Source organism: Platichthys flesus, chromosome 9 (assembly GCF_949316205.1).
Source record: "Platichthys flesus chromosome 9, fPlaFle2.1, whole genome shotgun sequence".
NCBI lineage: Eukaryota > Metazoa > Chordata > Actinopteri > Pleuronectiformes > Pleuronectidae > Platichthys > Platichthys flesus.
This window is the reverse complement of record NC_084953.1, coordinates 2,362,891-2,485,634: the sequence shown is the minus strand read 5'-3', so window position 1 is coordinate 2,485,634 and position 122,744 is coordinate 2,362,891. Positions and strand designations below refer to the sequence as shown.

The window sequence follows — 122,744 nt, the reverse complement described above, 5'->3', positions numbered from 1 at the left end:
TAATCAATCAATCAACCAATCAATCATCTGTCCTTAACTCTCGACAAGACTAAAACTACAACAAAATAACTATTATTCTATTGTATTGTCCATCTATCTATCTACTGTATCTATCTATCTATCTATCTGTCTATCTGTCCGTCTGTCTATCCATCTATCTACTGTATCTATCTATCTGTCTAAACATCTATCTCTCCATCCATCCATCCCTCTCTCAGCCTCATGTGAGGATCTCTCTCTCAGGACGGACAGAAGTGCAGTATAGATGCTGTGTGTGATATATGAGAAAGAAAAAGTTACAGAATTTAAGAGATAAATTGTGTTTTTGTGTTTATGTGTTTATTTCTTTCGTCTGGACTCCCTTGTGTTTCTCCTTCCTTTCCTTCATTATTCTTCTTCCTCCCCTCCGTCTGCATCCCCCCCCCCCCCCCCCCCTCGGGGGCCAGTGACATCTCAGACTCTAATAGCTCCAGCGCCAACGTCTCACCCTGACTTTTGTCTTTTTGTTCACTCACGACTGGTTGAGAGACAGAATATTCACATCGGCTTTCCCTCACAGCATCTTCCATGTTTCCCTCATCCCTCCATCCGTCCACGAGTCACCCAGGCAGCAGCTGAAGCCCACACGGGGGCCTCCTTCGTGGGGGGGGGGGGGCTGTCAGAGAGGGCCCTTTAAACCAGGACAGGAGAGTCAGGACACAGGGACAGACAATGAAACTCACAGGCTGTTAACTGAGGTAACACTGGCCTCGGGGGCTTCACTGCAGAAACTGTAACTCTAACAAGCCGTTAAAAACACTTCTCAGGCTCTAAAGCTTTTATCTGTCTTCAGGGCAGAAGAGGAAACCTGTCAGTGTGATGGAACTCTCTCATTTGTTCCCAGCTTCTTATTCAGATTCCCCACCGGAGCAAAGTGAGGGATTATGTTTTGTCACAACAGGGAAAAGCCCGAATTAGACTAAACACATTATCATTTTCTTCTCCTCTCCATTAGGTGGGTTTCCTCAGGAGAGGACTAAATATAAAACAAGCACCTCACAAAGAGATAAATAAAAACAGTAAAGTGTTTTACAGCTTCAGTTGAATCTCTTTGTAATAACTGTTCTTAAAGGTTCTGTATAAGGTGCATTACTCTCAGACTGTATGTTCCTCTGAGGACATTTCACAGTAGATGGACCATCAAACTGAGAATGTAACTTTCATCTGCGCGTTAAATGAAGTGAAGAGGAGACAGAACATTCTGCTCCTTCATCTCCACTGTGCTTTGATCCCGATGCAACCCCTGAATACCGTAGCCATGGCTCCATATAGTGGACAAGAGATGCTATTAAGAAAAGAAAAAGTGAAAATGAATTGATGATTAATTTGCCATTATCACCAGCATTTGCTAAATGGATATAATAATATAAATTACTGAAAGTGCACAAAGATCACTGGGACTGGATGTTTAGACCAATGTCGACAAAAGGTCCTGAAGGTCTCAAAAATAATGAATGTTTATTTCCATGTCAGAATAACAAAGAGTTATTCTGCTGCTGAGCACAATGACAAGAAGAGGAAGAAACTCATCAACAAACAAAGTGTTATATATACATAAATATATAAATACAGAAGTACATATATAAACAAATAAATGTAGGGATAAATAATCAAATATAGAAATAAATAAATAGATGAAGAAATATAAGTATGAATAAATAATAAATAAATACACACGTCAAAATAATTAAATAAATATAAAAGTTTGTTAATTAATTTTGGAATTAGGATGAAAATAAACGCATGAATAAATAAATATAGAAATTCATAAAGAAATGTGGAAATTTATAAATAAATGTTGAAATGTAGAAATGTTTGTAGAAATGATAACATTAATAATAACTTAAATTAAAAAATGAAAAAACAAAGTTTATTAATGTAGAAGTAACTGAATTCATCAAGAATATAATAAATTAATGTAAGAAATAAAGGAATTAATGTAGAATTGAACTATGTTTAAATTACAGAATATACTTTTTCTATACTTTGAATTCAGACTTTTAATCTAATTTTAATTTGAACTCATTAACTTTATGTTTCAGTTAATTTCTTTTATATATATTTATAATAAAAGATAAATACAACTCTGTGATTCTGTATTTTCACCAGCAGGGAGCAGTGAAACTCAAACAGCTGTTTTTCACTTTTCCCTCTCCGGCTCCTACTTCCTGTTTCCGGTTTCCTCCTGTTTATGTTTTGCAGACAATCTCTGACATTCGCTCACAAACTACATTAATATACGTTATAAATAAAACAATTATGATATCGAACCCGAGGACGGACTCTGCAGATAAACTTCAGGTCAGTTAACTTCTCTCTTCACTTCTCTTTAGTCTCGTGTTGTTTTGGCCTCTAACTTCTGCGAAGACCTTTATTTTGTGATTCATCCCATAATTGACATGACATCATCTTCCTGTTCAGTTATTATCAATAAGAAGATGAGTTATGAAATGAAGATAATAGTAGATTTGATAATCTTCCATCAGTTGAACTACTGGGACGTTTCCTGTGTTAAAGCAGCAAAGTGGATAAAATGGTCAAATAAGAAGTTTCAGGAAAACAATGTAAACACTGTGAAGAGGATTTCATGCAGAAGATCTTGAATCTGCACAAACAACTTTATCACTAACTTTGTTCAGTTGATATTATAAAATAAGTAAATGTGTGTTTGTTTCTGTGCATCCCCAGTAGGTGGCGTGTGTCCATCCTCCCTCTGTTTGTCCCGTTTGTCCTTTTTGTCCTGTTTGTCCTGTGTCCTCCAGCTCCCATGTCCCAGGCTCCTCTCAGCATGAACCCCGACAGCTTCACCTGCTCCATCTGTCTGGAGCAGCTCTCGGACCCGGTCACCGTCCCGTGTGGACACAGCTACTGCATGGGCTGCCTGACGAGCCACTGGGACCGCCAGTCCGTGTACTGCTGTCCCCAGTGCAGGGCCTCCTTCAGTCCCAGACCCAAACTGGGCAGGAACACGCTGCTGGTGGAGATGCTGCAGAGACTCGGCTCCGTCCGGCTGAGCCCGGTCCCCTCGGCTCCTCCTCTGTACGAGAGCCTGGAGCACCCCACCTTCGATGTGTCCTCCGCCCGTCCTGAGAGGACTAAAGGAGAGGTGAGCAGCTCACAGCTGATTCTGAGCTGTTGTTTACTCCTCTAACAAAGTAGTTATTGTGTGTGTCAGATATTAATTCAAAAGGATCGGTAGCTGATTTTTTAAAACGTAAAAAATGTAATTTTCCAGGTATTGTTACAGTTACTGTTACTTACAGTTTTAGTACACTCAACATTTTATGAGGGGCCATTTAGGGGTTCAGTATCTTGCCAAGGAGACTTAGGCATGCAGATGGGAAAGAGTGGGATTCATACCGGCAACCTTCTTGTTGCAGAGCACCCGTTCTATCCCCTAGGCCACGCTCTCCCTAAATATCCCCTCAACCTCAAGATCATATAGATTATCAAAAAATAAAAAAATGACACTTTGAATTCAGAAAATTATGTCATATAGTCTTTTGCAGCCAATAAGAATAGACACACAAGCTTCGCAGCTTGTTTAAAGGAACCAATCATCATTATGAAATGACGTCTCTTCATGGTTTCCTGTCACGTCTGGTTTCTCTTCCAGAGGCTTGTGGGAAACACACGGAAACTTCTAGCTCAGCAGATCCAGGACGGGGAGAAGGAGATTCAGCAGCTGAAGCAGAGTCTGCGTTCGTTGTCTGTGAGTAAAAAAAGACGTCTTATGTTACGGTGGATTTAAAAAAACACAGGAATGTTTAACTTTCTGCTGCCTGGGACTTCACTGTCCTCTTTAGTTTCCTTTTTCCAGAGTTTTCAAAATAAAACAAGGTCAAAAGTCTCAGTAGCTTTGACCTATTCGACCTTCAGCTGCCATTGCATCGACTTAGTGTCAGTGTTCGTTTCCTCAGCGTCAGGCCAAAGACGCGGTGAAGGACAGCAGCCGGATCTTCTCCGAGCTGCTGGAGTTCGTGGAGCGCCGCCGCGTCGAGGTGAAGGAGCTGATCCGAGCTCAGGAGAAGGCTGAGGTGGCTCGGGCGGAGAACCAGGTGCAGCATCTGGAGCAGCAGCTCTCCGAGCTGAGGAGGAGAGACGCTGAGCTGGAGCGGGTGTCGCACACTCAGGACCTACACCAGATCACGCAGGTGATGGTGGAAACACACCTCTGAGCTGGTTGTTATCTCTGTCTGGTGTTTGAGTTCAGGTCTGACTGCTGCTGCCGTGTCTCCTGCAGGTGATGTGTCGGTCGGACCTCAGTCCAGATGTTTTTCCGGGAGCGAACTGCTCTCTGACCATCTGTCCACTTTCCTTCGGGCCTGTGAGACGAGCCATCTCAGAAATGAAGGAGCAGCTGCAGAGTCTGTATCTCAGTGAACTCCCAAGTATCCTCTCTGCAGGTCCGTTAATATTCATCTGAACATCCCACTTGATTTGAAACATTAAATTATCATGAGAGACGAGAGCATCCAGCTGCTCGGAGTAAAGTTCTGCTGTCGTGTTTTCACAGTGAAATCTGTAAACCTCCTGCAGATGAAGCAGGTCGACGAAGGTGAGTGAATCTTTGAAACAAGTTATTACATCAGGTAAAATGATTTTAAACGTGCTGCTGTAAACGTTCACAGGAGAAACACACGTCTGTAGATCATCAGTCTGTTGTAACTGCTTTGATTCATGTTCGGTTTAAAACCTACTGGAAACGTGTCTGTGGTTTGACTGGTTTCATAAGATTTCTCCTTCTTTTCCTCCTGCAGCTGGTCCAGTCGCCCTCGCTCTGAACAGCAGGAGTGAACTGCTTCAGTGTGAGTCTCCTCCACCAGACCTTTAATCAAAGTGTGTTTACTCTCTGTATCTATCTGTTTGGGTTTAGTAGGTAGTTCTGCCTTAAATACTTTTCACCTCTGGTTTTATCTCCTCCTTTCATTGAGTATTTTATTATATTGATGTATGAAAAACAAATGAGGTTGAATCACTGATCAGTTTCTGTTCCTGTTCCTGTCAGACTTCTGTCCTCTCTCTCTGGACCTGTTCACGGCTCACAGGCAGCTCTCCCTGAAGGGGGGGAACCGTGTGGTCAGTCGAGCCGGAGAGCTCCAGTCGTACCCCGACCACCCGGATCGCTTCGACACCTGGTGCCAGGTGCTGTGCCGCGAGGGGCTGCAGGGCCGCAGCTACTGGGAGGCGGAGTGGGAGGGGAGCGAGGTGGTGCTGGGGCTCACGCACGAGAACATTCAAAGAAAGGTACTTTTTATCAAAATGTGTTTTTGAACGCAACATGCTTTTTTTTAACTGGGCAACAGCGCCCCCTGCAGTCAGTGATTGTTTCTGACTGTTTAGTTCCACTCACTGAACTGAAATATTACCCATGATCCTCTGCTTCCTAAACCAGAAGAGCTGCTGCTGGAACAAATCCACCAAATATTCAGAATCCGTCATATTTGAACAGTTTTAATTAACTTCAGAGTCTTTTTAACTGATCTCAGTTCAGCTTCACTCTTCAACTGGAGCTGATCGTGACAGTTGAGGCTGTGACCCTCAGTCAGTTCTTCTCACAGGTTATGGAACCCCCTCACCACAGTTACAGAGAACAGCCGCTCAGGGAGAGGAGGAGGAAACTTTCTCTTGTTCACACATCAAACTCTTTTGAATCCATCTGCTGCTTTAAGGTGAAACAGTTGCGTTGTGTTGTTGGAGCTGTTCGTTGTGTGTCAGATTTAATCGTTGACTGTCGTCAGGGATCATCTGACAAGTGCCGACTGGGACGCAACTCCCGGTCATGGGGTCTCTGCTGCAGCGCCTCCTCCTTCAGCGTCTGCCATGGCAGAGAGAAGAAGGCGGTGGCGCTGCCGGCCTCCAGCTCGCTGACCCGCCGGGTCGGGGTGTTTCTGGACCACGACGCCGGACTGATCTTCTTCTACATGGTGACGCCCGGAGGAGTCGTCCTCCTGCACAGGGCGGCGTCCTGCTTCGAGCTGCCCCTCTACGCTGCAGCGTGGCTGGGATCCGACTCCACCGTCACCCTCTGCACGGTGGACTGACGCAGCACAGACAGATGCTGTGTGAGTCTGTGGTTTGAATGTCATTCAGTAAAATTCACTCAGGTCTGGACGTGATACCTCAGATGATAATGAATTAAAGGTCAATATTATTTTACGATCAGCAAAATGCCAAACTAACATTTGTCCTTAAGCGACAATGTGGCATTTTTTAATAATTGTAATCGTATTAGAAATCTAACATATATACTCATATCGATATTAATGCTTCTTCACACTACATTTAACTTATTAGCCTCACTGTTTATTGTAGTTCAAAATATAAACAAGCCTTTTACTCTTTTCAACTTTATTTTATTTTGTTTAATTCATCACATATTAGTCGGTGAGTCTGAATCCACCATCGATGCCGTTACTTTACTGTATACTCTGTGTATAATGTTTAAGACTCAAAATAATCAGTGCACGATTGTGATTGTTTCCAACAGACGACAAACTGGAAGAATATTAATATCTCAGGATGAGTGTTCTGGACATTTTCCTTCTACAGTCTTCATATGTTAAAAGAAAAACATGACCTCGTGTGCTGTCCAGCCACGTCATCAAACTGCATTGTAAGAGACAGAATGTATTTTTATATGTCATGTCACTTTTTTGATGAACGCAACAACCCACAGACCTCAGTTCAGTGTTTAACAGTTTGAACATCAGGATTCGTGCCTTAGTAGAAAGAGGTGGAGTTGTCTGTCTGCAGAAAAACATTTTAACCCCTTATTGCCTGACTTAATTTCCAATTATATAAAAAATGTATCTGGATGTCATGCAGATGCTAAATTAAGTAGCTATGAGGCAAATTAGCGACATTAGGCATAATGGGGCATAACCTTAATTTAACAAATTTTCCAGTCTCTGGTATCTCTATTATTATATTGATGCTGCTTTTGATTGAAATTGAATAACAACATATGTTTCTGTACAATCATTGCTGTTCCATCATCACAGTATTTCAAATACAGCTTAATACCTCAAAATAACTTTGCTGCACAGTCCCAAGGTGCTAGTATGAATTTCCACTTCGACCACTAGATGGCGGCAGAGTGCTTCCAATACCTTCCTTGGTATGTGTAGTATTTGCACCATCGGCCACAATCGTCACCTCGGCGGCATTAAGACCGGAATGGGGTTTGACGCAAATTCACGACATTCCTCTACAAGGGGTTAAAGCGTTAGGCTATTTGTACCTTCATTGTATTGTAATGGAAACACACGAGAACAAAGAGCTGCTTGTTATCCTCCAACAGGCAAAGTGAGCTGTGTTCATTGCTGCGGTAAACAGGTCTGAAAGGTAACCTGTGATTAAAAAAACACGAGACAAAAGAGTCGCTTCAGTGCTCGAGTTGTATTTTAATTCTTATTATTAACCGTTGACACAAAGCAGAGGAACCAGGCGTGACAAAAGACGAAAACAAAAAGACAGAGTGGGATTAGATCTTGTTGAAAGCAGCGACGTCGACGCTCTGGATCTGAAATAGAACAAACAGGGAACTGGTGAAACTCGAGTGAACCTGTCGTGGAAACAGGATTTAAAATGTATAAACTTCTGTTTACATCTCATTTATGCAGCAATGTACCGACTGTGCCAGTTTAAGAGGTACACCTGACTTCAGGTTATCTAATACTGATAAATAGGATCTTCCTGAAGGTTATAACGTTCAGTTTTTGTTTTAACTTGACTGTGAAACCCAAGTGTCCTAATTTCAACCATAACAATAAAAAAGCAAGTTGACGAAGAAGCTCTGAGTTTGTTTTTTCAGCCTCGTCTTCACTACATGTTTTATTACACGTCTATTATCTCCTCAGTTCTTAAAGAGAAGTCTGTCCTCACATCCTTCTTTTAAATGATCTCCTTTCAGACGATGAACTCAAGCAGAAAGTTGTGAACGTCAGTAATGTGGTGCTGACGTAGATTCTCAATTTAGCTGCTGACGTATGATTAGAAATATAGAGGAACCGGTTATACAGCCACCCTTGTTGTTCCTCATCACAAACCAATAGATGACACACAGATACACAGACATTAGAGTTTGTTTGTAAAAATCCAGAGTGACTTCTGTAGAAACTCTTTAAAAAACAACTACTTACATAGTCTTCAAACTTGGTGATCTCCTCCTCCAACAAGTCCGTCCCCACCTTGTCGTCCTCCACCACACACGTGATCTGCAGCTTCTTGATGCCGTAGCCCACAGGAACCAGCTTGGACGTGCCCCATAACAAACCGTCGGCCTGGACCGAGCGCACACACTCCTCCAGCTTCCCCATGTCCGTCTCATCGTCCCACTGGGAGACACAGGAGGAGGACAGTGAGTGTGAGAAGCGTGGGAGATGTCAACACTTCATTTTGAGTAAATCAGAGTCTTACAGGTTTGACATCCAATAAGATGCAGGACTTGGCGATGAGGGTGGGCTTCTTGGACTTCTTCTCCGCGTACTCTTTCAATCTCTGTTGTTTCAGCTTCTCTGCCTCTTCATCGTCATCACTGCCGAACAGGTCGATGTCGTCATCATCATCGTCCTCCTCCTCCTCCTCCTCTTCCTCCTCTTCTTCTTCCACTGGGGCGCTGGTCTTCTGCTGGACAGAAGTGCCCTGGAGGGAGAAACCTCGGTTACTCAGAACACCTCAGTCACTTTCCTGCAGCTGAAGTAATGGAAGTGATGACTGAAGACGTTGAACCTGATGGAGAAACTCACGTTTGTGTAGGGGACTGACGGAGCAGGAGCCGCCGTCACAGGAGATTTCTCCAGAACTGCAACTCGACATTCCAGTTTGGAAAGCGCCGCCCGCAAGTTGTCGACCACTGAAGAGAGCGAGTGGAACCAGAGTCATGAGCTTTATATAGAGCCCGACCTCTAAGGAGGTTTGGGGTCGAGGCCGATATATTAAAAAGAAACTTTGGTAACGATTCCTAAGATGTCCAAATGAAATTGAGCCTTGATATTTTAAAGTTTCATCACGAACTTTTATATAAATAACTGGATATAAAGAAAATACAACACAACACCCCCACCTTTGTGTAGGCTCTGGTTCTCCAGCTCCAGGCTGTTGATCCGAGAGATGACTTCTCCTTGATCAGCTGCTGCTCCGCTGCTGCTGCTGCTGGTGGTGCTGGTGGTGGTGCTGGTGGTGCTGGTGGTGCTCTGCACGAGAAGATCACAAAGACAACAAGATGAATAAAGAGACAAACACCTAATGACGGATTTAGTAGCTCTGTCAAACCCAGGGTTGTTAAACCTAAAAGGTAAACACACAGCACACAGCCAGAGTCCATCTACAGACAGCCGCAGCACAGACAGGAGCTGGACTCTGATAGAAACACAAGGGTGATGAAGCAGCTACTTCGTCTGTATCAGCAACTGTAAATCAAAGATGGACGACTTGACAGCCTCACAATGTGAAGCCAGAACAGCTCCCCTGGTGGCGGGCTGCAGTACAGGTCATAAACCCCATCTCCTCCATGTTAGCAGGCGGGACAGGTTATTATCAGACTGCTGCAAGTTTAGATTTGAAGTATTCTGGAAAGTATGATTTTGATTAGTTATTTGATGCTTTATAAATGGGGGGAAACGTCATGATTGACAGCTCACACTGACTTGTGATTGGTTCACATCCCCACAGACTGACGCCACCAGAGCAAGATGCAGGGGCGGGAAGCAAAGGGGCGTCGTCCATCCTTATTGAGCGTCATTAGTCTGCGTCTACAGCACTCCACACAGACACGTCTTCTAAAGGTGAACTCTAGTGAACTCAAGGTGGAGCAGGGACACAGGGTTTGGCAGCGGAGAAGCTTCCACACCAGGTCTGCTGGCACTTACAAACTGTGGGTGTTGGCTCGTGGAAGGTTGAGCTGACTCTCTCTGACACAGTGTTGTCTTCAGCTGGGGGGGGGTTCAGATATGAAAAAGTAATACACCAGGGAAGAGGAGCAAACTGGATAAAGTACATGATGAAGGAACGATGCTCAGGAGTGAAGACGACAACATGAAGAGATGTAGGATTATTATATGGACATCAATGGGTTAACACACCAACTACACAACTTCTCTTATCAGCCTCTTATCTAAGTTTGAAAGGTCAACGTGGTAAAAAAAAGAGGAGAACTAAGGAAAAGTCAAAATGACACGTATCACTAACACACACTGTAAAGACCCACCAATGAAATAACAAAACGTGAAAGCGTGAATCAAAACTTAGGCAAATAAAGCAACACAACTTTGTCACGACAGAATAAAGTCACAAGACCTTTTGTCTTTGAGCTAAGAGGAAAGTTATGAACATCAGAAACTTACTCCAGCGAGAGACTTCTGGATGTTTTCCCGAGCGCGTGCGATGTCCTGCAGAATGCTGGTCGCTCCAGCGTCCTAGAAGCAAAGAAACAAGTCAATGGTCGATTCATCCACGAATTTAACTTTCCGTGTTTACATCTAAAAACATAGTGTCTACCTGCGCTGGTGGTGAGGAGCCGTTCATGTTTTCATAGAAGCGTCTCTCTGCCTCGTCGTAGCGAGGTTTGTCAAACCAGATCTTCTCCTGGGCCAGAAAGTTCATGGTGCTATAGAAAGAGTGAGGAAGGAGAAAAGAGGGAAGTTTGAACAGGACACAGGAAGTCAGGGAAAAAGAAAAGAAGAATATACATTACTACTAATATTTCAGTGAAATTATGCTTCAAGTGTTTTCAACTTTATTCACAATTATTAGCTGTAAATCGTATTTTCTTCCCCCATCTGTAAAATTCTTATTCCATATAGTCTTTTATCCCCACTCCACAAACAGACCATTCCAACACAACTTGAAAAATCAAACCTTGACAAAAAGGAAACAATGATTTCATACAAACAGTCATTTGAGAAAATTAAAAATCATACTGGAAATAAAGAATGAATGAACCGAGACGAATGAAAAAAACAAAATATAAAACAGACAAGGAGAAATAAAACTCACACATTCCAAAAAGAATTAAAAAGGGGAAACACACGATGGCGTAAAGAGACAAATCAAAGAAGGATGAACTGGAACGTCTGGAGCGGCTCCGTCTCCCAGTTTGCTCATACTTGTCCCCCAGTGGAGCCGTGGAGGCGGCTGGTGAGGCGTCGGCTTCTGGCCTCCGACCCTTCGTCTCCACCACCACGGCTTTATCTCCACTGGAGCCATGGAAGCGGCTCTCTGCAGCGTCATACCGCCACTTGTCCAGCCACACCCGCTCGCTGTCTGGGTGGAGGAAGTGGCAGACTCCTCCCACCCCCGACGCCTCTTCCTTCTCCGGGACCTCGGCTGGCTCCTCCTCTTCTTGGATCGGGTGCAGGGCATGGAAGATTTCTGCTTTACCCGGCTGGACCACACGTTTCTCCTCCACTACCTCCTCCTCATCCTCCACCTCCTCCGCCAGCCCTTCCTCCTCCTCTTCCTCTTCCACAAGGCTTTGAGGGTGCTCGCTGTTCCTGGACGAGGAGGCGCAGCTGGAGCGCTTGGAGGAATTGTTGCCGTATAGATTCTGGTAGAAGGCGGCTTCAGCGCGGTCGTACAGAGGTTTCTCCAGCCACACCTCTCCAAGCAGCTCCACCGGGAAGCGAGGCAGGCCGTTGATCGACTGTCGACTGGTTGGCGTGATGGCTGCCTGCTGGAGGACAGGGGTCGCAGGGGTCGCAGGGGTCGCAGGGGTCACAGGGGTCACAGGGGTCGCAGGGGTTGGCGTCAGAGATTGATATCCTTCGTCAGGTGTTCTGGGTGCGGTGGAGCGGTCGGGAGGGGACGGGAGGTCCAGAGAGTTTGGAGCAGACGGCTGCGCAGATTCTTGGGCGAAGCGGTGCTCTGCCGGGTCAAAGGTCGTCTGGTGACAGGCCTCCTGGTCGCCGTGGGGGCAAACCGCTCCAGAGACAGATGGAGCCGCGGTTGATGGAGAGTTTGGGTGTTTGCTGGGAGCCGGAGGTGACTGGTTCGACTGGGTGGTCCCATTGGAGGAACCAGCCAACCAGCACTGGTAGAGGCTCTCGGCCCGCTCGTAGAGGCTGCGTTCAAACCACACGTTGCCACACTCGGACTGCAGGCCGATCAGAGTGGCCCGGGGCTCAGACGGCTGCACGGCCTTCTTCTGTGGCTTCTCCAGACTCTTGGTCTCGCTGTTGGCCTTCTCTTCAGCGCTGCCCTCAGGATTTGAGGAGCGTTTCTTGCGGCGGCGGCTCTTGCCACTGCGCTTCCCATCTCCGTTCGTGCTGCCGCTCTCCGGGGACGAGGAGGCCGTCTCCTCGTTCCTCTGACCTGATTCAGTCTTGTTCCTACAGCCCGGAGCTGCGTTTGAGGGCCGGTCCACTTGACAGTGGTTTGGAGGCTGATCGTGTTCCGACTGATCTGCTGCCGAACACTGGAGCGTCTTCTTAGACATCTTCTTTGATCCGTTGCAGGAAAAAACAAAAAAGAGAATAACAGGAAGAAGCTTTTGGATTAGTTAGAGAGACGCAGGAAGGATTAGAAACACAAAAAAGGGACTGATCTATTTCAATCAGGGTCAGACACTGAATTTAGATGGTCAAAGAGATGCATGTATAATACAAAGCAAAACACATGCAGCAAATAGAAAAGAACCCATGCGGATGAACTCAAATGAGCAACAGACCCAAAGGTACAAGCAGGTACAGGAACCTCTGGAACATGTTCAATCCAGAACTATTTCAAACCTTTAATATGAAATCACTCACAAGATTTGACAAATCTGGACACAAATGACATGAGAAGGTGCCTAGATAAAATGAATTAAAAGCACAAGCTGATGATGGATAAGCACCGACATGCTCCTACATGCAAATCAGCTGATTCAGGAGGTTCTGAGGTTCTCGTTAAACAAATCCCATAAAGAGCAAGCTGGGGTTTGCATGACGCGACGTAATCCTGTTGCAAATACAGGAAATCCAACACAAACACACAGATGAAATGATTTTCAACAGTTATTTTTACTTAATGCTTAAAACCACATTCAAGCTCTTGACTCACCTTGCTTGGTTAAGCGGCTGAGCTCAAACTAGTATCAGAGTCAAATGCTCAACACGTTCTTTTCATCCAGTTAACCGCAAGCCATTGAGAAAGAAATTCAACAATCACCACCTCACGAAACAGGCGAGTCAACACAGTGAAAGGTACAAGAACACGTTTGAAGAAATACTCACTCGTCAAATTCTGAATGCAAGATGAGAGGAAAGAGGTTGAGTGTTAAAGATTTGTCACAAGGAAGAAGTCGACAAGAACATAAAGCCTTTAGTTTTGGATGATGATGAATGTGAAGAAATTTAAGACTTGAATATTAAACAAGATCAAATCGAGTATAGATTTATCTTCCGAACAACTCCCTGACTGGGCGAGTTTGCAGCAGCTGCTCTTATTGACGACTCAGTTTTTAGTTGTCATTACTTCTGTGCTGATTGTGTATTTGATTTGCTGGGTCCTATTTTTAGCCACACAGTTGGTGCACTCATATTTCTGCAGCACGACTGTGTTTGTGGGATCAACTCAGAATAAGCCGCAGTGTGTGATCGTGGTTAAGTACGAACATGTCCCCACGTGCAATAAGACAGTTCTGTCTAGTCTTGACGGTAACTCTTCAATATGTCAAAGAAAAATTAATAAATTACTTTACAAAACGTGCAGATAGTCTCGAGAAGAAAAAACACAGGTGCATTGATTCAGATCTCTGGATTTTATGTCAAATTCATGAGTCAAACCCAAATATCCAGGTTAATTATCAGCTGGTTTAAGAGTCTGTCCATAGATCCATCTATATTCTACTGCTCATCTAGATAAGGGACGTGTTAATGCATAATATATGATAATATCTGTAATTATGATTATATACAGCAGGGAGGGACTGAGAGAAAGGTGATGAAATATCAATAAATCCATGTATTTTACAAAAAGCACAAAGAAAATCATGTTTAAGGTTAAAGATATTGTCTGGACACATTATTTCAATATCTTCAAGGACTAATTATAATAGTTCAATCATTGAATTGCTTCATGTCCTCAATCTATTTATCCATCTATGTTCTGCTGGTTTTCAATGCACAGGTTGTGTTTGATGAGTAATTTATAGAGTTATTGCAGAAATGTGACAAAATACTAAATACATTCATGCATTTTCCAGCTGAACATCATATCAGGAGTTAACACCACAGGTTCGAGTCCCCTGGAGCCTGAGAGGAGATGGAACCAGTGACTTCACAGAACATGGAGGTTTAAACTGGTTCCCATAGGTCAGCTCCAGTTCACAGACGCCACAGATAACCCACACACACGTGTAAAGACGTGTTACTGACTCACGTCCTGTTCGACTCTCTAACACGTCGTCTTGTGGGCTAACAGCAGCATTAGCTCTGTCAGCATGTTCAATTAGCTGTGATGCAGCTGTCACCGGAAGGTTAACGTGACAGTTATCATGTTCATATTCATATTAATATATAATAACTATTTAATAAATGCATCTGTCTGAACACGTGACCTCAAAGCATTGGTTTTCATTTTAAACCATTGAAACGTCAGAGCCGGCTAGCGTTAGCATTAGCACTAGCTAGCCTGTCCAGTTCAGGTAGCCGCCTGCTAGCCTCGGCTAACACGAGCCGAGTCCCTGCGCAACGTTAAACACACAATATATGATATCGTGTCACCACAACCTGTTCGAGTCCCTGCGGTGACACACACGCTGGACCACAGACTGTCAGGCTGCGTTACTTACTGTTGAGGGTTCGAGTCCGAGAGGAACCAGGCCAGTGGATGACACGCGTCTCTACAGCGGAGTGAGGAGGAGGCAGAGGGAGAGAGCAGAGGTTAGGGATCTGTGAGAGGAGGAGGAGGGGGAAGAGGTGAATGATCTGGGATAGGAGGAGGAAGAAGAGGAGGAGATTGATCTGTGAGAGGAAGAGGATGGAGGAAGAAGAGGTGAATGATCTGGGGTAGTCGGGGGAAGAAGAGGAGGAGATTGATCTGAGAGGAAGAGGATGGAGGAGGAAGATGTGACTGATCTGTGAGAGGAGGAAGAGGAGGAGGACGAGAGCAGAGGTTAGCGATCTGTGAGAGGAGGAGGAAGAGGAGGAAGAAGATGAAGAGAGCAGATGTAACTGATCTGTGAGAGGAGGAGGAAGAAGTGACTGATCTTTGATAGGAGAAAGAAGAAGAGGAGGAAGAGAGCAGAGGTTGACCCCCCTCTAAATATATAGAGGGAGAAAATGTTGATCCCTCTCTAAATATATATAGATATATATTTAGAGAGGGATCAACATTTTCAGTTCATGTATTGAGATAAAATGTTATTTACAAAGGCTATGAATTATATATAAATTAATCCATTCTGTACCACTGAGGTGAGAGGCAGTGAATCACAGGGTCAACACACACAGAGAACCAGTGTTTATGATACTTCATACTTATAACTTGTTCCCTTTATATCTTCAACATGTTTGTTAATGTAGTGACATGAATGAATAATAATTAATAACATGTGAATATGCTGGTGAGTTTAAAGAACTTCATGCATTTAGCCAAAGATTCCAAGACATGAAAGTAAAGAAGAACTGAAGGTATTTGTTGAGTGGTTTAATGAGGAAATAACTGATGAGTCTGAAAAACTAGGACACAAAAAGTCACTGAGCTGCAAAGCAACAACAACCTCGAAGCCACAATAAGAACAACCTCCCTCGAGTTCTGTAAAGTGAATGTTCCTGAGGATTTCACCGTTCTGAGGAAACACAATCTGTGTTTTTAAACAACCTGCTGCAAAGACGCAGCTCCTTAAATAAATTAAATTAAATAGAAATAAAAAGGCAACGCACAAAGTCATCCTGTTCACATGACACTTTATGAATTCAACTCCAAACACTTGGCATTGTCCATTAATATTTTCCTACAAATTGTGTCGCACAACAAGTGCTGAATGTGGCCTATTATTAAATAACACATTTCAATATTAAATATACGTTCATGAACCTTTCTATGCTACACATTACATTACATGCACATAACTCAATCATGGCCAGTAAGGCAATTCTGGATATGTGTATTTTACACAACTAGATTTTGGACTGATAAATGCTTCACAGTTTTAGACAAGTCAGTGTTTTGAACACGACCCTAACAAGCCACAACACTGCACCTTATTGTGGTGAAAGAATCCACCACTATGAGCAAAGTCTAATTTGGGTCCCTGACTGAATCCACAACATTGATTATTGGTGTGCATGTAAAAAGTAATGATTCTCTCAGAAAGTGTAGATCTCAGGGTCACGTTAATATAATTTACTTGTCAGTGTCGGTATTGAGGTCGAGCCAATATTCACCTTCCAGTCCTTCCAGTGAGAGAAGCAAGGTATAGAGGAGAAGATTGAAATGCACTTGTTTCGGGGGAAATAAGGGAGATAGAAATAAAAAGGTCCCGTCCAGTTTTGTCTCCATGTTCCACGACGAGTCATCCTGGTTTCCTTTAAGTCTGATGAGCAGGTATTTAAAAAGGCAAACGTCATTTCCTGCTTCCTGCCGCCGACTTCCTGCCCAGCTCCCTGGCTCTCTCAGTGGCCGACTCCACGGCGCTCATGGTCGTTGCCCTCAAGCCGCCTTGCTCCAGCGTGTGGAGTCCGTAAATGGTTGTCCCCCCTGGGGTGCAGACCTCAGAGCGCAGCTGAGCTGGATGCTTCCCGGTGTCGCGTAGCAACCTCCCGGCACCCTGCGACACACACAGCGGCAAAATCAGATCCATGAGGAGGGCTGAAGGTATCAATGGGATCTGATGTACTTCACGCTGTCCACTTGTGATTGGATCACATGAGACAGATGTTAATATAAGGTTGGAACAGGGCTACAAGCTTTCACAGATTTGTCATGCTTCACATCTTTTTGTATTGTTCCCAGGATGCATTTTAAATCTCTGGATTAAAGATGAAGCAGCTGGAAAAAAATGATCTCTATGAATCACTCTATGTAAAGCGTATGTTGGCTTAACTTTAGGTTCAATATTTTTGGGGAATAAACAACTTAAAATCGAATTATGAAATTAAAGCCTCACACATTATGCCTCCATACTTAGATGTTAAAGAGCATAGATTATTTTAACTTTAACTAAAACTGATGATATTGCTGATGAGCAAAAAAAAAAACACGACTGACCAGAACGGTCTGTGATGCAATGCTGTGGGCCAGAGCACTGGGCATCCCCATCTTCACAGCTCCTTCTGCCAGAGCTTCAGCGAACAGATAAACCTGCAGAGAAGAATCACAAGCATCAGATTATAAAGTCCAGAAGCTCTGCTGTTTGGTTGAAAACTAAATATGAATCTGAACCATGTGTTTATTCTGCTCAAGTCTCATTAAAATGCTTAAATGTTTGGACAGAGGAAACTGTTCAGTCCTGGTGTTAACAGGATAAATCGTAACTGTTCAATCTGAGATCACTCACGAAGGCGACCCCACTCCCACTCAGACCAGTGTGGATGTCGATCCAGGCCTCAGGTCCCTCCTCCACCAAACCACAGTGATGCAACAAGGAGCGCAGCAGAACGCCGTCCTCCTCCTTTGCATGAGATCCTCGAGCAAACAGCAGAGCTCCTTCCTGAACCATGCATGGCAGGTTGGGCATCAGGCGGACGGCGACTGAATTCTCTGGAAGGAGCTGAGAATCAGACAGAGCCACTGTCAACATGATTTACTCATCGTTACAGAAGTGTTTAAAGAACCCTGTCGATGGCTCTCACCTCCTCCAACGTTGCCAGCGTCACTCCTGCTGCCACAGACACGATTATGTGTCTGTCGGTGACGTGTTGTGAGATCTCACTGAGAACGAGTGGGACCAGGTGAGGTTTGACGGCCACGAAGATGACATCCGAGCCACTGACCACCTCTAGGTTGGAGTGAGTGACGGAAATCCCCAGCTCCTGGAAGCAAGAGGGAGAAATGTTGCCAACCCCGTGACCTAATATGAATTCACACCCACAGGTGAGATAGAACAACAGATCAGCTTTCAGGCAGCAGCCATGGAGCCCGGCAGATGCTACTGAGTCATGGTGTTGAATTAACAAGTGTCTGAAAGTTAGTGTTTGTAGAACAAGCCGATGTCATCGTGAAGATGAACTTTGACCGTTCGAACTTCAAATTAGACATTTGAGTAAAATTCTATCTTTATTGAGATGAATTCTTCAGTTATGGCAAAATGTTACAGCTCCTTTCTGATATATCATGTTCTCAAGGATGGGACGGCTGTGAGGTCACAGGAACCGTGAACTGTGACCTCTATCCACAAAGATCCAATCAAGAAGAGGAAATTCCCTCCAGGTGTTTAAGCACAGGCATAAGAAAGTGATGGAGTCTACGTGTTCATATAGATCGACCTGAGGACATGAGAATATGATCTGTGCCCGGCGGAGGAGACGCACCTGAAAGCGTGCGAGGTTCCTGGCGGACGGTGCGCTCACTTGGATGTTTGCAGGAAGAACAGTTCCTGTAGACGGAAACAAACGGATAAAAGAGTCAATACACCAAAATGAAATCCTTTACCTGAATCACAGACAGGTTTAATTTTTTGCTCACCAGACAGGATGCCCTTTGATATGCCGTACGCCATGTTGCCTGCACCGATAAAACCGATTTTCAGCTGCGAGTCCATCTCGGGGTCCATTTTGATCTGAAAGATGAAAAAGACAGAACAGATAAGAGCAGGGAACTTCAACATCATTCACAGGACGAGCTACAACACATCTGTTTCCCACAGGAACAAGAGAATCACACAATCTCACACACTCTTAGAGTCTGTTATAAACAATACAGAGGAACAAGAAGTTAATTAATCAATTTAAAACCATTTTTGGTAATTTTTCAGACAAATGTTTCTTCCTTTTCAGCTGTGAGGATTAATTGAGGAACAAATGAGCAGATTAATTAATTATGAAAATAATTGTTAGATGCAGTTCTAAGACAATCGATCACTTAAGATCAAGTTCTTTAACTTAAGCAAAAAGCAAGAAATAAATCAAGAATCACTTTTATATTACTAAATGCATAGAGGGGCTTTTTTGCTGGACTTTTACTTATTACCGAGTTAAAATATGCTTTCAAAATAAAAGCAAAAACATGATAGTGTTTTATGTTATAATGTTCAACAATGAAATTGCCTGAAACTAGAAAAAAAGGGCGAAACTGACGAGAAAAATCTAAAAACAAGAATCTAAAAAGAAGAGAGGTTTGTCTTTCACATTTCAACCAGTGCAAATCAAATTTAATACAATGTCTCCGCCACAGTACACGTCATCAACATCAACAAATAAACTGTAAAAGTAAAAAACACACTGTTTCAGGACTCCTGTATGGGCAACACGGCAAGAGACCACAACACACACTTTGTTGACATGCACACAAGAAACAGTTCAGGCAATAAGTCAGATTACATGTTAAATCCTGGTCAACGCTTCAACTGATTTCCCACAACTGCTCCTACAGCAGCTTCCCTGTTGCTGGTCTTGTCTTTGTTTGCCATGCAGCTGCACCCCTAACCCAGTTAGACAGTTTGCCGGGCAAATAAACCAGCACAGAACCCAGTCCCAGACTGGCTGTGAACCAGATTCCTCCCTCGCTCTCATTAGGATTTCTGCATGTAATGAATAGGCCTTGTTCAGACCTGGTAAGGTCCGTCCTGAGGGATCCGATCACAAGTAGACAGCTCTAAGTTACAGGTGTAACTGCATCCTACCCAAGATGCTTTGTGGACGCATTTGAGATCCGATCACAACAACCACAGTATTTTATCAATGAAAATCCAAATGTGTCTAAGGTCAAATTTGAAGAACCGCCGACTCATCTCAAGTTCTCCAACCCACCAAGTTTTCACAATGAATCACAAGTATTTCACACTTGTCAGGGACCATATTTGATTCGTGGATATAGATCAGATCACACCACGTTCGGAGTTTGTCTGATCAGATTCATGAAGCTTCTCCTGACTTCTCTCTCTCTGTGGTGATGTAGATGGTTGATTGCATATGGAGTGGGAAAGTGGTTAGAATTGAAAGTAGAGACGCATTGTGATGCCGGTGTGAATCAGTGAAATTAAGATCCATTTATTCGTCCCAAAAATAAGAGCTGGTGTCCACATGTGATCGGCTCAGAGTCGAGACCCATGTTAATACAAAGTCTTATTAAACAGATGATATTCAGAATGTAGCTTTCGGTGTATTGTGTAGAATTAGATTCTATAAACTAAGAATAACAGACAGAAAATCTAGAGAGACAAAGGGTTTATTAATCTATTTGTCCATCCAGAGAATTAATACACATCTACTTCGATGTGACCTTCAGTTCTTTAAGGGCTGTTTTCTTTACAGCCGCCTGTGATTTGTTAATGAATAATTCGATGCTAGATTGAACGTTTGTCATTTTTCAAGCATCATATCTAATCCACAATCCAAGAAAGACTGCTGCACTTGATGTTTAATATAAACAAACAACTTTTATCTTAAGTTGCTATTCAGTAAATAGTATTTCAATCGTTCTAGATTCTGTTTATAGTCATTATTCGTATTTCCATGCTTCTCCTTTGTGCTGTGGTGTGAGTTTTGAATTTCCTACATCTTATCTGAGGAGATCAAATTGGATATATATATATATATATTTGGGTTTTGTCGCCTCAGCCAAATTTTAGAGAATTTGTAAATGCAGTATGTAAAATATGTCAAAATGTTTTATAGACTAGAAGAGCAAGACAAGAATATGTTGATGAATCATTTTACACTACTCTTCTAGATTATGACATGTTGACAACAAATGACTCGACAGCATCACAACCTGCAGCCTCCGAGACCCACAGCCACACTCTGCAGGACAGATGTGCAGCAGCTGCTAATAACTACACACGGGTGTGTGGGTGCATGTAAATAACACAAACCAACGCATGCAACTACACAACACACGAGACACACGGAACCACAGCTAACGACACACTCCACGGGATCCACGGCGTCACCCCTACAATTAAATCCAGGTTCTGAGCGGTGTTCCCCGGGCAGGGCCGAGGCCAGGGCGGCATCGAGGCTTCTCCGTCCGAGTCCTCGGTGCCCTCGTCCATCCGGTCAGAGTTCACCCCGGCCCCGACCAGCGGGTGTCTTGACTCCATGATGGCGACCATCGTCTTCTCGTAGCGCCACCAGCCCTGGATCTTGTTGGGGGCCGGGGCGTTGGGCGCCCTCTTGCACTTGTAGTACGCACTTTTGAGAAGTTTCCAGCGGAACTTGAGCTGGTCCACGGAGCGGTGGTAGCCCGCCGCCGTCATCCGCCGGTGCGCCACCTTGAAGAGCTTGTTGTTGCGCACCTTCCTCCCGTCCAGGCACTTCTTCATGTCCAGCTCCTTCAGGGTCTCCAGGAACAGCTCCGTCTCCCGCACGTCCCAGTTCTGCTTCTTCATGCCGGGGTCGTCCATTGTTGCGCTGGCTAGTTAGCTCGTCGGCTACTAGCCCGCTAGCAGCCCGGCAGCAGGGCGCTCACACGGCTAACGGGCTAACTAGCATGTCTGATGGGTCTAGCTTGAATCTGAGTTAGCCTACAGGTGGTAGACACGGTGCTAACGATGCTAACAACGCTGCTGCTAGCTAGCTAACCCGGGACAGCGAGAGAATAATCCGGGACAGATTAGATTAGGACAAACAATGCACGTGTCCTGTTGACGGGACAACCATGAAGTACCGTGGAGTGACACACGCACCGTGGCCGGGCGACGCAGCGGGACGGCGGCTAGCTGCCGGAGGGAGGCTGGGTATTCACCTGCTGGGGTCTCAGGGCTGCAGACGTCCGACGGTCCTTTAAAACTCAAACTGGTCTCTAAATGTCAATTACCAGTCCCTTCGGATCCGCTGGAGACACCTGTCCCAGAGTGACAGCGCCGCCACGTGGTTCTAGGAGTAACAGGAAAGTTTTGCTCCGTATGGTGGCCGAGAGGGCTCCACACGTGACTATAAAGATAAACAACTTTCATCGAGTTGACACGTGAGCAACACAAAGTCACAACAACATGCAATTTCAGGAACATGCAGCGAGGAGACAAAACGGAAGTGTCACATGAGGTGATGAGCCTGTCAGTAGTTCCATCACCACTGACCTGTAGCACAATGCAAACAACTACAGCCACATAACCTCCAGGGGGCGCTAGGCGAGGTACTCCACAATTAATGGGGGTCCAAAATAAATAACTTTAATTTTCATCACCAAAATAACATTTGCAGTTCTATATATGTTTATGTTTATTATCCTGTTTACATTTTGTTCTTTGTTTATTTTTAGTTAATACTTTAGATTAGTTTGATGTTTAACCTCCAGATGCATACTGTGAATTAAATAATGTCAAATTGCACACAACAAATAAGAATAAATATTAAACCTTCAAGATAAAATGAATTTTATACTTTCTACTCTGAAACATCCGAGGAGTACTTGAAAGCAGCATCATTAAACACCAGTGGGTTGGTTGTTTTATTCTACTTTCCCACTCAAACCAGGTGGGCGGTGCCTTCCCCATCTTTCTCACCAGCACGGCTCCTGCACCGCCCCTCTTTCTATCATCTTGGACTTAAATCAAACACATCCGTTACCAGGTGATTAGTGCGGAGTGTGTGTGGACAAAAATCAATCATGAGTCATTTCAATCAGCTGTGAGTGTGTGTGTCTGTGTGTGTGAGACCTGCTTCACACTCGGTGCACATCGACCTGCAAACCACAGGTACAGGTTTTTTAGTAATAATCTTATTTGATGCTTTTAATCCACTGTGCAGATAAATTGTATGAGTTGCTGTACGTGCACATTATGCACAATTGTGTTGCTGAGCGCTTTAAAAGTGTTAAAAATGTGATTTCTTATAGTTTCCTGTTTGCTGTGGTGCTCTGCAGAAGAAACAGTCCAAACCTCCTGTGTTTTACATTTTTCCTGCTTTAACTGGAAACTAAATCATGTTCATATCTTTCTAATTTGCTTGTTTTGCCACCAAAAAGCTCGTTTTGTTACATTTTTCAATATTAATCAAAGTTAATAATTGTGTAGATAGTGAATTCCTTCATTTTCAATAGAAACACTGTGCATGGTGTGAGCAGAAGAGCAGACATGCCTGGACAAGCCTCAGTGTTGACTCCATTCAAATGCATGAATCAATTAATGAATTATGTTTTTATAATGGATTTATAGTCTCTGCAGGGAACAACACATTAAAATCCACATGCACCAGATTTAAAATCCTGCATATACATTTTAAAATCTATAAATCCAAACACACACACACACACACACACACGCACACAGGGTCTGGAAATGGAGCCATCTAGTGGTGGTTCCTCTGAAGTGTGTAAAAGCATATTTTGGAGATCAAAAAAGAACATGTGTTAAAATCAACACTTTCCTACCATAGATTCCAGATGTTTTGGAAGTTGTGGATGATTTTATTTAAAATTCTCATCTCATGCGTTTGGAAAAATTAGAAAAATACAGTTCCTGTTTTTGGGATTTGTAAAGTGCACCAAAAACTGGACTATAAGGCTTTAATGTGATTTATCTCTGTATGTTTCCCTCTGAATGTGAGTAATACAGCTCCACACTTAACTATTACATTATTCTTTAATATAAAAACGCAACATAAGCATAACAGAGGAAAAAAGGTGAATTTAACCTTTTTCAAAACTTCAAAATTCTTTACCACCCAGATTGAAGTTTTTAACCCTTCACTTCAACATGTGTTCTTGTTTTCCAGACATGGATCGACCCCTGCTCCTCCTGCTCCTCCTCACCTGTCAGTGTGTGGCCGTCAGTGGACTGTTTGAGTGGCTGAGTCGGACGGAGGCTCCTCCAGCTCCACCTCCTCCACCAGGCGCCGCTGCAGCTCCAGCTCTTCTGGCAAAGGACGCTCAGTTTGAGATGACCACTGGCGACGAGAAGTTTTTGTCCGAGGCGAAGCAGATGGAGCTCAGCCCGTTGGACAGCTGTCATTACAAGGTCGAAACAAACCTTCACAGTCTAGACACTTTCGTTATTGATTCATCTGCCAAGCGCTTTTTGTTTGAGCTTCTCCCTGTAAAAATTTCGAGTTAAAATAAAATCCTGATTCCGTTTAATTCATTGACAAAAATGTTATTCCGGCCTTTAAGTCAAAATTGTATCGTAAATGTCGGACTATGAATAAATGAAAACATGAATACAACTGACTATATAGAACTTGAATTAAGAAAATAAACTTTCTTTGTTATGTAATGTATAAACATAAATTCGAATCTTCTCTGCATTGTTTATTTCATGAACTAAAACTTTTCATATTGCTATACCTAACCATTGACACCAATATGTCCGGGAATATTTAGCCTTAGTCTACAGGCTAAATATTGGCCCAAATCTCAAATCTATTTAATTTACCATGAAAGAAAATCCTCACACTGTAAAGGCTGCCACTAAAGACTTTTTAAAACCCGAATATCAATATATCTGACAACATATTTCCTTGTGACCTTCTAACACACAGATGTGAATGATGGGAAAAGCTTTAGAACAAACTGGAAATGGAATGACACTGGTTTTGCTCCTGTCTCCCAGGTGGTCGCCCGGCTGAGGTCGAGCTGTGAGAGCCTCTCCGAGGAGCAGCTGGCGAAGCTCGGCGTGGTTCTGTTCAACTGTCAGGCCGAGAGCGAGGGCCGGCAGACCTACCCCTGCACAGAGGAAATGGTAAACGCACACACACACTTATTCTACATCATTTCCTGTAGTACATTGAATAATTTCCCTCTGGTGTTTCAGTCTATTAAAGGGTGCACGGCGGACATGGACTCGGACACGTGGAACGCTTATCACATCGTGAGCAACCGAGCTCGCTCCGTCTGCTACGCAACTCGCCAGCAGCTGTTCCGACGCCGAGCGGAGCACACGGTCAACGCTCTCATCTCCACGGCCACCAGTCAGCTGGACGCCATGAAGGACCTGAAGGTGGAGTTGGGTTTATCTTCTAGCTTCGCAGCTTCCCCTGTGCAGCAGTGTGTCATGTGATCTGTGATGGTGGTTGCACAGGAGGGCCAGTCGGAGCTGCGGGAGCTGACGGCGGCCTCCCTGGACAAGCTGCTGCAGGGCCACAGCTCTCTGCAGGTCCAGCAGGGGAAACTGCACGAAGGTCAGGGCCAGATGGAGAGTTCTCTGAAGAGCAACCTGGAGCGTCTGGGTCAGGAGAAAGCTCTCATCGCCTCTGGACAGGAGCTGGTGGCTCAGCTCATCCAGGGCATCACCACCAGGATGGGTCAGTGCTTCTATGGAATTCCTTAGAGGAAATCGTTCAAAAAACTCTTTTCTTGTGTTTAACCTTTTTTAAAATGATTTCTGCAGCATTTGTTATTTCTGTATAAGTGCTTCCTCAACCATCTCCATCCTTTTAGAGAACGTGAGTGAACATCTGCAGGTCCAAGGCTCCGAGGTGCAGGACAGCCACAAGGCCATCGTCAGAGACCTGGCAGACGTCCGACACCAAGCTCAGGACATCTACGAGAAAATTGGTAATAAAACCAGGAACTCATTCTGAAGTCATCACGTGATTTCTGCATGTGTAATTTACATCCGTCCTGTTTGTTTGTGTTGTTGCTCAGACCACAGTATGCTGGAGTTCCTGCAGTACCAGGACCAGACCTCCCAGTACTACAGCGACCTGATGGACAAACTGGAGCGTATGAACAGCACGCTGGGCTTCATGCTGCACTACATCGATAACATGCAGAGTCGGATAGAGGAGCGGCTGCACGTGATCCAGGGCTACCTCGGCTGGGCAGGTGAGACCGACCCACGTCGTCTGTGCACCTGCTCAGGGCTCAGACATTTAGATTTGTAATATAACAGTTAATGCATAACGCAGCATTTACAGAAATCCACTGTGTGGTCCTTTAGCAAACCAAAAAAGGTATTGTGCAGTATGAAAGATGGATATTTACAATTTGATGTATGTACAGTACGACTGGCATTGATCACGGAAAGTGCAAAAACAAATTCAGAAAAATGGCGAAAGGGAATCAATGAATGTCTTGATCATTTTGTCCTGAATTCACCGAAATACGATGATTTACTTTTTATTCCTCGTGGATCAGTGAGTGTTTCTCTCGTGCAGGTCTGAGTTTGACGGCCATGTGGACGTGCATTGCACACTCGGGCTACTTCGTCATGTCTGCCGTCCTCCTGACGTTCCTGCGGTGTCCCGGTTTCTCTCGAGCGATGCTGCTGCTCACCGTCCCTCTGAACGCCGTGGCCGAGGTCAACCAGCAGCCAGCGCTGGACCTCGGCAGCCTCACCCTGCTGCTGCTCACTGTGTCTCTGGGTACAGACTGAAAAACCTGCCAGCAAGACGAACCGAACGGCTCCTGTGTTTTGCGTGAATGTGCTGATCACGTGTGTCTTTCACGTGTGCAGGTCACTGGTTTGTGAAGCAGCTGTGGTCGAGCCTCAGTGGGAGGTCGGCTGTCCCGCTGCCTCCGGCCCCGTGTGACGTCGTGGAACCACAGAAGCACCAAGTTCCAGCAGGTCACTCGTATCCGGCATCGTCTACACCTCAGAAGTGAGTCCACAGCTCACAACAACTGACATTTGTTTTCCTGATGGTTATGTCGATTAAAAAAACACCTGGTATAATGTGACCGATCCCAAATGGGACATTTTCAAAACATCTCAACTTGTAAAATCAAATGTCCAGAACCAAAAGTACTTTGATCACCTTGATATAATCAGAAAAATTACATTGAAGAATTTAGTTGTTTGTTCGTCAGCAGAATTACAAACACTTTACTTGTAGAGCACCTTTCATACAAGAAATGCAAATAGTTTATAAATATGTTTAAATGTAGTAAGATAACAGATTTTAATAAAACATGTTAAAATGACATTTAAAAGAAGTTAAATTAAATATAACAGAAAAGAAAGAAAGATCTGCATCTTTCAACACTTCAAGTTCCTTAATGGAGGTGATTGAAATGTGCAGCAGTAGAAGAGATTTGTGTTGTTATTTCTTTGTAGTCCCTCAATTTGATGCCGTGAGTTTTGTTCTTTAATCCTCAGAGATGAAATGGTCGGTTTGCTGGAGCCAGACGACCTCCTGCACCAGGACAGTTTCTTGTCAGGTCAGATTAAATGTATATCACACCTTATCAGATTTGTGGAATATTAAAGAAACAATTCCTTTGGCGTTTTCGTGACTGTTTGCTGTGTGCAGGTGACCTGGGGCTGTCAGTGGTGTCTCCTCCTCGCAGGAAGCCGATGCTCGAAACCCGGTTCATGCATATAAAAGGCACGTCCCTTCACTCCACTCCCAGACTGATGGAACATGTTTCTGCGGTAGGAAAGTCACTCCCTGTCGCAGGCTTCTCACGCTATGAGAACAATTGAGATTATGTTGTGATAAATATATATTTACGCTGCTTAGGCCCTGGTTGACGACATACCAGTGAGGATCCTGGGAGGAGTTTTTGACGCAGTGAACGACTCACGTGATTTGTTGAATGACTCTCGATGTGCCAGTCCAGCTCCGTCACTAGTTAGCAACAGGTTGGTGTTTTATGTTTTCTTCACACTGGAGCCTGACGGATCTATCGATGGCAGAAGTCAGTCTGAATCAAAAGGGCCGGACACCTCTACCTTTTATTTGAAAAGGTATTTTACAGAATAATGTTATTCTGTAAATGTTAAAGTTATTTATAATAAAGTTGTTGTTTAAACTGTAAAATATCAAGCAAAAGTTTATAGATGTTTGATGGCTTCTGCACACTAGAGCGGCGGTATTCAACAGGGGGGCCGCGACCCCTAGGGGGTCCGCACTGTACTGCAGGGGAGTCGCAACATTTGGTTGATTAGACTAATTTTTCGAATATTTTTTTTTAAACCAATTTTTTCAAGACAATATCGTTCAGTCAGCAATGCACACACTGCAGCTCCTATGCCATGTATGTTTAAAATAAAAACATGAATTTATGAAACTGTGTATTATTTGAATAGCTTAGTATTGAATGCACAATAACAGGGTAGCTATGTTTGAGGTCCCTGCTCAATCTCCATCAGAGATGAAAAATGTTGAAGACCTCTGCACTAGAGGATAATTGGATCAGAAGAATCAATCAATCTTTAGTCTTCAGATGTGACTGTGCTCTAATGACTAAAAATTGGTCATAACTTTCTCATCTGATAAAAGTTCCACACATTAAACTGATCATGAACTTCTCCTGTCCCTGTGGCAGCTCTGCGTCCGGCCGTCAGCTGTGCAATGGGATCACTAAGACGGGGAAGGCCTGTAAGAAGAGAGCCGTGCTGGGACTGGACTTCTGCAGAGTCCATGACGGAGGCCACGCCTCCTGGACTCAATCCTGAAAATACTCCACTTCCTCCTCAGCATGAATTTCATTGGTGGACAGACGGCCCTGCAAAATACCAATGAGCATAACTGTGTCCTATGTAGTTGCATTCAATTTGCTAAGCAGGAAATAGTAACTTGTTTTAGAAAATGTACTTTATTATTTACACTTTTTAATGTTCATTTTTAAGTTAATAAATTATTTCTTAACCCTTGAATAAGTCTGTAATCTGGTCTGTGTCTTGCGACAGCCGCTCTATTTGCGCTGCTGGATTCGATCATGGAATTGATCTTCCATTTGAGATATGAAAACCAACTTCTAGCCTCAGCTCAGCTACAAGTGAAATCGTTGCTTCAGCTCCTTCCTAGAGAGAGAAGGCTGTTGTGCCTTAAAACATGCAATAGGGAAAAAGGTATCAAGTAATAGGCTACAATAGAATAATTCCAATGGGGAATAAGGGATGAAATCATAACTGGATTAGAGAGGATGATTGAGAACAATCTGCCTAGTGTAAGACCCGCTCTACCTCCTAAGCCACAGCAGCTCAATGTCATGAAGCTCTTAACATTCACACCGGACACTTGAAGGCTTGATCATTGATAACAAATTTATTTTCCTCAGTCCAAACATTAAAAATCACTGCAACCTATACATATATTTAAATAAAGAAATTAAAAAATTTCCAAACCACTTTCCAATAAAATGACACACCTCATAAGTAAATAGCTACACACTGGTAGTAGAATGTGTAAAGTTACCCAGTACTGTGGTTCAGACATGTACTCAAGACTAGTTACTCAATCCAAAGACCTCATCTATATATAGAAGAGTGTGACGGATCCGTGTTAAAGGTGTTTGCAGTACAAAGCCTACAATAAAAAAAACAGCAGATTAACGCCTCTTCCTCTTCTCTTCCCCGTCAGTGGAGGACAGAAGACATTTCTCACTTGCGGGCGGTGTCGTAATTGGCAACGAACCAATCGCAGGTTTCCTTTATGGCTGTAAGTGACAAGATGAATGAGAGGAGACAAAGAACAGATGACAATCAAGCAGCATGTACCAACAAACAAACAAAACCATTTGAGGAACTGCTCCCACCTTGTTTGAAGGGCGTGAATTTGAAGTCTGGCTGGTAGCGCTTCAGCTTTGCATTGCTGGCAGTCTTTTTGAACTGGCCGTCGGATCTACTGGTGTCGTACTATCACATCAAGGTTAAGGAAACAGGATTGAATCTGGATACATCTTATATCAAAGTCAATTTTATACAAATTTCATACGTTAACAGTGTCAAACATTTTCCAAAATAAAAAACGAAATGTTATGGGATTGCCTTCTTTGATCACTTTAACTTTCTGAATAGCTGGTTGAGATTTGTAGATGACTGAACAACACAAAGCTATTGATCCATCAAATTGGACATCACAGAACTTAAACTTGCACCAACTATAATAAGGGATTTTCATTTTTCACTCCTCACCCTGAGCGTCTGTTCTCTGTTACTCTGGTGAGTGGGTTTGATCTCCTATGAAAAGGACTGACAGTTCTTAAAAACCAGAGTTTATCTCAAATATTCGGCAGGAAGATTTGAAACATGAAGGATTCTAAACAGATTTTGGTGGATTTGTTACAGTGGCAGTTCAGCCACAAATCAGTCCAGAGTCCAGACTAATGTAAAAACAACAGATTCAGGTTGAACAGCTTTGGGTGAACTTGTGATTTAAAGGATACTTGAACTTCTCCTTCAAAGCCCATCGCCTGGATGACTTCATCTGCTGCTTCCTTGATGGACACTTCGTCTTCCTCTCCAACTGCGACCGACAGACACAACACAGTGACTAAACTTCACAGCTTCAACATCAGCATCTTCCAACGTGTCCTGTGTGACGACTTACCAGAGAGGATGATTGGGTCGAACTCTGGGTAATCGCACAGGACCCACAGGAAGAGACGAGCCAAGTCCAAAGAGTAGATGAACTGTCTTCTGGGTTTGCCAGAGCCCCAGACCACGAAGGGTTGACCCTCCTCTAATGAGCAAAATGTAAGAGTTAAGTGAATCTACGGACTATTCTTTATACCTGCCTATAGGGATACACCAGATAAATACAATGTTATCAATAAAATGGGAAATAAATGCAATAAACATGATGCTCAGCATTGAAATTCTAACATTGTAAAATACACAAACCTAAAAGCTCATCTAAATAATCACGAGCTGGTTACATATCCTGTGCCAAATTTTTAATATTTATTCAAGAGGCATTTTTAAAAACAAAGGAAGAGAGTCCATTCTATTCTTTGTTGTCAGTCTTTATAAACAGTCTATGTGCATGAGACTGTGACTTACTTTTAGCAAGGTACGCTTTGTGGATGAGACCTGGCAGCACGTGACCGTCTTCCATGTTGAAGTTGTCGTGAGGACCAAACACATTTGTGGGGATCACGGCGGTGTAGGCGCGTCCGTGCTCCTTGAAATACGCCCTGGAAGACACATGCACACATTTAGCCCACTTTGTCCTTCAGTGGACCACATCATGGAAACATTTCTATAATCAAATCTTATGAAAGCATCATCTCTCGGTGGTCGAAAAAAAACGAGTGCTTTGCATGATAATTTGCATAGAGACAAGGTGACAAACAACCATTCACACCTACAGGCATTTTTCAGTCTCCAGCTACACAACTTGCATTGTGTCATTGGAATCAAGAGTATGTGGAGAAAACAGGCACAGGGGAGAAGATCCACACAGAGAAGCAAGCAGCCCAGAACTAGATGTTACTGATAAATTTTGTTCACATTTCCACAAATGTGTTTGTAAGGTCACTGTGACCTTGACCTTTGACCCCAATATTCAAATTGTTTCATCCATGAGCTCAAGTGAAAGTTTGCTCATAATTCGAGAGGATTTCCTAGGGGGTGTTGCTGAGATATCGTGTTCACAAGGCGACCCCAAAATCGAATCACTTGAACCAAATTTGTAAGAAATTCCGTCAAAGCATTTTTGAGATTTTGTTTTTATAAAAAAGGGATGGACGGACGATCCGTAAACATGATGCCTCCATCCACCGGCTGTCACCGGAGTTCACGTACCTGTTGTGAATATCAAGCATTCTCTTTGCATAGGAGTAACCAAAGTTGGACTCATGAGGTGGACCATTATGGATCTGGTACAAAGAAAATAAAGAAAGGTTAGTGAGCATGTTCAAAACACAAAGGTAGGGTGCAGTCTGACTCCAACAGCCTCTTACCATGGTCTCATCGATAGGATAGGTGGTCTTATCTGGAAAGATGCAGGTGGATAGGCAGGACACCACCTTCACAACACCCAGTTCATGGGCTACAAGCAGCACGTTGTCATTGATGTGGATGTTGATCCTCTAGAGAGAGCAGACATCAGTGTCAAATCTGAAAGTAACTGATTACTGGATAACCATATCACATATTTACCACCAACACGCCTCGGTAACACAGAGAATTTAATGGTCGTGAAAGCAGAAGAGGAACTTCCTCATACCCAAAAGTCCAGGTTGGAGTTCATGTTCCTGTAAAGACCTCCAACCAGAGCAGCCAGGTGGATGACATGGGTTGGCCGATGCTTTTCAAACAACGCCCGTGTCTCTTCAATGTTCCTGAGTAGAGTTAAGTAATGTTCAGGTGAGGTACAGTAAGATGAGGTGAGGTGAGGTACAGTAAGAATAGGTGAAGTACAGTAAGATGAGGTACAGTAAGATGAGGTGAGGTACATTAATATGTGAGATACAGTAAGATGAGGTGAGGTACAGTAAGGTGAGGTGAGGTGAGGTACGGTAAGATTAGTTGAGGTACAGTAAGGTGAGGTACAGTAAGATGAGGTGAGGCACAGTAGGATGAGGTACAGTAAGATGAGGTGAGGTACAGTAAGATGAGGTGAGGTGAGGTACGGTAAGATTAGGTGAGGTACAGTAAGGTGAGGTACAGTAAGATGAGGTGAGGCACAGTAAGATGAGGTACAGTAAGATAAGGTGAGGTACAGTAAGATGAGGTGAGGTACAGTAAGGTGAGGTAGAGTAAGATGAGGTGAGGTACAGTAAGGTGAGGTACAGTAAGAGGATGTGAAGTACAGTAAGGAGAGGTGAGGCACAGCAAGGTGCGGTGAGGTACAGTAAGATGAGGTACAGTAAGATTAGGTGAGGTAAAGTAAGATGAGGTGAGGTACAGTAAGATGAGGTGCGGTACAGTAAGATGAGGTAAGGTACAGTAAGGTGAGGCAATGTACAGTAAGGTGAGGTAAGGTACAGTAAGGTGAGGTAAGGTACAGTAAGGTGAGGTGAGGTAAGGTACAGTAAGGTTTGGTACAGAGGCATGAGTCTCACATGAGGTCGGCGTCTTTGGACGAGAGGAATATCCATTCTTCCCCCTCCTTGTCTCCTCGCTCCTCTTTGACCACATGCTGTATGGCCCTGCCCACCAGGCCAGACCCCCCAGTCACCAAAACCTTCATTGACATGGCGCGATTCACCTGGACACAAATGGAACAAAGAACCCTTTAGTGACATACAAGACGAGACACAGTTATCAGAGAGCTAACCCGGATTATCCAGGTTACAAAAAGGTATTAAAGGGGACATATTATGCCCCTTTCACCACAGTTGATATGATTCCTTGGTGTCTTAATGAAATGTCTGTAACATATTTTGGTCAAAATACCACAAGGATCATTTAAAACAGTACCTTTTTAGCCTGTCTAAAACAACCCTTCTCAGATGGACCTGTTTTGAGGGTCCCTTGTTAATGCGGCCACTTAAATGTCTGACGGGTAGCAGCAGCGAGCTAACGCTAGCCGGGCTCCACCAGTGGTCGTAATCCCATTCAACGCACTCTAGCGTATCGTTTCTGAAATAGAGGAACCACAACAAATCGCGGGAGTTGTTTTATTCCAGAGTTTTTGAGAAGGTAGACATGCCAGATACCCAAATTAACGTGTAGAAGCACTACACAAGTGGAATTTTCATAATATGTCCCCTTTAAAGGAGAAGTTATCATGAACAATCAATTCACTAAATCAATTAGTATTCAATTATAATATTCAAATCCAAAGTAACAGGGAAAAAGAGAAGATCAGAGCCCAATCCGAGCAGGTCAGACAGATTTTTGATCCACTTCATCAGGCTCCAGGGATCAGCTCATTTGCCTCTTTGTCGAGGAAGATTGTGAGAAACCAGCTGGTTCTTGGATCAACTCCCCCATATCGTTGTCAGTTTTCTTCCTCTTTTTAGCGGCTGTGGTTGAGGGGTAGAGTGGTCGTCCTCCAACCTGAAGGTTGGCAGTTCGATTCCCCAGTCTGACTGAATAGATGCACTGTATATATAATCTCTTTTCATGTATGACCATTTCTGCTGGTGTAACTGCCAAGATGACCTCTGCTGAGCTGCCACAAATGAACTAACTGTGCTCGCCTCCTCCACAAGGACCTTGTTCTTTGTCTTATCTCCTGGGATTTTACTTTTCACTCGGTTCACACACTCACATCTGCTATTGACACACAAACACACACATCAGCCCTTCAGAAAATCTGCATCAAAGCACACGCCTGCGAAGGTTTCTTTGTCATCCCCTCTGCAGAATGCTCTTCACATGCTGTATGATTGTCTGACCTTCCTTGCCGGGAATACGTTACCTAAAAGACCATAACTGTCAGATCTCTTCATTTCAGAAGCCTCACCAGGTCTAATTTCCACCACAGATTACAAGGATCTCCTTCCTTCAGTTACTGTCACTCCTCTTTCATGCAAACAGGTGTTTCCACCTCGGCCCTTCTTTCACGTTCAGGTGTAAAGGGACATTCCATCTATTTTAATTACTCCTTACAGATACACAATGGTCACATCTATTACCTCCAACTCGTCTGTGAAGTAATATTCAAATCAACTCAGATTTCAACACAGCTAAATGGAAGGATGGGACAAGGGCCAAGAGAGAAGCCATTCATCATTATCCGTAACACACAAACACACACACACACACACACACACACACAGAGCCAACAGTGGCCCAGAGCTTTAGGACTAATATATCAAACCTGTAGAACTTGTTTCCTCGTCACAAACAGACACCTGTGTTTTTAAGAAAGTGGTTTCAAATATAACTAACTTGCTTTAATGACAAACTTGTAGACACCTAAATCGAACTTCATAGTCTCCCAGACTCCTAAGTTTTCAGTTGAATGTTTTCCATTGGTTTTACTTCAACTTCAAAACTCTCAAGTTTATTAAGTTCTCATATTGTACTTGATTGGCGTCAACTGCAGTGGTGCATAACGTACTTGAAAGCCATTCTCGAGTAAAAGTACAGATATCGTACCTGAAAGTGGTAAAAGTAAAAGTCAGCAGACAGAAAATGACTTGAGTGAAAGTCTTAAAGTAGCTCATCAAAAGGATCTGGCTCATCAGGATCTGGTGTTGAAATGTACTTAATAACCAAAAGTAAAAGTACAAGTACCAAAAATTTAAAATTATAAGAGCTTTTTATATTAGGCCTAGACAGACACAAAACAACACAAAAATTGTTCTCTTCAGGATTTATTTCCACTGATAACAACAATATACATATAATGTATAATATTACAAATTCGGAACCCCAGATGCTGAGGTTCAAATAGTATTGGACTAGTGCAACTGAACTTCTAAAGACAACAAAGAGTTAACACAACAGAATAAACAAGTGCCTCTTGTGTCTGCCTAAGAACCTTAATAAACCAAAGTATAACCACTAAAACATTCTGTAGATATCACTAAACATGGACCTTTCATCAGTAGCAGGAATGATACACAATGCCCCTCATGATAACTCAGCAAAGGGAAACAAGAGCTATAGTTCATTCTATAGGAAGGGGAGTTGACACAGTTAGGAAATCAGAAGTCAGGGGACTGTTTTGTCTTCTTCTTTGTTTTTATATGTAGTTTCAGGTCATAAAACAATGGAGAGTGACACAGTGGTGAATAACAAACAGCTCAGCAACTTTTGGACCAACTTTTCTGAAGTGGGCTTTAGTCTAATTTATACTATTGCTTTTCAGTTTTTAATTCTGCTATAAACTGCATGAATACTTTCTGATTACAAACTATACTGGTTCACTTCATCATCATCATTCTGTCCTTGAATTATCGTTGGTTTATATGTTACATAATTCTGTCACAGCAGGAAATATACTGCACATTAATATATTACTTATTAGAACCATTTAAAACATATTCAGTATTGGACAGCTTCTATTGTTTACTGAGGAGACGAGAACCTGCCGAGGAAGAGGATGGACTTGGTTTTATTGTGCCTGATGAAGAAGAGGAACATAACACGGTTAAAATCCCCAACAAGTCAAATCAGATAATTATAAACGCAAAATACCTGAGAGATGAGAAGATGTGGAAGCAGAGAATGTGAACCAGGAAGTTGAGCCGTCAGGAGAGGAACACGTACACCAGTATTTATACAATGTGGGTGTGGCGCGTGACAGAGGCCACTGACTGCTTGGAACACTTTTATAGGCCAACAGTGCACCAGTGGAAAAAAACACAACCCAAAAAAATGATGATGAAATGTTTGCACCACCTCTTTGTGCGATGACTGTGACAAAGTGTAACCAGAGAGACGTTTCACATTTTAGGCAACACAGCACTTACAACGCACACCAGAGGGGAAGACATATACTTCACTATAAAATAAATGTTAACACAGAGAGGTATCAGTATGAAACCTCTCTGATCAGTATATATGATCAGTATAACGATTTGTCCATCAACACCGATGGAGCTCCCTCTATGATGGGTAAAGAACAAGGAGCCGTAACTCGAATGAGAGAGGACAATCCAGACCTCAGATCAGTGATGATCCACAGTCTGTTCTGTGCTCTACTCTCTCAGAACAGTATGCAGAGGTTATGAATACTGGGATGAAACCTGTCTCAGGGCCTCGTCATCACATCAACATCACCTCCTTCCAGAATTCCAGACGGAAGTGGGTGCAAATTCAAACGGCCGACTGCTGCACTGTGATGTCAGACTGTTGACATAACCTCACACCTAAATTACCTCAACTTCAAGCTGCAGGGCGAGATCAGCCCTGAGTGTGAGTGGGTAGCAGCTGTCCCATCTCTCCAGCAGAAGTTGGATATTTTCATTTTCGAGCAAATTCAGGGTGAGAGAGATATTTCTTGATGGTGATGGTTTTGTTGACTTCAGCCTGGAAGAGCAGGTCCTCCTTGGCTCCACATAAGTTCGCGAATCCGCATTCTCAACACTTAACATCATAAAGGACAATTACTGTTCAAGATTGACATTCTCTTACAATAACATTCCTTTTTGAGAACAACACTGAGTCGTCCAGTTCAACCTGAAGCACTTTACCTTTGTCTTTTTGTATGTTTCATCTTGGATTGTTAAAAGGAATGTAGGCCTGTATGCAAATTCCAAGACTGAATGTGTATTGCACTTTGTTCCATGTTTGACTAGAATAGGCATTGTATTTTTGCCAGTTTGTATTTTTTCCAGATTGTGTTTGATTTTGTGACAAAAGCAACCTTGTGCAATACAAATGTTAATTAACATGATTTAGTCAGAGCCGTTATTTGTATCTAATTATCCGGACCCCAGAAGAGGAGGAGGGTTGATGTCTGGTCCTCCTGGTGTATACGATTAAATCAAATCATTCAAAAGAAAATGAATTATACATTGCAGTCAAAATGAATTCAGCACTGACCGTGTGTAGGAGTTATGGTGGAAATATGAAATTTCTCATGCTTTCATAATTTGTAATGGAATAAGGTTAGGAGAAGACAAACACAGTGAGGAGCATACAGAATTTTTTATTCTCTGGGTGCCACAAACTAAATGCATTTGAATGACTATTGCACTTCAACTAGGCTGCAACGTCTCAGGAAGCTGAGGTGAGTGAAAACGGTTCCTCAGGCGTTGCTGTGGTTTGATTTATCCCTTTATTTTTACGGAAAACCATAATCTGTTGAACATTTTTTCAAAGGTCTCCTGTGAGAGAGAGGGCGGTATTGAATACCACCTGAGGGTATCTGCAGAGCTGCAGCTGAAACTAGGAGATCTGACTGTCTGCATGGACGGTGTTGTGCAATTGATACAATAAATGTGACAGCACTAAATGTTGTGCCTTTCAACATGCAATAAATTAGTTCATTACAAACAAATATTTAATATTCATTTTCAAAATATGAATATTAAATAATAACTTTAATTGATTAAAACTACCTCGGGGCACCACCCTTCAAAGGAAGGGGAAAGATAGCCAATTTATTGATTAAGTCTCATAAAAGTACTTGCTACAAATTTGGTAATCTGATTAAGTATTAAATGAATAACTATAACCAAAAATTACCATATAGATAGTTAGCAAAGTGGAAGGATATATAGAGTTCTTGACAGTGTAGAGGTTGGCAAAATTCACACCTGACACCTCAGTCAGGACTGATAAGAACCAACCACCGTGCCCACAGTTTCCTTCCCTGGCAAAGTTGATGCCACACAAACATTCAAACAACTGTATGACAAAAAAAACTGGAGTGTGACTTCACAGTCAAATAAAACAGTTTGTTTCCTGCTGATCCAGAACTGGAACAACTGGAACCTCAGTGCGTGACAACAGAAGTGACAGCAAGCAGGACACAGAAATGTGAGAACTCAATGAATGACCCAGGCACTTCTTGCTGTTAGACTTTTCATAAGTAGAAACAGAAATGTCAGGTGAGCTTTTTTGCTGTGGTGTGAATGTCTACAAATCCATCCATCTCTGGAATCACAGGATTCAGCCCATCCTGTGATCCAGCAGAGGTTGGATCACAGGATGGGCTGAAGCATGTCCAATAAGAGAGTAAGCAATAGGGGTTGGAAGGATGGGGGGGGGGGGGGGGGGGGGGTGGATCTCCAGTCTACCTGGTGAGCTGCTTGATGCCGCACTGAGCCTGAACGGGCTTCCTCAGGATCTGGCTGCTGACATTTGTTTGTATTCTCCATGGGCACTGAGGGAACACTGAGTGGGATCCCCCAGGTTGCACAGTCCAGCAATGTCCGGGCCATCCTTGTCCCTCCACGTGGAGCTCTTCTGTGAATTAATACGAGACACAGCACATGTTAACAGCCAAACAAGTGTTATGCAATATCAAGTGACAGCCTATCAAAATGTTTACTTTTGTCTTAGTCCTCCTCTAAGTCCTTCACATACCGCTAAGTATTAGTTATACCAGGGTTACACCTACTGGATTTGTTAGATTCAATTTGAACCGTGTCCAATGCCCTTTAGCAAATACTTGCACAGGGTGGTTAGGGCTTGGCACCACTGCTGTCATCTGTGGGTATAAGCCAACTTGACAGCCATTATCTCTGGGCGCATCAGCCTCAAATAAGTTTCACATCCAAATGATGACAGCAGTGGCATCATGCCATATTAAATCCATTGGTTAGTGTCTGGCTTCCTGTCAGAGGGACAGGTGATAGACGGCTATCGGTGTGACAAAGTTTAGTTCACATGCTTCGAGGTAAATAGTCCCACAACCATGTGTTCAGTCTGTCTGTGCATTATTTTTTTTCTTGGTTAAACTCAGATTTTTTTTTTTTTAAGTTTAATGTTCAAAACATTTCTCTACAACCAGGGTATCCATCTATGTGACATCCAACACTTGGGTGGGCTACTGAAAAGTTGAAATTTATTCATTAGCATCTGATAATCATGCTTGCACTACCATCTAGTGGTTATTTATACCCCACTGCACAGTGGATCACAAGTGGGTGTGGTCACAAGGAAAAAATGCATTTGTGAGGTCACATCCATTTTGTGCCAATCGACCTTTGTCACACATTTGGAAAAATCCCCTGAAAGAGGTCTTGATATAACGTGTTCAATAGAATGGGATGGACAGATATCCCAAGTAACATAATGCCCCTGAGCACTGGGAGTCATTGGTGCAGACATTATTTAAAATGCAGTAAATTAAAGCCACTATGCTAATGATTTTAAATATTTCTACCTTTAATGCCATCTAGTGGAAGTATCATGTATGACACTGTGGCAAATTGAAGGCTGTGAACACAAAAAATCTTCCATGTCGACAGGTGTGTACAGTTTTAATGAGGTGTCGGCAGCCGGCAGCTTTTCTTTCCATTTAAACAATGATGATGAGGCCGGGGTGCTGAATGCACAGGGGAGCTTGTTTATCAAGTCTTTCATGGTAGAAGGACAATGTTACAAAATGTTGTAACAAAAATGTTGTTATGTTTGTTCTGCAATTCAAAAATAAGATGGGCCGCGAAACGCAATGTTCACCCACAATAAAAATAAATACACTGTTATCCCTTTTGTACGTGTTGCATTTTGTCCCCACACACATAAGCAGAGTCCAAAACCAAGTAACACAAGCACATTCACATCACAACCCTCTCACCAATTTATTTCCACTTTCCCTTTTGACCCCGCCATTGTATCATAAAGACAAACACCATATTCATAAATTCATAATCTATTGGCATCACAAACATCATTCATTCATTTATTCAATTAAAAGCGTCACACACCAAAGACATGGTGTCATTATATTTACATTTACATTTAATGTCCATTTGATGGCGCAGTAGAGCAAATGAGGCACCATGAAGCTTCGGCCCAATTGGATGGAAAGATTTAAATCTTCATGAAGCTTCATCTCGCCACAACAAACAACAACAAACTACAACAATCAACATGTTGTGTGTGTGAACAGGGTGAGCTTCAAAATACATTTCCCCCCGTGGGCTCAGGAAAGAAATTAATCTGATTTGGAACAATATGCAGTGACATCATCTTCTCTGATTCAATGGAGAATTACAACCAAATCAGGAACATGACAACTGACACTGAAAGAAAATAAATATTTGTTTCAGACATGATGGATTGATGTAAATGAGAAAAACAAGAGAATCTCAAAACTGTGGTGAAAGAAATCCAATGAGACAAGTCATGCACGAGAGCCTGTAAGAAGAGATTAAAAACACACTTTGTGTTGGATACAGTTCAGTAGTTACTACTTTTAATTCATTTAAAAAAAAAGCTAGTTTGTTGGTTCTTTGTCAGTAATTTAAAACATGTCCCATCAGCCCTGTTTCTTGAAAAATGTCAATCTGCTCATTTTACTTTCACACCACTCCAGTAACTTTATTATTTTATTTCCTGGATCCTTTCTGCAACATATCTATTACTGAGGACAAATACACACTATAATCCTTCTGGTGCCAGACTATGCTCACAAGAGAGAGGGGATGCTTTTAGCAGAGTTTTATACAGACGTCTTCATATCTCTGGAGCTGGGACATAATGTGACTTCAGCTCATCTGGAACAAGGATCCAGAGGTGCATCAAAATAATCTGCAGTGTTGTGTTTGATTGCAGCATCGTCCATTCACAGCTTCCTTAAATGAGCCCATCACCTGAACCTGTGCTTCCACTTTTATTTAAAGTACTTAGGAAACAGTGAGTGTAGATATAGAGTCACCACTCTAGGGCCATTAAATGATAAACTATTCATCTGTATAAGAAAATTCAAAGTGTGTTTTAATATCTACATTTTGTGACCTGGTGCTGACCCCATTGTCTGTCAAAATGTTTTCTATTTGATGCCTTTTGATTTGTTTTGTGCAGTTGTATTTATTTCCAGTTTATCTACTTCTTCCATTTCCTCTATATGAGCAAATGGAGAAGTTCATTCTATAGGAAGGGGAGTTGACACAGTTAGGAAATCAGAAGTCATGGGACTGTTTTGACTTCTTCTTTGTTTTAATGTGTATTTTCAGGTCATAAAACAATGAGAGTGACAAAGTGGTGAATACCAAACAGCTCAGAAACATTTGGGCCACCTTTTCTGAAGTGGGCTTTGGTGCAATTTATACTATTGCTTTTCAGTTTTTAATTCTGCTATAAACTGCATGAATACTTTCTGATAACAAACGATGCTAGTTCACTTCTTCATCATTATACTTTCTTTGGTTTATTTGTGACGTTATTCTTTTACAGCAGGAATTATACTGCACATTAATATCTTACTTATTGTTGTGAACGATTCTGACCCGGACGATCTCCTGCTGCTTCCTCAAATGTGAAACACAAACTCCAGAAATTTTCTTTCCAAAATCAACACACAAATCATTGCTGGATTAAAAATATTCTTTATTAATTAATATCTTCCTCTTTAATTTCAGAGCAAAAGCAGAAGACAAAACCAAGCTAATTAGCATAAACCCCATAAAATAAAGCCCAGTTTTAAAGGATTAAGCCCTTTTCATTAATTAATATCTTCCTCTTTAATTTCAGTGCTAAAACAGAAGAAAAAACCAAGCTAATTAGCATAAACCCCATAAAATAAAGCCCAGTTTTAAAGGATTATGCCCTTTTCATTAATTAATATCTTCCTCTTTAATTTCAGTGCTAAAACAGAAGAAAAAACCAAGCTAATTAGCATAAATCCCCGAAAATAAAGGCCACATTTAAAGGATTAAGCCTTTATTTGAATATCTTCCTCTCCTGGTTCTGTCTACTGAGGAGACGAGAACCTGCCGTGGAAGAAGATGGCCCCGGTTTGATTGTGCCTGATGAAGAAGAGGAAAGGGTGGTCTGCTTTGAAGGGTTCCCCCTTAGAGCTCTTAGTTCCGATGGCTCCTGTGGCTGCAGCCGCCTCTATGCCCTCCTCGTTCACCTCCATGAAGGCCTTGTGTACCACCACAGACAGGAAGAGATCTCTTCCACCGTTCATTCCAGACAGGTCGGCCTTTGACAGGCAGAACACATCCGTCATGCCCAGCTCCATCAGAGGATCCTTCAGGTCGTACTCCTCCTCCAGCTTGAACTTTGGCAGGTGAACGAGGATGTCTGACTGGACGTCCATGTTTTTCCTGTCGGTCCATTCATTCAGCCTCTCCAGCGTCAGCTCCTTCTCCAGCTGGAACAGAGCAAATACATTCGATCAAGTCTCAAAAAACTAAGAAGAGGTTGTCTTGTGATTAAAAAGCTGAAACATCTGTAGCATCTTGTAGAACCTACAAGGGATATTCTCCATCTTGTTGTATGTTCCTCCCCCTAAAACCACAGTCATCGACTGAGTTGCTGTTGCCTCCTTTTAGCTAAACTTCAGTTGTTTAGTAAACACAGTGTCTGTTAAAGACAAATAACATTGCACAGGCTGGTCAGTTGTAAGATGCATATTATACACATGTAGTAGTTTTACCATTTTGGTCTCTACCAACTCTTGAGGAAAATATCTGGCTTTTTAGTGCATAGATGTTCAACTTCCTCCACCAGCTGGTCTCCATCTTTGTCTGTCTGCTGTCAGGTGCTCGACAGGGAGTGAGCAGCAGCTTTTATCTGAGCTTCTCAATATGAAAACAATCTATGGATTTAACTCTGTGTACCTTCAGCAGAGGGTCGGAGCCGTCTGTGGACTGTTCAGGCAACAGGATGAACATGCTGAGCTCTTCCTTCTCATATGGCAGCTCCAGGATCTGCAGACCGTATTCAGGGATGTGTTTGTAGGGCAGCTTCTCAATCTGGTACATCATCTGGACTGATCTGCTCTCAGTCTGACACACAGAAACAAACAACTATTAAAATGTCTATCTAGATAATAATTCCATTGGGATTAGGTTACTATCTAGTTTGAGGAGCTTAGGGACATAAATAAGCATTTTGTTTTTTTACCTGGCTGACTTTAAAGGGCATCTCTTTGGTGTTTTTTTTGTTAAAGAGGTTCTTCCAGTTTGCCTTAAAGTAGATGGCATTGACCAGGACCAGCATCGTATTTGCAGAGACCATATCCGGCTTCAGGAGATCTTTTATTTTATCTGGAATGTAAAACCTTAGAATTCAGAACAATGTAAAAAGATTTATTCCCTTTTTCATTGAATTCAGGTGTAAAGTCGTACTTTCTGTCTGCTGCTCGACCCAGGTGTTGATCTCCTTTCTGCTCGCCTCCAAGGCCCCGATGAAGTCCACAGTCTTCAGGTCGGCCTGGTAGTAGTCACGCATGGCTTCAACGAATTGCTGCAGAGATATCATCAGATATCATCTTATACTTTCAAGGAAGTAAATGAATGTTGTACCATGTTAACTGAAAAATTAAAAACTCACTTTGAGGAACTTTTCGTAATTCGCCCCATACAGACGATTGGCTGTTTTCAGATTGTATAATTTTGATGGTGAGTTGATGTCTTCGATCAGCTGCTTGAATTGGCCGTGGATGTCTTCAACCGGTTGGAATAACAGGGCCTGTGTGGAAGTTTGGATTGACACATGACATTTAATTCTCTGAATTTCCCTCGGGATTAATAAAGTATCCATCTATCTATCTATCTAATTGCTTTAATTGCACCCATTTTTAACACTGAAGTCATAAATAGATGAGACTAAAACAATATACAAGTAAGAAACTGTAAGATTTGTTCTTCTGTTCTTAAAGCAAACTGGTTTAATGAACTGAACTGAACTGTCAGATCAATGTCCTCCTGTCAGAGAGCAGCACATACTGGACCTTGTGTCAGGGGATTCATCTAGAGTCAGAAGAACAGATGGTTTAGAAACACTGTTCAGTCTGCTCCATCATAACCAACTGGTCCCACAGCTCTGACTCTCTGAATGACAGGTAACAGAGACATGGTGTGAAGTACCTTTTCCATTTGATCAGCTGTCTCTCCTCTGGCTCCCAGGTAGACCATAGCCAGAGCTGTACTGATGCTCAGCGGAGACACCAAAATATTCTCCGATGGGTTTGCATCGCTCAGATTCCAGAACAGATCTAAGGAAAAGGCATTGATTGAGCTGTTGATGTTCATGGTTGACGATGAACAGTTGCCTGTAATGAACAAAAAATGCTCATTAGACATATATTTTCAAATCTGAACAGAAATGCAACTGATTGCTGCTTGACTGTATTACAATATTTTGCAGAACAAAATGTGCCAAGACCCCAGAGACCAACCAGATGAGTTTGGATTGAACCAAACTCTATTTTGTTTGTATATAGTTCCAAATCATAACAAACATTCTCTCACAGCGCGAGAAAAATCCCCAACACATCAAATCAGATAGAATTATCTACGCAAAATACCTGAGAGACGAGAAGATGTGGAAGCAGAGAGAGTGAACCTGGAGGTTGAGTGATCAGTAGAGGAACATGTACACCAGTATATACACAGTTTATGTGTGGGTGTGACTGGGCAATAAGCCAGTGAGTGAACTGGCACCAGTGGAAAAAAATGCAACTGACACAATTCTGAGGAATTGTTTGCACAACCTCTTTGTGAGATGGCTAATGAAGCGATGATGAAGTATTTTCATTTATCTATATCACTTTTACTCAGAATCTCAGAACTTGTAATTAAATACGTTGTTGATTTTGTACAACCTGTTTTTATGCTACCCTTGTGAAGCACTTTGCAACATATGTTATGAAAATTGCTCTATGAATACAGATTATTAATATTATTAATATGACTATTCATCGTGCGTCTTTCAAATGTGAAAAACGAAGAAAGACATTCTTGTATGGAGCTTGATTCTTGCCAAAACAGAAGTACAGAATGCTTTGATTTGCCACACAAACATGCAAACAACTGTATGAAACTGTGAGTGTGACGACCGAGACTGAAATATTAACCTCCAAAGTGTCCCTTCTAGAGTTTCCTCCACAATGCATCTTTAGTCCTCCGTGTGTCACACAGGTGATGGAGGCCCATCTGAGCAGAGACCAAGCTATCAAGGCCTGTACAGCCAAAACATCTGTGGTGATGGGACCGCTGGGTGAGGACCTGGAAGTCATCAAACAACTCAGGAAGGAGCGGACCAAAGTATGTCCTGTCTTTTATATAAAAAAACAGAAATCTAAGACACTGAGAAACATTTATTCAGGAACATTTAAAGAAACTATCTGACCTGCATCTGCTCGTCCAAATACCACAAATGACCAGTAAAATAGTTTCTATTTATTTTTTGATTAACCCTTTTTTATTAAAATATTAATGATTGGAACAAAATCATGTCTGTTACATTTAAAGACTAATCACTTGTTTTTCTTTACTCCCAGAATCAGTAACTTCTTTTAAATCACATTTTGACATGTGATGTCATCTTTTATTCTTACATATTTCTCATAATAATTTTTTGCTCTTGTGCAATGTTGTCTCCTTTTTATTGATTCGTCTTACATGTATTGGTTGTTGTGGCTTTTACATGATGAAATCTTCTTATTGCACATTGTATATCAAATATAGTGATTTCAGAACTTACTTTGTCATTATTTTAATATACAAAGTCATTGTTTTGAGAAATGGTTTTGAACTAGCATTATTTATTTAAGAATTTAACTCATTGTTGGTTTGTAACAAGTCAATATTTGGAGAAACTACATAATTATATTTGATTAGTAAATAATTTCTTGTCAGTTCTTTGGAAATCAAGATAAGCAACACCTCTGACACACCCACATGTGTTCATTGGAAAAACTGTGGTTAACCATGAAAAATTTCTCCCATAGTCCTCAGATGTTCTGTCACGGAAGGGTGTGGAGGTGGAGGTGGAGGTGGAGGTGTGCTCTCCCTGCCTTCGGCTCTCCATGTGTGCACCAGAACAGAGCCAGAAAAACGAATACAGTTTGAATGATAGAAATATATATATTTGTTTTGGATGGTTTGGAGTTGACCTGAAGCTGCTGGCTGTCTCTGTGTTTGGCTGTGTGTTTCTCAGGAGGGGCTGAAGGTGATGTGCACCATGGATGACCACATCGTCCACAGACTGAACACCACCGTGCCCACAGTTTCATTCTCAGGCAAAGTTGATGCCACACAAACATGCAAACAACTGTATGAATGTGTGAGTGTGACGACCGAGACTGAAATATAAACCTCCAAAGTGTCCCTTCTAGAGTTTCCTCCACAATGCATCTCTTGTCCTCCGTGTGTCAAACAGGTGATGGAAACCCATCTCAGCAGAGACCAAGCTATCAAGGCCTGTACAGCCAAAACATCTGCGGTGATGGGACCGCTGGGTGAGGACCTGGAAGTCATCAAACAACTCAGGAAGGAGCGGACCAAAGTATGTCCTGTCTTTTATATAAAAAAACATATTATATATATTATATATATATTCTGACATTAAGGGTTTACAGCGCTTTGCCTTCACCGACAGTAGTTGAGTCAGGACTGATAAGAACCAATCAGGAAGTGAATGTTGATGACTGGGTCATTGTCTTCAATTGTCTGCGTCTTTGTCGTCCACACTACAACAGTTTTCAAACTGAAACGGGGGTCGGGGCATTTCCAAACTTCACCATTTAGGTGAGCAAAAACTTGGTAGAAGTGTAAAGTAGTCAGAGTGAAGCATTTTGTATAACTGTTGTGTGGATGTAGCCTGAGACGTCCACCTTGTGATATTGTTTATTAGTAGTGGTTTAAAGCAGTTGCAACAAAAACAGTGATAAAGTCTGTTTTACCAAATGAAGGTTTGGCCTTTTAAACAAAGTGATGAAAAGGAGAGACTAATGGAACACACTATTGAGCATTATGGGAAAATGTAAGAACTTGTGTTTTAATGGTTTGTCCCATACTAGAGACTAAAAGTCACAATATTTCAGCCTCTGTTGCTTCGACTTCTTTTCAGTTTTTTTACATTCACTCTTTGGGGGTTTTGTTTGGTTTTGATTAAGTTCTCGTCTGTTTCAGCAACAGAAATCTAAGACACTGAGAAACATTTAGTCAGGAACATTTAAAGAAACTATCTGACCTGCATCTGCTCGTCCAAATACCACAAATGACCAGTAAAATAGTTTCTATTTATTTTTTGATGAACCCTTTTTAAAATATTAATGATTGGAACAAAATCATGTCTGTTACATTTAAAGACTAACCACTTGTTTTTATTTACTCCCAGAATCAGTAACTTCTTTTAAATCACATTTTGACATGTGATGTCATCTTTTTATTCTTACATATTTCTCATAATAATTTTTTGCTCTTGTGCAATGTTGACTCCTTTGTATTGATTCTTCTTATTTGTATTTGTTGTTGTGGCTTTTAAGTTACGATATCTTCTTATTTAACATTGTATATCACATATAATGATTTCAGAACTTGCTTTGTCATTATTTTAATATACAAAGTCATTGTTTTGAGAAATGGCTTTGAACTAGCATTATTTATTTAAGAAATTAACTCATTATTGGTTTGTAACAAGTCATTATTTGGAGATACTACATCATTATATTTGATTAGTAAATCATTTCTTATCAGTTCCATGGAAATCAAGATGAAGCAACACCTCTGACACACCCACATGTGTTCATGGGAAAAACGGTTTTCAACCATATAAAAATCATCCCATTGTCCACAGATGTTCTGTCACGAAATGGTGGGGAGGTGGAGGTGGAGGTGGAGGTGTGCTCTCCCTGCCTCCGGCTCTGCTTGTGTGCGCTAGAACAGAGCCACAACACAAGTACAGTTTGAATCATAAAAACATATATATTAGTTTTGGATGGTTTGGAGTTGACCTGAAGCTGCTGGCTGTCTCTGTGTTTGGCTGTTTGTTTCTCAGGAGGGGCTGAAGGTGATGTGCACCATGGATGACCACATCGTCCACAGACTGAACACCACCGTGCCCACAGTTTCATTCTCAGGCAAAGTTGATGCCACACAAACATGCAAACAACTGTATGAATGTGTGATTGTGACGACCGAGACTGAAATATAAACCTCCAAAGTGTCCCTTCTAGAGTTTCCTCCACAATGCATCTCTTGTCCTCCGTGCGTCACACAGGTGATGGAGGCCCATCTGAGCAGAGACCAAGCTATCAAGGCCTGTACAGCCCAAACATCTGCAGTGATGGGACCGCTGGGTGAGGACCTGGCAGTCATCAAACAACTCAGGAAGGAGCGGACCAAAGTATGTCCTGTCTTTTATATAAAAAACACCTGAAAGCTGTAAGATGTGTTTTTTCAGAACGACAAGGTGGAACTATATTCTGACATTAAGGGTTTACAGCGCTTTGCCTTCACCACCGGTAGTTGAGTCAGGACTGATAAGAACCAATCAGGAAGTGAATGTTGATGACTGGGTCATTGTCTTCAATTGTCTGCGTCTTTGTCGTCCACACTACAACAGTTTTCAAACTGAAACGGGGGTCGGGGCATTTCCACACTTCACCATTTAGGTGAGCAAAAACTTGGTAGAAGTGTAAAGTAGTCACAGTGAAGCATTTTGTATAACTGTTGTGTGGATGTAGCCTGAGACGTCCACCTTGTGACATTGTTTATTAGTAGTGGTTTAAAGTAGTTGCAACAAAAACAGTGATAAAGTCTGTTTTACCAAATGAAGGTTTGGACTTTTAAACAAAGTGATGAAAGGAGAGACTAATGGAACACACTATTGAGCATTATGGGAAAATGTAAGAACTTGTGTTTTAATGGTTTGTCCCATACTAGAGACTAAAAGTCACAATATTTCAGCCTCTGTTGCTTCGACTTCTTTTCTGACCTGCATCTGCTCTTCCAAATACCGCAAATGATCAGTAAAATAGTTTCTATTTATTTTTTGATGAACCCTTTTTTATTAAAATATTAATGATTGGAACAGAATCATCTCTGTACAATTTAAAGACTAATTTCTTTTCACCCAGATTCAGTAACTTCTTTTAAATCACATTTTGACATGTTGTGATATTCTTACATATTGCTAATTATAATTTTTTGCTCTTGTGCAATGTTGTCTCCCTTTTATTGATTCTTATTAATTTGTTGTTATGGCTTTTACGTGATGACATTCTTATTGCACATTGTGTATCAAATATAATGATTTCATAACTTTGTATAATATAATGCTGTTACAAAGGTCAATAGGCACAAGTTGGATGTGACCTCACAAATGCATTTTTTTCCTTGTGACCACACCCACTTGTGATCCACTGTGCAGTGGGGTATAAATAACCACTAGATGGTAGTGCAAGCATGATTATCAGTTGCTAATGAATAAATTCCAACTTTTCAGTAGCCCACCCAAGAGTTGGATGTCAAATAGCTATTATCTTTATCTCCACTAAACCTCTCACATCATAATATTCAACACTTAACATCTATATTTATATCATGGTCACTTAAAATGGTTACATTGCAATATTCATATTTCCAGTATGCTATCTTGTAGTATTATTTATATTATGGTCACTTACTTTTTAATTATTTTTAATTATTTTCTGTATCATGGTCACTACTGTTGCATATTTCTGTTTTCATTACAATAACACTTAACATCATTCCACTTTATCCCCAGCACCTGTTTTTGTACAGTGTCTGTTTTTGCAGGTTGTTTGTTTCATACTCTTATTATGTGTAGTTTTAGAAGTGTACATATTGTGATCTTTCTTTTTTTTTTTTTACAGTGCTTCGACACTGTTACTTTAATTCTGTTTTTCTATTACTGCTGTAACAAGTGAATTTCCCCATTGTATGGATAAATAAAGAAATCTAATCTAATCTGGTTGTAGAGAAATTATTTGAACATTAAACTTTTTTTAATCTGTATTTACCCAAGAAAATAAATTATGCGCAGACAGACTGAACACATGGTTGTGTGACGCTTTGACCTATATCTCCTGGTTGCATTTAACTTTTGTGTAGTAGGATTTCATAAATGTGTATAAGTTCACAGAAGATTTGGAATTCATGAAAAAGTAAGGCTGTACTGTTTAGTGGCATCATCTTCCTCCTTCTTTGAAGAGACACAAGTTCTTGCAAAGCTCTCGTAGCATCGATGTGTCACCAACTCTTCTTTAGCTCTGCCAGTTTTAAATCCTCTGAGGTATTCGTTAGATAAACCTGTCACCATCATATCTATTTTGTCTCTGCCTCTGTAAATATGTACTGTACTAGGTGCAATACCCTCGCCGAGGCAACATATATCATATTGTAGGTGTTTAATTATCCGCAGCTTGTGTGTGTCTGTGTTGTGTGTTATGATTATTTTGCTTTTTTGCATATAAATGTCATGGTGCTGTTGTGCAATGACACTAAAGACATTGTGTTCTACTAATGTACAACCACAACCACATCAAGAATAAAAATAACTGCTTGCCTGTCAATAATTTGTAAAATGACATTTTACCCACATGAATTTTACATTGAGTAGGGTTGGACCAGATATGATTGTACAGAAACATATGTTGTTATTCAATTTCAAGCAAAAGCAGCATCAATCTATATTGTTAGGACCCTGCCTAGGGGAAAATACAATCGCAACATGGTACAAGAGTTCCCCCCCCCTCCTTGCCACGCTCCCAAGAACCAGCAACAACAATTAACAGCCCGTTTGTGTTTATTGACAATTTTGCTTCAGGGTGGGCTTACAGCAAAACAATAAACAGAAAACAACCCTAAGGCGAAACAACCTAAGCTTCCCTCCTCAAAATTAAGGAAAACAAAAGACGAAAAAACAAAATCGTACTGACCTAACTCCTCACCAACAAAAACAGGAGAAAACATGGTTTGAACAGAAATGCTACCCACCCCTATCAAGAACGGGCTGTTACAAAAGAACAATTTACAGAGTGCTGCATAAGGTGAGTCCGGCTGGAGGTCTGGCTGGCAGTGGCAGGAGGAGAGAGATCGCAGGAGCTGTTGGAACCGTCCTCTTGTCCTTACAAGCACATCCACCCACTCATCCACTCGAAGAGACACACCTGAAACACATCACTTGATCATCACAGCAGAGAGGCAGAGAGAAAGAGAGGCAGAGAGAGAGAGAGAGAGGCAGAGTAATAATAATAATAATAATACTTACATGGATTAATTTTTACAAACATGTTTAAATAAACTGTATGTCTGAGATTAGTTTCGTCATTTGCAGGTGATTTTTTTTAAATCATGATCAATTCTCCCAAACGTTGTTACCATTGAAAATGTCATGTTCTGTCAGTTTAATTTGTGTATTTCTGCCTCTGTATTTTCTGTTTCCTGTTTTATTTTGTAGTCTATGTTCCTTGTGGGTTGTTTCTGTCTTCACTTTCTGTCTTGGTGATTGTCTTTCTAACTCCTCATGTGTTGCTCCTGTGGCCAATTACCCCTGCCTTCCCTGTGTGTATTTAAACATCTGCGGTCCCATCACCTCAGATGTTTGGCTGTACAGGCCTTGATAACTTGGTCTCTGCTCAGATGGGCCTCCATCACCTGTGTGACGCACGGAGGACTAAAGATGCATTGTGGACATTGTGGAATCTGGTCGGTTTCGGGGGTCTTGGCACATTTGTTCTGCAAAAAATTTAAATACAATCAAGCAGCGATCAGTTGCATTTCTGTTCAGATTTGAAAATATATGTCTAAAAAGCATTTTTTGTTCATTACAGGACAACTTTACATCCAGAGCCATGGGAAACAAACCCGGCAACACTCACCAAAGCTCCGACGACCATAGCGTTGACAACCATAGCGTTGACAACAGTAACTCCGGCAACAAATTCGACAACATCGGCAGCATCGGCACAATCAATGTTTCATCCCGAAGGCAACTCCAAAGCTCAAGATGCTTGATACCAGTCGAAAGCTCAACCAAAAGCTCAATCGACATCTCAAGCGATGTGCAGCTGTTCCGGACTCTGAGCCGTGCAAACCCATCGGGGAATATGTTTGTGTCTCCGCTGAGCATCAGTACAGCTCTGGCTATGGTCTACCTGGGAGCCAGAGGAGACACAGCTGATCAAATGGAAAAGGTACATCACACCATGTCTCTGTTACCTGTCATTCAGAGAGTCAGAGCTGTGGGACCAGTTGGTTATGATGGAGCAGACTGAACAGTGTTTCTAAACCATCTGTTCTTCTGACTCTAGATGAATCCCTGACACAAGGTCCAGTATGTGCTGCTATTAATGACTTCTGTGTTAAAAATGTGCAGATTTTAATCTGCAGTGTCTCACTTGGGTTTCTACAGAAGAAATCTCTATGAACAGAATCTGTGTGTGAATATGTAGAATTTGCAGGTGAGAGATGAGATTCTTTCGCCTTCTGATTTTTACATTTTACAGATATTTTACAAGTGGGCTGGCAGGAAAACTTCCAGAAAATTTTTCTGAGGAACTGACTCTTAGATTAGCTTCTTCACCTACAGACCCTGGACTCATAGGTGAAATCTGAAAGCATTTAAATGTCATGTGTTAATCCAAACTTCCACACAGGGCCTGTCATTCAGTTCTGATGAAGCCGTCCAAGCCAAATTCAAGAAGCTGATCGAAGATATCCACTCACCATCGGTGTCATACACTCTGAAAATAGCCAATCGTCTGTATGGGGAGCAAACCGCAATGTTCCTACCTGTAAGTTTCAAATTTTTCACTTATCACAGCAGAAATGTATACTTCTTAAAAGCTTCCTTGAAAGTATAAGCTGATATGTTGTCTGTGCAGCGATTCCTGGAAGCCATGTGTGAGTACTTCCATTCTGAACTGAAGACTGTGGATTTCATCTGCGCCGCGGAGGCGAGCAGAAAGGAGATCAACACCTGGGTCGAGCAGCAGACAGAAAGTACGACTTTACACCTGAATTGAATGAAAACGGGAATAAATCTTTCTACATTGTTCTGAATTCTCAGGTTTTCTGTTACATTTCAGATAAAATAAAAGATCTCCTGAAGTCGGGGACAGTCTCTGAAGGTACGAGGCTGGTTCTGGTCAATGCCATCTACTTGAAGGCAAACTGGAAGAACCTCTTTAACAAAGCAAACACCAAAGAGATGCCCTTCAAAGTCAGCCAGGTAAAAAAACGCTTATCTATGTCCCTTGGCTCCTCAAACTACAGTAGATAGTAACCTAATCCCAGTGGAATTATTATCTAGATAGACATTTTAATAGTTGTTTGTTTCTGTGTGTCAGACTGAGTGCAGATCAGTCCAGATGATGATCCAGATTGAGAAGCTGCCCTACAACTACATCCCTGAATACGGTCTGCAGATCCTGGAGCTGCCGTTTGTGGAGGAGGAGCTCAGCATGTTCATCCTGTTGCCTGAACAGTCCACAGACGGCTCCGACCCTCTGCTGAAGGTACACAGAGTTAAATCCATAGATTGTTTTCATATTGAGAAGCTCAGATAAAAGCTGCTGCTCACTCCCCGTCGAGCACCTGACAGCAGACAGACAAAGATGGAGACCAGCTGGTGGAGGAAGTTGAACATCTATGCACTAAAAAGCCAGATATTTTCCTCAAGAGTTGGTAGAGACCAAAATGGTAAAACTACTACATGTGTAGAATATTCATCTTACAACTGACCAGCCTGTGCAATGTTATTTGTCTTTAACAGACACTGTGTTTACTAAACAACTGAAGTTTAGCTAAAAGGAGGCAACAGCAACTCAGTCGATGAATGTTTTTTTTGGCGGTGGAATATACAACAAGATGGAGAATATCCCTTGTACTGCACTTATTAATGCCTACCACCAGTTGATGTTATTAGATGTTAGCCACCATCAGCAGATGTTAGGGACATAACTTATGTTGTGTACCTTAGCGTCGTCAGATGTTTCAGCCTTTTAATCACAAGACATCCTCTTCTTAGTTTTTAGAGATGTGATAAAATTAATTTGCTCTGTTCCAGCTGGAGATGGAGCTGACCCTGGAGATGCTGAATGAATGGACTGACAGGAAAAACATGGACGTCCAGTCAGACATCCATGTTCACCTGCCAAAGTTCAAGCTGGAGGAGGACTATGACCTGAAGGAGCCTCTGTCCGAGCTGGGCATGACAGACGTGTTCTGCCAGTCAAAGGCCGACCTGTCTGGAATGAACGGTGAAGCAGGACTCTTCCTGTCTACGGTGATTCACAAGGCCTTCATGGAGGTGAACGAGGAGGGCACAGAGGCGGATGGGGCCACAGCAGCCATTAGATTTGGTAGATGTATGTTGGGGGTGAAACCCTTCACAGCAGACCACCCCTTCCTCTTCGTCATCAGGCACAATCAAACCGGGGCCATCTTCTTCCTCGGCAGGTTCTCGTCTCCTCAGTAGACAGAACCAGGAGAGGAAGATATTCAAATGAAAGCTTAATCCTTTCAATCTGGGTTTTATTTTTGGTGATTTATGCTAATTAGCTTGGTTTTTTCTTCTGTTTTTGCACTGACATTATAGAGGAAGACATTAATTAATGAAAAGGGCTTAATCCTTTAAATGTGGGCTTTAATTTCTGGGATTTAGGCTATTTAGCTTGGTTTTTACACTGAAATTATAGATGAAGATATTAATTAATAAAGCACAGTTTTGATCCAACAATGATTTGTGTGTTGCTTTTGTAAAGACAATTTCTGGGGTTTGTGTTTCACATGTTAAGAAGCAGCAGGAGATAGTCCGGGTTAGACTCGTTCTGTCCAGTATTGAATATGGTTAAAATGTTTCTAATAAGTAAGGTATTAATGTGCAGTATATTTCCAGCTGTAAAATAATTACGTGACATATAAAACAAAGATAAAGCAAAGAAAGAACAGTGATGTTTGTAATCAGAAAGTATTCATGCAGTTTATAGAAGAATTAAAAACTGAAAAGCAATAGTATAAATTAGACTAAAGCCCACTTCAGAAAAGGTGGTCCAAATGTTTTTGTGCTGTTTGTTATTCACCACTGTGTCACTCTCATTGTTTTATGACCTGAAAATACATATTAAAACAAAGAAGAAGACAAAACAGTCCCATGACTTCTGATCTCCTAACTGTGTCAACTCCACTTCCAATAGAATGAACTTCTCCATTTGCTCATATAGAGGATATGGAAGCAGTAGATAAACTGCCTTAACAAGCTCTTATGAACGGAAATAAATACAACTGCAAAAAATAAATCAAAAGGCAGAATTAAAAACTGAAAAGCAATAGTATAAATTGCACTAAAATTGAATTAAAGTAGTAAAATGCAAAGATCTGCTCGACTTCAAACTGACAACACAAAAAGCTGATGAAAGTATAGTGTAAAAGTTTAAAAACATATGAACCATGTCAAATCAGCGATAAATAAAATCAAATGACAGAACCGCCTGTCCTGATTCACTGACATTACCTCGGTGTCACCGGGCGGTGGCGGTAGTGAGACCGCTCGGGCGGTAAACCACCGCAGAAGAAGAGATGGAGGGAGGCAGGTCCTGATGGAGTGAAGCCTGAAACATGCTTCTGCGTTTTCACGGGCCCGTAAGCGCAAGAGCCCTTCCGGGTCCCTTACGTGCTTATGTATCCCTCCTTACGTGCTGACGGGTGTCGACCCCCTTTTCTAAAATTTACGGCAAAGCTCCGCAAGCTCACTCAGCCCGCAAGGCTGTGATTGGTCTGCTCTACATCCCTTCTGGAGCTGTATTTCCGGTTTCATGCCCCATAATACAGAATAATAGCAGAAATAATAATAATAATAATAGCAGAAATCACGGAAGATTTAGAAGAACGAATATAGACCAAATAGAAGAGCACTTGGCAGAAGATATCCGATAGTATGATCACTTGTATAACCTGTCACTGACTGGCGGATTTGTCCGCCAGAAAAAGGCTACGAGGAGCCGCAGTGGCTATGTAAATAAACAATCGACGAAGAAGAAAGAAGGCGTCTCTAAGGTCGTCTCGACAAAAAGCATTACTCCGCCTAGTGTTCTGGCGCGGAATTGCTTTGTAAGACGCGCAACGGTTGGGGAAGCATGAATGAAAACGAGTCTTGCGCCACAGCGGCGTGAAAAGACGCAGACGCAGTCGCAGAAGCATGTTTCAGGCTGAACGCGTGGAAGTAAAGAACTGGGGCCCGTTTCACAAAGCAGGTTTAGTGAAAACTCTGAGTTAGTTAACCCTGAGATGAGGGAAACTCTGGTTTTTCAGTTTCACAAAGCCAGTTCAGCTTTACTCTGAGTCAGTTTCCCTGGCAACATACTCCGTGAACCTAACCTGCTCGCTGGCAGGTTTTCTTCAACTAACCCCGAGTTTCTCCTGCTCTTAAGTTGAAGCCTGCAGACTGAAGGCAGTGGCAGACATGGCGTGTCCTTTTATTGAAGAGCCAGTTGATGTCGAGGCGCAGATACTCCGCAGACATCTCCACCGGGAGAGGATTATTAGACCCCGATTGGATGTTTTATCATTCCCTGATGAGTATCTGTTTGAGCGTTTCCGTTTCTCTGCATCATCTATAATTTATATAAACGATATTCTCAGCCCTCACATCGCTCACATGACGCATCGTGGACATGCTCTCAGTTCCGAGCAAATTCTTTGTATTGCACTTCGTTTTTTTGCCAACGGCAGTTTTTTGTATAACGTCGGTGATGCAGAGCATGTGTCCAAGGCAACTGTCTGTCGGGCTGTCCGAAATGTGACACTTGCACTGAAACGGCTACTATGCACGTTTGTAGTGTTCCCAAGTCACAGACCCACCAGACTTCTCAAAGAAGAGTTCCACAGAATTGCAGGTATCAGTCTAAGCAGTAATTCATTTATGTCATAAAGCTTTGAGACTTGAAGCACTAATCAGTCAATTTGATATATTTTAGGGTTTCCAGGTGTGATTGGCTGCATAGATGGCACTCACATTCCTATCATCGCTCCTTCAATAAATGAAGGAGATTATGTGAATAGGAAATCTGTCCATAGCATTAATGTGCAGGTAGGCCTAAATAGTAGCCTTTAAAATTCCAAATTGCCTCCTTTGGAAAAGGAGGCAGTTCTTTTGGAAACAAGCCAATGACCTTTTCACTGTAGCTTTGTTCTTTCATATGGAAAAGCTGTGTGCTATTATGCACCAGGAAGAAAATTATGGGTTTGTGTATTACAGGTGAAGCCGATCAAGTATAATATGAGAACTACTCACCAATGGAAAACATACAACTGAAAACTTAGACGTGTTGGAGACTATGAAGTTGGATTTGTTAAAAATTTAAATGTTTCTAGAAGTTTGTCATCAAAGCAAGAAAGTTTTTTTTGATACCACTGTATGAAAAACACAGGGGGACTGTTTGTGCTGATCAAACAGGTTCTACAGGTTTATATACAATTCCTGAAGCTTTGGGCCACTGTTGACTGTGTGTGTGTGTGTGTGTGTGTGTGTGTGTGTGTGTGTGTGTGTGTCTCTGTGTGTGTGTGTCTCTGTGTGTGACAGACGGACAATATTTAATGGCTTCTCCCTTGGCCCATGTCCCATCCTTCCATTTAGCTGTGTTGAAATCATAGTTGTTTTTAACAGACAGGATGGAGGTAATAAAAGTGATCATTGTGTATCTGTAAGGAGACAATAAAATAGACAGAATGACCCTACACACCAGAACGTGAAAAGAAGGGGGGGGGGTAAGGGAGGTGATAAGTTGGACACACCTGTGTGCGTGAAAAAGGAATGAGAGTAACTGAAGGAAGGAGATCCTTGTAGTCTGTGCTGAAAATTAGACCTGGTGAGGCTTCTGAAATGAAGAGATCTGACCATTATGGTCATAATGGTCCACAGGCGTGTGCTTTAATGCAGATTTGCAGATAGGGCTGATGTGTGTCAATAAATGTGAGTGTGTGAACCGAGTGAAAAGTAAAATCCCAGGAGATAAGACAAAGAACAAGGTCCTCGTGGAGGAGGCGAGCACAGTTAGTTCATTTGTGGCAGGTCAGCAGAGGTCATCTTTGCAGTTACACAAGCAGAAATGGTCATACATGAAAAGAGATATGTATAAAGTAGTTTAGTGGTAAATTTTCCATCAGAAAAGATAGACCACTTTGTGTGTTAAAAGAGGAAGAAAATTGACAAAGATTAAAGTGATTAGAGAGAGTTGATCCAAGAACCAGCTGGTTTCTCACAATCCTTGTGGAAATTGGTGCGTAATCTTCTCTGTCCCTGTTACTTTGGATTTGAGTATTATTATTGAATAATAATTGATTTACTGAATTAATTGTTTGTGATTACTTTTCCTTTAATACCTTTTTGTAACCTGGGTAATCCGGGTTAGCTCTCTGACAACTGTGTCTCGTCTTGTATGTCACTAAAGGTTTCTCTGTTCCATTTGTGTCCAGGTGAATCGCGCCATGTCAATGAAGGTTTTGGTGACTGGGGGGTCTGGCCTGGTGGGCAGGGCCATACAGCATGTGGTCAAAGAGGAGCGAGGAGACAAGGAGGGGGAAGAATGGATATTCCTCTCGTCCAAAGACGCCAACCTCATGTGAGACTCATGCCTCTGTACCACACCTTACTGTACCTCACCTCATCTTACTGTGCCTCACCTCATCTTACTGTACCTCACCTCAACTTACTGTACCTCACCTTACTGAACCTCACCTCATCTTACTGTACCTCACCTTACTGAACCTCACCTCATCTTACTGTACCTCATCTTACTGTACCTCACCTCATCTTACTGTGCATCACCTCATCTTACTGTACCTCACCTTACTGAACCTCACCTCATCTTACTGTACCTCACCTTACTGAACCTCACCTCATCTTACTGTACCTCATCTTACTGTACCTCACCTCATCTTACTGTACCTCATCTTACTGTACCTCACCTTACTGTGCCTCACCTCATCTTACTGTGCCTCACCTCATCTTACTGTACCTCACCTCATCTTACTGTACCTCACCTCATCTTACTGTACCTCACCTCATCTTACTGTACCTCACCTCATCTTACTGTACCTCATCTCATCTTACTGTACCTCATCTCATCTTACTGTACCTCACCTCATCTTACTGTACCTCATCTTACTGTACCTCACCTTACTGTGCCTCACCTCATCTTACTGTGCCTCACCTCATCTTACTGTACCTCACCTCATCTTACTGTACCTCACCTCATCTTACTGTACCTCACCTCAACTTACTGTACCTCATCTTACTGTACCTCACCTCAACTTACTGTACCTCACCTTACTGTGCCTCACCTCATCTTACTGTGCCTCACCTCATCTTACTGTACCTCACCTCAACTTACTGTACCTCATCTTACTGTGCCTCACCTCATCTTACTGTACTTCACCTATTCTTACTGTACCTCACCTCACCTCATCTTACTGTACCTCACCTGAACATTACTTAACTCTACTCAGGAACATTGAAGAGACACGGGCGGTGTTCGAGAAGCATCGGCCAACCCATGTCATCCACCTGGCTGCTCTGGTTGGAGGTCTTTACAAGAACATGAACTCCAACCTGGACTTTTGGGTATGAGGAAGTTCCTCTTCTGCTTTCACCACTCATAAATTCTCTGTGTTACCGAAGACGTGTTGGTGGTAAATATGTGATATGGTTATCCAGTAATCGGTTACTTTCAGATATGACACTGATGTCTGCTCTCTCTAGAGGATCAACATCCACATCAATGACAACGTGCTGCTTGTAGCCCATGAACTGGGTGTTGTGAAGGTGGTGTCCTGCCTATCCACCTGCATCTTTCCAGATAAGACCACCTATCCTATCGATGAGACCATGGTAAGAGGCTGTTGGAGTCAGACTGCACCCTACCTTTGTGTTTTGAACATGCTCACTAACCTTTCTTTGTTTTCTTTGTACCAGATCCATAATGGTCCACCTCATGAGTCCAACTTTGGTTACTCCTATGCAAAGAGAATGCTTGATATTCACAACAGGTACGTGAACTCTGGTGACAGCATCATGTTTTCGGGTTGTCCGTCCATCCCTTTGTTAGAAACACAATATCTCAAAAAAAGCTTTGACGGAATTTCTTAAAAATTTGGTAAAATGTTGTGCAAAAGGATGAATCAATAGTATCTTGGGGTCAAAGGTCAAGGTCACTGTGACGCATTTGTGGAATTATGAACAAAATTTATCAGTATCATCTAGGTTCTGGGCAGTGTGCTTCTCTGTGTGGATGTTCTCTTCTGTGCCTGTTTTCTCCACATACTCTTTATTCCAAAGACACAATGCAAGTTGTGTAGCCGGAGACTGAAAACTGCCTGTAGGTGTGAATGGTTGTTTGTCTTATGGTATATCCTACACAGCCGAGATGTCGATGTTGTTGTTGAAGTTGATGATGATGAAGGTATCTCGGCGACCTCGTTCTTGTTTGAATAATATGTTTATTACACAGACGTTACTGGTCATCCGGGCAGCATGGTAGACAGCACAAGCAAGATAGTGAAAGTCTAACGTGCAGGGGTCGAACACACAATATATATAGAGAGATTGGTTCCACCCATGTCTTGAGGTAAAATAACATAGCATCTTCTGCCTGAATAAGGAAATGTTTCGTACATAAAGATGAAGGCAGATGTAGCCTATAACTTAAAGGACCCATCGTATGCCCATTTCACAACAGTTGATATGGCTTCTTGGGGTATTAATGAAATTTCTGTAACATTATTTGGTCAAAAGGATCTTTTAAAACAGCACATACCTGCTGCTTGCCCGGGGCGACACACACACATACACACAAGCTATGACTCAGAGAGCATTGTTCCTCCACTCCGGACCCGAAATGCGATCTCTCCCCCCTACTCCCAGTCCGATGCTTCCAGGCTGGGGTTCCACATGCAATACTGCTGTAAATATGTTCACAAACAGCCATTCAAGAAAGTGCTGCTACTTCTAAACAAACTCCCTGGAACCAACATTGACATGTCCACCAGAGGCGAGCCGCTGACATGGAGCTAGCGAGCCCGAGCTGAGGAGGGGGCTTTGGCTCGTAACTTACCCCGACCGCAGGCTCTGCTTCTCGGCCAGATTTCTGCCTCTCACCCCGCTCCCCAGCTGGTTAGCGCCCCCCCTCAGCTAGCTTCCCAGCTAACACCCGCCGCCTCATACTGAAGAGGGTGCTATTGCTCGTAACTTAACCATGGCTATGCCATGTAGACTGACTGTGACGTCAATTCTGGTCGTAATCCCATTCGACGCAGTCTACCCTATAGTTTCTGACATAGAGGAACCGCAACTAATTAAGGGAGTTGGTTTTTTTCCAGAGTTTTTGGGACAGTAGACATGCCAGATACGCAAATGAACGTGTAGAGGCACTACAAAAGTGGATTTTTCATAATATGTCCCCTTTAAAGAAGATTCCTTCTTTACCCATCCATTAGCAGGTCAGAGATTATTCCAAAAAGAAACATATTGAATTGTATTTAAAATGTCTGACAGTAAGGCTCCATAAATGTCATTCTGGTTTATAACCATGTTAAAATGATTTTCCGACAGTCTCTTTGTCTTGTTTGTCTTCAGACCTGGTATCTCCACCCCCCCCCCCCCCCCCCCTCTCTCTATGAAAATAAGCATGCAAATGATTTGTTTGTTTTGTCCACCGAGAGATGATGTTTTCATAAGATCTGATTATAGAAATGTTTCCATGATGTGGTCCATTAAAGGACAAAGTGGGCTGAATGTGTGCATGTCTTCCAGGGCATATTTCAAGGAGCACGGACGCGCCTACACCGCCGTGATCCCCACAAATGTGTTTGGTCCTCACGACAACTTCAACATGGAAGACGGTCACGTGCTGCCAGGTCTCATCCACAAAGCGTACCTTGCTAAAAGTAAGTCACAGTCTCATGCACATAGACTGTTTATAAAGACTGACAACAAAGAATAGAATGGACTCTCTTCCTCTGTTTTTAAAAATGCCTCTTTAATAAATATTATACATTTGGCACAGGATATGTAACCAGCTGGTGATTATTTAGATGAGCCTTTAGGTTTGTGTATTTTACAATGTTAGAATTTCAATCCTGAGCATCATGATTAAAGAAATATAAAGAATAGTCTGTAGATTCACTTAACTCTTATGTTTTGCTGATTAGAGGAGGGTCAACCCTTCGTGGTCTGGGGCTCTGGCAAACCCAGAAGACAGTTCATCTACTCTTTGGACTTGGCTCGTCTCTTCCTGTGGGTCCTGTGCGATTACCCAGAGTTCGACCCAATCATCCTCTCCGGTAAGTCGTCACACAGGACACGTTGGAAGATGCTGATGTTGAAGCTGTGAATTTTAGTCACTGTTGTGTCTGTCGGTCACAGTTGGAGAGGAAGACGAAGTTTCCATCAAGGAAGCAGCAGATGAAGTCATCCAGGCGATGGGCTTTGAAGGAGAAGTTCAAGTATCCTTTAAATCACAAGTTCACCCAAAGCTGTTCAACCTGAATCTGTTGTTTTTACATTAGTCTGGACTCTGGACTGATTTGTGGCTGAACTGCCACTGTAATAAATCCACCAAAATCTGTTTAGAATCCTTCATGTTTCAAATCTTCCTGCTGAATATTGGAGATAAACTCTGGTTTTTAAGAACTTCTGCATCTTTTAAACTGATTCACAGTTCAGCTTCACTCTGCAACTTGCTGGAGCTGATTGTGACAGTTGAAGCTGTGACTCTGTCAATGAAAATGTTTGACACTGTTAACGTATGAAATTTGTATAAAATTGACTTTGATATGAGACACATAAGATGTATCCAGTATCAATCCTGTTTCCTTAACCTTGATGTGATAGTATGACACCAATAAATCCGATGGCCAGTTCAAAAAGACTGCCAGCAATGCAAAGCTGAAGCGCTACCAGCCAGACTTCAAATTCACGCCCTTCAAACAAGGTGGGAGCAGTTCCTCAAATGGTTTTGTTTGTTTGTTGGTACATGCTGCTTGATTGTCATCTGTTCTTTGTCTCCTCTCATTCACCTTGTCACTTACAGCCATAAAGGAAACCTGCGATTGGTTCGTTGCCAATTACGACACCGCCCGCAAGTGAGAAAGGTCTTCTGTCCTCCACTGACGGGGAAGAGAAGAGGAAGAAGAGAGGAGGAAGAGGCCGGAAGAAGAACAAGGTGGTGGATGTTCAGTCAGTTGAATTCTGTGACTCTGCACACTTCCAAGATGTGGAAATGCGTTGAATCCGAAGCAAGAGTCAGGATCCTTAACAAGTGACTTGAGCCTCATCTTTTAATCGTATGAGGTTGATTCTCAGAGGGATGTGTTTCAACGGTTCTAGAAATCTGGTCTTTTTTTATTGTAGGCTTTGTACGTGCAAACACCTTTAACACGGATCCTTCACACTCTTCTATATATAGATGAGGTCTTTGGATTGAGTAACTAGTCTTTAGTAAATGCCTGCACCACAGTACTGGGTAACGTTACACATTCTACTACCAGTGTGTAGCATTTTATCGGGAAGTGGTTTGGGATTTAGAATTTTGTTTAAATATTTGTATAGGCTGCAGTGATTTATATTTTTCAATGTTTGGACTGAGGAAAATAAATTGATATCAATGATCAAGCCTTCAAGTGTCCGTCGTGAATGTTAAGAGCTCCATGACATTGAGCGGCTGTGGCTTAGGAGGTAGAGCGGGTCGTACACTAGCCAGATTATTCTCAATCATCCCCTCTAATGCAGTTATGAATTAATCCCTTATTTTCCATTGGAATTATTCAAATGTAGCCTATTACTTGATAGCTTTTTCCCTATCGCTTGTTTTTAAGGCACAACAGCCTTCTCTCTCGTGGAAGGAGCTGAACCACACATTTCACATGTGGCTGAGCTGAGGCTAGAAGTCTGAGCCGGTCTCACTACCGCCACCGCCCGGTGACACTGAGGTAGTGTCAGTGAATCAGGCACTAATCTATGTCATTTGATTTTATTTATCGCTGATTTGATATGGTTAATAAGTTTTTATACTCTTACATTTTAATTTTATCAGCTTTTTGTTTTGGCAGTTTGAAGTCGAGCAGATCTTTGCATTTTACTACTTTAATTCAATTTTAGTGCAATTTATACTATTGCTTTTCAGTTTTTAATTCTGCTATACACTGCATGAATACTTTCTGGATTACAAACTAAGTTGGTACACTTCGTCCTCATTGTTCTTTCTTTGGTTTATATCTTAGGTAATTCTGTCACAGCAGGAAATATACTGCATATTAATCTCTTACTTATTAGAACCATTTTAATCATTTATGAAAATATATGACCCCGACGATCTCCTGCTGCTTCTTCACATGTCAAACACAAACTCAAGAAATTGTCAAGTAATGAGAATAAATCCAAGAAAGTGAAGCCAAGATTTAAAGGATTAAGCTTTTATTTGAATATCTTCCTTTCCTGGTTCTGTCTACTGAGGAGACGAGAACCTGCCGAGGAAGAGGATGGACTTGGTTTTATTGTGCCTGATGAAGAAGAGGAAGGGGTGGTCTGCTGTGAAGTGTTCCTCCCTCAACATACAGACACTTATCATGCCTCCTGTGGCCGCCGCCGCCTCTGTGCCCTCCTCGTTCACCTCCACGAAGGCCTTGTGTACCACCGTAGACAGGAAGAGTCCTCCTTCACCGGTCATGCCAGACAGGTCGGCCTTCGACGCGCAGAACACGTCCGTCATGCCCAGCTTAGACAGAGGCTCCTTCAGCTGGTAGTCCTCCTCCAGCTTGAACTTTGGCAGGTGAACGAGGATGTCTGACTGGACGTCCATGTTTTCCCTGTCGGTCCATTCATTCAGCCTCTGCAGCGTCAGCTCCTTCTCAAGCTGGAACAGAGCAAATACATTTTTTATCACATCTCTAAAAACTAAGAGGAGGGTGTCTTGTGATTAAAAGGCTGAAACATGTGATGACACAACATAAGTTATGTCCCTAACATCTGCTGGTGGTCACTAACATCCGATAACACCAACTGATGGTAGGCATTAATAAGTGAAGTACAAGGGATATTCTCCATCTTGTTGTATATTCCACCAACTAAAAAAACATGAATCGACTGAGTTGCTGTTGCCTCCTTTTAGCTAAACTGTTCAAATTGACTTTCCTCCACCAGCTGGTCTCCATCTTTGTCTGTCTGCTGTCAGGTGCTCGACAGGGAGTGAGAAGCAGCTTTTATCTGAGCTTCTCAATATGAAAAAAAATATTGTTTTGACTCTGTGTACCTTCAGCAGAGGCTCGGAGCCGTCTGTGGACTGTTCAGGCAACAGGATGAACATGCTGAGCTCCTCCTTCACATACGGCAGCTCCAGGATCTGCAGACCGTGGTCAGGGATGTAGTTGTAGGGCAGATTCTTCATCTGGAACATCATCTGGACTGGTTTGCTCTCAGTCTGACACACAGAAACACAAACAACTATTAAAATGTCTATCTAGCTCATAATTCCATTGTGATTAAGTTACTATCTACTCTAGTTTGAGGAGCTAAGTAACATAGACCGTTATAACCATAAATGAAAGTACACACAACATGCTTAACTGTGATTATCAATTTTTTAACCTTGTTGAATTTAAAGGGCATCTCTTTGGTGTTTGCTTCATCAAAGCGGTTCATCCAGTTTCCCTTAAAGTAGATGGCATTGACCAGAGCCAGCCTTGACATTGCAGTGACTGTCCCCTGCTTCAGGAGATCTTTTATTTTATCTGAAATGTAACAGAAAACCTGAGAATTCAGAACAATGTAGAAAGATTTATTCCCTTTTTCATTCAATTCAGGTGTAAAGTCGTACTTTCTGTCTGCTGCTCGACCCAGGTGTTGATCTCCTTTCTGCTCGCCTCCGCAGCCCCAATGAAATCCACAGTCTTCAGGTCGGCCTGGTAGTTCTCACGCATGGCTTCCACGAATTGCTGCAGAGAACAGATATCATCTTATACTTTCAAGGAAGTAAATGAATGTTGTACCATGTTAAGTGAAAAATTAAAAACTCACTTTGAGGAACTTTCCGGTTTTCTCCCCATACAGACGATTGGCTGTTTTCAGAATGTATAATTTCGATGGAGAGTTGATGTCTTCGATCAGCTGCTTGACTTTGGCGTGGATGTCTATACCAGGGAAGAATGACAGGGCCTGTGTGGAAGTTTGGATTGACACATGACATTTAATTGCTTTAATTGCACCCATTTTTAACACTGAAGTCATTAATAGATGAGACTAAAACAATATACAAGTAAGAAACTGTAAGATTTGTTCTTCTGTTCTGAAAGCAAACTGGTTTAATGAACTGAACTGAACTGTCAGATCAATGTCCTGCTCTCAGAGAGCAGCACATACTGGACCTTGTGTCAGGGGATTCATCTAGAGTCAGAAGAACAGATGGTTTAGAAACACTGTTCAGTCTGCTCCATCATAACCAACTGGTCCCACAGCTCTGACTCTCTGAATGACAGCTAACAGAGACATGGTGTGATGTACCTGTTCCATTTGAGCAGCTGTCTCTCCTCTGGCTCCCAGGTAGACCATAGCCAGAGCTGTACTGATGCTCAGCGGAGACACCAAAATATTCTCCGATGGGTTTGCATCGCTCAGATTCCAGAACAGATCTAAGGAAAAGGCATTGATTGAGCTGTTGATGTTCATGGTTGACGATGAACAGTTGCCTGTAATGAACAAAAAATGCTCATTAGACATATATTTTCAAATCTGAACAGAAATGCAACTGATTGCTGCTTGACTGTATTACAATATTTTGCAGAACAAAATGTGCCAAGACCCCAGAGACCAACCAGATGAGTTTGGATTGAACCAAACTCTATTTTGTTTGTATATAGTTCCAAATCATAACAAACATTCTCTCACAGCGCGAGAAAAATCCCCAACACATCAAATCAGATAGAATTATCTACGCAAAATACCTGAGAGACGAGAAGATGTGGAAGCAGAGAGAGTGAACCTGGAGGTTGAGTGATCAGTAGAGGAACATGTACACCAGTATATATACAGTTTATGTGTGGGTGTGACTGGGCAATAAGCCACTGAGTGAACTGGCACCAGTGGAAAAAAATGCAACTGACACAATTCTGAGGAATTGTTTGCACAACCTCTTTGTGAGATGGCTAATGAAGCGATGATGAAGTATTTTCATTTATCTATATCACTTTTACTCAGAATCTCAGAACTTGTAATTAAATACGTTGTTGATTTTGTACAACCTGTTTTTATGCTACCCTTGTGAAGCACTTTGCAACATATGTTATGAAAATTGCTCTATGAATACAGATTATTAATATTATTAATATGACTATTCATCGTGCGTCTTTCAAATGTGAAAAACGAAGAAAGACATTCTTGTATGGAGCTTGATTCTTGCCAAAACAGAAGTACAGAATGCTTTCATTTGCCACACAAACATGCAAACAACTGTATGAAACTGTGAGTGTGACGACCGAGACTGAAATATTAACCTCCAAAGTGTCCCTTCTAGAGTTTCCTCCACAATGCATCTCTTGTCCTCCGTGTGTCAAACAGGTGATGGAGGCCCATCTGAGCAGAGACCAAGCTATCAAGGCCTGTACAGCCAAAACATCTGTGGTGATGGGACCGCTGGGTGACGACCTGGAAGTCATCAAACAACTCAGGAAGGAGCGGACCAAAGTATGTCCTGTCTTTTATATAAAAAAACAGAAATCTAAGACACTGAGAAACATTTATTCAGGAACATTTAAAGAAACTATCTGACCTGCATCTGCTCGTCCAAATACAACAAATGACCAGTAAAATAGTTTCTATTTATTTTTTGATTAACCCTTTTTTATTAAAATATTAATGATTGGAACAAAATCATGTCTGTTACATTTAAAGACTAATCACTTGTTTTTCTTTACTCCCAGAATCAGTAACTTCTTTTAAATCACATTTTGACATGTGATGTCATCTTTTATTCTTACATATTTCTCATAATAATTTTTTGCTCTTGTGCAATGTTGTCTCCTTTTTATTGATTCGTCTTACATGTATTGGTTGTTGTGGCTTTTACATGATGAAATCTTCTTATTGCACATTGTATATCAAATATAGTGATTTCAGAACTTACTTTGTCATTATTTTAATATACAAAGTCATTGTTTTGAGAAATGGTTTTGAACTAGCATTATTTATTTAAGAATTTAACTCATTGTTGGTTTGTAACAAGTCAATATTTGGAGAAACTACATAATTATATTTGATTAGTAAATAATTTCTTGTCAGTTCTTTGGAAATCAAGATAAGCAACACCTCTGACACGCCCCAATATGTTCATTGGAAAAACTGTGGTTAACCATGAAAAATTTCTCCCATAGTCCTCAGATGTTCTGTCACGGAAGGGTGTGGAGGTGGAGGTGGAGGTGGAGGTGTGCTCTCCCTGCCTCCGGGTCTCCATGTGTGCACCAGAACAGAGCCAGAAAAACGAATACAGTTTGAATGATAGAAATATATATTTGTTTTGGATGGTTTGGAGTTGACCTGAGGCTGCTGGCTGTCTCTGTGTCCCGCTGTGTGTTTCTCAGGAGGGGCTGAAGGTGATGTGCACCATGGATGACCACATCGTCCACAGACTGAACACCACCGTGCCCACAGTTTCATTCTCAGGCAAAGTTGATGCCACACAAACATGCAAACAACTGTATGAATGTGTGATTGTGACGACCGAGACTGAAATATAAACCTCCAAAGTGTCCCTTCTAGAGTTTCCTCCACAATGCATCTCTTGTCCTCCGTGTGTCAAACAGGTGATGGAGGCCCATCTGAGCAGAGACCAAGCTATCAAGGCCTGCACAGCCCAAACATCTGCAGTGATGGGACCGCTGGGTGACGACCTGGCAGTCATCAAACAACTCAGGAAGGAGCGGACCAAAGTATGTCCTGTCTTTTATATAAAAAAACATATTATATATATTATATATAAATTCTGACATTAAGGGTTTACAGCGCTTTGCCTTCACCGCCGGCAGTTGAGTCAGGACTGATAAGAACCAATCAGGAAGTGAATGTTGATGACTGGGTCATTGTCTTCAAATGTCTGCGTCTTTGTCGTCCACACTACAACAGTTTTCAAACTGAAACGGGGGTCGGGGCATTTCCAAACTTCATCATTTAGGTGAGCAAAAACTTGGGAGTAGTGTAAAGTAGTCACAGTGAAGCATTTTGTATAACTGTTGTGTGGATGTAGCCTGAGACGTCCACCTTGTGACATTGTTTATTAGTAGTGGTTTAAAGTAGTTGCAACAAAAACAGTGATAAAGTCTGTTTTACAAACTGAAGGTTTGGACTTTTAAACAAAGTGATGAAAGGAGAGACTAATGGAACACACTATTGAGCATTATGGGAAAATGTAAGATCTTGAGTTTTAATGGTTTGTCCCATACTAGAGACTAAAAGTCACAATATTTCAGCCTCTGTTGCTTCGACTTCTTTTCAGTTTTTTTACATTCACTCTTTGGGGGTTTTGTTTGGTTTTGATTCAATTCTCGTCTGTTTCAGCAACAGAAATCTAAGACACTGAGAAACATTTATTCAGGAACATTTAAAGAAACTATCTGACCTGCATCTGCTCGTCCAAATACCACAAATGACCAGTAAAATAGTTTCTATTTATTTTTTGATTAACCCTTTTTCAAATATTAATGATTGGAACAAAATCATGTCTGTTAAATGTAAAGACTAATCAGTTGTTTTTCTTTACTCCCAGAATCAGTAACTTCTTTTAAATCACATTTTGACATGTGATGTCATCTTTTATTCTTACATATTTCTCATAATAATTTTTTGCTCTTGTGCAATGTTGTCTCCTTTTTATTGATTCGTCTTACATGTATTGGTTGTTGTGGCTTTTACATGATGAAATCTTCTTATTGCACATTGTATATCAAATATAGTGATTTCAGAACTTACTTTGTCATTATTTTAATATACAAAGTCATTGTTTTGAGAAATGGTTTTGAACTAGCATTATTTATTTAAGAATTTAACTCAATGTTGGTTTGTAACAAGTCAATATTTGGAGAAACTACATAATTATATTTGATTAGTAAATAATTTCTTGTCAGTTCTTTGGAAATCAAGATAAGCAACACCTCTGACACGCCCCAATGTGTTCATTGGAAAAACTGTGGTTCACCATGAAAAATTTCTCCCATAGTCCTCAGATGTTCTGTCACGGAAGGGTGTGGAGGTGGAGGTGGAGGTGGAGGTGTGCTCTCCCTGCCTCCGGCTCTCCATGTGTGCACCAGAACAGAGCCAGAAAAACGAATACAGTTTGAATGATAGAAATATATATATTTGTTTTGGATGGTTTGGAGTTGACCTGAGGCTGCTGGCTGTCTCTGTGTCCCGCTGTGTGTTTCTCAGGAGGGGCTGAAGGTGATGTGCACCATGGATGACCACATCGTCCACGGACTGAACACCACCGTGCCCACAGTTTCATTCTCAGGCAAAGTTGATGCCACACAAACATGCAAACAACTGTATGAATGTGTGATTGTGACGACCGAGACTGAAATATAAACCTCCAAAGTGTCCCTTCTAGAGTTTCCTCCACAATGCATCTCTTGTCCTCCGTGTGTCAAACAGGTGATGGAAACCCATCTGAGCAGAGACCAAGCTATCAAGGCCTGCACAGCCCAAACATCTGCAGTGATGGGACCGCTGGGTGACGACCTGGCAGTCATCAAACAACTCAGGAAGGAGCGGACCAAAGTATGTCCTGTCTTTTATATAAAAAAACATATTATATATATTATATATAAATTCTGACATTAAGGGTTTACAGCGCTTTGCCTTCACCGCCGGCAGTTGAGTCAGGACTGATAAGAACCAATCAGGAAGTGAATGTTGATGACTGGGTCATTGTCTTCAAATGTCTGCGTCTTTGTCGTCCACACTACAACAGTTTTCAAACTAAAACAGGGGTCGGGGCATTTCCAAACTTCATCATTTAGGTGAGCAAAAACTTGGGAGTAGTGTAAAGTAGTCACAGTGAAGCATTTTGTATAACTGTTGTGTGGATGTAGCCTGAGACGTCCACCTTGTGACATTGTTTATTAGGAGTGGTTTAAAGCAGTTGCAACAAAAACAGTGATAAAGTCTGTTTTACCAAATGAAGGTTTGGCCTTTTAAACAAAGTGATGAAAAGGAGAGACTAATGGAACACACTATTGAGCATTATGGGAAAATGTAAGATCTTGAGTTTTAATGGTTTGTCCCATACTAGAGACTAAAAGTCACAATATTTCAGCCTCTGTTGCTTCGACTTCTTTTCAGTTTTTTTACATTCACTCTTTGGGGGTTTTGTTTGGTTTTGATTAAGTTCTCGTCTGTTTCAGCAACAGAAATCTAAGACACTGAGAAACATTTATTCAGGAACATTTAAAGAAACTATCTGACCTGCATCTGCTCGTCCAAATACCACAAATGACCAGTAAAATAGTTTCTATTTATTTTTTGATGAACCCTTTTTAAAATATTAATGATTGGAACAAAATCATGTCTGTTACATTTAAAGACTAACCACTTGTTTTTATTTACTCCCAGAATCAGTAACTTCTTTTAAATCACATTTTGACATGTGATGTCATCTTTTTATTCTTACATATTTCTCATAATAATTTTTTGCTCTTGTGCAATGTTGACTCCTTTGTATTGATTCTTCTTATTTGTATTTGTTGTTGTGGCTTTTAAGTTACGATATCTTCTTATTTAACATTGTATATCACATATAATGATTTCAGAACTTGCTTTGTCATTATTTTAATATACAAAGTCATTGTTTTGAGAAATGGCTTTGAACTAGCATTATTTATTCAAGAAATTAACTCATTATTGGTTTGTAACAAGTCATTATTTGGAGATACTACATCATTATATTTGATTAGTAAATCATTTCTTATCAGTTCCATGGAAATCAAGATGAAGCAACACCTCTGACACACCCACATGTGTTCATGGGAAAAACGGTTTTCAACCATATAAAAATCATCCCATTGTCCTAAGATGTTCTGTCACGAAATGGTGGGGAGGTGGAGGTGGAGGTGGAGGTGTGCTCTCCCTGCCTCCGGCTCTGCTTGTGTGCACTAGAACAGAGCCACAACACAAGTACAGTTTGAATCATAAAAACATATATATTAGTTTTGGATGGTTTGGAGTTGACCTGAAGCTGCTGGCTGTCTCTGTGTTTGGCTGTTTGTTTCTCAGGAGGGGCTGAAGGTGATGTGCACCATGGATGACCACATCGTCCACAGACTGAACACCACCGTGCCCACAGTTTCATTCTCAGGCAAAGTTGATGCCACACAAACATGCAAACAACTGTATGAATGTGTGATTGTGACGACCGAGACTGAAATATAAACCTCCAAAGTGTCCCTTCTAGAGTTTCCTCCACAATGCATCTCTTGTCCTCCGTGTGTCAAACAGGTGATGGAGGCCCATCTGAGCAGAGACCAAGCTATCAAGGCCTGCACAGCCAAAACATCTGCGGTGATGGGACCGCTGGGTGACGACCTGGCAGTCATCAAACAACTCAGGAAGGAGCGGACCAAAGTATGTCCTGTCTTTTATATAAAAAAACATATTATATATATTATATATAAATTCTGACATTAAGGGTTTACAGCGCTTTGCCTTCACCGCCGGCAGTTGAGTCAGGACTGATAAGAACCAATCAGGAAGTGAATGTTGATGACTGGGTCATTGTCTTCAAATGTCTGCGTCTTTGTCGTCCACACTACAACAGTTTTCAAACTAAAACAGGGGTCGGGGCATTTCCAAACTTCATCATTTAGGTGAGCAAAAACTTGGGAGTAGTGTAAAGTAGTCACAGTGAAGCATTTTGTATAACTGTTGTGTGGATGTAGCCTGAGACGTCCACCTTGTGACATTGTTTATTAGGAGTGGTTTAAAGCAGTTGCAACAAAAACAGTGATAAAGTCTGTTTTACCAAATGAAGGTTTGGCCTTTTAAACAAAGTGATGAAAAGGAGAGACTAATGGAACACACTATTGAGCATTATGGGAAAATGTAAGATCTTGAGTTTTAATGGTTTGTCCCATACTAGAGACTAAAAGTCACAATATTTCAGCCTCTGTTGCTTCGACTTCTTTTCAGTTTTTTTACATTCACTCTTTGGGGGTTTTGCTTGGTTTTGATTAAGTTCTCGTCTGTTTCAGCAACAGAAATCTAAGACACTGAGAAACATTTATTCAGGAACATTTAAAGAAACTATCTGACCTGCATCTGCTCGTCCAAATACCACAAATGACCAGTAAAATAGTTTCTATTTATTTTTTGATGAACCCTTTTTAAAATATTAATGATTGGAACAAAATCATGTCTGTTACATTTAAAGACTAACCACTTGTTTTTATTTACTCCCAGAATCAGTAACTTCTTTTAAATCACATTTTGACATGTGATGTCATCTTTTTATTCTTACATATTTCTCATAATAATTTTTTGCTCTTGTGCAATGTTGACTCCTTTGTATTGATTCTTCTTATTTGTATTTGTTGTTGTGGCTTTTAAGTTACGATATCTTCTTATTTAACATTGTATATCACATATAATGATTTCAGAACTTGCTTTGTCATTATTTTAATATACAAAGTCATTGTTTTGAGAAATGGCTTTGAACTAGCATTATTTATTCAAGAAATTAACTCATTATTGGTTTGTAACAAGTCATTATTTGGAGATACTACATCATTATATTTGATTAGTAAATCATTTCTTATCAGTTCCATGGAAATCAAGATGAAGCAACACCTCTGACACACCCACATGTGTTCATGGGAAAAACGGTTTTCAACCATATAAAAATCATCCCATTGTCCTAAGATGTTCTGTCACGAAATGGTGGGGAGGTGGAGGTGGAGGTGGAGGTGTGCTCTCCCTGCCTCCGGCTCTGCTTGTGTGCACTAGAACAGAGCCACAACACAAGTACAGTTTGAATCATAAAAACATATATATTAGTTTTGGATGGTTTGGAGTTGACCTGAAGCTGCTGGCTGTCTCTGTGTTTGGCTGTTTGTTTCTCAGGAGGGGCTGAAGGTGATGTGCACCATGGATGACCACATCGTCCACAGACTGAACACCACCGTGCCCACAGTTTCATTCTCAGGCAAAGTTGATGCCACACAAACATGCAAACAACTGTATGAATGTGTGAGTGTGACGACCGAGACTGAAATATAAACCTCCAAAGTGTCCCTTCTAGAGTTTCCTCCACAATGCATCTCTTGTCCTCCGTGTGTCAAACAGGTGATGGAAACCCATCTCAGCAGAGACCAAGCTATCAAGGCCTGTACAGCCAAAACATCTGCGGTGATGGGACCGCTGGGTGACGACCTGGCAATCATCAAACAACTCAGGAAGGAGCGGACCAAAGTATGTCCTGTCTTTTATATAAAAAATCATATTATATATATTATATATATATTCTGACATTAAGGGTTTACAGCGCTTTGCCTTCACCGCCGGCAGTTGAGTCAGGACTGATAAGAACCAATCAGGAAGTGAATGTTGATGACTGGGTCATTGTCTTCAATTGTCTGCGTCTTTGTCGTCCACACTACAACAGTTTTCAAACTGAAACGGGGGCCGGGGCATTTCCACACTTCACCATTTAGGTGAGCAAAAACTTGGGAGTAGTGTAAAGTAGTCACAGTGAAGCATTTTGTATAACTGTTGTGTGGATGTAGCCTGAGACGTCCACCTTGTGACATTGTTTATTAGTAGTGGTTTAAAGCAGTTGCAACAAAAACAGTGATAAAGTCTGTTTTACAAACTGAAGGTTTGGACTTTTAAACAAAGTGATGAAAAGGAGTGTTGGGCAAGAGTCCCTACAGAACTAACCATGTGGTAGGATCCACACACAATGGGTCGTAAAAGCGTGGCCTTTGAGCCAAGATGAAGCCAGCTAAAGTCTCCCTCTAAGATCCAGCATGGAGATTGTATCTTCTGGTGTTAACTTAATCCCTGGGGTCTCCCCAGAAACCCCTGCTCTGCTCCTGGCCCCTCCCACTCTCCTTTGACCTCTGACACTCAATTGGCTAAAAGCCAGCATCATCCCATGACCAGCACCTCAAGGAGGCAGAACCTCTCAGGTAGAATAAAACCACTGAGACATCAATAATCGCTGCCATTTTTACCCTGCTCTGAAGACATCATGAGGCCCCTTCGGGGCCTCCCAGCTGTTTTAGTTGCTAAAGGGGGTAACCTTAACTTCTAGTTTATCAGCCATTTTTACCCTGCTCTGAAGACATCACGAGGCCCCTTCGGGGCCTCCCAGCTGTTTTAGTTGCTAAAGGGGGTAACCTTAACTTCTAGTTTATCAGCCATTTTTCCGCAGAGTCTCCAGTGTTTTAGCGGCTATTCGCCACTTCCGGTTTCCGGTTACGGCCTTGTGCCATAGTTTTTAAGCGCCGTGAGCAGCGTCTCCAGCTCATTGTGACCATTTGAACAACTTTAAAGATACTTTACCGGTCAAACCTCAGCACACAACGCCACTTGGGTGCTGAGTGGTAACTTGTCTCTGACGGTGCTTTTAGAGAGCTTTGCTCTCTCCTTGTATTCTCTCTCTCTCTCTCTCTCTCTCTCTCTCTCCTTCTAAACCGACCTATACACACATCCGATCTGTATTTAGAATACAGTTCATGTAACACAGTTAAATCTATATTCAGAGAGGCTGGACACATCTGGAAGCCATGCGGCCGAACGCCAAAGCAGAGACAAAGAATTCTCTTTGTCTGAAAATCCCTTTGTGTAATTCATGTGACGACCACCAGTGTGAGCTCCGGCCACATGGTGTCATTAACATAGACTCCATTTTGAAGAACGCAAGTTAAACCACCATTTTGAGTCTATTATTGCCACGCCTCCTCTCTCACTCTCCTCCCATTCTGGCTCTAAATTCATAACGGCTCCGCCATCTTGTTTTGTAGTCAATTCGCCATTTTGAGAGTTTTTAGGCCTTGGTTCCACGAATCATGATCGGCCGCCATCTTAGATGTGACGTGACTTCGTCATCGCCACGCCCCCCTTCTTTTTCTCTCTCTCTCTCTCTCTCGCTCTCTCACACACACACACACAGACACAGAGACACATTGATAGACACAGACAGATACACACACACAGATACACATAGATGAATACATGTGTTTTCTAAATTGTGATAAGCGGCTGCTGTTGTTATCTTTGAAATATGGGAGTTTGTTAAAATGATGAATCATTAAATAACACTAACTGTATTTCACATGCACACACATAGACACACACACACAGAGAGACACTTTGACACAGACACACACGCATACCATGACAGACATACATAGGTAGACCGCCGGTTTTACATGTACTTTCTGAATTGTGATAAGTGCTGCTGCTGTGTTTATCTTTGAAATATCGGAGTTTGTTAATATGATGAAACATTAAATAACACTAACTTTATTTCCCCTTTTTAATAAATGCTTTTGTAATTAAAGTATCTGTAGTCTGTGATTATTTGTGCATATGTATGTGATTGCAGCTGGATTATGATTGCCTGTGCTCGAACTTAGAAGCCTTCACTGTTAATTAAATAATTATTAATATTAAATATTGAGATTATTGATTTGACATTTATCATTATGAGACTGATATTTAAAGATTGAATTGTTGGTCCCTGTAACCAGGGTGGTGCCCCGCGACAATAAGCAATGATTACAGATTTGTATTATTCTTAATTGATAATTTTATTGTTTTCATTAATTATTTTAACTATTATTAATGGATAACCGTATCATTTCTAATTAAATGTGTTACTGTTCTTAATTAATAGCTTTATCATTTTTGATTATTTTTAATAAATAATTGTTAATTTAATAATCATATTTCATGATTATTAATAATAAGCCAACGTCAATTCTACTCCTACTATTGCACAACAGGAGAATCTAATGGAACACACTATTGAGCATTATGGGAAATGTAAGAACTTGAGTTTTAATGGTTTGTCCCATACTAGAGACTAAAAGTCACAATATTTCAGCCTCTGTTACTTCGACTTCTTTTCAGATTTTTTACATTCATTCTTTGGGGGTTTTGTTTGGTTTTGATTAAGTTCTCGTCTGTTTCAGCAACAGAAATCTAAGACACTGAGAAACATTTATTCAGGAACATTTAAAGAAACTATCTGACCTGCATCTGATCGTCCAAATACCACAAATGACCAGTAAAATAGTTTCTATTTATTTTTTGATTAACCCTTTTTTATTAAAATATTAATGATTGGAACAAAATCATGTCTGTTACATTTAAAGACTAATCACTTGTTTTTCTTTACTCCCAGAATCAGTAACTTCTTTTAAATCACATTTTGACATGTGATGTCATCTTTTATTCTTACATATTTCTCATAATAATTTTTTGCTCTGTGCAATGTTGTCTCCTTTTTATTGATTCGTCTTACATGTATTGGTTGTTGTGGCTTTTACATGATGAAATCTTCTTATTGCACATTGTATATCAAATATAGTGATTTCAGAACTTACTTTGTCATTATTTTAATATACAAAGTCATTGTTTTGAGAAATGGTTTTGAACTAGCATTATTTATTTAAGAATTTAAGTCAATGTTGGTTTGTAACAAGTCAATATTTGGAGAAACTACATAATTATATTTGATTAGTAAATAATTTCTTGTCAGTTCTTTGGAAATCAAGATAAGCAACACCTCTGACACGCCCCAATGTGTTCATTGGAAAAACTGTGGTTCACCATGAAAAATTTCTCCCATAGTCCTCAGATGTTCTGTCACGGAAGGGTGTGGAGGTGGAGGTGGAGGTGGAGGTGTGCTCTCCCTGCCTCCGGCTCTCCATGTGTGCACCAGAACAGAGCCAGAAAAACGAATACAGTTTGAATGATAGAAATATATATATTAGTTTTGGATGGTTTGGAGTTGACCTGAGGCTGCTGGCTGTCTCTGTGTCCCGCTGTGTGTTTCTCAGGAGGGGCTGAAGGTGATGTGCACCATGGATGACCACATCGTCCACAGACTGAACACCACCGTGCCCACAGTTTCATTCTCAGGCAAAGTTGATGCCACACAAACATGCAAACAACTGTATGAATGTGTGAGTGTGACGACCGAGACTGAAATATAAACCTCCAAAGTGTCCCTTATAGAGTTTCCTCCACAATGCATCTCTTGTCCTCCGTGTGTCAAACAGGTGATGGAAACCCATCTCAGCAGAGACCAAGCTATCAAGGCCTGTACAGCCAAAACATCTGCGGTGATGGGACCGCTGGGTGACGACCTGGAAGTCATCAAACAACTCAGGAAGGAGCGGACCAAAGTATGTCCTGTCTTTTATATAAAAAAACATATTATATATATTATATATATATTCTGACATTAAGGGTTTACAGCGCTTTGCCTTCACCGCCGGCAGTTGAGTCAGGACTGATAAGAACCAATCAGGAAGTGAATGTTGATGACTGGGTCATTGTCTTCAATTGTCTGCGTCTTTGTCGTCCACACTACAACAGTTTTCAAACTGAAACGGGGGTCGGGGCATTTCCAAACTTCATCATTTAGGTGAGCAAAAACTTGGGAGTAGTGTAAAGTAGTCACAGTGAAGCATTTTGTATAACTGTTGTGTGGATGTAGCCTGAGACGTCCACCTTGTGACATTGTTTATTAGTAGTGGTTTAAAGTAGTTGCAACAAAAACAGTGATAAAGTCTGTTTTACCAAATGAAGGTTTGGCCTTTTAAACAAAGTGATGAAAAGGAGAGACTAATGGAACACACTATTGAGCATTATGGGAAAATGTAAGATCTTGTGTTTTAATGGTTTGTCCCATACTAGAGACTAAAAGTCACAATATTTCAGCCTCTGTTGCTTCGACTTCTTTTCAGTTTTTTTACATTCACTCTTTGGGGGTTTTGTTTGGTTTTGATTAAGTTCTCGTCTGTTTCAGCAACAGAAATCTAAGACACTGAGAAACATTTATTCAGGAACATTTAAAGAAACTATCTGACCTGCATCTGCTCGTCCAAATACCACAAATGACCAGTAAAATAGTTTCTATTTATTTTTTGATGAACCCTTTTTAAAATATTAATGATTGGAACAAAATCATGTCTGTTACATTTAAAGACTAACCACTTGTTTTTATTTACTCCCAGAATCAGTAACTTCTTTTAAATCACATTTTGACATGTGATGTCATCTTTTTATTCTTACATATTTCTCATAATAATTTTTTGCTCTTGTGCAATGTTGACTCCTTTGTATTGATTCTTCTTATTTGTATTTGTTGTTGTGGCTTTTAAGTTACGATATCTTCTTATTTAACATTGTATATCACATATAATGATTTCAGAACTTGCTTTGTCATTATTTTAATATACAAAGTCATTGTTTTGAGAAATGGCTTTGAACTAGCATTATTTATTTAAGAAATTAACTAATTATTGGTTTGTAACAAGTCATTATTTGGAGATACTACATCATTATATTTGATTAGTAAATCATTTCTTATCAGTTCCATGGAAATCAAGATGAAGCAACACCTCTGACACACCCACATGTGTTCATGGGAAAAACGGTTTTCAACCATATAAAAATCATCCCATTGTGCACAGATGTTCTGTCACGAAATGGTGGGGAGGTGGAGGTGGAGGTGGAGGTGTGCTCTCCCTGCCTCCGGCTCTGCTTGTGTGCACTAGAACAGAGCCACAACACAAGTACAGTTTGAATCATAAAAACATATATATTAGTTTTGGATGGTTTGGAGTTGACCTGAAGCTGCTGGCTGTCTCTGTGTCCCGCTGTGTGTTTCTCAGGAGGGGCTGAAGGTGATGTGCACCATGGATGACCACATCGTCCACAGACTGAACACCACCGTGCCCACAGTTTCATTCTCAGGCAAAGTTGATGCCACACAAACATGCAAACAACTGTATGAATGTGTGAGTGTGACGACCGAGACTGAAATATAAACCTCCAAAGTGTCCCTTCTAGAGTTTCCTCCACAATGCATCTCTTGTCCTCCGTGCGTCACACAGGTGATGGAGGCCCATCTGAGCAGAGACCAAGCTATCAAGGCCTGTACAGCCAAACATCTGCAGTGATGGGACCGCTGGGTGAGGACCTGGCAGTCATCAAACAACTCAGGAAGGAGCGGACCAAAGTATGTCCTGTCTTTTATATAAAAAACACCTGAAAGCTGTAAGATGTGTTTTTTCAGAACGACAAGGTGGAACTATGTTCTGACATTAAGTGTTTACAGCGCTTTGCCTTCACCGACAGTAGTTGAGTCAGGACTGATAAGAACCAATCAGGAAGTGAATGTTGATGACTGGGTCATTGTCTTCAATTGTCTGCGTCTTTGTCGTCCACACTACAACAGTTTTCAAACTGAAACGGGGGTCGGGGCATTTCCACACTTCACCATTTAGGTGAGCAAAAACTTGGTAGAAGTGTAAAGTAGTCACAGTGAAGCATTTTGTATAACTGTTGTGTGGATGTAGCCTGAGACGTCCACCTTGTGACATTGTTTATTAGTAGTGGTTTAAAGTAGTTGCAACAAAAACAGTGAAAAAGTCTGTTTTACCAAATGAAGGTTTGGACTTTTAAACAAAGTGATGAAAAGGAGAGACTAATGGAACACACTATTGAGCATTATGGGAAAATGTAAGAACTTGTGTTTTAATGGTTTGTCCCATACTAGAGACTAAAAGTCACAATATTTCAGCCTCTGTTGCTTCGACTTCTTTTCAGTTTTTTTACATTCACTCTTTGGGGGTTTTGTTTGGTTTTGATTAAGTTCTCGTCTGTTTCAGCAACAGAAATCTAAGACACTGAGAAACATTTATTCAGGAGAATTTAAAGAAACTATCTGACCTGCATCTGCTCTTCCAAATACCGCAAATGATCAGTAAAATAGTTTCTATTTATTTTTTGATGAACCCTTTTTTATTAAAATATTAATGATTGGAACAGAATCATCTCTGTACAATTTAAAGACTAATTTCTTTTCACCCAGATTCAGTAACTTCTTTTAAATCACATTTTGACATGTTGTGATATTCTTACATATTGCTAATTATAATTTTTTGCTCTTGTGCAATGTTGTCTCCCTTTTATTGATTCTTATTAATTTGTTGTTATGGCTTTTACGTGATGACATTCTTATTGCACATTGTGTATCAAATATAATGATTTCATAACTTTGTATAATATAATGCTGTTACAAAGGTCAATAGGCACAAGTTGGATGTGACCTCACAAATGCATTTTTTTCCTTGTGACCACACCCACTTGTGATCCACTGTGCAGTGGGGTATAAATAACCACTAGATGGTAGTGCAAGCATGATTATCAGTTGCTAATGAATAAATTCCAACTTTTCAGTAGCCCACCCAAGAGTTGGATGTCAAATAGCTATTATCTTTATCTCCACTAAACCTCTCACATCATAATATTCAACACTTAACATCTATATTTATATCATGGTCACTTAAAATGGTTACATTGCAATATTCATATTTCCAGTATGCTATCTTGTAGTATTATTTATATTATGGTCACTTACTTTTTAATTATTTTTAATTATTTTCTGTATCATGGTCACTACTGTTGCATATTTCTGTTTTCATTACAATAACACTTAACATCATTCCACTTTATCCCCAGCACCTGTTTTTGTACAGTGTCTGTTTTTGCAGGTTGTTTGTTTCATACTCTTATTATGTGTAGTTTTAGAAGTGTACATATTGTGATCTTTCTTTTTTTTTTTTTACAGTGCTTCGACACTGTTACTTTAATTCTGTTTTTCTATTACTGCTGTAACAAGTGAATTTCCCCATTGTATGGATAAATAAAGAAATCTAATCTAATCTGGTTGTAGAGAAATTATTTGAACATTAAACTTTTTTTAATCTGTATTTACCCAAGAAAATAAATTATGCGCAGACAGACTGAACACATGGTTGTGTGACGCTTTGACCTATATCTCCTGGTTGCATTTAACTTTTGTGTAGTAGGATTTCATAACTGTGTATAAGTTCACAGAAGATTTGGAATTCATGTACAAGTAAGGCTGCACTGTTTAGTGGCATCATCTTCCTCCTTCTTTGAAGAGACACAAGTTCTTGCAAAGCTCTCGTAGCATCGATGTGTCACCAACTGTTCTTTAGCTCTGCCAGTTTTAAATCCTCTGAGGTATTCGTTAGATAAACCTGTCACCATCATATCTATTTTGTCTCTGCCTCTGTAAATATGTACTGTACTAGGTGCAATACCCTCGCCGAGGCAACATATATCATATTGTAGGTGTTTAATTATCCGCAGCTTGTGTGTGTCTGTGTTGTGTGTTATGATTATTTTGCTTTTTTGCATATAAATGTCATGGTGCTGTTGTGCAATGACACTAAAGACATTGTGTTCTACTAATGTACAACCACAACCACATCAAGAATAAAAATAACTGCTTGCCTGTCAATAATTTGTAAAATGACATTTTACCCACATGAATTTTACATTGAGTAGGGTTGGACCAGATATGATTGTACAGAAACATATGTTGTTATTCAATTTCAAGCAAAAGCAGCATCAATCTATATTGTTAGGACCCTGCCTAGGGGAAAATACAATCGCAACATGGTACAAGAGTTCCCCCCCCCTCCTTGCCACGCTCCCAAGAACCAGCAACAACAATTAACAGCCCGTTTGTGTTTATTGACAATTTTGCTTCAGGGTGGGCTTACAGCAAAACAATAAACAGAAAACAACCCTAAGGCGAAACAACCTAAGCTTCCCTCCTCAAAATTAAGGAAAACAAAAGACGAAAAAACAAAATCGTACTGACCTAACTCCTCACCAACAAAAACAGGAGAAAACATGGTTTGAACAGAAATGCTACCCACCCCTATCAAGAACGGGCTGTTACAAAAGAACAATTTACAGAGTGCTGCATAAGGTGAGTCCGGCTGGAGGTCTGGCTGGCAGTGGCAGGAGGAGAGAGATCGCAGGAGCTGTTGGAACCGTCCTCTTGTCCTTACAAGCACATCCACCCACTCATCCACTCGAAGAGACACACCTGAAACACATCACACGATCATCACAGCAGAGAGGCAGAGAGAAAGAGAGGCAGAGAGAGAGAGAGAGAGGCAGAGTAATAATAATAATAATAATACTTACATGGATTAATTTTTACAAACATGTTTAAATAAACTGTATGTCTGAGATTAGTTTCGTCATTTGCAGGTGATTTTTTTTAAATCATGATCAATTCTCCCAAACGTTGTTACCATTGAAAATGTCATGTTCTGTCAGTTTAATTTGTGTATTTCTGCCTCTGTATTTTCTGTTTCCTGTTTTATTTTGTAGTCTATGTTCCTTGTGGGTTGTTTCTGTCTTCACTTTCTGTCTTGGTGATTGTCTTTCTAACTCCTCATGTGTTGCTCCTGTGGCCAATTACCCCTGCCTTCCCTGTGTGTATTTAAACATCTGCGGTCCCATCACCTCAGATGTTTGGCTGTACAGGCCTTGATAACTTGGTCTCTGCTCAGATGGGCCTCCATCACCTGTGTGACGCACGGAGGACTAAAGATGCATTGTGGACATTGTGGAATCTGGTCGGTTTCGGGGGTCTTGGCACATTTGTTCTGCAAAAAATTTAAATACAATCAAGCAGCGATCAGTTGCATTTCTGTTCAGATTTGAAAATATATGTCTAAAAAGCATTTTTTGTTCATTACAGGACAACTTTACATCAAGAGCCATGGGAAACAAACCCGGCAACACTCACCAAAGCTCCGACGACCATAGCGTTGACAACCATAGCGTTGACAACAGTAACTCCGGCAACAAATTCGACAACATCGGCAGCATCGGCACAATCAATGTTTCATCCCGAAGGCAACTCCAAAGCTCAAGATGCTTGATACCAGTCGAAAGCTCAACCAAAAGCTCAATCGACATCTCAAGCGATGTGCAGCTGTTCCGGACTCTGAGCCGTGCAAACCCATCGGGGAATATGTTTGTGTCTCCGCTGAGCATCAGTACAGCTCTGGCTATGGTCTACCTGGGAGCCAGAGGAGACACAGCTGATCAAATGGAAAGGTACATCACACCATGTCTCTGTTACCTGTCATTCAGAGAGTCAGAGCTGTGGGACCAGTTGGTTATGATGGAGCAGACTGAACAGTGTTTCTAAACCATCTGTTCTTCTGACTCTAGATGAATCCCTGACACAAGGTCCAGTATGTGCTGCTATTAATGACTTCTGTGTTAAAAATGTGCAGATTTTAATCTGCAGTGTCTCACTTGGGTTTCTACAGAAGAAATCTCTATGAACAGATTCTGTGAGTGAATATGTAGAATTTGCAGGTGAGAGATGAGATTCTTTCGCCTTCTGATTTTTACATTTTACAGATATTTTACAAGTGGGCTGGCAGGAAGACTTCCAGTAAATGTTCTGAGGAACTGACTCTGAGATTAGCTTCCTCACCTACAGACCCTGGACTCTTAGGTGAAATCTGAAAGCATTTAAATGTCATGTGTTAATCCAAACTTCCACACAGGCCCTGTCATTCAGTTCTGATGAAGCCGTCCACGCCAAATTCAAGAAGCTGATCGAAGACATCCACTCACCATCGGTGTCATACATTCTGAAAATAGCCAATCGTCTGTATGGGGAGCAAACCGCAATGTTCCTACCTGTAAGTTTCAAATTTTTCACTTATCACAGCAGAAATGTATACTTCTTAAAAGCTTCCTTGAAAGTATAAGATGATATGTTGTCTGTGCAGCGATTCCTGGAAGCCATGTGTGAGTACTTCCATTCCGAACTGAAGATTGTGGATTTCATCTGCGCCGCGGAGGCGAGCAGAGCGGAGATCAACACCTGGGTCGAGCAGCAGACAGAAAGTACGACTTTACACCTGAATTGAATGAAAACAGGAATACATCTTTCTATATTGTTCTGAATTCTCAGGTTACATTTACATTTACATTTCAGATAAAATAAAAGATCTCCTGAAACCGGGGACAGTCTCTGCAGGTACGAGGCTGGTTCTGGTCAATGCCATCTACTTGAAGGCAAACTGGAAGAACCTCTTTAACAAAGCAAACACCAAAGAGATGCCCTTCAAAGTCAGCCAGGTAAAAAAACGCTTATCTATGTCCCTTAGCTCCTCAAACTACAGTAGATAGTAACCTAATCCCAGTGGAATTATTATCTAGATAGACATTTTAATAGTTGTTTGTTTCTGTGTGTCAGACTGAGAGCAGATCAGTCCAGATGATGATCCAGATTGAGAAGCTGCCCTACAACTACATCCCTGAATACGGTCTGCAGATCCTTGAGCTGCCGTTTGTGGAGGAGGAGCTCAGCATGTTCATCCTGTTGCCTGAACAGTCCACAGACGGCTCCGACCCTCTGCTGAAGGTACACAGAGTTAAATCCATAGATTGTTTTCATATTGAGAAGCTCAGATAAAAGCTGCTGCTCACTCCCCGTCGAGCACCTGACAGCAGACAGACAAAGATGGAGACCAGCTGGTGGAGGAAGTTGAACATCTATGCACTAAAAAGCCAGATATTTCCCTCAGGAGTTGGTAGAGACCAAAATGGTAAAACTACTACATGTGTAGAATATTCATCTTACAACTGACCAGCCTGTGCAATGTTATTTGTCTTTAACAGACACTGTGTTTACTAAACAACTGAAGTTTAGCTAAAAGGAGGCAACAGCAACTCAGTCGATGAATGTTTTTTTTGGCGGTGGAATATACAACAAGATGGAGAATATCCCTTGTACTGCACTTATTAATGCCTACCACCAGTTGATGTTATTAGATGTTAGCCACCATCAGCAGATGTTAGGGACATAACTTATGTTGTGTACCTTAGCGTCGTCAGATGTTTCAGCCTTTTAATCACAAGACATCCTCTTCTTAGTTTTTAGAGATGTGATAAAATTAATTTGCTCTGTTCCAGCTGGAGATGGAGCTGACCCTGGAGATGCTGAATGAATGGACTGACAGGAAAAACATGGACGTCCAGTCAGACATCCATGTTCACCTGCCAAAGTTCAAGCTGGAGGAGGACTATGACCTGAAGGAGCCTCTGTCCGAGCTGGGCATGACAGACGTGTTCTGCCAGTCAAAGGCCGACCTGTCTGGAATGAACGGTGAAGCAGGACTCTTCCTGTCTACGGTGATTCACAAGGCCTTCATGGAGGTGAACGAGGAGGGCACAGAGGCGGATGGGGCCACAGCAGCCATTAGATTTGGTAGATGTATGTTGGGGGTGAAACCCTTCACAGCAGACCACCCTTTCCTCTTCTTCATCAGGCACAATCAAACCGGGGCCATCTTCTTCCTCGGCAGGTTCGCGTCTCCTCAGTAGACAGAACCAGGAGAGGAAGATATTCAAATGAAAGCTTAATCCTTTCAATCTGGGTTTTATTTTTGGTGATTTATGCTAATTAGCTTGGTTTTTTCTTCTGTTTTTGCACTGAAATTATAGAGGAAGATATTAATTAATGAAAAGGGCTTAATCCTTTAAATGTGGGCTTTATTTTCTGGGATTTAGGCTATTTAGCTTGGTTTTTACACTGAAATTATAGATGAAGATATTAATTAATAAAGCACAGTCTTGATCCAACAATGATTTGTGTGTTGCTTTTGTAAAGACAATTTCTGGGGTTTGTGTTTCACATGTTAAGAAGCAGCAGGAGATAGTCCGGGTTAGACTCGTTCTGTCCAGTATTGAATATGGTTAAAATGTTTCTAATAAGTAAGGTATTAATGTGCAGTATATTTCCTGCTGTAAAATAATTACGTAACATATAAAACAAAGATAAAGCAAAGAAAGAACAGTGATGTTTGTAATCAGAAAGTATTCATGCAGTTTATAGAAGAATTAAAAACATAAAAGCAATAGTATAAATTAGACTAAAGCCCACTTCAGAAAAGGTGGTCCAAATGTTTTTGTGCTGTTTGTTATTCACCACTGTGTCACTCTCATTGTTTTATGACCTGAAAATACATATTAAAACAAAGAAGACGACAAAACAGTCCCATGACTTCTGATCTCCTAACTGTGTCAACTCCACTTCCAATAGAATGAACTTCTCCATTTGCTCATATAGAGGATATGGAAGCAGTAGATAAACTGCCTTAACAAGCTCTTATGAACGGAAATAAATACAACTGCAAAAAATAAATCAAAAGGCAGAATTAAAAACTGAAAAGCAATAGTATAAATTGCACTAAAATTGAATTAAAGTAGTAAAATGCAAAGATCTGCTCGACTTCAAACTGACAACACAAAAAGCTGATGAAAGAATAGTGCAAAAGTATAAAAACATATGAACCATATCAAATCAGCGATAAATAAAATCAAATGACAGAACCGCCTGTCCTGATTCACTGACATTACCTCGGTGTCACCGGGCGGTGGCGGTAGTGAGACCGCTCGGGCGGTAAACCACCGCAGAAGAAGAGATGGAGGGAGGCAGGTCCTGATGGAGTGACGCGTGGAAGTAAAGAACTGGTGAAGAACATCTGTTTATCAACACACGGACATTCATCTCCTTCTCTACCGGTGTGTGGATCAGTCCCAGCCGACACCTGCTCCTCTTCCCCGGGGAGAATCTGCTGCTTTCACCGAGTTGACCCGGAAGGTACGTGGCCGCTCTCACGCATCCGCAGCTGGACACCGTTAGCCGACACCGCTCAGCAGTTAGCTAACGGTCCGTGTTGTGGTTTGTTGTTGTTTGTTGTTCGAATCCATCCAACAACCGCTGTGACTCCTCTCGTGCACGCGCTGCGGTTTTCTTTGATTCTTACTTGAGTTCAGTAAAGTTGGAAAGATATTCACACATTCGGACTTTCCTAAACTTAGTTCTGTAGCATAGCCAGCAGGACTCCCTGGACCTGTGACGTGATTTTGATGAGAATATATAGTGTTAAACCGAAGTTATTGAATAATATTCATAATAAATATTTCCCCAAATTATGCAAAGCCACATTTTCCACAACCAAGTACTGTAGCATAGCCAGAAGAGCTCCTTGGACCTGTGCCATTATTTTGATGAGAATATACAGTATTAAACCGAAGTTATTGAATAATATTCATATAAATATTTCCCCAAATCACTTTTTCGTTTTCTTTGATTCTTACTTGACATTACAAAACGTGCTTGGTGCTTCCCTGTTGAATGACGTGTTCCTCGGCCAAGGTAAACAAACCCAGAATGAGTGTTGAGACACCGGGTGGAATCTGCTGACCAGACCACGGGAGGAAGTGTCAACAGGCTTGAATCCTACTTCTTCATAAATGTTCTTTCTCTGTTTGTGTCGCTTCTGCACTGGTTGCATTAACGCAAAAATAAAAGGGTGCGTACCAGGAGGTGGATTCAACATGTCCAGGATATCCTTTCCTTATCCGGCTTGACTCAACCCTACATATGTGCGTCCTGTTTATACAAGGTTAACACCGACCAGGTGTAACAGGCAAAAGGGAAGAAATCTAAGATCAATAGAGGTGTATGAATGTCTCGAGTCTGCTTCCTCCTCTGACCCGCGCTTGACTTGACTTGTCCCCACTGAATTTATGTTTGTTGAAGAATAAATACAATGATATTACATGTGTTTTCTTCAGCTACTGCAGAGATGAATATCAGCTGTCTCTGGACAGTCCCGACCAAAAGACAAGAGAGGGCAAATAAGGACTTTGGTTGGTCTGTAATTCAACTCTATAAGAGATCAGGAGTCTAAGGACGGCTTTGTGTTGCGGTGCAGCTGCTTCACCTGACCTCAGCTTATACCTACACTCCCATACCTGTGATAAAAGAATGTGGCAGTGGATTTGGAAAAGGAGGCAGTTCTTTTGGAAACAAGCCAATGACCTTTTCACTGTAGCTTTGTTCTTTCATATGGAAAAGCTGTGTGCTATTATGCACCAGGAAGAAAATTATGGGTTTGTGTATTACAGGTGAAGCCGATCAAGTATAATATGAGAACTACTCACCAATGGAAAACATACAACTGAAAACTTAGACGTGTTGGAGACTATGAAGTTGGATTTGTTAAAAATTTAAATGTTTCTAGAAGTTTGTCATCAAAGCAAGAAAGTTTTTTTGGATACCACTGTATGAAAAACACAGGGGGACTGTTTGTGCTGATCAAACAGGTTCTACAGGTTTATATACAATTCCTGAAGCTTTGGGCCACTGTTGACTGTGTGTGTGTGTGTGTGTGTGTGTGTGTGTGTGTGTGTGTGTGTGTGTGTGTGTGTGTGTGTGTGTGTGTGTGTGTGTGTGTGTGTGTGTGTGTGTGTGTGTGTGTGTGTGTGTGTGTGTGTGTGTGTGTGTGTGTGTGTGTGTGTGTGTGTCTCTCTGTGTGTGTGTGTGTGTCTCTCTGTGTGTGTGTGTGTGTCTCTCTGTGTGTGTGTGTCTCTCTGTGTGTGTGTGTCTCTGTGTGTGACAGACGGACAATATTTAATGGCTTCTCCCTTGGCCCATGTCCCATCCTTCCATTTAGCTGTGTTGAAATCATAGTTGTTTTTAACAGACAGGATGGAGGTAATAAAAGTGATCATTGTGTATCTGTAAGGAGACAATAAAATAGACAGAATGACCCTACACACCAGAACATGAAAAGAAGGGGGGGGGTAAGGGAGGTGATAAGTTGGACACACCTGTGTGCGTGAAAAAGGAATGAGAGTAACTGAAGGAAGGAGATCCTTGTAGTCTGTGCTGAAAATTAGACCTGGTGAGGCTTCTGAAATGAAGAGATCTGACCATTATGGTCATAATGGTCCACAGGCGTGTGCTTTAATGCAGATTTTCTAAAGGGCTGATGTGTGTGTTTGTGTGTCAATAAATGTGAGTGTGTGAACCGAGTGAAAAGTAAAATCCCAGGAGATAAGACAAAGAACAAGATCCTCGTGGAGGAGGCGAGCACAGTTAGTTAATTTGTGGCAGGTCAGCAGAGGTCATCTTTGCAGTTACTCAAGCAGAAATGGTCATACATGAAAAGAGATATGTATAAAGTAGTTTAGTGGTAAATTTTCCATCAGAAAAGATAGACCACTTTGTGTGTTAAAAGAGGAAGAAAATTGACAAAGATTAAAGTGATTAGAGAGAGTTGATCCAAGAACCAGCTGGTTTCTCACAGTCCTTGTGGAAATTGGTGCGTAATCTTCTCTGTCCCTGTTACTTTGGATTTGAGTATTATTATTGAATAATAATTGATTTACTGAATTAATTGTTTGTGATTACTTTTCCTTTAATACCTTTTTGTAACCTGGGTAATCCGGGTTAGCTCTCTGACTACTGTGTCTCGTCTTGTATGTCACTAAAGGTTTCTTTGTTCCATTTGTGTCCAGGTGAATCGCGCCATGTCAATGAAGGTTTTGGTGACTGGGGGGTCTGGCCTGGTGGGCAGGGCCATACAGCATGTGGTCAAAGAGGAGCGAGGAGACAAGGAGGGGGAAGAATGGATATTCCTCTCGTCCAAAGATGCCAACCTTATGTGAGACTCGTGCCTCTGTGCCACACCTTACTGTACCTTACCTCACCTCACCTTACTGTACCTCACCTCATCTTACTGTGCCTCACCTCATCTTACTGTGCATCACCTCATCTTACTGTACCTCAACTTACTGTACCTCACCTCATCTTACTGTACCTTACCTCACCTTACTGTACCTCACCTCATCTTACTGTACCTCAACTTACTGTACCTCACCTTACTGTGCCTCACCTCATCTTACTGTGCCTCACCTCATCTTACTGTACCTCACCTCATCTTACTGTACCTCACCTCATCTTACTGTACCTCACCTCATCTTACTGTACCTCATCTCATCTTACTGTGCCTCACCTCACCTTACTGTACCTTATCTTACTGTGCCTCACCTCATCTTACTGTACCACACCTCATCTTACTGTACCTCAACTTACTGTGCCTCACCTCATCTTACTGTGCCTCACCTCATCTTACTGTACCACACCTCATCTTACTGTACCTCAACTTACTGTGCCTCACCTCATCTTACTGTACCTCACCTCATCTTACTGTGCCTCACCTCACCTTACTGTACCTCATCTTACTGTGCCTCACCTCACCTTACTGTACCTCATCTTACTGTGCCTCACCTCATCTTACTGTACCTCACCTAATCTTACTGTACCTCACCTAACCTCATCTTACTGTACCTCACCTGAACATTACTTAACTCTACTCAGGAACATTGAAGAGACACGGGCGGTGTTCGAGAAGCATCGGCCAACCCATGTCATCCACCTGGCTGCTCTGGTTGGAGGTCTTTACAAGAACATGAACTCCAACCTGGACTTTTGGGTATGAGGGAGTTCCTCTTCTGCTTTCACCACTCATAAATTCTCTGTGTTACCGAAGACATGTTGGTGGTAAATATGTGATATGGTTATCCAGTAATCAGTCACTTTCAGATTTGACACTGATATGTCTGCTCTCTCTAGAGGATCAACATCCACATCAATGACAACGTGCTGCTTGTAGCCCATGAACTGGGTGTTGTGAAGGTGGTGTCCTGCCTATCCACCTGCATCTTTCCAGATAAGACCACCTATCCTATCGATGAGACCATGGTAAGAGGCTGTTGGAGTCAGACTGCACCCTACCTTTGTGTTTTGAACATGCTCACTAACCTTTCTTTGTTTTCTTTGTACCAGATCCATAATGGTCCACCTCATGAGTCCAACTTTGGTTACTCCTATGCAAAGAGAATGCTTGATATTCACAACAGGTACGTGAACTCTGGTGACAGCATCATGTTTTCGGGTTATCCGTCCATCCCTTTGTTAGAAACACAATATCTCAAAAAAAGCTTTGACGGAATTTCTTTGGTCAAATGTTGTGCTCAAGGATGAATCAATGGTATCTTGGGGTCAAAGGTCAAGGTCACTGTGACCTCGCAAAACGCATTTGTGGAATTATGAACACAATTTATCAGTATCATCTAGGTTCTGGGCAGTGTGCTTCTCTGTGTGGATGTTCTCCTCTGTGCCTGTTTTCTCCACATACTCTTTATTCCAAAGACACAATGCAAGTTGTGTAGCCGGAGACTGAAAAATGCCTGTAGGTGTGAATGGTTGTTTGTCTTATGGTATATCCTACACAGCGGAGATGTCGATGTTGTTGTTGAAGTTGATGATGATGAAGGTATCTCGGCGACCTCGTTCTTGTTTGAATAATATGTTTATTACACAGACGTTACTGGTCATCGGGCAGCATGGTAGACAGCACAAGCAAGATAGTGAAAGTCTAACGTGCAGGGGTCGAACACACAATATATATAGAGAGATTGGTTCCACCCATGTCTTGAGGTAAAATAACATAGCGTCTTCTGCCTGAATAAGGAAATGTTTCGTACATAAAGATGAAGGCAGATGTAGCCTATTACTTAAAGGACCCATCGTATGCCCATTTCACAACAGTTGATATGGCTTCTTGGGGTATTAATGAAATTTCTGTAACATTATTTGGTCAAAAGGATCATTTAAAACAGCACATACCTGCTGCTTGCCCGGGGCGACACACACACATACACACAAGCTATGACTCAGAGAGCATTGTTCCTCCACTCCGGACCCGAAATGCGATCTCTCCCCCCTACTCCCAGTCCGATGCTTCCAGGGTGGGGTTCCACATGCAATACTGCTGTAAATACGTTCACAAACAGCCATTCCAGAAAGTGCTGCTACTTGTAAACAAACTCCGACACGTCCTCGGAACCAACACTGACATGTCCACCAGAGGCGAGCCGCTGACATGGAGCTAGCGAGTCCGAGCTGAGGAGGGGGCTTTGGCTCGTAACTTACCCCGACCGCAGGCTCTGCTTCTCGGCCAGATTTCTGCCTCTCACCCCGCTCCCCAGCTGGTTAGCGCCCCCCCTCAGCTAGCTTCCCAGCTAACACCCGCCGCCTCATGCTGAAGAGGGTGCTGTGGCTCGTGACTTAACCATGGCTATGCCATGTAGACTGACTGTGACGTCAATTCTGGTCGTAATCCCATTCGACGCAGTCTACCCTATAGTTTCTGACATAGAGGAACCGCAACTAATTAAGGGAGTTGTTTTTTTTCCAGAGTTTTTGGGACGGTAGACATGCCAGATACGCAAATTAACGTGTAGAGGCACTACAAAAGTGGATTTTTCATAATATGTCCCCTTTAAAGAAGATTCCTTCTTTACCCATCCATTAGCAGGTCAGAGATTATTCCAAAAAGAAACATATTGAATTGTATTTAAAATGTCTGACAGTAAGGCTCCATAAATGTCATTCTGGTTTATAACCATGTTAAAATGATTTTCCGACAGTCTCTTTGTCTTGTTTGTCTTCAGACCTGGTATCTCCAACCCCCCCCCCCCCCTCTATGCAAATAAGCATGCAAATGATTTGTTTGTTTTGTCCACCGAGAGATGATGTTTTCATAAGATCTGATTATAGAAATGTTTCCATGATGTGGTCCATTAAAGGAAAAAGTGGGCTGAATGTGTGCATGTCTTCCAGGGCATATTTCAAGGACCACGGACGCGCCTACACCGCCGTGATCCCCACAAATGTGTTTGGTCCTCACGACAACTTCAACATGGAAGACGGTCACGTGCTGCCAGGTCTCATCCACAAAGCATACCTTGCTAAAAGTAAGTCACAGTCTCATGCACATAGACTGTTTATAAAGACTGACAACAAAGAATAGAATGGACTCTCTTCCTCTGTTTTTAAAAATGTCTCTTGAATAAATATTAAACATTTGGCACAGGATATATAACAAGCTTGTGAGCTTTAAGTTTTGTATGTTACAATGCTGAGCATCATGTTTATTTAGTATGGTTGCATTTTTTTCCCCATTTTATTGTTAACATTGTGTTTATCTGGTGCATCCCTATAGGCAGGTATAAAGAATAGTCTGTAGATTCACTTAACTCTTACGTCTTGTTTTGCTCATTAGATGAGGGTCAACCCTTCGTGGTCTGGGGCTCTGGCAAACCCAGAAGACAGTTCATCTACTCTTTGGACTTGGCTCGTCTCTTCCTGTGGGTCCTGTGCGATTACCCAGAGTTCGACCCAATCATCCTCTCTGGTAAGTCGTCACACAGGACACGTTGGAAGATGCTGATGTTGAAGCTGTGAAGTTTAGTCACTGTTGTGTATGTCGGTCACAGTTGGAGAGGAAGACGAAGTTTCCATCAAGGAAGCAGCAGATGAAGTCATCCAGGCGATGGGCTTTGAAGGAGAAGTTCAAGTATCCTTTAAATCACAAGTTCACCCAAAGCTGTTCAACCTGAATCTGTTGTTTTTACATTAGTCTGGACTCTGGACTGATTTGTGGCTGAACTGCCGCTGTAACAGATCCACCAAAATCTGTTTAGAATCCTTCATGTTTCAAATCTTCCTGCTGAATATTGGAGATAAACTCTGGTTTTTAAGAACTTCTGCATCTTTTAAACTGATTCACAGTTCAGCTTCACTCTGCAACTTGCTGGAGCTGATTGTGACAGTTGAAGCTGTGACTCTGTCAATGAAAATGTTTGACACTGTTAACGTATGACATTTGTATAAAATTGACTTTGATATAAGACACATAAGATGTATCCAGTTTCAATCCTGTTTCCTTAACCTTGATGTGATAGTATGACACCAGTAAATCCGACGGCCAGTTCAAAAAGACTGCCAGCAATGCAAAGCTGAAGCGCTACCAGCCAGACTTCAAATTCACGCCCTTCAAACAAGGTGGGAGCAGTTCCTCAAATGGTTTTGTTTGTTTGTTGGTACATGCTGCTTGATTGTCATCTGTTCTTTGTCTCCTCTCATTCATCTTGTCACTTACAGCCATAAAGGAAACCTGCGATTGGTTCGTTGCCAATTACGACACCGCCCGCAAGTGAGAAAGGTCTTCTGTCCTCCACTGACGGGGAAGAGAAGAGGAAGAAGAGAGGAGGAAGAGGCCGGAAGAAGAACAAGGTGGTGGATGTTCAGTCAGTTGAATTCTGTGACTCTGCACACTTCCAAGATGTGGAAATGCGTTGAATCCGAAGCAAGAGTCAGGATCCTTAACAAGTGACTTGAGCCTCATCTTTTAATCGTATGAGGTTGATTCTCAGAGGGATGTGTTTCAACGGTTCTAGAAATCTGGTCTTTTTTTATTGTAGGCTTTGTACGTACAAACACCTTTAACACGGATCCTTCACACTCTTCTATATATAGATGAGGTCTTTGGATTGAGTAACTAGTCTTTAGTAAATGTCTGCACCACAGTACTGGGTAACGTTACACATTCTACTACCAGTGTGTAGCATTTTATCGGGAAGTGGTTTGGGATTTAGAATTTTGTTTAAATATTTGTATAGGCTGCAGTGATTTATATTTTTCAATGTTTGGACTGAGGAAAATAAATTGATACCAATGATCAAGCCTTCAAGTGTCCGTCGTGAATGTTAAGAGCTCCATGACATTGAGCGGTTGTGGCTTAGGAGGTAGAGCGGGTCGTACACTAGCCAGATTATTCTCAATCATCCCCTCTAATGCAGTTATGAATTAATCCCTTATTTTCCATTGGAATTATTCAAATGTAGCCTATTACTTGATAGCTTTTTCCCTATCGCTTGTTTTTAAGGCACAACAGCCTTCTCTCTCGTGGAAAGAGCTGAACCACACATTTCACATGTGGCTGAGCTGAGGCTAGAAGTCTGAGCCGGTCTCACTACCGCCACCGCCCGGTGACACTGAGGTAGTGTCAGTGAATCAGGCGAGGCGGTTCTATGTCATTTGATTTTATTTATCGCTGATTTGATATGGTTAATATGTTTTTATACTCTTACATTTTAATTTTATCAGCTTTTTGTTTTGGCAGTTTGAAGTCGAGCAGATCTTTGCATTTTACTACTTTAATTCAATTTTAGTGCAATTTATACTATTGCTTTTCAGTTTTTAATTCTGCTATACACTGCATGAATACTTTCTGGATTACAAACTAAGTTGGTACACTTCGTCCTCATTATTCTTTCTTTGGTTTATATCTTAGGTAATTCTGTCACAGCAGGAAATATACTGCATATTAATCTCTTACTTATTAGAACCATTTTAATCATATATGAAAATATATGACCCCGACGATCTCCTGCTGCTTCTTCACATGTCAAACACAAACTCAAGAAATTGTCAAGTCGTGAGAATAAATCCAAGAAAGTGAAGCCAAGAATTAAAGGATTAAGCTTTTATTTGAATATCTTCCTTTCCTGGTTCTGTCTACTGAGGAGACGAGAACCTGCCGAGGAAGAGGATGGACTTGGTTTTATTGTGCCTGATGAAGAAGAGGAAGGGGTGGTCTGCTGTGAAGTGTTCCTCCCTCAACATACAGAAACTTATCATGCCTGCTGTGGCCGCCGCCGCCTCTGTGCCCTCCTCGTTCACCTCCACGAAGGCCTTGTGTACCACCGTAGACAGGAAGAGTCCTCCTTCACCGGTCATGCCAGACAGGTCGGCCTTCGACGCGCAGAACACGTCCGTCATGCCCAGCTCGGACAGAGGCTCCTTCAGCTGGTAGTCCTCCTCCAGCTTGAACTTTGGCAGGTGAACGAGGATCTCTGACTGGACGTCCATGTTTTCCCTGTCGGTCCATTCATTCAGCCTCTCCAGCGTCAGCTCCTTCTCCAGCTGGAACAGAGCAAATACATTTTTTATCACATCTCTAAAAACTAAGAGGAGTCTTGTGATTAAAAGGCTGAAACATGTGATGACACAACAGAAGTTATGTCCCTAACATCTGCTGGTGGTCACTAACATCCGATAACACCAACTGATGGTAGGCATTAATAAGTGAAGTACAAGGGATATTCTCCATCTTGTTGTATATTCCACCAACTAAAAAAACATGAATCGACTGAGTTGCTGTTGCCTCCTTTTAGCTAAAATATCAAAATATTGTTTTGACTCTGTGTACCTTCAGCAGAGGGTCGGAGCCGTCTGTGGACTGTTCAGGCAACAGGATGAACATGCTGAGCTCCTCCTCCACATACGGCAGCTCCAGGATCTGCAGAGCGTGGTCAGGGATGTAGTTGTAGGGCAGCTTCTTCATCTGGAACATCATCTGGACTGGTTTGCTCTCAGTCTGACACACAGAAACACAAACAACTATTAAAATGTATATCTAGCTCATAATTCCATTGTGATTAAGTTACTATCTACTCTAGTTTGAGGAGCTAAGTAACATAGACCGTTATAACCATAAATGAAAGTACACACAACATGCTTAACTGTGATTATCAATTTTTTTACCTTGTTGAATTTAAAGGGCATCTCTTTGGTGTTTGCTTCATCAAAGCGGTTCATCCAGTTTCCCTTAAAGTAGATGGCATTGACCAGAGCCAGCCTTGACATTGCAGTGACTGTCCCCTGCTTCAGGAGATCTTTTATTTTATCTGAAATGTAACAGAAAACCTGAGAATTCAGAACAATGTAGAAAGATTTATTCCCGTTTTCATTCAATTCAGGTGTAAAGTCGTACTTTCTGTCTGCTGCTCGACCCAGGTGTTGATCTCCTTTCTGCTCGCCTCCGCAGCCCCAATGAAATCCACAGTCTTCAGGTCGGCCTGGTAGTACTTACATGTGGCTTCCAGGAATCGCTGCAGAGAGCAGATATCATCTTATACTTTCAAGGAAGCTTTTAAGAAGTATCAATTTCTGCAAAGATAACTGTAAAGTTAAAAACTCACAGGGAGAAACTTTTCGGTTTTCTCCCCATACAGACGATTGGCTGTTTTCAGAATGTATGACGCCGATGGTGAGTTGATGTCTGCGATTAGCGTCTCGAAGTCGGCGTGGACGGCTTCACCAGAGCTGAATGACAGGGCCTGTGTGGAAGTTTGGATTGACACATGATGACACGGAAACCCGGGTGAGATGCTGCAGGTTAAAATCTGCACATTTTTAACACTGAACTCATTAATAGATGAGACGAAAACAAGATACAAGTTAGAAACTGTAAGATTTGTTCTTCTGTTCTGAAAGCAAACTGGTTTAATGAACTGAACTGAACTGTCAGATCAATGTCCTGCTGTCAGAGAGCAGCACATACTGGACCTTGTGTAAGGGGATTCATCTAGAGCAGGGGTGTCCAAACTTTTTATCCCGAGGGCCACATACCGAAAAAAATTCAAAGGTCTGGGCCACTCATGCCACCACGCCCCCCTGCCCTGGAGCGGACTGTTGACAGTGTGCCTCAATTGAATCGTTCAGGGCGGGGAGCGTGGCGGCCTTCTCAGGGACAGCTAGCAGGTCAGGGATGAGATGGGCGCCACCCAGTGTCTAAACTGAGGAGTACAATACAGTGGGCCATAGTCCATTACGTTACAATTCATTTAGCTGACGCTTTAATCCAAAGCGATTTACAATCAATGCATTCAAGGGTACAAACCCTTTTTGAGGCTGGCCAATTTAAAATGGATGGCGGGCCGCAGATGGCCCGCGGGCCTTAGTTTGAACACCCCTGATCTAGAGTCAGAAGAACAGATGGTTTAGAAACACTGTTCAGTTTGATCCATCATAACCAACTGGTCCCACAGCTCTGACTCTCTGAATGACAGGTAAAAGAGACATGGTGTGATGTACCTGGGCCATTTGAGCAGCTGTGTCTCCTCGGGCTCCCAGGTAGACCATAGCCAGAGCTGAACTGATGCTCAGCGGAGACACAAACACATTCCCCGATGGGTTTGCATGGCTCAGAGTCCGGAACAGCTCCAAGGCAAAGGCTGTGTTTGAGCTGCTGATGGCGGCCATGGCTGAGGATGTACAGTTGTCCTGTAATGACCAAAAACAATTTTTAGATTTATATATTTTAACAGAAATGCACCTGATTGGTGCTTGATTATGTTAAAAAATGTTGTGGACCAAAAAGTGCCAAGACCCCTGAGACCCAGCAGCTTGGTTGTGATTCAACTAAACTAAATGTTTTATTGTATATGGCGTCAGATCATAATTAACATTCTCTCATAGCACTTTGATGATGATACCCTGGACAGAAAGTAACAGTATTGATGACGAAGTGATGCTATTAATAAACAGTGGGTGTAAACAACGGCTTCATTTAATTCTTCATACAGTTGTAGCGTCTCATGAAATGAAATCCCACACACACAACCACACCCACAGACACACACACACACACAGTTTTCTTTCCGCATTTGTCGAACATCATGTAACTTCCGGGTCTAACTTGTGCCACAGCTTCTCTTCAGGCTCGAAATGACGCAGCGTTTAGTTGATGTGAACCGGGAACTCCACGTGAGCTTTAACCAGAATTTGACACGGAACACGAGGCGGTGTTTGAAAGTCCCCACGCGAATATACATCTGCTGATCTTTCTCTCACAGCGCGTGATGGAGGACCCCCCCCCCCCCCGACACGTACAACCAGATAATATAATACATAATAATAATTACAGACGCAAAATACCTGAGAGAAGAGAAGACGTGGAAGCAGAGGACGTGAACCTGGAGGTTGAGCCGTCAGGAGAGGAACACGTACACCAGTATATATATATGTGTGTGGGTGTGACGCGTGACTGGGCGATAAGTCACTGACTGCTGGGAACAAAACACCATTATAGTCCCAACTGCGCACCAGTGGGGGGAAAAAAACGCAAACGACAAAATTGTGAGGAAATGTTCGCACATCCTTTCATAATGTGTATTTATTTATCTATATAACTGAGAATCTTACACGGAATTTTATTGTATTTATACAACCGGTCGTTTGTTATGCTGCATTTGTGAAGCACTTTGCAACGTGTGTTTTGAAAAGTGCGCTATAAATAACGATTGTTATTACTACTAATATTACAATTTATATAGTTTGCCTTTCAAATGACAACAACGCAACAGGAGATTCCTGTATGGAGCCGGATTCTTGCCAAAACCAAAGTACAGAATGCTATGAAAGTTGTATGTGTGTAACTCATGACAAACAAGGGCATGTGTGATATGTTTCTAATCTTACAACATAAAATATTCCCTTTGATAGTCAATCTATGGTAGTTACATTTACAGTGAAATCTTAGATGTCAGTGAACTTGTTGCAGAGCAGGAATGAGGTTCCCTCTTGTCAAACACTGAAAGGTGTGTCTGTGGGATTAACTGAGATAAAGTCTTGCCCTCACCCATCAAGGAGGGTCACTGTGTAACGACTGGCAAACATGATAAACCTTTGGACCGTCTGTTACATAACTGTCCCCAGACTCCTGCTCTTCTGAAGCCCTCCCTCCCCTTTCCTGTCTCCCTCACGCCTTGAACACATCTTATATAACACCTCGTGGAACCTGAGTCACAATATGAGTTCATGAGACAGAATTTTTTGATTTCTTTGAATGTTAATAATTAAAACACTTCTCTTAAATAAGTTAGAAGTTCCCTGATTTCATGAAAGGATCAAATCTAAGAAAAAAAACACCTCATCAATAATCAATGACACTCACACATTTTGGTGGCTACAATATTTATTTACGGTTTCAAACAGGCCTATTTATTGCTTAAATTGCTTCTTTTTTTACCTCCACGAAGGAGGTTATGTTTTTACTTTGTTTGTCTCTTAGTTAGCATCTGTCTCTTGGTGTCTCTTCAAATAAATGGATGGATTCAGGCAGTTTGTTTCAGCTTCTTTTCTATATATGGCAGTAGCGGGGGTGCACATGATCGCACACAAATGTCGCTATTATGAGCATCAGATTCAGAGCGACAGGTACACGGAATAAAGAGTGAAGGAAAAGTTCTCGCATGAGACAGAGGGCGGTATTAAATAACACTTGAGGGTGTCTGCAGAGCTGCAGCTGAAACTACGAGAACTGACTGTCTGCATGGACGGTGTTGTGCAATTAAAAAAATAAATGTGACACCATTAAAGTTACCTCGGGGCACCACCCTTCAAAGGAAGGGAAAAGATAACCAACTTAATGATAAAGTCTCATGGAAGTACTAAAAACAAATTTGGAACTCTGATTAACAAATAAATTAAAAACTATAACCAAAATCAGCATTTAGATCAGGGTTTCCAAACTTCGGCCCGCGGGCCAACTGCGGCCCGCCATCCATTTTTAATTGGCCCACATCAAAGTCTAAAAATATAATAGACTTTGTATTACATTATTAGGTATTACAGGTATTACATGTCATTTGGCTGACGCTTTTGTCCAAAGCGACTCACAACTCAACATTCATGAGGGGCCATTTAGGGGTTCAGTATCTTGCCTAGGACACTTTGGCATGCATATGGGAGAGAGTGGGGTTAGAACCGGCAACCTTCTGGTTGGAGAACCAGCACTCTAACCACTAGCCCACACCGCTCCCCTTTTGTCCCACTGTATTGCACTTCTTAGTTTAAACACTAGGTGGAGCCAAACTAACTCCTGACCTGGCAGTTGTCCTTCAGAATACACACAGTTTTCATTTTTAATAAGCCCAATTACTTTATAAATTCAGTCAATTAAAGTTTATGACAATTTGTTAACAAGCCGAATAATTTATTTGTGTAATAAGCTTGAAATATCCGCAAACCTTTTTCTCTTCTTCCGCAAACCTTTTTCCCCTTCATTGTCATACAGGACAATGAAGGGGGATCAGAACCAATCTTAGGCTGTCACTGAGCGAATGACCTGCCAAGCTTTTTGTAAAAAATTAAAATCTACTATGGAGAGCCATGATGGAGGCTTTTTTTCTTCAAACATGTTCAATTATCAAACGTAATTTACCTGCATTTGATTGATTTTGCCAATATTAGTGCATTTGAAGTGAGGCAGTAGGATAAGGAGTTCATGACAGTGTTGAGGTTGGCGAAATTCACATATGCATCATTAATAAAAACAACATTAATGATCACGATAATAAAGTATACAAACACAAATGACTAAAGGTGTACTTACTATATAAATAAGTGTATGTAAACTTCGACAATGGGCAGAGAAGGTCTCTGGTTCGTCTCTGGTTCGACTCCACGGAGAAACAACAAAAAGACGAACCTGGATTGATCTGCCAAAAAATCCAAGAGGATTCTCCCTACCCTGTCTAGTGCCCCTGAGCAAGGCACCTTACTCCCCCAAGATCTGCTCCCCGGGAGCCGTACATGGTCGCTCATTGCTCTGTGTGTCCTGCACCAGCCTAGTTTGATTATCAAGCCCAGTTGTGTTTTATCCATGAAAAGTGGGAAAAGGTTGATGCGCTGTTTGAAGTCCAGTGAAGTCGTCTTGCTGAGTTGTGGCTCCTGTGTTTGTGGACCTGCTGTGAGATGCAGCTCTTTTGCTGGAGTTCTTATGCTGGCTCTCACTTCGCTGCCTTTTGGAAGGTTTTAGCAGTCTGCTCCAAGCTCTACCAACCTTCAAGCAGGCCTGCTAGTGGGATGGTCTTTCTCCGTGTGCATTGTATATGACGCTCAGAGCAGAATGTCCCGGGCTCAGTAACAATCTGGCCCACTTCTGGTCCATTGGTTTCTTAACATGTGAGTTGAAAGTGTCAGCGTCAGATGTTCTGGTCTTTATCCGCCACCATTATCTCTGTGAAAAACAGCAATGAATCCTGGGATAGGTCGACCTGAGAGGAATCTGCCTGTTGGAGCCGCCATTGCTCGTGATGGAAGGAACCATCCAACCACCACTTTTCCTGAAGTGAACTTTAGTGCAATTTATACTATTGCTTTCCAGTTTTTAATTCTGCTGTAAACTGCATGAATACATTATGATTACAAACGATGCTGGTTGACATCATCATTATTCTTTCTTTGGTTTATATGTTATGTAATTCTGTCACAGTAGGAAATATACTGCACATTTATATCTCACTTATTAGAACCATTTTAACCATATTCAATATTGGACAGCTTCTCACGTTGTGAACGATTCTGACCCGGACGATCTCCTGCTGCTTCTTCACATGTGAAACACAAACTCCAGAAATTGTCTTTCCAAAATCAACACACAAATTATTGTTGGATCAAAACTATTTTTTATTAATTAATATCTTCCTCTTTTATTTCAGTGCAAAAACAGAAGAAAAAACCAAGCTAATTAGAATAAATCCAAGAAAATAAAGCCCACATTTAAAGGATTAAGCCTTTATGTGAATATCTTCCTCTCCTGGTTCTGTCTACTGAGGAGACGAGAACCTGCCGAGGAAGAGGATGGACTTGGTGTTATTGTGCCTGATGAAGAAGAGGAAGGGGTGGTCTGCTGTGAACAGCAGTTCCTTATGCACACTCGGCCCACAGCTACCAACAGTGACCACGGTCGTGGCCGCCCCGGCCTCCGTGCCCTCCTCGTTCACCTCCATGAAGGCCTTGTGTACCATCTCAGACAGGAAGAGATCTCTTCTACCGTTCATTCCAGACAGGTCGGCCTGTGACGGGGAGAACACGTCCATCATGCCCAGCTCGGACAGAGGCTCCTTCAGCTGGTACTCTTCCTCCAGCTTGAACTTTGGCAGGTGAACGTGGATGTCTGAGTGGACTAACATGTTTTTCCTGTCGGTCCATTCATTCAGCCTCTCCAGCGTCAGCTCCATCTCCAGCTGGAACAGAGCAAATACATTTTATCACATCTCTAAAAACTAAGAAGAGGGTGTATTGTGATTAAAAGGCTGAAACATCTGATGACGCTAAAGGAAACATCAGAAGTTATGTCCCGAACATCTGCTGGTGGTCACTAACATCTGATAACATCAACTGGTGGTAGGCATTAATAAGTGCAGTACAAGGGATATTCTCCATCTCGTTGTTTATTCCACCAACTAAAAAAACATTCATCGATTGAGGTGCTGTTGCCTCCTTTTAGCTAAACTTCAGTTGTTTAGTAAACACAGTGTCCTGTTGTGCTGCATTGGCCCGCGGGTGTCTGTCAGATGGGTTGTTTGACCAATAAGCGAGTTCAGAATGTTACCCTTCAAAAGAGACCAAGACCATGCATGTTCTCCAAATGGCTCAAGAACAGCTTTCAATTAACTTTGGGTATTCCTCAGAGAGGCGTTTTAGTCTAATCTGACCCGCCTCTAACAAGGTTTAAAGACAAATAACATTGCACAGGCTGGTCAGTTGTAAGATGAATATTATACACATGTAGTAGTTTTACCAGTTTGGTCTCTACCAACTCCTGAGGGAAATATCTGGCTTTTTAGTGCATAGATGTTCAACTTCCTCCACCAGCTGGTCTCCATCTTTGTCTGTCTGCTGTCAGGTGCTCGACAGTGAGTGAGCAGCAGCTTTTATCTGAGCTTCTCAATATTAAAAATAAATATAGTTTTTACACTGTGTACCTTCAGCAGAGGTTCGGAGCCGTCTGTGGACTGTTTAGGCAACAGGATGAACATGCTGAGCTCTTCCTTCTCATATGGCAGCTCCAGGATCTGCAGATCACCGATGAGATTGTAGGGCAGATTCTTCTTCTGGAACATCATCTGGACTGGTTTGCTCTCAGTCTGACACACAGAAACACAATCAACTATTAAAATGTCTATCTAGCTAATAATTCCACTGTGATTAAGTTACTATCTACTCTAGTTTGAGGAGCTAAGGGACATAGACTGTAGAAACAATGAATTAAAGTACACACAATACACAACATGCTAAATTGTGATGAACGATTTTTTTACCTGGCTGACTTTAAAAGGCATCTCTTTGGTCAGGTCTTTATCAAAGCGGTTCATCCAATTTCCCTTAAAGTAGATGGCATTGACCAGGACCAGCTTCGTACCATCAGAGACTGTCTTCAGGAGATCTTTTATTTTATCTGAAATGTAACAGAAAACCTTAGAATTCAGAACAATGTAGAAAGATTTATTCCCTTTTTCATTGAATTCAGGTGTAAAGTCGTACTGTCTGTCTGCTGCTCGACCCAGGTGTTGATCTCCTTTCTGCTCGCCTCCAAGGCCTCGATGAAATCCACAGTCTTCAGGTCGGCCTGGTAGTACTGACGCGTCTCTTCCAGGAATCGCTGCAGAGAGCAGATATCATCTTATACTTTCAAGGAAGTAAAAAATAAAAAATCTATTTAAGTATCAATTTCTGCTGTGAAAAGTGAAAAATTTAAACTCACAGTGAGGAACTTTTCGGTTTTCTCCCCATACAGACGATTGGCTGTTTTCAGAATGTATGATTTCGATGGTGAGTTTATGTCTTCGATCAGCTTCTTGAATTCGGCGTGGACGGCTTCACCAGGTTGGAATGACAGGGCCTGTGTGGCAGTTTGGATTGACACATGATATTTAAATGATTATTCAAACGCAGAATCTGTTAACCCTAACCCTAACCCTAACCCAGGGTCTATAGGTGAGGAAGCTAAACTCAAAGTCAATTCCTCAGAACATTTTCTGGAAGTTTTCCTGCCAGCCCACTTGTAAAATATCTGTAAAATGTAGAATCAGAAGGCGGCAATCTCTCACCTGCAAATTCTACATATTCACACACAGAATCTGTTTAGAGTGAGATGCACATTTTTAACACTGTTGTCATAAGTTAAGATGAAAATAAGATACAAATAAGAAACTGTAAAATTTGTTGTGATGTACCTCTGCAATTTGAGCAGCTGTGTCTCCTCTGGCTCCCAGGTAGACCATAGCCAGAGCTGAACTGATGCTCAGCGGAGACACAAACATATTCCCTGATTGGTTTACACGGCTCAGAGTCCGGAACAGCTGCACATCGCCTGAGATGTCGATTGAGCTTTGGACTGATCTGTGGTATACGTTGCCAATGTAGATGCCGCCGATGTTGCGGTTGTGGCTGCCCTCGTTGCCCATGGCTGAGGATGTACAGTTGTCCTGTAATGAACATGTAATTTCTGTTCAAATCTGAACAGAAATGCACCTGTTTGCTGCTTGATTATAGTAAAAAAATGTGCGGAACAAAATGTGCCTAGACCCCCGAGACCCACCAGATGAGTTGGGATTGAACCAAACTCAATTTTATTTGTTTATGGAGCCAAATCATAACAAAAATTCTCTCACAGTGCGTTATGGAAAAAAACTATAAACATGTCAAATCAGAATTATAAACACAAAATACCTGAGAGATGAGAAGATGTGGAAGCAGAGAATGTGAACCTGGAGGTTGAGTGGTCGGTAGAGGAACACGTTCACCAGTATATATACAGTATATTTGTGGGTGTGACTGGGCAACAAGTCTGACTGCTGGGGACAAAACATTGTTTTGCCAACTGCGCACCAGTGAAAAACACTAAACCGACACAATTCTGAGGAAATGTTGCACAATATCTTTGTGCAATGACTCTGATAAAGTTGATTAATTATTCTTTATCACTTTTACTGAGAATCTTACACAGAATTTGTATTTATACACGTTGTTGATGTTTTACAACCTGTTTTTATGATGCCTTTTTTGAAGCACTTAGCAACATATGTTATGAAAAGTGCTCTATAAATTATTATTATTATTCTTAATATCTTACTATTTATCGTGTGCCTTTAAAATGTGAACAACGAAAGCGGAGATTTCGGTAAGGAGCCGGATTTTTGCCAAAACAGAAGTACAGAATGCTTTGCTTGTTGTTTGTGTGTAACTCATGACAAACAAGGGCATGTGTGATATGTTTCTGATCTTACAAAATCAAATCTTACAAAATTTCCAGAGTAATGAAATAAATGACCCAGCCTCTGTGAGTAATACGGCCGCAGTTACAGCAAACTAGTTCGAAAATATTTTTGATCCCTAAGTAATTTAAATTATGCCTTTACAATAAATTAAAATCATGCAAAAATAAACTAATTATTTAGAAATGAATCCATGCAATGCCTCCATCTGACAAAGGTTCATGTTGCATTCAAAATGAAGTCAGCACTGATTGCGGGAGTTATGGTGAAAATATAAAAATGTTTAATGCTTTCAAAGATTATCATGGAATCAGATTAGGATCAGACAAACACAGTGAGGAACTTGCAGAATGTGATGTTCTCTGGGTCTCTCTCTTTACACTGGAGGTAACAGCTGGGGCATGCTTGTTAATGTTTGGTAGTTACATTTACATTGAAATCTTGTGTGTGTGAACTTGATGCAGAGCAGGGATGAGGTTCGTTTTGTGAAACACTGAAAGGTACTGTGGCCCTGAGAGCTCAACGCACTGCAACTTAATAAAACACATGCAAACGGACAAAACACAAGCAAAGTATGAAAAAATCCTCATCAATTTGACAACACAACACAACACATTACAGAAACGTGCTGAAATTCCAGAAACAGGCTGCAAATACAGAAAACGACAACAGAAGTGTTTCCAGAGGACACATTAGGTGATGCACACGTCGTGTTGCTGTTAATGCCGCAGTTTGGAGTTGTTAAAGTCTTTGAGTGTCAGTGATATTAGAAAATTTGCTAAACTATAAAAGTTTTTTGTTTATTTTATTAAATAATAAACTTTATTACTGTAGATGTCACCTGTTAACCCTCTGAGAGCCACTGGGCCATATAAGATTTCAAATATCATGTTGTCCGTTAGAGCATCATGACTCCTCAATGGTTGAGTCAGAGACATGACGTTTTTCCTGTTAAACTGGATAAACAGCTCTAACAAGCAGGCCCTTGTTTGTGAGTAATTACACCACTTAGCATTCACATTCTTCCTTTTCTCCAGACAATGTTTCGTCCATATTGTGGAGCCGAAATATGGGACGTTTGGATGTTTTTTGGGCTCCTGTCACCATCACTTTTAGCTGTATTTGTTGTGTTGTCAAATTGATGAAGATGTTTTCTTACTTTTCTTGTGTGTTGTCCGTTTGCTTGTGTTTTCTTGAGTTGCAGTGTGTTGAGCTCTCAGGGCCACCGTAGAAAGTTGTGTCTGTGGGATTAACTGAGATAATGTCTCGTCCTAACCTCTCTCTTATATACGTTAGAAGTACCCTGATCTCATGCTAGGGACAAATCCGAGAAAACACCTCGTCAATAATCAATGACACACACATATTTTGTTGGCTACAAGAAACTGTTAAGGTTTCAAACTGAATTTTGTATTTTAAATGCATTTATTTGCCTTCTCAAACCCGAAGTAGAAGATGTGAAATAATGAGTTTCTCAAACCGGAGTTCTTTGAGTTTTAATTATTTGCTCTGCAAAGGGTTAAACACTCTGCAACAAAGCTTCAGAGTACAACAACGAGTGATTTAAAAGGAAGGTTATTGTACAATTTGATAAACAGGAAACATCTTCCGTCTTGCGTCACTTTCTAGAGAAGGAGGAATCAAGCCCAGCACCCAGTTGCACATATAAAGGTCAACAGGAGGTGAGATTAAGGTTGTGAAAATAGGGTTTAGAAAACATATTAGTGGATTTTTTTTTAACCATGAATGAAAATATTAGACCGAAACACACATATCTCGACATAAATATCATCAAAATACATTTTATTAAGAAACATTGCTAAATTATAGCGTTTTTTTCAAAAAGCATACAGCAATCTCCGCCATCTTGCTTGATCAAAGCGCTGCAGAGGTCTGCGCAGGCCACTTGTCGTTATGAGCATTTCATAGGAGTGTCTACGAAAATTTGTAGATAGCGCATTTGTAGCGCTCTGCATTTCGTAGGATTCTCTCCGAAAATGTGTACATAACTTTTCGTAAGATATCTTACGAACCATTTCATGAGACCACGTTGGTCTGCTCCAGGCAGGCCTCATTGAAGGTTGGTAGTAGAATTTCGATGCAAAACAAAATGCAACTCAATCTGCTGAGGACTAAAATAAAAGTCCTGCTTTGTTCTGGGCCAAATGGAAAAGTACATTAGTTATACAGTTACACTCGTCTGTCGAGTTTGCTGAGTTGTTGTCAGTGTGGGGTTAGCATCGGAGGGGCTGGGGGGGTTCCCAAGATGTGGGGCATCAGTAGGGGTGAACATCTGAGCCGTCACTGCTCGGGATGGAAGGAACCATTTTAAAAGACGGTGTTACCGCCTCGCTCTAACGCAAACTATCTTCTAATTAATTAAAAATGTTTTTATATTTTTTACCTTTTCCTGAAGTGGGCATTAGTGCAATTTATACTATTGCTTTTCAGTTTTTAATTCTGCTATAAACTGCATGAATACAACTTTCCAAAATTAACACACAAATCATTGTTTCATCAAAAATATTCTTCATTAATTAATATCTTCATTTATAACTTCAGCGCAAAAACAGACAAAAACACAGAAAATAAAGCCCAGATTTAAAGGATTAAGCTTTTATTTGAATATCTTCCTCTCCTGGTTCTGTCTACTGAGGAGATGAGAACATGCCAAGGAAGAGGATGGACTTGGTTTTATTGTGCCAGATGAAGAAGAGGAAGGGGTGGTCTGCTGTGAAGTGTCCCTCCTTCTCTGACCCACAGCTACCAGCACAGACCACAGCTCCTGTGGCCGCAGCCGCCTCTATGCCGTCCTCGTTCACCTCCATGAAGGCCTTGTGTACCATCTCAGACAGGAAGAGATCTCTTCTACCGTTCATTCCAGACAGGTCGGCCTGTGATGGGGAGAACACGTCCGTCATGCCCAGCTCAGACAGAGGCTCCTTCAGCTGGTAGTCCTCCTCCAGCTTGAACTTTGGCAGGTGAACGTGGATGTCTGAGTGGACTAACATGTTTTCCCTGTCGGTCCATTCATTCAGCCTCTCCAGCGTCAGCTCCTTCTCCAGCTGGAACAGAGCAAATACATTCGATCAAGTCTAAAAAACTAAGAAGAGGGTGTCTTGTGATTAAAAGTCTGAAACATCTGTAGCATCTTGTAGAACCTACAAGGGATATTCTCCATCTTGTTGTATGTTCCACCCCCTAAAACAACAGTCATCGACTGAGTTGCTGTTGCCTCCTTTTAGCTAAACTTCAGTTGTTTAGTAAACACAGTGTCTGTTAAAGACAAATAACATTGCACAGGCTGGTCAGTTGTAAGATGAATATTCTACACATGTAGTAGTTTTACCAGTTTGGTCTCTACCAACTCCTGAGGGAAATATCTGGCTTTTTAGTGCATAGATGTTCAACTTCCTTCACCAGCTGGTCTCCATCTTTGTCTGTCTGCTGTCAGGTGCTCGACAGGGAGTGAGCAGCAGCTTTTATCTGAGCTTCTCAATATGGAAAAAACAATCTGTGTGTACCTTCAGCAGAGGGTGGGAGCCGTCTGTGGACTGTTCAGGCAACAGGATGAACATGCTAAGCTCCTCCTCCACAAACGGCAGCTCCAGGATCTGCAGACCGTAGTCAGGGATGTTCATGTAGTTCAGATTCTTCTTCTGGAACATCATCTGGACTGGTTTGCTCTCAGTCTGACATACAGAAGCACAATCAGCTGAACAGTTTGGATCAAGTTTCTAACAAATCCCATTGTATGTTTAAGTGAAATTCCGATCTATACTAGTTTGAGGAGCCAAGGAACATAGAATGTGATAACCATAAATTAAAGTACACACAATACACATATTGCTAAATTATGATTTTTTTACCGGGCTGACTTTAAAGGGCATCTCTTTGGTTTCTGCTTTATCAAAGGGATACATCCAGTCTGCCTTCAAGTAGATGGCATTGACCAGAACCAGCCTCGTACCTTCAGAGACTGTCCCCGGCCTCAGGAGATCTTTTATTTTATCTGAAATGTAACAGAAAACCAGAACAATATAGAAAGATTTATTCCCTTTTACATTAAATTCAGGTGTAAAGTCGTACTTTCTGTCTGCTGCTCGACCCAGGTGTTGATCTCCTTTCTGCTCGCCTCCAATGCCTCGATGAAATCCACAGACTTCAGGTCAGCCTTGTAGTACTCATGCTTGTCTTCTAGGTATTGCTGCAGAGAACAGATATCATGTTATACTTTCAAGGAAGCTTTAAAAGAAAATAATTTAAGTATCAATTGCTGCTATGATAAGTGAAAAATGAAAACTCACAGGAAAGAACTTTGCGGTTTTCTCCCCATACAGACGATTGGCTGTTTTCAGAATGTATGATTTCGATGGTGAGTTGATGTCTTCGATCAGCTTCTTGAATTCGGCGTGGACGGCTTCACCAGGTTGGAATGACAAGGCCTGTGTGGCAGTTTGGATTAACACATGACATTTAAATGCTTTCAGATTTCACCTAAGAGTCCAGGGTCTGTAGGTGAGGAAGCTAATCTCAGAGTCAGTTCCTCAGAACATTTACTGGAAGTCATCTCTCACCTGCAAATTCTACATATTCACATGCAGAATCTGTTTAGAGTGAGATGCACATTTTTAACACTGAGGTCAAAAGATAAGATGAAACAAGAACAAATAAGAAACTGTAAAACTTGTTCTTCTGTTCCGAAAGCAAACTGGTTTAATGAACTAAACAGTCAGATCAATGTCCTGCTCTCAGAGAGCAGCACATACTGGACCTTGTGTCAGGGATTCATCTAGAGTCAGAAGAACAGATGGTTTAGAAACACTGTTCAGTCTGCTCCATCATAACCAACTGGTCCCACAGCTCTGACTCTCTGAATGACAGGTAACAGAGACATGGTGTGATGTACCTGGGCCATTTGATCAGCTGTGTCTCCTCTGGCTCCCAGGTAGACCATAGCCAGAGCTGAACTGATGCTCAGCGGAGACACCAACATATTCCCCGATGGGTTTGCACGGCTCAGGGTCCGGTACAGCTGCACATTGCCTCCAATGTTGACTGAGTTTTGGCTTGAGTTGCTGTTTGAGAGGATCTTGTTGCTGCTGTTGGTGCTGCTGTTGTTGCAGTTGCTGCTGCTGGGGTTGTTGCTGTTAATGGGGTTGTTGCTGGGGGCGTTTCCCATGGCTGAGGATGTACAGTTGTCCTGTAATTTACAAAAAATGCTTTTTAGACATATGTATTGATTGTATTAAAATATTTTGCAGAACAAAATGTGCCAAGACCCCCGAGACCCACCAGATGAGTTGGGATTGAACCAAACTCAATTTTGTTTGTATATAGTTCCAAATCATAACAAACATGATCTCACAGTGCGAGAAAAATGTAGAATCAGATTATAAACGCAAAATACCTGAGAGACGAGAAGATGTGGAAGCAGAGAAAGTGAACCTGAAGGTTGAGTGGCCAGTAGAGGAACACGTACACCAGTATATATACAGTATATGTGGGGGTGTGACTGGGCGATAAGTCTGACTGCTGGGAACAAAACAACGCTATAGGCCAACTGCGCACCCGTGGAAAAAAACGCAAACAACACAATTCTGAGGAATTGTTTGCACAACCTATTTTTGCGATAACTCTGATAAAGTGTATTTATTTATCTTTATCACTTTTACTGAGAATCTCACACGGAACTTGTATTTATACACATTGTTGATTTTGTACAACCTGTTTTTATGCTGCCTTTGTGAACGATTTGCAACATATGTTATGCCAGAGCCAGATTCTTGCCAAAACAGAAGTACATATTGCATTGATTGTTGTTTGGGTGTAACTCATGACAAACAGGGTCATGTGTGATATGTTTCTAATCTTACAAAATCAAATATTCTCTTTATGCTTTTAATCTCTATATATTTCCAGAGTAATGATATAAAGGACCCAGTCTCTATGAGCAATACGGCCGCAGTTACAGCAAACTAGTTAGAAAAAAGTTGCTATCCCTAAGTAAATTAAATCATGCTAAAAGTGATGTTTAATGGCGTATTCCATTAAATCGAATCATGCCACAGAAAATGAATTATACGTTGCATTCAAAATAAATTCAACACTGACCATGTAGGAGTTATGGTGAAAATATGAAATCTCTCAAAGTTTATATTGGAATCAGGTTAGGAAAAGACAAACACGGTGAGGAGCATGCAGAATGTTATGTTCTCTGGGTGCCACAACCTAAATGCATTTTAATGTCTTCTGAACCTCAACTAGGCTGCAACTTCTCAGGAAGCTCAGTCGAGTGAAAACGGTTCTTCAGGCGTTCCTATGGTTTGATTTATTCCTTTATTTTTACGGAACTCTGTTGAATACTTATAATCATTATTCCGATTATTTTGATATTTCCCAGTTGTGGGTTTCTCATTTGACTCTTTACATTGGAGGGATCAGCTGGGGCATGATAGTTAATGTATGGTTGTTACATTTACATGAATGTGAAACACTGAAAAGTACGGTGGCTCTGAGAGCTCATCGCACTGCAACTGTTTCCGGAATTGTAGCACATTTCTATAGTGTGTTGTGTTGTGTTGTCAAATGGATGAAAACGTTTTCTTCCTTTGCTTGTGTTTTGTCCGTTTGCATTTGTTTTCTTGAGTTGCAGTGTGTTGAGCTCTCAGTGCCACCGTAGAAAGGTGTGTCTGTGGAATTTACTGGGATAAAGTCTTGTCCTCACCCATCAAGGAGGGTCACAGGCACCGCTGGTAACCATGATAAACATTTATTATCCATGATAAACCTTTTGACCGTCTGTTACATAACTGCCACCAGACTCCCCCACTACAGAAGCCCTCCCTCCCTTTTCCTGTCTCCTTTAGACCTTGAACATATTTTATATAACACCTCGTGGAATATGAGTTCATGAGAAATTTCATTGAATGTTAATAATTAAATCACTTCTCTAACATAGGTTAGAAGTTCCCTTGACTTTATGTAAGGACCAAATCAGAGAAAACACCTCATCAATAATCATTGACACTCACATATTTTGTTGGCTACATGAAACTGTTAAGGCTTCATGCAGATTCGTTTCATTTTAAATGCATTGATTTGCTTTTTCAAACACTAAGTAGAATTTAATGTGTTTATTTAATTTACCCCACAGCCTAGAGGCCTTTCTGGTCCTTCTCAATTCCCTTTACGACGTTGGCTCAAGGTGCTCAACATACTGCGGATCAAGAAAACACAATAAAATAGACAAAACAGTATCAAAAGGAAAATCTATTCGACGACACAAACAAATACAGAAATGTGCTGCAAATAGCAGACAACAGAAATGTAATTTTAAACCCGTTACTGAGATTGTCATCGGCTCAGGACCTTTGTTGCATTGACAGTGCAGATGATGACATTGGTTCCGAAAAGGGCTTTGTTGGCGGGGTTAAACCATGTCCGTCTCAAATTTCAAATGTATATAAAGATGAACGACGCTTCTCCAGTTCCTGCCACTGTCCAGAAATGAAGCCAAAATATATCCTGGCTGTGATCGAGGCCATCTTGGAGTGATTGGGGGGTGGAGCTGCGCAGTATTGAGCAATTGACCAATCACGAGTCAGTCCCATGTGTCACTCAGGATGTTTCACCCTGTTTATAAAGCATTAAACACAACTAATCAGAAACATGAACAATAACCTACATCAGTGTGATGTGAACAACATAGAGTTACACCATCCTTGTGAAAAAAAATCAAATTGACTTTTACTTTGTCCCATCCACAACAAAGAAGAACCCCCATACTGGAGCCAGCCACCAGGGGGCAATCCAGATCATTTGTCTTCAGTTCTGGGATCTGTCATGTCATCCATTTCTATACATGGTCTGTCTAATTAGGATGATGAGTCTCTGCTGGCTCATCAGCCATCACTCTGTCTGTGCATGTTCACAATAATGACCTCATCCGAATGCGTGACTCTGGAGTTAATACCCCTCCCCCCCCTCCTTTTAGATGCAATTAAATAAGGTGTCAGTATTTGACCCTGGTTCAGTAGCCAGTCAGTTGCTCATTGAATCAACAGATGGTGAACACAGTCTTCTTTGTGAGAACCTGGTCAAACCGGTCGCTGCGAAACCTTTAAAGATTTGAACTGATCCTGACACACACTTCACCGCACCCCACCCGGATTTACAACTTCACGATAATCAGAAACGAAACAAAACAAGTTTTAATCAAGCATGAAAGTTCATTCTCAGCCTTTCGAGTTCCTTCAAAAGTTCCTTCAAAAAAGTTAGTGAAACAAGCTGGAATTCACTTTTTGTCAGGGTAATAGTGAGGTCACATGTAAAATCTCTTTGTGCCAGGATTTTCCTACATGGAGGTTCAACTGTCAACTGCTCCTGCTTGTGTGGTTCGTCTTTGTATTTCCTTAAATAAATCTAGAGCTGTATATTCAACTATTTGCCATTATATGCTATATAACCGTGCATCTTACACACCTGAATCAAAACCTGGTTAAAAACAGCAGAAAACGCTGTAGTGCTTTTACTTTGAAATGGGCCCAGGAAGGATTGCAAATATTTGTGTTTGTGACGTATTCAACTCATTTCATGCATTAATTTAAGTTATATATTTGAATTGTAAAGATTTACTCTATTTAGTGGAATACCTTATTTTTGAATGACTGCATCTAAACCAGTCCTGCAGGGATTTTATAAGTGTATTATCTTTTATCTTATTATGGGTGCCCAGTGGTACAGAACCCCTTCGCCCTGCAATGCATTACATGTTGTTATTCCGTGGGGCTTGTTATTGTGGGTGCCTAGTGGTCGGCACTGACTGGACCTTGGAGACCAGCAGCCCGTGCCAAACCAGAGGGATGTGGTGGGCACGGCCTGGCTGAGTCGTTGTTTCTCATGGATGTAAAGTTGGACAACCTTCCAGGTTTTTTTCAAGAGACTGCTCAAAATGTGGAATTGCTCCATAAAGAGAGACTGAAGAACTGTGACTCTCTGCTCTGGCTCCTATAAGAGCCAGTGGTTCACGGGACTCGGCTCCGGTGTGATGCAGAACCAGGCCTACCTCAGAAACTGTGCCAGGCCAAAGTCCTCACACTGGGCCGTGTGGTGGAGTTGTGTGGCCCATACCTGGACAACGCTGCAGGTCTGGCCTCACGTTTGGGGATCAGGTCAGTCAGGGTGGTCGGCCTCCTGCTGAGAGCCTGGAAACAGCAGCTGACTCACCCTGAGCTTCAGTTGACCACTGCTCACTGTGATGGACTCATTCAGCCGGACACCAGTGATCCTCTTCCTGATGTAAACATTCGTCCCGTCTTTTTTAAATGTGAAGGTTTTTTGTTAAAGTTAAAGAGTGCCTCTTGTAACACGCTGAGCACCATGACGGGTAAAACTATGTAATATCTATTAGTGAAACTTCTGAACCAGAACAGACTAGAAGACCGGAGTGACCCTCCAGTTTTTCATTGTCTTCTGGAGTGTGGTCAGCTCTCCTCACTGTTTCTGTTTCTGACTCACTTGTTTGCTTTGTTGGATGAAGTTTCCTCAGATCAAATATTCATCCTGGGTTACAAGTACGACAGCTCGAAGAAAATAAAATGTCCACTCTTGAACTTTCATAATATATTTCGAGAATAAAGTCGTAACATCACAAGTTCTAGTTTCAATAACTGGTTATTTCAAGAAATGTTTTTTCTCTTGCCCCTTGATTCTTTTATAATACTTTTTCATATGACGTTATAACTGTATTTTGGTTTATGAATTTCTTCTCAGGTACGACTTTCTTCTCGTTAAATCACAAAGTTGTTACAACATTATTTTCAAAATCATTGGATTTATATTTATAAGCCTCAATACTTTCAAAAATGAGCAGTGGGGCAACATTTATAATTTTAGTTTGATTGATTATACATCAGAATTAATACATATTACATTTAAACAGACAGTCCACCTGAACAACAACTTACTGCTTTGATGCTCCTCTAAAATGTTCCTCTCTCAAAATGAACTTGTTGCCCTGCAGTTAGCTGCAGTAGATCACAATAAACTATAGTTTTATACACTTTATTGCTGTGGCATAAAATGATGTTAGATTTATGTAAGTGAAGCTGAACTTTTCATGTGTATATTAACATTTCATTTTCAATGCTATTGGTGATTAAATGCTAGCTAGCTAAATTCTAACGCACTGTATGTATAAAAGACTTTAACTGACATCTGCTCGTGCTGTTTTGTTGATAGCTGATGGAAGTTTATGTTACATCACAGTATGCATGTATTGATTCATGTGCATTCTTCTCTTTAATTAATTAAACACACTTTTTGCAAGGATTCACAAACTTCCTGTTCCCTTTTTAATAAACAAACAAACCCCTCTACCATCATTGTCTTAATACAAAGACATATTGGCAAACTTTTGACATGGCGGCGTTCTAAGGGACAGCTTCAATACAGTGGGCCATCACATTACATTTCATTCAGCTGACACTCTTATCCAAAGCAACTTACAATAAGTGCATTCAAGGGTACAAACCCAGAACAACAAGAATCAAGAAAGTACAATATCTTCAAAAATAGTGCAAAACTACAAAGTGCTATAATTAAGTGCCATTTAAGTGCTACTTATTTCTTAGTCCCCCCCCAAAATTGTATAATAACAAACACACAAACAGTGTGTTTGTGTACCGAAGCACACAAACACACACACCCAGACGCAATCATCATTAAAGGGCCACCCACTGATAAAATGGTACAATCTGTGATCTTCAACAAATTCTGTGTCAGATCCCACTTTCCTTGTTCAGAGATGTGATTAAATTGCGTCTACAGAAAAAAATTACACGATAACATTTTTTAAAAGGCCTTACACTCAGGGCATTGCAGTGGTGGACTGTAGGTCTATATTTGTTTGGCTGATGAGACCTGTCCTTTATCTTCCCTGCTTTTCACAGTCAGTGTGGGCCAACCTACAAACATGATGGGAATTACCTTCTATATGAAATGTTTTTAGTCACCTGACTGGCTGTGTTTATTAAGGTTTGGATAAATGCCATCCAGGGGTGTGTTAAGCTTTATGTTTGAATGGTTTTAAGGAGTTTTCCTCGAGTAGGTTCGTTCTTTGGGTTCTGCCAGTTCACGGCATTTTGAGAAAAAACCCTTATGACATAACAAAACTTGTAAGATATGTTGCATAACAATATTGAAACATGTGTGTAAAACTATTTTAAATTGGCCAATTGAGGGCACCACAATTTTATTTTTGTTTAGAGTTTATACAAAAGAAGTAGAAACTGAATCAACTTCACTTTGCAAAGGCTACGATGTTTCAGCGTTATTTTATATTATGGACAATAATTCTCTCAGGTAAATACTCTGTGTCACTGTCAGGGTATGGGTATGTTTTTTGTTGTTGTCTGGTTTAGTTTAAACCTCTACCAGTGACATTAGAGGCTGTGTCATAATTGATCACAAGGTATTGAACCCACCAGTGAGCTTAATGCTACTAAAATGAGCTCTTTGCCAATTCACATTTTAGATTGGGGTCATTTATTCTTTGCCACATAAGATACATGTCTGCTGGGAGGAATCTGTGCACCAGTAAAATCTCTTTATAATAGCAGGGATCGAATTCATCTAGTTTATGCGAGGGAATGTACATTCCTGCTGTCCTTACACCCATATGGTGAACTGGACCTAATCCTGCTTTGGCCATACACATCCCCATGTAAACATCATCAATAGGAATAAAAGGGACGGACTTGGACATGTTGTATATGACCATAGCTGAATAGCCCGACAGGAGGAAGCCTCCACCACCACAATAAGGGGGATAAGAGTCTGACTCCTGCACTTGTACTGGGACATAGTACTTGCTCCCTTGGGATCTAATGGGCCCCACGTACTGTATCAAATGTCCGGTAAAGAGGTGCTTGCTTCCATCATTGTCCCTGAGGCCTTGGAGATACTCAACCATGTTGTCTGTGTTGACAAAAACGTCATCATCACCATTTAGCAAGAAGCTAGCTTTCGGACAGTTTCTTTCCATCCATTCTAGGAAGAGCACCTGCTTTAAGGTGAGGTTGTAGAACGTGTCTTTAAAGTCCCATTGAAGAATGTCATTGTTCTCATTTTGTTCCAGTTCAAGAAGTTTGTTCTGTCTCTCTCTTTCAAAACCAGAACCTGTCACTCCTGAGATGAAGAGCCTCCGGATCTGCACTCCATTGTGCAGCCTCTCTTTAGCCCAGGTTTTGCGCAGTACCTCTCGACGGTCAAAGTTAGCAGCGATGCTTTTAATGACCAGGAGGAGAAAGACCTCTGCAGATTCATCAGCTCCACCGCATTTGTCAGGAATGTCCAGCAGCATGGGAAAATGCCGACAGTGTTTATGGTAGAGAAAGTCTTGTATATGACCTGGAAGAGAGCTGAAGCCTTCGACATTTCCAGCAGATGCATTTAGTTGGCATTTTGGGAAGGAGTATACGTAGGGGATCTTCGTGGTGGATGTGTTTATTTCACTGCTCCCCTCTCTCACAGTTTTGGGGATCCAAATGTCTCTTTTCTCAGTAAAATATGTACTGAGAAAGAGGACCAACAGACCCAGAGAAACCCCCAGCAACAATGTTTTGGTGCGGATTTTTATCATCTTTAAATCTCTGCAGAGAAAAAACAGATTTCTTATCAACACATTTTTTTCTTACTTGCAATTAAATTGAAAATGTCTGACGGAGTTGAAGAATGGAAGAAAAGTCTGTTATAAAAAATAGATAATTTAAGTTTACTGTGTTCCATATACATGGTTAATTTACAGTTGCCATCATCCCACTCTTTTAAGTCTCTATAGGATCCTGGGAGTAATGAAATATTTCTTCAATGTCAACCAGCTGGTCACTGAGGCTGTTAGTCTGGTTCTGAGCAGGAGGGGCGCATTTATAACAGCTGCCTGCAATTTTTTGAAAATTTGATGCAAGTGCTGATTGTGAATCAAACAGTAAAGTTGAGGCAAAAGCTTAACGAGGAACTGAAACTTCTATAAAACTCTGTAAAGCTACGAGCAGCTTCAGATTCAGATGATAATTCCCATGTAGGGTCAATATTGTCCTTATTCTGGACAAATGAGACATTTTGAATATCACTGCTGTGAGGAGCAAGCCGAGGCAAACAGGAGAGAACTGACTGAGCTTCTGAGAGCCACAGACCAACAACTGACAATTTGAATAAATCGACCACAGCCAAATCAGTCAGTCAGTAAGCTGGGAGCATCTCAAGTGTATTTATGTCATGATACTACTATAGACGACTACATGTTGAGCTGTGAGTAGCCTTACTATCACATGGGGTGATTGATTATGTATATTACACACACACACTCACATCTTTAACATTACACATTCATTGCTGAACCTAACCTACCCCTACATTAAGAAACTTCTTCAAACAGACCTTTTGAAAAAGTAAGGACTGGACTAAATGTCTCCACTTTGCCAATGTGTCTTCACTCTGTAAGGTCTTTACTCAAAACTGTTCTCAAGTGTCACAAAGAAAAACACACATAAAAATACAGGAGGCTACAAATTCACCCTAAGCAAAAATAATTAACACAACAACTTGCAAATTATTCCTTCGCTTAAAACTGACCAGAGTTCATCATGTCTGCCTATATAAAACTCAAATGCAGAAATTAGAAAAAAAAAAATGAAATCAAAATAAGTATGCTTACAGTCAGTTGGTGGATAAGCTGGCAGGCAGGCAAAAACAAATCTTAACACGTTGAAAACTGGAGAACCAACAGGAACAAAACCAGAGAGGAACAGAGCAGATTACACCTGAGCTGTTCTGAACAGGTGTGAAACCAGTTCTGAGACAGCAGAGAGAGGAGCACAGACTTAATATATATTACACAGTAGGCTGATGATCACTGTTGGCATAGACCCAAAGGCAAAGAAGAAAGACGGAGGGTGATGCAAAATGTCACAGTATATATAATAATAATAATAGTAAAATATAATAATAATAACAAAGAATATATAAAGAGTATAAAGAGTATGATATAATATATGATATATAGTACGGGTATAATAATAGATAATATAATATACTATGAGTGTAAGAATATGTAAACAGAGTGTGCAAAAGACAATATTATTGTATAAAGTGATGAATTGAGACAGGTATATTTAGTGCAGTTGTGTGATGGTGGCTCTGACAGAGGTAGATGCGTTGTACAGTCTTATTGCGGTTGGGAGGAACGACTTCCTGTATCGTTCCTTAGAGCAGCAGGGTTGAATGAGTCTGTGGCTAACCAGCTACTGGAAAATGGAGTTGTGATTCAGGGTCGTTTCACACCCGTGTTGTCAAAAAGGTCCTTATCTCCAATGTGCAGGTGGATGGTGGCTCTGCTGCTTCTGCACCTGGGGCCCCGCCTGCCGGGATGATGCTGAGGCCTCTGTTCCAACTGTGCCAGAGAGCGACACGACATGGTTCACAGGAGGAGAACAGTGAGGACAACCATCAGGAGAAGGAGGTCAGAGATAATCACTCGGCCACTAGAGTGGCAGAGTCAGTGCTCTGACGAAGACGATTACAGGATTGAGGAAGATTTTTTCAAACTTGCCACCAAAAGAAGAAGCCCAGAAATCCAATCAAACAGTGAACAACTAAAAAAACACTAAAGGCACAAGACTGGTTAGAGTAGAATATTTCTTCCCAGATCTAAAACTGTTCCTTAACTCTGTCAGAGTCGTCATGAGATGGGTTGAGGAGCCACAGGCGGCATGTTCTTTCACTCTGCAGTAACTGTCGTGAATGGGGGACACTGCAGGAGCTCTTTCACTTGTGGGTGACATCTTGTGGGATCCTGCTGCCGTGGCTCGGTGTGTTTCTGAATAATCATTTTGATGAGCTAAGACTCATCTTACGGGAAAAAGTCTCTTTTGTCTTAGACACACCTTGGATTCCTTCCATGCTGAACCATAACAAAGCTGAATGCAGCTAAGTGGTGGGGTGCGGGGGATGAAGTGACACACTGAGTTCCATAGAGGAGCATGAGTGACAAGGAAGTGGTAAGAACATATTTCATTAACTAATTAAAAATGTGAAATCTTGCCTCGGGCGTCAACACTGTGTTATCCTCCACTGTGGTAGCCTAATCCGCAACATGTGTGACATAAAGCTGGGCTCTTTAAATATAAATGGTGCCAGAGGAGATGTAAAGAGAGCTGCTCTGTTCAGCCTGGATCAGGATGTTAAATGTTGTCTTTCTCCAGGAAACACAAAGCTGCGTGGAGGAAGGAGCAGGATGGGGTCGGTGTTCTTCAGCCATAAGAGCAGCAACAGTGGTGGAGTGGCCATCTTGTTTTCCAGTGACTTTCTACCTGTTTCCTCTGTTACAGAGGAACTTGTAGAAGGTTGCTTGTTAAAAATACAAGCTGTGTTACATTTAAAAATACGCTGTCTGCATCTTCTGGACTTGCATTAATTAGGTGAACAATTTATTTGTTTCAGAAACTGAGAGGTTGCACACAGAATGCAGGCCACATCTTTCCTCTGGGGATTCACTGAGGGTTTTGTTCTTGATGCTTAACAGGATGTATTTTAATAATTTCAAAACTCAAATGTGCACTTTAAATAGTTATCATCTCTTTATATCCTGTTTGAACAGAATACACTATATTGGAGTTACTCACTTAAGTAGTTTTTTCATGAGATACGTTTTTACTCAAGTACTTATAACTTCTACTTGAGCCTTTGTAATTATATAGTAACAACACTTTTACCTGAGTACTCTTACTGTTTACTCCACCAACCACTGCTCCCGGATCAGTTCTTATAGACTAACTGGAGTTAGTGGTTCACCAGTCTATTTATTTACCGATTCATCGTAGACGGTATCTGGGCATCAATGATGTGAGCACGTCCCTGCACTGAGCCTCCTCCGTGTATGCACTTCAATTCGAGGCAAACCGGGACGGTAAGAGGCGAGGAACCCGTGGTGAGCCGGCATATCGGC

The 122,744-nt window shown here is 41.5% G+C and overlaps 14 protein-coding genes across 22 annotated transcripts; 5 read left to right on the top strand and 9 right to left on the bottom strand.

Moving 5' to 3' along the window:
* Positions 1-2,206: 2,206 nt before the first annotated feature.
* On the top strand, positions 2,207-7,834 carry LOC133960597 (tripartite motif-containing protein 16-like protein). 2 transcript variants are annotated; one of them, XM_062395338.1, is made up of 9 exons: positions 2,207-2,340; positions 2,731-3,145; positions 3,656-3,751; positions 3,960-4,193; positions 4,283-4,445; positions 4,556-4,597; positions 4,800-4,847; positions 5,048-5,286; positions 5,781-7,834. In XM_062395338.1, the coding sequence occupies exons 2-9, from the start codon at positions 2,807-2,809 to the stop codon at positions 6,081-6,083; spliced, it is 1,464 nt and encodes a 487-aa protein (XP_062251322.1). In that variant the 5' UTR covers positions 2,207-2,340; positions 2,731-2,806; the 3' UTR covers positions 6,084-7,834. The 2 variants fall into 2 exon arrangements, with proteins under 2 accessions (XP_062251322.1, XP_062251321.1); XM_062395337.1 differs by having other exon boundaries at positions 2,728-3,145.
* eef1db (eukaryotic translation elongation factor 1 delta b (guanine nucleotide exchange protein)) lies at positions 7,426-14,959 on the bottom strand. Of its 4 annotated transcripts, none has more exons than XM_062395335.1 (9): positions 14,813-14,959; positions 10,540-10,648; positions 10,386-10,457; positions 9,912-9,974; positions 9,107-9,236; positions 8,790-8,896; positions 8,461-8,685; positions 8,184-8,378; positions 7,426-7,564 (listed from the first exon to the last, which is right to left on the bottom strand). In XM_062395335.1, the coding sequence occupies exons 2-9, from the start codon at positions 10,642-10,644 to the stop codon at positions 7,526-7,528; spliced, it is 936 nt and encodes a 311-aa protein (XP_062251319.1). In that variant the 5' UTR covers positions 10,645-10,648; positions 14,813-14,959; the 3' UTR covers positions 7,426-7,525. The 4 variants fall into 4 exon arrangements, with proteins under 4 accessions (XP_062251319.1, XP_062251320.1, XP_062251317.1 ...); XM_062395336.1 differs by lacking the exon at positions 14,813-14,959 and adding an exon at positions 13,081-13,099; XM_062395333.1 differs by lacking the exon at positions 14,813-14,959 and adding an exon at positions 11,148-12,475.
* Positions 14,960-15,912: 953 nt separating this feature from the next.
* Positions 15,913-22,026, bottom strand: pycr3 (pyrroline-5-carboxylate reductase 3). 3 transcript variants are annotated; one of them, XM_062395099.1, is made up of 7 exons: positions 21,809-22,026; positions 18,649-18,742; positions 18,495-18,559; positions 17,817-17,996; positions 17,522-17,734; positions 17,233-17,325; positions 15,913-16,792 (listed from the first exon to the last, which is right to left on the bottom strand). In XM_062395099.1, exons 2-7 carry the CDS (start codon positions 18,734-18,736, stop codon positions 16,589-16,591), a joined length of 843 nt encoding a protein of 280 aa, XP_062251083.1. In that variant the 5' UTR covers positions 18,737-18,742; positions 21,809-22,026; the 3' UTR covers positions 15,913-16,588. The 3 variants fall into 3 exon arrangements, with proteins under 3 accessions (XP_062251083.1, XP_062251084.1, XP_062251082.1); XM_062395100.1 differs by having other exon boundaries at positions 21,868-22,025; XM_062395098.1 differs by lacking the exon at positions 21,809-22,026 and adding an exon at positions 21,080-21,794.
* Positions 22,027-22,677: 651 nt separating this feature from the next.
* Positions 22,678-28,682, top strand: bmb (brambleberry). Its single transcript, XM_062395097.1, has 13 exons — positions 22,678-22,819; positions 23,838-24,079; positions 24,671-24,799; positions 24,872-25,057; positions 25,139-25,361; positions 25,498-25,614; positions 25,705-25,884; positions 26,217-26,423; positions 26,516-26,660; positions 27,158-27,219; positions 27,312-27,433; positions 27,522-27,643; positions 28,330-28,682. Exons 2-13 carry the CDS (start codon positions 23,840-23,842, stop codon positions 28,457-28,459), a joined length of 1,863 nt encoding a protein of 620 aa, XP_062251081.1. The 5' UTR covers positions 22,678-22,819; positions 23,838-23,839; the 3' UTR covers positions 28,460-28,682.
* Positions 28,683-29,036: 354 nt separating this feature from the next.
* On the bottom strand, positions 29,037-35,914 carry LOC133960473 (GDP-L-fucose synthase-like). 2 transcript variants are annotated; one of them, XM_062395101.1, is made up of 10 exons: positions 35,825-35,914; positions 32,794-32,939; positions 31,956-32,070; positions 31,690-31,818; positions 31,532-31,605; positions 30,788-30,921; positions 30,336-30,467; positions 30,172-30,251; positions 29,542-29,641; positions 29,037-29,442 (listed from the first exon to the last, which is right to left on the bottom strand). In XM_062395101.1, the coding sequence occupies exons 2-10, from the start codon at positions 32,925-32,927 to the stop codon at positions 29,387-29,389; spliced, it is 954 nt and encodes a 317-aa protein (XP_062251085.1). In that variant the 5' UTR covers positions 32,928-32,939; positions 35,825-35,914; the 3' UTR covers positions 29,037-29,386. The 2 variants fall into 2 exon arrangements, with proteins under 2 accessions (XP_062251085.1, XP_062251086.1); XM_062395102.1 differs by lacking the exons at positions 31,532-31,605; positions 35,825-35,914 and having other exon boundaries at positions 30,336-30,465; positions 30,802-30,921.
* Positions 34,983-44,599, bottom strand: LOC133960475 (leukocyte elastase inhibitor-like). The gene is made up of 8 exons (XM_062395103.1): positions 44,562-44,599; positions 44,122-44,306; positions 43,586-43,723; positions 43,381-43,498; positions 43,157-43,299; positions 42,871-43,038; positions 42,052-42,401; positions 34,983-35,750 (listed from the first exon to the last, which is right to left on the bottom strand). The coding sequence occupies exons 2-8, from the start codon at positions 44,284-44,286 to the stop codon at positions 35,696-35,698; spliced, it is 1,137 nt and encodes a 378-aa protein (XP_062251087.1). The 5' UTR covers positions 44,287-44,306; positions 44,562-44,599; the 3' UTR covers positions 34,983-35,695.
* Positions 44,600-51,829: 7,230 nt separating this feature from the next.
* Positions 51,830-87,217, top strand: LOC133960416 (leukocyte elastase inhibitor-like). 2 transcript variants are annotated; one of them, XM_062395007.1, is made up of 6 exons: positions 51,830-52,199; positions 52,662-52,799; positions 52,890-53,007; positions 53,094-53,236; positions 53,355-53,522; positions 54,074-54,896. In XM_062395007.1, the coding sequence occupies exons 1-6, from the start codon at positions 51,858-51,860 to the stop codon at positions 54,482-54,484; spliced, it is 1,320 nt and encodes a 439-aa protein (XP_062250991.1). In that variant the 5' UTR covers positions 51,830-51,857; the 3' UTR covers positions 54,485-54,896. The 2 variants fall into 2 exon arrangements, with proteins under 2 accessions (XP_062250991.1, XP_062250990.1); XM_062395006.1 differs by lacking the exons at positions 52,662-52,799; positions 52,890-53,007; positions 53,094-53,236; positions 53,355-53,522; positions 54,074-54,896 and adding exons at positions 84,685-84,822; positions 84,913-85,030; positions 85,122-85,264; positions 85,383-85,550; positions 86,102-87,217 and having other exon boundaries at positions 51,834-52,199.
* LOC133960418 (GDP-L-fucose synthase-like) lies at positions 58,462-63,676 on the top strand. The gene is made up of 9 exons (XM_062395009.1): positions 58,462-58,625; positions 59,512-59,626; positions 59,765-59,893; positions 59,978-60,051; positions 61,814-61,947; positions 62,212-62,343; positions 62,426-62,505; positions 62,894-62,993; positions 63,093-63,676. The coding sequence occupies exons 1-9, from the start codon at positions 58,492-58,494 to the stop codon at positions 63,146-63,148; spliced, it is 954 nt and encodes a 317-aa protein (XP_062250993.1). The 5' UTR covers positions 58,462-58,491; the 3' UTR covers positions 63,149-63,676.
* On the bottom strand, positions 64,458-67,331 carry LOC133960761 (leukocyte elastase inhibitor-like). The gene is made up of 8 exons (XM_062395598.1): positions 67,309-67,331; positions 66,997-67,034; positions 66,557-66,741; positions 66,074-66,211; positions 65,874-65,991; positions 65,645-65,787; positions 65,310-65,477; positions 64,458-64,913 (listed from the first exon to the last, which is right to left on the bottom strand). Exons 1-8 carry the CDS (start codon positions 67,329-67,331, stop codon positions 64,506-64,508), a joined length of 1,221 nt encoding a protein of 406 aa, XP_062251582.1. The 3' UTR covers positions 64,458-64,505.
* A 374-nt stretch (positions 87,218-87,591) lies between the features above and the next one.
* On the top strand, positions 87,592-95,575 carry LOC133960417 (GDP-L-fucose synthase-like). The gene is made up of 10 exons (XM_062395008.1): positions 87,592-87,791; positions 90,500-90,645; positions 91,362-91,476; positions 91,617-91,745; positions 91,830-91,903; positions 93,669-93,802; positions 94,111-94,242; positions 94,325-94,404; positions 94,793-94,892; positions 94,992-95,575. The coding sequence occupies exons 2-10, from the start codon at positions 90,512-90,514 to the stop codon at positions 95,045-95,047; spliced, it is 954 nt and encodes a 317-aa protein (XP_062250992.1). The 5' UTR covers positions 87,592-87,791; positions 90,500-90,511; the 3' UTR covers positions 95,048-95,575.
* Positions 95,576-96,360: 785 nt separating this feature from the next.
* Positions 96,361-99,764, bottom strand: LOC133960864 (leukocyte elastase inhibitor-like). The gene is made up of 7 exons (XM_062395709.1): positions 99,612-99,764; positions 98,769-98,957; positions 97,874-98,011; positions 97,666-97,783; positions 97,437-97,579; positions 97,102-97,269; positions 96,361-96,815 (listed from the first exon to the last, which is right to left on the bottom strand). The coding sequence occupies exons 2-7, from the start codon at positions 98,934-98,936 to the stop codon at positions 96,408-96,410; spliced, it is 1,143 nt and encodes a 380-aa protein (XP_062251693.1). The 5' UTR covers positions 98,937-98,957; positions 99,612-99,764; the 3' UTR covers positions 96,361-96,407.
* A 3,357-nt stretch (positions 99,765-103,121) lies between these two features.
* LOC133960865 (leukocyte elastase inhibitor-like) lies at positions 103,122-106,299 on the bottom strand. Its single transcript, XM_062395710.1, has 7 exons — positions 106,194-106,299; positions 105,698-105,949; positions 105,226-105,363; positions 105,006-105,123; positions 104,783-104,919; positions 104,447-104,608; positions 103,122-103,705 (listed from the first exon to the last, which is right to left on the bottom strand). The coding sequence occupies exons 2-7, from the start codon at positions 105,926-105,928 to the stop codon at positions 103,286-103,288; spliced, it is 1,206 nt and encodes a 401-aa protein (XP_062251694.1). The 5' UTR covers positions 105,929-105,949; positions 106,194-106,299; the 3' UTR covers positions 103,122-103,285.
* Positions 106,300-109,338: 3,039 nt separating this feature from the next.
* LOC133960863 (leukocyte elastase inhibitor-like) lies at positions 109,339-112,283 on the bottom strand. The gene is made up of 6 exons (XM_062395708.1): positions 111,648-112,283; positions 111,046-111,183; positions 110,828-110,945; positions 110,608-110,750; positions 110,263-110,430; positions 109,339-109,803 (listed from the first exon to the last, which is right to left on the bottom strand). The coding sequence occupies exons 1-6, from the start codon at positions 111,918-111,920 to the stop codon at positions 109,387-109,389; spliced, it is 1,257 nt and encodes a 418-aa protein (XP_062251692.1). The 5' UTR covers positions 111,921-112,283; the 3' UTR covers positions 109,339-109,386.
* Positions 112,284-117,058: 4,775 nt separating this feature from the next.
* On the bottom strand, positions 117,059-120,616 carry LOC133960303 (N-acetyllactosaminide beta-1,3-N-acetylglucosaminyltransferase 3-like). Its single transcript, XM_062394804.1, has 2 exons — positions 120,456-120,616; positions 117,059-119,391 (listed from the first exon to the last, which is right to left on the bottom strand). The coding sequence occupies exon 2, from the start codon at positions 119,379-119,381 to the stop codon at positions 118,242-118,244; it is 1,140 nt and encodes a 379-aa protein (XP_062250788.1). The 5' UTR covers positions 119,382-119,391; positions 120,456-120,616; the 3' UTR covers positions 117,059-118,241.
* Between the last annotated feature and the right edge of the window lie 2,128 nt (positions 120,617-122,744).

What these genes read in the sequence shown, in the direction of transcription:
- LOC133960597 (XM_062395338.1), top strand. Translation starts at nt 2,807, where the DNA reads ATGTCCCAGGCTCCTCTCAGCATGAACCCCGACAGCTTCACCTGCTCC. An exon ending in CTGAGAGGACTAAAGGAGAG is followed by an intron (nt 3,146 to 3,655) that starts GTGAGCAGCTCA and finishes TTTCTCTTCCAG; the next exon opens with AGGCTTGTGGGAAACACACG. An exon ending in AGAGTCTGCGTTCGTTGTCT is followed by an intron (nt 3,752 to 3,959) that starts GTGAGTAAAAAA and finishes TCGTTTCCTCAG; the next exon opens with CGTCAGGCCAAAGACGCGGT.
- eef1db (XM_062395333.1), bottom strand. Translation starts at nt 12,475, where the DNA reads ATGTCTAAGAAGACGCTCCAGTGTTCGGCAGCAGATCAGTCGGAACAC. An exon ending in TCTTATTGGATGTCAAACCT is followed by an intron (nt 8,379 to 8,460) that starts GTAAGACTCTGA and finishes TGTGTCTCCCAG; the next exon opens with TGGGACGATGAGACGGACAT. An exon ending in TCACCAAGTTTGAAGACTAT is followed by an intron (nt 7,565 to 8,183) that starts GTAAGTAGTTGT and finishes GTTCTATTTCAG; the next exon opens with ATCCAGAGCGTCGACGTCGC.
- pycr3 (XM_062395098.1), bottom strand. Translation starts at nt 21,526, where the DNA reads ATGGACGACCCCGGCATGAAGAAGCAGAACTGGGACGTGCGGGAGACG. An exon ending in CTCAGAACCTGGATTTAATT is followed by an intron (nt 18,743 to 21,079) that starts GTAGGGGTGACG and finishes TTCATCTTTCAG; the next exon opens with ATCAAAATGGACCCCGAGAT. An exon ending in GGAACCTCGCACGCTTTCAG is followed by an intron (nt 17,997 to 18,494) that starts GTGCGTCTCCTC and finishes TCTTGCTTCCAG; the next exon opens with GAGCTGGGGATTTCCGTCAC.
- bmb (XM_062395097.1), top strand. Translation starts at nt 23,840, where the DNA reads ATGGATCGACCCCTGCTCCTCCTGCTCCTCCTCACCTGTCAGTGTGTG. An exon ending in ACCCCTGCACAGAGGAAATG is followed by an intron (nt 24,800 to 24,871) that starts GTAAACGCACAC and finishes CTGGTGTTTCAG; the next exon opens with TCTATTAAAGGGTGCACGGC. An exon ending in CCGTCACTAGTTAGCAACAG is followed by an intron (nt 27,644 to 28,329) that starts GTTGGTGTTTTA and finishes TCCCTGTGGCAG; the next exon opens with CTCTGCGTCCGGCCGTCAGC.
- LOC133960473 (XM_062395101.1), bottom strand. Translation starts at nt 32,927, where the DNA reads ATGTCAATGAAGGTTTTGGTGACTGGGGGGTCTGGCCTGGTGGGCAGG. An exon ending in CAAAGCGTACCTTGCTAAAA is followed by an intron (nt 30,468 to 30,787) that starts GTAAGTCACAGT and finishes TTTGCTCATTAG; the next exon opens with AGGAGGGTCAACCCTTCGTG. An exon ending in ATTCACGCCCTTCAAACAAG is followed by an intron (nt 29,443 to 29,541) that starts GTGGGAGCAGTT and finishes TGTCACTTACAG; the next exon opens with CCATAAAGGAAACCTGCGAT.
- LOC133960475 (XM_062395103.1), bottom strand. Translation starts at nt 44,286, where the DNA reads ATGAACATCAACAGCTCAATCAATGCCTTTTCCTTAGATCTGTTCTGG. An exon ending in CAGCTGATCAAATGGAAAAG is followed by an intron (nt 43,724 to 44,121) that starts GTACTTCACACC and finishes ACTTCCACACAG; the next exon opens with GCCCTGTTATTCCAACCGGT. An exon ending in CCTTTCCTCTTCTTCATCAG is followed by an intron (nt 35,751 to 42,051) that starts GCACAATCAAAC and finishes CTTCTTCATCAG; the next exon opens with GCACAATAAAACCAAGTCCA.
- LOC133960416 (XM_062395006.1), top strand. Translation starts at nt 51,858, where the DNA reads ATGGGAAACAAACCCGGCAACACTCACCAAAGCTCCGACGACCATAGC. An exon ending in GGTCGAGCAGCAGACAGAAA is followed by an intron (nt 85,031 to 85,121) that starts GTACGACTTTAC and finishes TTTACATTTCAG; the next exon opens with ATAAAATAAAAGATCTCCTG. An exon ending in GCTCCGACCCTCTGCTGAAG is followed by an intron (nt 85,551 to 86,101) that starts GTACACAGAGTT and finishes GCTCTGTTCCAG; the next exon opens with CTGGAGATGGAGCTGACCCT.
- LOC133960418 (XM_062395009.1), top strand. Translation starts at nt 58,492, where the DNA reads ATGTCAATGAAGGTTTTGGTGACTGGGGGGTCTGGCCTGGTGGGCAGG. An exon ending in ATCCTATCGATGAGACCATG is followed by an intron (nt 59,894 to 59,977) that starts GTAAGAGGCTGT and finishes TCTTTGTACCAG; the next exon opens with ATCCATAATGGTCCACCTCA. An exon ending in CAAAGCGTACCTTGCTAAAA is followed by an intron (nt 61,948 to 62,211) that starts GTAAGTCACAGT and finishes TTTGCTGATTAG; the next exon opens with AGGAGGGTCAACCCTTCGTG.
- LOC133960761 (XM_062395598.1), bottom strand. Translation starts at nt 67,331, where the DNA reads ATGTTGCAAAGTGCTTCACAAGG. An exon ending in GGTCGAGCAGCAGACAGAAA is followed by an intron (nt 65,788 to 65,873) that starts GTACGACTTTAC and finishes GTTACATTTCAG; the next exon opens with ATAAAATAAAAGATCTCCTG. An exon ending in GCTCCGAGCCTCTGCTGAAG is followed by an intron (nt 64,914 to 65,309) that starts GTACACAGAGTC and finishes GCTCTGTTCCAG; the next exon opens with CTTGAGAAGGAGCTGACGCT.
- LOC133960417 (XM_062395008.1), top strand. Translation starts at nt 90,512, where the DNA reads ATGTCAATGAAGGTTTTGGTGACTGGGGGGTCTGGCCTGGTGGGCAGG. An exon ending in TCCAAAGATGCCAACCTTAT is followed by an intron (nt 90,646 to 91,361) that starts GTGAGACTCGTG and finishes AACTCTACTCAG; the next exon opens with GAACATTGAAGAGACACGGG. An exon ending in GCTTTGAAGGAGAAGTTCAA is followed by an intron (nt 94,405 to 94,792) that starts GTATCCTTTAAA and finishes TTGATGTGATAG; the next exon opens with TATGACACCAGTAAATCCGA.
- LOC133960864 (XM_062395709.1), bottom strand. Translation starts at nt 98,936, where the DNA reads ATGGCCGCCATCAGCAGCTCAAACACAGCCTTTGCCTTGGAGCTGTTC. An exon ending in AAACCGAAAAGTTTCTCCCT is followed by an intron (nt 97,784 to 97,873) that starts GTGAGTTTTTAA and finishes TGCTCTCTGCAG; the next exon opens with CGATTCCTGGAAGCCACATG. An exon ending in GGTCGAGCAGCAGACAGAAA is followed by an intron (nt 97,580 to 97,665) that starts GTACGACTTTAC and finishes GTTACATTTCAG; the next exon opens with ATAAAATAAAAGATCTCCTG.
- LOC133960865 (XM_062395710.1), bottom strand. Translation starts at nt 105,928, where the DNA reads ATGGGCAACGAGGGCAGCCACAACCGCAACATCGGCGGCATCTACATT. An exon ending in AAACCGAAAAGTTCCTCACT is followed by an intron (nt 105,124 to 105,225) that starts GTGAGTTTAAAT and finishes TGCTCTCTGCAG; the next exon opens with CGATTCCTGGAAGAGACGCG. An exon ending in GGTCGAGCAGCAGACAGACA is followed by an intron (nt 104,920 to 105,005) that starts GTACGACTTTAC and finishes GTTACATTTCAG; the next exon opens with ATAAAATAAAAGATCTCCTG.
- LOC133960863 (XM_062395708.1), bottom strand. Translation starts at nt 111,920, where the DNA reads ATGGGAAACGCCCCCAGCAACAACCCCATTAACAGCAACAACCCCAGC. An exon ending in AAACCGCAAAGTTCTTTCCT is followed by an intron (nt 110,946 to 111,045) that starts GTGAGTTTTCAT and finishes TGTTCTCTGCAG; the next exon opens with CAATACCTAGAAGACAAGCA. An exon ending in GGTCGAGCAGCAGACAGAAA is followed by an intron (nt 110,751 to 110,827) that starts GTACGACTTTAC and finishes GTTACATTTCAG; the next exon opens with ATAAAATAAAAGATCTCCTG.
- LOC133960303 (XM_062394804.1), bottom strand. Translation starts at nt 119,381, where the DNA reads ATGATAAAAATCCGCACCAAAACATTGTTGCTGGGGGTTTCTCTGGGT.